Here is a 121,896-nt window from a genome sequence, read left to right on the forward strand (position 1 = left end):
CTATAACCAGTTTCTCCAGAACACCACTCTGTCCAATGGGTTTTCCTCGTAGCATGGACACAGATATCTTCCTTAATTCTCCAAGACACTAAGAAAATAATTTAAAAATTAAAAAGATACACTGAATATTCAAGAATGAAATAATAATAATATAGAGTACTACTGCTAGGAGGAGTTACTATTAGAACACTCAATACAGCAATGGCCAACTCATTCCCACTAAGAGAAAATCTCAGGCATCTCCACGCTCCAGAATACTGGCCCTATGAACCCCTGTGGTGGAAGTATGAATGGGATTGTGAATATGTATGTGTTTGAATATGTGTACATACACATCGCGTGTGTGTGTGTGCACATATAGAAGAAAGAGAGATGGAGACTTTCCTCTTCAAATCCATGTCCTGTCTCATATGGCTGTTATGAAGATTGAGTTAAAACACTGACGGTAGGAACACCCACCCAGAGAGTATAATTTGGCTCCATGGCTCAAACAAGGCTATGTTAAAGGTCAGCAGTGCTTTACTCAGGTCTGAGTTATTTTGTCTTAAATAACACTATGTGAAAGTCAGTAAAAAATGGTCCAATCCTAATATTAGTGTGCCAAGCCCAGTTCTACTGACTTCCCCTTCACACTTTTAATCTCCAGCATAAAGAGATCAGGTCGACATAATCCTCTTGGCACAGTTTAGTGACATTGCATACGCGTGTGCTGTCACTTCAGTCGTGTCCAACTATTTGTGACCCCATGGACTGTAGCCTGCTAGGCTCCTCTGTCCATGGAATTCTCCAGGCAAGAATGCTGGAGTGGGTTGCCATCTCCTTCTGCAGGGGCTCTTCCCCACTCAGGGATCAAACCCACGTCTCCTGAGTCTCCTTCGTTGGCAGGCAGATTCTTTGCCACTGAACCACCTGGGAAGTCCCACTTTGCAAGGACAGTTCAGCCTAAATCCAGATTCCAGGGTGCTATAGTTTGAGTATTTGAATCCCCCCAAAATTTGTGTGTGGAAATCCCAATACCCAATGTGATGATATGAGGAGGTAGGGGGCTTAGGAAAGTGCTTAAATTATGAATGAGGAGCCCTCATGAATGGAATCAGTACCTTATAGACGTTCTGGCAATAGCCTCAGCCCTTTCTACCATATGAAGATACAGTGAAACGTCCGCCACACAGAGGAAGGCCCTCCCTGGATCATGTTGGCCCACAGTCTCAGACTTCCAGCCTCTAGAACTGTGAGAAATAAGTTTCTATTGTTTACAAGCTGCTCCGTCTGGCATTTTGCGACAGCAGCCCAAACAGATGAAGACACAGATACATTTTTCCCCTCTGATTCTGAAAGGACATATGCCCGCCAATAAACCTAAGGTTGTCAGCTTATGGGAGACTTCCATTTCCTCCAAGAGTAACAAGTGAATACTTGTTCTACATTTGTGTAATTAAAAAGAGCCATTCTAGTGACTTTCCCAAAACAAAGAAAGTCTTTTCCAAAGATGAATTGATGACTCCACCCCTATAAGAAGCAAACAGCTGGAAACTTTTAAGTGATTTAATACCAGCTTTCAAAAACAGTAAAGTCATAACGGGCAGCTTTTTTTGCAGAAGGGATAAAAATGTAGTGCGAGGTGGAGGTCCAACTTGACTTCTCTTCATATTAATATGTAGAAATGTTAGCTGCTCAGTCGCATCCAACTCTTTGTAACCCCAAGGACTGTAGCCTGCCAGGCTCCTCTGTCCATGGAATTCTCCAGACAAGAATACTGGAGTGGGTAGTAGTTTTCTTGCTAGTTCTTAAATCATGACTCCTCTCTCCATCATTTGGGTAGACTGAGTTCATATATTAAAATTACATTATGTGCAAATGAGGGCTCCTATTCCTTCCCATTACCCTTTCCTCCATTTTTGAACTAATGCCATGTCATTTCCATTCATTTCCTTAAAAATTCTAGTACCTAGCAAAGATAGTTCCTCTTCATTGTTCTTTTTCCCTCCACAGTGTAATATTTGCTAATTCTGCTGATTTGTTTTTCCAAAACAGTTTTGGAATCACTTTACTGAGTTCTAAAAAGCACACTTTGCTTCCCTGGTGGCTCAGTGATAAACAATTTGCTTGCCAAGCAGGAGACATGAGTTCTATCCCTGGGTCAGGAAGATCCCCTGGAGAATGAAATGGCAACCCACTGCAGTATTCTTGCCTGGGAAATCCCATGGGGTTTTTAGTCCATGGCTACAGTCCATGGGGCCGTGAAAGAGTCAGATAAGACTTAGTGACTAGACAACAACATAAAGTACCCTTTGGTTTTTAATGGCATGTGTTAAATCGGTACATTTATTCAGGAAATATCATTTCTGCTATCCATAATCATGCGTGTGTCTGCCTTCATTTGGTTTTCTGAATTGTTTCATTAAGGTTTTTTCTAGCTTATTTTATGTTCCTTTAACAGTCCACATTAACTTCCACATATTTTATAATTCACTGATATTGTGAATAAGATCTCTTTTTGGTTACCTTTCCTCATTGTTTTTAACAATATTTAGGAAAGATATACATATTTACACATTTATCGTGTGTTTTCCCATTTCACTGAATGCTTTTAAGGTCTTAAATAGTTTTGTGGAGGGTGGAAATGGCTTGATTAGGGTCTTCTATTTCTTGAAATAGCGTTTTTGTTTCCTCCCTCCCCCAATAATTAGTTTTCATTCCTTTTGGAGATGCTACTGTGATAAAAACTGTTTCTAGCATTATATCAGAAAATAATAGTGAAAAAAGCACCTTTGTTTTCTTCATTTTCTTTTTTTAAGGAAAATGTTCCTAGTATTTACTCTACCATTTACAAAATCAACTTTAAATTTTAAGTTCTTAGTCTTCCCTTTTTTTATATCAAGAAAGAGCAACTTTGCTCTCACTTTTAAGACTGGATGTTGAATACAGATGGCCAACAAATACGAATAAAGATGCTCAACACTGCTCATTATTAGAGAAATACACATCAAAATTACGATGAGGTATCATTTCACATCAGTCAGAATGACCATCATCAACAAATCTACAAACAATAAATGCTGGAGAGGTGGAGAGGGTGTGGAGGAAAAGGAACCCTCTTGCATTGTTGGTGGGAATGTAAACTGACACAGTCATTAAAGAGACCAATATGGAGATGCCTTAAAAAACTAGGAAAAACTTAAAACTACCATATGACCCAGCAATCCCACTGCTGGGCATGTTCCCTGAGAAAATCATAATTGAAAAAGACACATGTACCCAAATGTTCATTGCAGCACTATTTACAATAGCTAGGGCATAGAAACAAACTAGATGTCCATCAACAGATGAATAGAGAAAGCAGTTGTGGCACATATGTACAATATGTACAATATGTACAATACAGCCATAAAAAAGAATGCATTTGAGTTAGTTTTAGTGAGGTAGATGAAACTACAGCCTGTTATACAGAGTGAAATAAGTCAGAAAGAGAAAAATATCGTATTTTAATGCATTTATATGGACTCTAGAAAGATGATACTGATAAACCCATTTGCAGGGCAGTAATAGAGGTTCTTCCAGATGTTCAAGCTGGATTTAGAAAAGGCAGAGAAACCAGAGATCAAATTGCCAACATCCATTGGATCATAGAAAAAGCAAGAGAGTTCCAGAAAATATCTACTTCTGCTTTATTGACTACACCAAAGCCTTTGACTGTGTGGGTCACAACAAAATGTGGAAAATTCTTAAAGAGATTGGAATACCAGACCACCTGACCTGCCTCCTAAGAAATCTGCATGCAGGTCAAGAAGCAACAGTTAGAACTGGACATGGAACTACAGACTGGTTCCAAATCGGGAAAGGAGTATGTCAAGACTGTATATTGTCACCCTGCTTATTTAACTAATATGCAGAGTACATCATGAGAAATGCTGGACTGGATGAAGCACAAGCTGGAATCAAGATTGCCGGGAAAAATGTCAATAACCTCAGATATGCAGATGACACCACCCTTATGGCAGAAAGCAAAGAAGAAATAAAGAGCCTCTTGATGAAAGTGAAAGAGGAGAGTGAAAAAGTTGGCTTAAAACTGAACATTCACAAAACTAAGATCATGGTATCTGGTCCCATCACTTCCTGGCAAATAGGTGGGAAACAATGGAAACAGTGAGAGACTAGTTTCTTGGGCCCTAAAATCACTGCAGATGGTGACTGCAGCCATGCAATTAAAAGATGCTTGCTCCTTGGAAGAAAAGTTATGACCAACCTAGACAGCATGTTAAAAAACAGAAACATTACTTTGCCAAGAAAGGTCCGCCTAGTCAAAGCTATGGTTTTTCCAGTGGTCATGTATGGATGTGAGAGTTGGACTATAAAGAAAGCTGAGCACCAAAGAATTGACGCTTTCAAACTGTGATTTGGAAAAGACTCTTGAGAGTCCCTTGGACTGCAAGGAGATCCAACCAGTCCATCCTAAAGGAAATCAGTTCTGAATATTAATTGGAAGGACTGATGCTGAAGCTGAAACTTCAGTACTTGGCCACCTGATTCGAAGAACGGATTCATTTGAAAAGACCCTGATGCTGGGAAAGATTAAAGGCAGGAGGAGAAGGGGACAAAAGAGGATGAGATGTTTGGGTGGCATCACCGACTCAATGGACATGAGTTTGGGTAAACTCCGTGAGTTGGTGATGGACAGGGAGGCCTGGTGTGCTGCAGTCCGTGGGGTCACAAAGAGTTGGACATGACTGAGCGACTGAACTGAACAGAGACTCAGACATAGAGAACAGACTTGTAGACACAGTGAGGGAAGGAGAGAGTGGGACAGACTGAGAGAGTAGCATTGAAACATATACATTACCATATGTAAAACAGCTAATGGGAAACTGTATAATACAAGGAGTTCTGTGACAACATACGGGGGTAGGATGCGGTAGTGGGTGGGAGGGAGGTTCAAGAACTGGGGGACATATGTATACTTATGGCTGATTCATGTTGTTGTATGGCAGAAACCAACACAACATTGTAAAGCAATTATCCTCCAATTAAAAATAAATTTAAAAAAACACTGGATATTGAATTTTATCAAATATCACTTGGAGCTCTTATTGATATGACTATGGTTTTTTTATTTTGTTATTAAAGTTATTGATATATGTTTTTACTTGATAATTTTCCTTTCATTGAATCACTCATTAATTCAGAATTTCCCTGATTCCCTAATCTTCAGTAGTCTCCCATCACTCTTTATCACATGCCCTATTTTATTCTCTTCATGACAGTTATGCTTATCAGGAATTGTCTTGCTTATTCATTTACATGTTTACATCTGTCCTTATGCATGGGACCCTTACTAGTATTTCTGCTTTGAAATCCTTACTGATCAGATCATCATTGCCATATTAAATTGTGTTATACCCTGCATTGGAGAAGGAAATGGCAACCCACTCCAGTATTCTTGCCTAGAGAATCCCAGGGATGGGGGAGCCTGGTGGGCTGCCGTCTAAGGGGTGGCACAGAGTCAGATATGACTGAAGCGACTTAGCAGCAGCAGCAGCATTACAGAACTATCTTAGAGCTGATGGATTCCAAATCTGCTCCCTAAATCCTGGTTTTCCCTGTGGATCTATTTGCAAATCACCTCGGGGTAGAAGTTGTCTTTAGTTCAGGAGAAAGCACTGTGTGGAACTGATGTTTCTCAATTTCCGAGCTAAAGTTCTGAACTACTGTTAAGTCTTGCTGCCACAGAACACAGTGAGACCAGGGACTTATATATACTTTTATTCAGAGATTATTCAAATAAGAACCCATCATCTTTAAAATTTTTTAGCAAACTACAAGCTATTTCTAAGTTGCTGCTGCTGCTGCTACTGCTGCTAAGTCGCTTCAGTCGTATCTGACTCTGTGCGACCCCATAGACAGCAGCCCACCAGGCTCCCCCATCCCTGGGATTCTCCAAGCAAGAACACTGGAGTGGGTTGCCATTTCCTTCTCCAATGCATCAAAGTGAAAAGTGAAAGTGAAGTCACTCAGTCGTGTCTGACTCTTCATGACCCCATGGACTGCAGCCTACCAGGCTCCTCCATTCATGGGATTTTCCAGGCAAGAGTACTGGAGTGGGTTTATTTCTAAGCAAATAAGATCAAAATATCAGCACTAGGTAAGAAGTAACACTTGGATTTCAGCCTAGATGTTTTTACTTATTTACCATGTGACCTTGGTCAAGAAATTTATTTTCCTCTTTATAAAATGAGAGGACTGCATTAGATTTATCAATGCCTTCCAGCTGCAATTCCAAGTGAAAAATTTACTAGAGAAAATTATAAAATCAATATGAATTAACTATTCTTTTTATATCTAAGTAGTTAAAATAAACGTTGGTAAACCTTTAAGTACTGCTATTTTACCAGAATATGTTGGTAACTTGGTGGGATTTTTGTACCTGAGCATCAGATCATCTCTTTGAGTTAAATCTCATGACTCAAATGATTTGGAGATGTACTTTTCCAGTGGAGAACTCAGAAACAGTTTCCTTAGCCTAACTGCTTATCATAGAAACTGCACTTTCTCCTCTCTTTTCCCCTCCTGCTGTTATGCAGCCAGTGCAGGGAAGCCATATTGAAAATGACCCTTCATTCTAGCCACAGTTAATCATTCGTGGTCCAAGTTGGGCTCCTCACTCAGTCAAGCCCAATAAGTCCCATCCCCAGGAATTTAGGTTTTAAACAGCAAAAAAAAAAAAAAAAAAAGATGTAGAGTTGGTCCCAAATGCTTGAAAGAATAAAATGTAAACCTTGGTCATATCAGGCAGTCATGCTCCACACAAAAGAGATGTTCATAAAACAAGAGGCAAGCAGAGTGTCTGACTTTTCTGTTCCATAGACAAGCTGTATTCCAATCACTAGAATGGGTAGTTTAGTTTAGGTTTTTTTTTTGGGGGGGGGGAACTATTCCAGTATACTTTCAATAAGTTCGTTTTGCCAAGCCAATCAAAATCTGGTTTGCTTGCCTTCCTCTCCAACCCCCAGATCTAAAGTGGCACAACTTCTCTACAAATAAATTGAACTCTCTCATCTTCAGCTAATCTCCCTACCAGGAATGATAACTTCTTTCATAGCCCTGTCCATCTCCACGACTTCTGTAATACTTCCTTGAGTCATCTGCTCACAATCCTCCTTTCTTTTAAATTTAAAGATTTCCATTAGCTCAACTACTATAAGAAGTACATTCTCCAGCTAAAATTGACCTGTATGACTTACAGATATTTTCACCTTATTTCTTTAGTCATAGAGCCTTCCTCCTTCTCTGTTACACAGAGTATTAGAGTTTCCTGTAAAAGAAAATTCTATAGACACAATTCAATGATATGTATGTATATAAACAATAGTAATATATATATTACAGTATATAATATATACTGTTGTATTTGTGTATAGGTACTTCTATCTACTCAGATCTTGAGGAGAGTAGATGGGGGAAAAATGTGTGATACTTTATAAGAAATAATCCTTTGAACCTAACAAGATACTAGAATCATGGTAAATTATCAAAACAGCAATGTGATGACATCCTCTTTTCCCAGCAACCCAAATTCCATTTGTAAAAATATAAATATGCCCTTCACATAGTATTGGGAAATCCTTCTGAGGAAGGAACACAAATTATTTGAGTAAAAATATTGCTAACTGGGGTCTTCCCAGGTGATGCTATAAGAACCCGCCTGTCCATGGAGGAAATGTAAGAGATATGGATTTGATTCCTGGGTCGGGAAGATCTCCTAGAGGAGGGCATGGAAACCCACCCCAGTATTCTTGCCTGGAGAATCTCACGGAGAGAGGAGCCTGGCAGGCTACAGCCATGGGGTCACAAAGAGTCAGACATGACTGAAGTGACTTAGCACTCATGCACACACGTTGCTAACTGGCATAGAAAAAAAAAGCATTAATGAGAAAATGGGAAAGGTGGTAAGGGACACAAATTAATAGCATATCCACAGCTATTATTGAAATATTCTTTGTTTTGGTTTTCTAGATGTCTTATCAGTTTATATGTACTTCATGATAAAATTTCCTAATGGTTTTTCTTTCTGATTTATGTGAATACATATCCTCACAGAAAAATCCAATTCCAAGATTAGAAAGCTTTCCTTCTGTTCAGTCCTTGGGGACCATGAGATACGTTTACCCCCATAGGCAATACAAGTCTTGTGAAATGCAGGCAGAGCTTTCATGCCTTACGATTCATTTCTCTGACTGTACAATCATTACCAGCATAAGCAAAGCAAATCCAAATTACCACTTCTACTGCAAGCCAGCTAGAGAAGAGACAGCCCTCATTTTTAGAATTCTTTAACTCTGCCCCAACAAAAGTGCTAGGAAAAGCATAACACACGGAATCACACATTGGTCTTTTGACAAACGGCCAATCTGGTGACTCTTAAAGGAAGAACGACAGGGAACACTAAGGAAGGGACAAAACAAAAGTAATGGCTGAGAGATGAAGTTGAAAACTGAACTAAAAATGCAGAAGGTGGGGGAAAGGAGCCAGTCCAGCATACATGTAATTTCAGAGCCCCAAGAGAAGCCTGCATAAGGATACATTTTATTGCTTTAAAATTTATGAATAACTCTGTAGCAGAAAGTCCCCATGGTTTGGTGGATTCTTTGGATGCCTGGATATTATGACCCCAAAATTTTTGATGCAGAAATTAAAAGTTAGAAAAAGACCTTCCCATTTTCTGTCTCAAGGGATGATTCATTTTCAAAGATATGCATATATATTTAATCTATAAATTTTGCTATAGCAATCTGTGTTTAAAAATATAAATCTTTCTGAACAGAATGTCTGTGTTCTATGAAAGCTGCTGATCCATTTGTAAATTAATCTTATGAAGAATTTTCATGACATACAAAACATGGAAAATTATATGGCAGTTTATTGGCATCAGTCTCATGTACTATCCCATGGTCTATAGCAAAATCATAACACAGACTCCTAAAATGTCACTGGAATTAAACCTACATTTAATTTTTAAAATACTTAATTCCCAGTTGCTAACCTACTGACTCAAAATTACATACATTAAAATAGTCTCTCTCTTACTAAAAATTCAAAATGAAACCATGTCCAGTGTAACATCTAATAGCTACTTTTTAAAAGTAGAATACAAAATTCTAGTTTAACTTTTAGACATATTTTTCTCTTTTCTGAAATCTCCTGAAAATGACAGCAAAGGGAAATTTTTCAAAGATCTAATTCACAAGCACAAGGACAGCTAGAAAGATGCTACAGCAGACAAGAAATGTTAAACTTCGTTAACAAATTTGTGGAGACAGAAAGCAGATGAAGAAGTGGAAACTGGCTTAAAAGAGAAGAGAAATGTGAAACTAAAATGCCTGACCCCAAACTGAAACAAGCTGAGTCTCTCCATGGAGCTCAGGATGGGCTGAGGAATGGAAGGCATTGAAAGAGGGGCAGAGATGCACTGACAGCAGAACTGGCTGAGAAACATCCCTGGAACCCTATCCTACCCCATGAAGCAACACGACAACTCATCCTTGTCTCACGTTGAGCAAATGGCAGGTTTATTCTCTGTGGCAACTGAACCAGACAGGCCCAGACTAGAGGAATCCAGGCACAGGAGAGCACAAGGACGAGGCACCAACATGAAAATAAAGGACGAATCAGATTTAGGCGCAATAAGCAGTGAGACCTCCTACTTCCACCCCTATAGCCTGTTCCAGGTCCTAAAACTCCAGGAGCCATGCTTATCTCTCCCAGTCAAGACACCAGAGAAGTTGTTGTCACAAAAGTTGTCTCAGTGCCTCATCGCTGAGGGGAGGTCCACGCTTAGTTGTTCAGCCGTGTCCGACTCTTTGCGACTCCGTAGACGGTAGCCCGCAAGGCTCCTCTGCCCTAGTATTCCTCTAGGCAAGAATACTAGAGTGGGTTGCCGTTTCCTTCTCCAAGGGATCCGACTCAGGGATCGAACTAGTGTCTCCAGTGTCTCCTGCCTTGCAGGCAGATCCTCTATGCTCTGAGCCATCAAGGAAGGTCCACAAATTCCTCCATCACAGCAGCGCTTACAATCTGCTTTTCAGTGCCTTATTCTTATTAATGAAAATGTCTGAATGAAGAGCCAGTCTCACCAGACCCTTAAGGAAAGCTCCCAAATGACAGGCAAAGACAAAAATGAACAGAAGAAAAAGAACCTGCTGTGGGGCGGGGGTTGGGATGCAGGCAGTAGAATAAAACTTAGTTTTGTTTTGTTTTGTTTTATTTAACTCTGATTAACATCCTCCAAGAGGTGAGAGGAGTAAACTGTCTATTCTATCCATGCCTTCCATAAAAGAGCTGGATATAAGATCACTTTGGGTAGCATTCTAGTTAAGTTTTGACACTATTTGCCATTATTTCTGCCTTGTTGGGGTTAGACAATCTGCCCAACTCCTCTTTAGTAGAGTATAACACAAACACTCAAAACATTTATCAAAAAATAAACATTTTTAAAGGAAAAAGTTCACATTCCTCTATTATACTGTTACTGTTAGTATGTGTGTGTTACTGTGTGTGGTGTCCAACTCTTTGCAACCCCATGGACTGTGGCCCACCAGGCTCCTCTATCCATGGGATTCTCCAGGCAAGAATGCTGGAGTGGGTTGCCATGCCCTTCTCCAGGGGATCTTCCTGATCCAGGGATTGAATCCAGATCTCCCGCATTGCAGGCAGATTCTTTATGGTTTGAGCCACCTGGAAGGCTCAATGCTAGTATAGTTAGAAGTATTTTCAACTCCCCTGGAAAAATTATTCAGTTCAGTTCAGTCGCTAAGTCTCTTTGCAATCCCATGAATCGCAGCACGCCAGGCCTCCCTGTCCATCACCAACTCCCGGAGTCCATTGAGTCAGTGATGCCATCCAGCCATCTCATCCTCTGTCATCCCCTTCTCTTCCTGCCCCCAATCCCTCCCAGCATCAGAGTCTTTTCCAATGAGTCAACTCTTTGCATGAGGTGGCCAAAGTACTGGAGTTTCAGCTTTAGCATCATTCCTTCCAAAGAGCACCCAGGACTGATCTCCTTCAGAATGGACTGGTTGGATCTCCTTGCAGTCCAAGGGACTCTCAAGAGTCTTCTCCAACACCACAGTTCAAAAGCATCAATTCTTTGGCCCTCATCCTTCTTCACAGTCCAACTCTCACATCCATACATGACCACAGGAAAAACCATAGCCTTGACTAGACGGACCTTTGTTGGCAAAGTGATGTCTCTGCTTTTGAATATGCTATCTAGGTTGGACATAACTTTCCTTCCAAGGAGTGTCTTTTAATTCCATGGCTGCAGTCACCATCTGTAGTGATTTTGAGCCCAGAAAAATAAAGTCTGACACTGTTTCCACTGTTTCTCCATCTATTTCCCATGAAGTGATGGGACCAGATGCCATGATCTTCGTTTTCTGAATATTGAGCTTTAAGCCAACTTTTTCACTCTCCTCTTTCACTTTCATCATGAGGCTTTTTAGTTCCTCTTCACTTTCTGCCATAAGGGTGGTGTCATCTGCATATCTGAGGTTATTGATATTTCTCCCGGCAATCTTGATTCCAGCTTGTGCTTCTTCCAGTCCAGCGTTTCTCATGATGTATTCTGCATAGAAGTTAAATAAGCAGGGTGACAATATACAGCCTTGACGTACTCCTTTTCCTATTGGGAACCAGTCTGTTGTTCCATGTCCAGTTCTAACTGTTGCTTCCTGACCTGCATATACGTTTCTCAAGAGGCAGGTCAGGTGGTCTGGTATTCCCATTTCTTTCAGAATTTTCCACAGTTGATTGTGATCCACACAGTCAAAGGCTTTGGCATAGTCAATAAAGCAGAAATAGATGTTTTTCTGGAACTCTTTTGCTTTTTCGATGATCCAGTGGATGTTGGCAATTTGGTCTCTGGTTCCTCTGCCTTTTCTAAAACCAGCTTGCACATCAGGAAGTTCACGGTTCACATATTGCTGAAGCCTGGCTTGGAGAATTTTTTTTTTCTGGCTTGGAGAATTTTGAGCATTACTTTACTAGCATGTGAGATGAGTGCAATTGTGCGGTAGTTTGAGCATTCTTTGGCATTGCCTTTCTTTGGGATTGGAATGAAAACTGACCTTTTCCAGTCCTGTGGCCACTGCTGAGTTTTCCAAATTTGCTGGCATATTGAGTGCAGCACTTTCACAGCATCATCTTTCAGAATTTGAAAGAGCTCAACTGGGATTCCATCACCTCCACTAGCTTTGTTCATAGTGATTCTTTCTAAGGCCCACTTGACTTCACATTCCAGGATGTCTGGCTCTAGGTCAGTGATCACACCATCGTGATTATCTGGGTCATGAAGATCTTTTTTGTACAGTTTTTCTGTGTATTCTTGCCACCTCTTCTTGATATCTTCTGCTTCTGTTAGGTCCATACCATTTCTGTCCTTTATCGAGCCCATCTTTGCATGAAATGTTCCCTTGGTATCTCTAATTTTCTTGAAGAGATCGCTAGTCTTTCCCATTCTGTTCTTTTCCTCTATTTCTTTGCATTAATCGCTGAGGAAGGCTTTCTTATGTCTTCTTGCTATTCTTTGGAACTCTGCATTCAGATGCTTGTATCTTTCCTTTTCTCCTTTGCTTTTCACTTCTCTTCTTTTCACAGCTATTTGTAAGGCCTCCCCACACAGCCATTTTGCTTTTTTGCATTTCTTTTCCATGGGGATGGTCTTGATCCCTGTCTCCTGTACAATGTCACGAACCTCATTCCATAGTTCATCAGGCACTCTATCTATCAGATCTAGGCCCTTAAATCTATTTCTTACTTCCACTGTATAATCATAAGGGATTTGATTTAGGTCATACCTGAATGGTCTAGCAGTTTTCCTTACTTTCTTCAATTTACGTCTGAATTTGGTAATAAGGAGTTCATGATCTGAGCCACAGTCAGCTCCTGGTCTTGTTTTTATTGACTGTATAGAGCTTCTCCATCTTTGGCTGCAAAGAATATAATCAATCTGATTTCAGTGTTGACCATCTGGTGATGTCCATGTGTAGAGTCTTCTCTTGTGTTGTTGGAAGAGGGTGTTTGCTATGACCAGTGCATTTTCTTGGCAAAACTCTATTAGTCTTTGCCCTGCTTCATTCCATATTCCAAGGCCAAATTTGCCTGTTACTCCAGGTGTTTCTTGACTTCCTCATTCCAAATAGCAGGCATTTATTGAGTGCTTACTTTGTAAGTACAGCTTGGTGCTGACAAAATCTTTACAAGCTTAATCCTCTCAACAACCCTAGTCGATGGGCACAACTAATATTTTCATCACACAGAAAAGGAAACCAAGGATCCCAAAGGTCAACCGACATCTCCAAGATGACAAAGCCATCTGAATCTAGATACGCCTGGAACTAAAGTTTCACCTTTAACCTCTGTGATCACTATTCCTCAAAAAAATTTTAAAAGTACATCAAAGTTGTAACGTGAGAGTATGGAGAGGAAGTAAATGGTAAATTGGTAATATGTGTCTCTTGATAGATGGTTCCTCAAAAGTTTTATAAGTTGATAAAAAAAAAAAAAACCCTAGAAATATTACAAAGGGAGCAGAGGTGTCCCTTAACAGGGCCTCACGTAGCACCCTTAACTAGATAGGGTTTTGATAGGGTTACCATGGTCCAAGGGTGGGGTCTTTAGTGCTATTCCAACAGAAGGTGCAAAACAAGATAAAGGGTCACCTGTAAAGACTCCAAACACAGCTGTTCATCTCCATTTTAGGAGCAAACTCTCATTAACAAAAAGTGGGGAGAAACACGCATTAGAACCAGAATATCAGTCAATGTCTAAATATGATTAGAATGTTGTTTCTCCAATAATCAAATTTTTCTGGGAAGTTAAGTTATAATCAGAAGGTTGCTCAGTGAGCATGGAAACAAAGCCAAGGAGTTAGGTTCTCTTAATGTTTCACCAAGTTAGTCATCCATTCATCCATTTATTTATCTACTCTCTACTTACTGAGTACCTACTTTATATCTGGTATTCTTCTTTATACTGAGAATATGATTGCTGTAAGAAAGACAAAGTTCCCACTCTAATGGAGTCCACGTTTTAGTGAAAGAGATCCTCAAATGAACAGAGAATATGATTTTAGATACTGATACATGCAATGAATAAAATTAAGCATGGTAAGAAGATAGAGGTTTAATAAGGTGGTCAAGGAATAGTATCTAGCAGGATCTTTGAGACCTGAAGAAGTAAGAGGGATCATTGTGCTATTTCTGAGGGGGACATCAATCCAGCAGAGGAAACAGCAAGCGTAGGGATTCTAAGGTGGAGATGAGCTCACTATGGTTGAGGAACAGTATAGCTGGAACCCAGTCAACAGGTAGAAAGTGTTAGTCGCTCAGTCGTATCTGACTTTTTGCAACCCCGTGGACTGTAGGCCGCCAGGCTCCTCTGTCCGTGGAATTCTCCAGGCAAGAATACTGGAGTGGGTTGCCATCCCTTCTCCAGGGGATCTTCCTAATTCAGGGATCAAGCCTGGGTCTCCTGCATTGCAGGCAAATTCTTTACCGTCTGAGACTTCAGGGAAACCTAAAGAAGAGGAGGTCAGAAAGAGGAGGTCAGCAAGAGCCAGATCGTGTAGGGCTTTACAGCTATGATAAGGATTTAATTCTAGGAGTTATTGGAAGCCATTGGGGAGGTTTTGAGAATGATAGAGCCCAACTTCTGGGAGTCAGGCTTTGGACTGGAGTGAGAGGAAAACTTAGACTTTTCTTTGGGAATGGAGTTAAGCCCGAATATTAAGCTAGGTATGTGTCATATAACAAGAGACAAAGTTCTAGCTAATGACAAATGAAAGTGATGTGTGAAACTTTTTCAAAGGGAGGTTCTTACATCTCTCCTTTTTTTTTTTTTTTTTTTTCCTCTCTTTCCCAATGACTGGGTTGTGGTTGTAAATGGCTAAGCTGAAATCTGGTATTCCATACTAGACCATGAGAAAGGGGATTCATATAAAGGATGGAAAAGTAGCAAGATGGAGAAGCCTACATCTGATAATTACAAATCTTCCAGACAAGCTGTGAACTGCCTTTGTTGACATGAAAGATAAATTACTATCTTGTTAGAAGTTTTCTGTCACTTGTAGCTGAGTAATCCTAACGTATTTCATTCTTAGCTTGTTTGAGATTGCATAATGACTAGAAATTTCAAGCTGGGACACTGACTTGAGTTGTCTCAGAAACCCTGATGGAACATACTGGTCTCTATTTATAGTTTATAATAGGTTCTTCATAACTTGGCAGAAGGATTGCTCATTGGGCATCCAAACTCCACTTAATAAGCAGCTCTAGTCTATTCACTGAAGAAGGAAATGGCAACCCACTCCAGTGTTCTTGCCTGGAGAATCCCAGGGACGGGGGAGCCTGGTGGGCTGCCATCTATGGGGTCGCACAGAGTCAGACATGACTGAAGCGACTTAGCAGCAGTCTATTCACTGAAGTCTGCAACTTTTATTCTGGTTGATGACTTGATTGGATGGTGTGTTTCTTTGGCCCTTAAGATATACAGATGAATTCTCCCTTCAACCACAAAAAGACTTTCAAACTTGATGGAATCTTGAATTCTTCCTTTACTTAGAATCCCACAACTTTTATAAACATTAAAGTCATATCCAGTTAAATTTTGGAAAGGCTTTTGATCCAATGGAGAGGCAGAGGTTGAAGATACAGGTTAGAGAAGGCAAGAGGAAAATCAAGCAGAGAGAAGGAACTTTGCTAGGAGAAACCATGGATTGGATTTTTTCCACTCATCATCCTCTGGAGCTTCATCCAAGTTTCTGTGTATATCAATAATTTGTTTCTATTTATTGCTGGGCCTTCCCTGGTGGCTCAGATGGTAAAGCGTCTGCCTACAATGTGGGAGACCCAGGTTCGATCCCTGGGTCAGGAAGATCCCCTGGAGAAGGAAATGGAAACCCACTCCAGTACTCTTGCCTAGAAAATCCCATGGACAGAGGAGATTGGTTGGCTACTGTCCATGGGGTCGCAAAGAGTTGGACACGACTGAGCGACTTCACTATGACTATTTATTGCTGAGTAGTATTCCACATATTGAGTGGTATTATGAATATACCACAGTTTCATTAACCATTCATTCATTGAAGAACATCTGAGGTGTTTCCAGTTTGGGGCTATTACAAATAAAGCTGCTATAAATGTACATGGACAGGTTTTGTGTGAAAGTAAGTTTTTATTTCTCTGGGATATATATTCAAGAGTGCTCATACAGACAAATGCTCATACAGTAGTCACGTTTCATTTTTTAAGAAAGTGCCAAACTGTTTTCCACAGGGACCATACCATTTTATATTCCCGATAGCAATGTATGAGTGATTCAGCTTCTCTGAATTCTCATCAGATTTTGGTATTATCACATTTTTTCAGTTTCATCCATTCAGATGAGTATGTAGGGATATCTTATCACCTTGGTTTAATTTGCATGTCTCTTGATGACTAATGTTGATTGGTTTCTGAAAACTGATTTAGCCTTGAGTCCCTGGAATACCCACTTGGTCATGGTATATAATTATTTTTATATTATATTATAATTATTTTTATATTAGTAGAATTTCATTTCTACTATTTTGTTAAGAGTATTTGAGTCTATGTTGAATCTATGTTTGAGTCTATGAGAGATACTGGTTTGTAGTTTTCTTTTTTGTACTATTTTTGTCTGGTTTTGCTATCAGGGTAACAGTGACTATACAACATGAGTAGAGAAGTGTTTTCATCTCTTTTTCTAGGACAGACTGTGTATAATTGGTATTAATTCTTTAAATGTTTGGTAGAACTCTCTAGTGAAACCATCTGGGCCTGGAGATTTCTTTTGGAGGAGTTTTAAAATTATGAATTTCCTCAATAGTTATAAGTTTATTTCAAATAATCTGTTTTATGTCAGTAAGTTATGGTAAATAGACTTTTTCAAGGAATTGATGTATTTAATCTACATTCTCAAATGTATGTGTGCTAAGTTGTTTATAATATTCCTTTCTCATCCTTTTGGTTTCTGCAGTGTCTGTCATGATATCCCCTGTTTCATTCCTGAGTTTTCAGTAATTTGTGTCTTCTTTCTTTCTCAGTCTTACTGCTGCTGCTGCTGCTGCTGCTAAGTCGCTTCAGTCGTGTCCGACTCTGTGTGACCCCATAGACGGCAGCCCACCAGGCTCCCCCGTCCCTGGGACTCTCCAGGCAAGAACACTGGAGTGGGTTGCCATTTCCTTCTCCAATGCATGAAAGTGAAAAGTGAAAGTGAAGTCACTCAGTCATGTCTGACTCTTAGCGACCCCATGGACTGCAGCCCACCAGGCTCCCCTGTCCCTGGGATTTTCCAGGCAAGAGTACTGGAGTGGGGTGCCATTGCCTTCTCCTCTCAGTCTTACTAGAGGTGTGACAACTGTATTGATTTTTTTCCCCCAACATGCATTTTGTTTCATTGACTTTCCTTATTGTTTTTCTATGTTCAGTTTCAGTGATTTCTGCTCTTTATTATTTCTTTTTATTTTAAACCTGCTTATATCATATTTGAAGTTAGTTTCTTGTAAACATACTTGGATCATGATTTTAATCCACTTCTGCCAATCAAAATACATTTATGTTTAATGTAATTGATATGTTAGGGCTGTCATTTTATTCCTTGTTTTCTGTCCTTTATTATTATTATTATTATTATTTACTTTTCCTGCTTTCCTGTGGGTTACTCACACATTTTTTGAATTCCATATAGATTTGCTTGTAATGTTTCTTCATGTGTCTCTTTATATAGCTTATTTACTGGTTGCTTTAGGTATTACATTATATACACATATATTTATTTAAATTACATACATATATGAAAGAAAGTGTATTAGCCACTCAATCCTGTCTGACTCTTTGCAACCCCAGGGACTGCAGCCCACTAGGCTCCTCTGTTCGTTGGATTTCCCAGGCAAGAACACTGAAGTGAGTTGCCATTGCCTTCTCCAGGGGATCTTCCCTATCCAGGAATCAAATACAGCTCTTCTCTACCGCAGGCAGATTCTTTACCATCTGAGCCATCAGGGAAGCCCCATATATGCACATATATATGAGTATAATTAGAAATGTATATATATGTTTCTATTATAAGGTTTCCACACTTCACTTAAACTGGTAAAATGGCAGCACAGTATACTCAGAAACATATGAAGTATAGAAACCGTATTGCCCTTTATGTTTCTCTACCTTTCCATTAATGATACAATTGTCTCAAATATTTCCTCAAACTAAATTCAGAATGACATCAGACAATGTTATAATGTTTGCTTCAGCCACCAAATAAAATTTAGAAAACTCAAGAAGAAAGGAAATCTATTATATTTACCTATATTTTTGTCTAACTTGTTCTTTCTTACCAATGATGCTATATTCCTACTTTTATACTTTCCATTCTGTTTAGAGTCTTCCCTTAACCATTCTTTAGAAAAAAAGTCTATTAGTGACAAGATCTCTTAATTTTCCTTCATCTGATAATATCGTGATTTTTCCTTCAGTCCTTAAAGAGGTATTGTTGCTGAATATAGGATTCTGGGTTGATGGTTCTTTCAACACTTGAAAAACAGTATTATTTCCTTTCAGCCTCCATAGTTTGTGGTGTGCAATTCACTGTCATTCATATTATCTTTTAGGTAAGGTGTCACTTCTTGTTCCCTAAGCTTTCAGTTTTTTCCTTTACATTTTTAGAAGTTGAACTATGTGCCCTGACATGGATTTTTCTTTTTGTTTGATTAATCCTATTTGGATTTCATTTTTATTTTTTTAAATAACAGCTTTACTGAGGCATAATTTATATACCATGAAATTTCGCCTCTTAAAGTTTACCATCAAGTGTTTTATAGTATATTCATGAGGTTGTGTAACCTCTACTATCTAATTTTAGACTGCTTTCATTCTCTCCAAAGAAACCTACCTAGCAGTAGTCACTCTTGATTTCCCCTCCAGTCTTTGGAAGCTCCTAATCTACTTAGTCTCTGTAAATCTGCCTATTCTACATATTTCATATAAATCTGATTATACAATACACAGTCCCCAGTACTGCTTTCTTTCATTTAGCAAAATGTTTTCAAGGTTCACTCAAATTGTAGCATGTATTAATACTTTATTCATTTTTTAATACCAATTAATATTCCATTGTATGGATATACTAATTTTGTTTATTCATCTATCAATTGATGGGCATTTGAATACAAATATTGCTGCTATGAATATTTGTGCACACATTTTGTGGAGATGTTTTCATTTCCATTAGGAATGGAATTTCTGGAAGATATGGTAACTCTGTTTGTTTGAAGAAATGCCAAACTGTTTCCCAAAGCAGTATTAGCATTTTACATACCCCCCTTCCCCACATCCTTGCCAGTACTTATTATTATCTATTCTTCTTACTCTGGCTATCTTAGTACATGTGGAGTGGTATCTCATTGTTTTGATTTGTATTTTCTTAATAGCTAAGACTAGAGATCTCTTCAAGAAAATTGGAAATATAAAGGGAACGTTTCACTCAAAGATGGGCACAATAAATAAAGGACAGAAACGGTAGAGACCTAGTAGACACAGAAGAAATCAAGAAGAGATGGAAAGAATACACAGAAGAACTGTACAAGAAAGATCTTAATGAACTGGATAACTATGATGGTATGGTCAGTTACCCAGAACCAGACATTCTGGACTGTGAAGTCAAGTGGACCCTAGGAAGCACTGCTGTCAATAAAGCTAGTGGGAATGATGGAATTCCAATAGAGCTATTCAAAACCCTAAAGGATAATGCTGTCAAAGTGTTGCACTCAATATGTCAACAAATCTGGAAGACCCAGCAGTGGCCACAGGACTGGAAAAGGTCAATCCTCATCCCAATTCCCAAGAAGTTTGGTACTAAAGAATGTTCTAACCATTGGACAGTTACACACATCTCCCATGCTAGTAAGGTCATGCTTAAAATCTTGCACGCTAGGCTTCAGTATTATGCAAACAAGAACTTTCAGATGTTGAAACTGGTTTTAGAAAAGGCAGAGGAACCAGAGATCAAATTGCCATCATTTGCTGGATCATAGAGAAGGAAAATGGCAACCCACTCCAGTGTTCTTGCCTGGAGAATCCCAGGGACGGGGGAGCCTGGTGGGCTGCTCTCTATGCGGTCGCACAGAGTCGGACATGACTGAAGCGACTTAGCAGCAGGAGCAGAGAAAGCAAGGGAATCCCAGAAAAATATCCACCTATTTCATCGACTATGCTAAAGCCTTTGACCGTGTGTATCATAACAAACTGTGGAAAATTCTTAAAGAGAAAGGAATACCAGACCATCTTACCTGTCTCCTGAGAAACCTGCATGTGGGTCAAGAAGCAACAGTTAGAACCCTGTATGGAACAACTAATTGATTTAGGATTGAGAAAGGATTACAACAAGGCTGTCTGCTGTCACTCTGTTTATTTAATCTATACACTGAGCACATCATGAGAAATGCCAGGTGGATGAATTACAAGGTGGAAATAAGATGGGCGGGAGAAACATCAACAACTTCAGATATGCAGATCAGTTCAGTTCAGTTCAGTCGCTCAGTCGTGTCTGACTCTTTGAGACCCCATGAACTGCAGCATGCCAGGCCTCCCTGTCCATCACCAACTCCTGGAGTTCACCCAAACCCATGCCATTGAGTCAGTGATGCCATCCAACTGTCTCATCCTCTGTCGTCCCCTTCTCCTCCTGCCCTCAATCTTTCCCAGCATCAGGGTCTTTTCCAGTGAGTCAGTTCTTCACATCAGGTGGCCGAAGTATTGGAGTTTCAGCTTCAACATCAGTCCTTCCAATGAATATTCAGGACTGATTTCCTTTAGGATGGACTGGTTGGATCTCCTTGCAGTCCAAGGGACTCTCAAGAGTCTTTTCCAACACCACAGTTCAAAAGCATCAATTCTTTGGTGCTCAGCTTTTTTTAGAGTCCAACTCTCACATCCATACATGACTACTGGAAAAACCATAGCCTTGACTAGACGGACCTTTGTTGACAAAGTAATGTCTCTGCTTTTTAATATTTTATCTAGGTTGGTCATAACTTTCCTTCCAAGGAGTAAGCGTCTTTTAATTTCATGGCTGCAATCACCATCTGCAGTGATTTTGATGCCCCCAAAAATAAAGTCAGCCTCTGTTTCCCCATCTATTTGCCATGAAGTGATGGAACCGGATGCCATGCTCTTAGTTCTCTGAATGTTGAGCTTAAGCCAACTTTTTCACTCTCCTCTTTGACTTTCATCAAGAGGCTCTTTAGTTCTGCTTCACTTTCTGCCATAAGGGATATGCAGATGATACCACTCTAATGGCAGAAAGTGAAAAGGAACTAAAGAGCCTCTTGATGAGGGTGAAGGAGGAGCCAGCTTAAAATTAAATATTAAAAAAAAACTAAGATCATGGCATCTGGCCCCATTACTTCACGGCAAACAGAAGGGGAAAAGGTGGAAGTAGTGTCAGATTTCCTCTTCTTGAGCTGTAAAATCACTGAGGATGGTGAGTGTGGCCATGAAATCAGAAAGCAATTGCTTCTTGGCAGGAAAGTGATAACAAACCTAGACAGTGTGTTGAAAAGCAGAGACATTACTCTGCCAACAAACGTCCATATAGTCAAGGCTATGGTCTTCCCAGTGGTCACATCCGGTTGTGAGAGCTGGACTGTAAAGAAGGCAGAGCACCGAAGAATTGATGCCTTCAAACTGTGGTGCTGGAGAAGACTCCTTAGACGGCAAGGAGATCAAACCAGTCAATCTTAAGGGAAATCAACCCTGAATACTCATTGGAAGGACTGATGCTGAAGCTGGAGCTCCAGCATTTCAGTCATCTGATGCAAACAGATGACTCATTGGCAAAGTCCCGAAGCAGGGAAAAATTGAAGGCAGAAGAGGGCGTCAGAGGCCTCTGTTGTCCTCTTCTCCTTCTGTCTTCAATCTTTCCCAGCATCAGGGTCTTTTCCAATGAGTTGGCTGTCAGAAGATGAGATGGCTGGATGGTATCACCAAAGCAATGGACATGAACTTGGGCAGGCTTTGGCAGATGGTGAGGGACAGGGAGGTCTGGCATGCCATAGTCCATGGGGTCGCAAAGAGTCTAGTTTGCAAAGCAATGGACATGAACTTGGGCAGGCTTTGGGAGATGGTGAGAGACAGGGAGGTCTGGCATGCCATAGTCCATGGGTCGCAAAGAGTCTAGTTTGCCCAGTTGCCCATGACTGAGCAACTGAACAATAACTAATGAGATTGAGCATCTTTTCAAATGCTTACTGGCAATCTATGTGTCTTACTTGGAGAGATGCCTATACAGATCTTTTGCCTATTTTAAACTAGATTATTTGTCTTTATATTATTGAAATATGAGTTCTTTATTCTAAAAAAGTCTATCAGATATGTGACTTGCAAGTATCTTTTTCCCATTCTATGGGTAGCCTTTTCACTTTCTTTATGGTATCCTTTGAAGCACAAAAGTTTTAAATTTATTTAAGTCCAATGTATCTAGTATTTTCTTTTGTTGCTTGCACTTTTGATGTCATATCTAAGAAGTCTTTTCCTAACACAAGGTACAAATATCTACTTCCATGTTTTCTTCCAAGAATTTTATAGTTTTGGCTCTTAAATTTAGTTCTATGATCCATTCTGAGTTAAATTTTGTAAATGGTACAAGGTAGGGGTCCAATTTTACCCTTTTGTGTAAGGATACTCAGTTGTCCCAGGACTATTTGTCGAAAACACTCTTTCCCTCATTTAGCTGTCTGGGGACCTTCATTAAAAATACACTGTAGATGTATGTCTTTTGTCAAATTTCAGAAGTTTCCAGCCATTATTTCTTTGAGTATTTTTAGGCCCACCTTCTTTCTTTTCTCTTTCCAGGACCCTGATGACATGAATGTTAGATCTTTAGTCACTTAACTCCATGAAACTCTGCTCATTTTTTTTTAAATCTATTTTCTTTCTATTGTTAGATTGGATAATTTCTATTTATCTATCTACAGGTTCCCTGATTCTTTCCTTGTACTCCTCCATTGTGTTGTTAAACCCATCCACTTAGTTTTCTGTTGATGTTATTCAGTTGTCAAGTCACATCTGACTCTTTGTGACCCCACAGAATGCAATATGCCAGGCCTCACCATCTCCCAGAGTTTCCCCAAGTTCATGTCCATTAAATTGGTGATGCCATCCAACCATCTCATTCTGATACCCTCTTCTCCTTCTGCCTTCATTCAATCTTTCCCAGCATTGGAGTCTTTTCCAATGAGTTGGCTGTTCATATCAGGTGGTCAAAGTATTGGAGTTTCAGCTTCAGCATCAGTTCTTCCAATGAGTATTCAGGGTTGATTTCCTTTAGCATTGACTGGTTTGATCTCCTTGAAGTACAAGGGACTCTCAACACCACAGTTCAAAAGCATTAATTCTTCATTTTTTTTTAATTTCATAATAAAATGCTAATTTTATTATTTTTTTTTAATTTTTTATTCCTTTATTTCTCCCACTCTGCCTTCTTTATGGTCCAACTCTCACATCCATATATGACCACTGGAAAGACCATAGCCTTGACTATACAGACCTTTGTTGGCAAAGTGATGTCTTTGCTCTTTAATACACTGTCTAGATTTGTCATAGCTTTCCTTCCAAGAAGCAATTATCTTCTAATTTCATGACAGTAGTCACCATCCACAGTGATTTTAGAGCACAAGAAGAAATCTGTCACTGTTTCTACCCTTTCCCCTTCTATTTGCCATGAAATGATGGGACCAGATGCCATGATCTTAGTTAATTATTAAATTTTTAGTCCTAAAGTTTCCATTGGTTCTTTTTAATATCTCCTATTACTTTGCTGAAGATTTTCTTTTTCTGTCTCAAGTGTTTTTGTAGCTGTTCAGAGCAGCATTTCTCAGATTTCTATGTCTGCTTTAAAATCTTTGTCAAATATTCTAAGAACACTCTCATCTTGGTTTTATCATTTATTGTCTTTTTTATATACAGTTTGAAATCTTCCTAGTTCGTTAAATGATCACTGATTTTCAGGTGAAATCTAGATATTGAGGGTATTGTACTATGAGATTTTAGATCTTATTTAAATCTTTTATTTTAGCTGGCTTTTTCTGACACAGCATTCCAAGTGGAAGTGGGGGTGGAGAGCAGGCACCACCTCATTACTGCCAGGTTGGGGAAGAAGTCCAAGTTCCCTATTTGGCCTCCACTGACACCCAAGATAGGAGGCTTCCCATTACTGGTTAGTGGGATGAGTGTCCTAACTCCCTACTTAACTTTCTCTGACACCAGAAGAGGTGAGGGGAAGTTGAGATGAAAGTCTAGGCTCTCCACCAGACCTTTGCTAGCATGAATTAGGGGACAGGAGTCATATTTTTTTCTTAGTTTTTGTCTGGAGTAGAGCATTTATTGTCTAAATGTTTTCTGTCTGCTATACTGCCCCTTTACTGGTCCTTCAGCTAAAGAGAGGAATATTTTCTTGGGTCTTTCTTGGTCTGCACCATAGACACTTCCAAGTAGCCAGCTTCTTCAGTTTCAAGTCTAGGATCTATGAGGCAAAAAGAAAACTCAGGTAACTAATTTTTATATTCCTTGGGTTTCCAGGACCTTAGCTAGTCTGTTTTCTCTCTTTCATGGATGTTTTATGTGTAACATATGTGTAATGCTTTATGTGTAAAATGTATGCTTGTTTTGTGTGTAATGTTCAAGGATTTCAGCTGTACTTTGTGAGAAGAGCAAAAAGTAGGTCTACTCCATCTTCCCAGAAGCAGAAGTCTAAGTCGACATTTTTATAAATAGAATCATATTTTAATCACTAGGAGATATTAATAGTTAAAGGAACTTTGAAGTTCATCTTTTCCCAGTTAATAATAATTCCCTTGTATATCTCTTCTGTACAAACTATAAATTGGGTTTGCTTTAAGTGAGAAATGCTTATAGATTATTTAAAAATATCTGAATATTGAATACAACTGTCCTTTTCCAACATTTGAATTAAATTCCTCTATATAATTACTTTTTAAATGTTTTTACTTATTGCCAATCTGAACATATTGCAATAGGCATTTCCTTAAACTACCTAGTGTTAAAGGATCTAGTGAGAATCCACAACTTTCCAGAAGTGTAAAATGGAAGCATTTCTCAGAAGTTTTCTATTTGAAAAGCTTCCCTGTATCTAATAGTTTCAGTTATCTTACTGAGTTTCTATATACTCACTAATCATTGACTATTAAAAATATTTAACAATTTCTGGATTTCCAGACCTATTATCTTTTCAATAACCATTCCTCCTTCTCAAACCTCTGCTCTTTTATAGGTGTTAATACCTAATAATACTATCTTTTATTGCCCTCCAACTATCTGTCAGGCACTCTGCTAATAAGCTCCTAATATACTTTATCTGATTTAATCCTGTTTAAGACAAAGTGATGCTCAGAAGGACCACACTGAAAGTGTCTGTAAGTGCATACAGAGCCTCTGCTTATGAGATTCATGCTTGATTTGACAGTGCTACAACCTACAGAGTAAGCATCTTTTCTTTCCAAGGTGAAAGCTTATAGGTATGTTTTCTCCCTTAATACTATTTTGTAACTTCTATCATGCCTTTATTTTATCTTGGTTATGTTTTTACCTAAGAAATAAATTTTAATACAGAAATTTAAAATATGATATCTGTAATGGTTCTGAAGTTAAACTCAAAGTTTATTTACTATTTTTAATTTCAGTATATGTCATTAAAAATACCAATAATTCTTAAAAGTTTATCACATGAACACTGTTGTACTGTATTTGGATGTGAAGAGAAAACACTCCTGGATTAGATGCTACTTCATTTGGCTAATTGTGCCAAGAGGAAAAAATAACAGGAAATTTAAAATAAAATAAGCTGTGTTAATAAATCCTTGTTAATGATAAGATTTACTGTTTAAAACACGTATTTTTAATTTAACCTAAAGGACAAATATTAAAAGCCTACATGTCTAAATATTTCTGTATCCAATAGAGAACTATTTTATATTAAAATTTTAATTCATTTTCATTTACATTTTATAAAAGAACATATTTAATTTGCCTAGTCTCAATTTCAAAATATTGATAATCAGTATTTTTTCCTTTCAAAATATCTTGGTCAATAAATCTTCTCACATACATTAAATAATACTTTACTTCTTTCCAATTCAACTATTTCCAAACTATTAGTCAGGCAAATTCCTTAGTAATTGCTTAATCAATATATCTTTACACCTGTCATTATTTGCCAATCCTACACATTTTAAAAGTATTCCTGTTATTTTTCTTTAGTACAGTAGCATACAAATACCACATACACCCTGATTTGTAGAGAACAAGGCTCCCTATTCCATGACAGGACTTCTCAAACGCAGAAATATGATGTTTGTTATTTGGATAAATATACATATTTTGGATAAATATCCCTGCAGATATACTGAACTACCAGTTAGGAAGGTTGACATTAAGATTTTTTTTCTTGATAACCTATTCCTCTCTCAGGGGTCTCTTTTTGCTTCACACTACTGCATGGAACTGCTACTGAATTACCGTTAGAAAATGTTAATCATAATTATAAATATTTTAGTTATTTAAAATATTTTTTCTGCTATGTTCAATTTCCTAATGATAGAAAAGCTCCTTTTATACTCAAAGTCTAAGTTAAATAAACATTTTTTCATAAAATGACTGTTGTTGCAAATGAAAATTAACAAGTTTATTAACAAATAAGATGTCTCAGTATGAAAAACACACTTCTAGTATTGGTACTACAGTTTTATCTAGATATACCTGAAAGGCAACAACCACCACACATTTTCAAAACATAATGTATACAACATTTGCAAGTAGACTAGTCAAAACTGCTGGTATTTTTACACACATTGACCACGTGAGGAAGAATATTATCAGCGGCATCCTCACCTTAGGAAATAATATTTAAAATATTCACATATAGTAAATTTATATGTAACAATAATGTGGAGAAGGGAACTATTTATCTACTCACTACCATTATTATAAATGAGTATATAAAACATCTGCCTTTATATACTCATTTATATAAAGTATAAATATTTTTCTGTTCAGAAAATAGAAGACATTTTAATTTCTCGTGATGGCCTGTTACGGAGAGGAGAACCTGTTACTTCTAACAGCAAGAAACGACACTTTTATATGAATACACGCCTGAAGACGTAAAACCTAATTTTAGAAAGCATTTAATTTCACCTACATAGCAGTCGATGTGTCAGACACAGCATACCTCAAAAGCTATCCTGTAATATTCGCGGACAAGCGTCCACCCTATCTAGCCATTGAAGACATTTCTGCTTTTTACCAGCGGCGATGGAACTGTATTATTGTGGAATATGCGGCACATTCGGTATTAAATAGGCTCCCGGGGCAGGGCTGTCACTTTGGAGTTGGTCCCGGGGAAGGGCCGTCGTGCTCAGAGGCAGCCACACTTGCAGGGCCATTTTGTCCGAGGCCTCACAGGGCAGAGCAGCGTCAGCTGCGGCTCCTCCTTGAGCCACAGGCTCGGGCCCGCGAGCCGGCCACAGGAGGCGCGAGCTGGAGCCCGGCAGCGGGCCGAGGCCCGAGGCCGGAGCCTGCAGCGGGGGCTTAGAAACCGCTGCCACGCGCTGCCGGGCGCAGGTCCTTAGGCCCCGCAGTCCCCCGGCCGCGGTTTTCCCAGCCCCGGCGCCGTTGCCAAGGCGACCGCCGCCGAACGTTCCCGCGGCGGGCCCCGCCCCCCGTCCAATCGGACCGGCGCTCGGCGGAGCCCAGATTCTCTTTGTTCCGCAGCCATTTCAGGCCCCGGACGGGAGGCAGCGCCGCTTCGGCAGAGGGCCCGAGCGCCGGAGGCCTCTGGGATGGTGTGGGACCGGGTAGGTGGCGTGAGGGTGCGCGGCCCCTGACTGGAGGGCGGGAACTGAGGCAAGCTGTTCGCAAGCTGCCTCACGGCCGCGGGGAGAGGCGCCGCCGCCTCGTCGGTGCCAGCCTGGCCGTTTGGAGCCCGGCGGCGGCGGCGGCGCGGTTCTAAGCCCAACAGCTGCTGGCCCGGGCGTCCTTGGGGATCCGGACAGGGGGCGGGCGGCGGCTCTTCAGGTGTCCGAGGGTAGGGCCCGTAGCCCCTGAGGGGTGGCGGGAAGAACGTCTGCGCCTCAGGGCGCTGACTGAACCGCGGCGTTTGAGGACCCCGGGACAGCTGCTCCCCGCGGGTTCTGGGCACCGTCGGGCGCTGCCCCGGATGCCCGCTCTTTGTCCCCGCCCGGCCGCCTCTGCTCGGCTGTCCTGGGCCCGCACCCACCACCGCCTCCACACTCCGACGGCTGATCGCTGTCTCCAGGCGGCTTTTTTCCCCTTGGGGACTCGTGGTTTCACGACATGTTTACATAATTTTAATGTTTGTAACTGTACGGGTTTTGCGTGGGTGTGTGTTTTTTGCACTTCTGCCCTTCTGTACTTCTCCCACGCGAACACGCCCCAGGGAACTGCTGCTGAGAAGCGGACCCACGCCACAAGCAACCTGTTTGGGGAGTGGTTTTCTTCCTATTGAAAGCAATCGCTTGTTAACTTGTTTTCAGATTTTAAGAATCAACTAGATTTTACAAGGATTGCATAGTTTTAAGCGCGTTACCTTAACCATCACTAATCAGTTCCGTTCTTCCACAGATAAAAATATAGAAAATTAAGTTGGAGACTGTCCACAAATTGATTTTGACAGTTGTATTAAGAAGCTCAGTAGCAATCCTGCCTTGAAGCTTGTAGCTTGAATGATGAGTGTATAAATGGTGCTTTTTTTTTTTTTTTTTTTTACCTAAAGGAAAGATTTTTTTAAAAATACAAGTTGTATCGTGTAGTAGGTATTTGAAAACGCAAGACTGTAAAATGGCTGTCCTGACATGCTCGTTTTTAGGATAACAAAAGTTACATTTGGTTTTAAGTTTCTCTATTTTGTCAAAGCTTTCATATTAGAATGGTAAATAAGTTATACTTAATCAGGGGAGGATTCCGTATTTTGAAATCAATTCTGTTTTCCATTTTTACCCTCTCCTGCACCTATTTTTCTTAGAGAATGACTCTGCCAAGTTGAAAACTTGGAACTGCAAAAGAGAAATACTAGCTTGAAGGTGCAGATTTCTTTTTTACTCTGCACTGTATACAACGCATAAATGCGTTAACAGTTTGGCAGTTCACCTAATTTAACGGGAGCCTAATGAACTATTAGTGATCCACTTTCTTTTACCTAAAGCCTTGGTGTTGTTACATTTTCATCCTAGATATTCAGGGAATTACTGAATTCCCCCCCACAGAAGTATCTTAAAATATTTTAAAGTTGTATAGCTTATTATCATTGTATATTGTGATCAGGATAAGATTTTGGTAAAAATATATATGATTCCGGTTGTAAATCTTTCCATTATCAAAACTTTTTGTATCCATTGTTTTTATGACTAGTTTTTTTATATAATGTTAAAGCCATCTCATGAATTCTGTTTTTCTAAATCCTATAAATGAACTGCATTGAAATGTAAATGTATTATGTTTAGAAGAATTGCTTGCAGTTAACCATGTTGGATTACTGCAGACACTGTTTTTAAGAAAAGGAATTTGGTTATAAAGGAAGCCAAACCAAGTGACATATATAATGAAATAAATTTATCAAATATAAACTGCAGAGAAGAACACAGCAATAAGTGGGAGTTATTTGTTTTGCCCAGGATATAAATTATGAATTTTTTCCTAAAACTGATATTTGAATACATATTGGTGTCAAAGATCTTGTTCCTAAAAAACAAAAGGGTGAAAAAGCTGAGAAAATCAAAGTGAGAGTTTTTTAGAAACAGTGTAGAATAATTCCAGCTTCAGAAAGGTAGGATCAGAGACAGCTAAGAGACAGCTAACTAAATTCCCCAGGTGTTGAAAATCTTTCTTAGTTGGTTCCATTCAGCCAGTGCTATGATAGCTCTCTGGTGAGTGCTGGCAGGTAAGAGAGGTCTCCTGGATTGTAGAGGGTGAGGAGTTTACAATGGAGGACAGAGGTCTGCAGAAGTGGTGACTGTAGATTTGTAGTTCTGTAGATGGGTGTTGAGCTTCCTCGGTGGCTTAGTGGTAAAGAATCTGCCTGCAATGCAGGAACCTCAGGAGACTCAGGTTCAGTCCCTGGGTCAGGAAGATCCCCTGGAGGAGGGCATGGCAACCTATTCCACTATTATTGCCTGGAACGTACCATGGAGAGGCTAAATCCATAGCGTCCCAAAGAGTCAGGACATGACTGAAGCGACTTAGCACACAGATGGGACTTAAGGTGGGAAAGAGTTTTCAGAAGCCACGTTTGCTTATTTCAAGACTTCCTTACTAGAATTATTTGACGTACTATGTAATAATGTTAAGAGTTCCAGAATCTTAATGGTTAAATGAGATACTAGAATGGGAAATTAGGGTGCAGATTTGTCTTAGAATTTTTTGCAGTAGATAGAACCAATACAGGAATGGTGGCTACATCTCATTCCAAAATGGCACCTGATAGCTGAGCAAATATTTGAACTCAGAATTGAAGGAAAGCTGAAGGAAATCTGATATCCGAAAGACTACAAGATTTGAATCATCATATGTCTTTTTAATGGTAAAAATTTTAAAACAAAGCAAGTCTTTTCAGTGTAATATAGTAAGTTCTTAGAACTGGGCCTGGCAGGTAGTAAACACTTCATAAATAATAACTGTTATTATCATCATCTTTGACATGGTCATTGGTATTTTAGAAAACTATAGAAAGCAACCATAAAATAATGATCACAAATATCAGGACCATGAGGTAATTAAGCCTTTTGATACATTTCCTTCCAATATTTTTTCTCAGTTTATTTGATTTTTATACAGTTGAGACTTTTATATTAATAATTTTGCTTTTTTCACCTAGCACCATAAGCATTCTGACATGCTGTGAAATTATTTTGTCAGCATCTTTTTAAATGACCACATGATGTTTTTATGAATTTCTCATAAACATTTTGCTGTTGAACAGTTAGCAAGTTTCTTTTTTTATTATATTTTTGCGGTTATAATAAACACTACAATGAACATCCTTATACATAAAACAATTTCTTTGTTTTAGATTATTTCATTAAAATAGATTTCCCAAAGTGAAAATATTGGGTCAGTGTATATGAACATCCAAAAACTCAGTTCATATTGCCAAACTGCTTTTACTTAAGGGAATTTAATAATGGAATTAAATTGAGCACAGCGTTTATTGCCCTTTTGCTTCAATTGAAAGGGAAGAGAGAGTGAATTAACATTTTTTTTCTGTTGTATGATGATGTAATATGATAGTCATCATTTGTAGGCATTTGGCATACATTATTACTTTTACATACAGTATGCTCATTATCCTAGCCCCCTGTTGCTTTGCACATGATAGTTACTTCCATTTTACTTACGGGAGAACTGAAGTATCAGTAGGTAAGTAGTTTGCCCAGAGACTCAAGAGTGTTCTTGGCTGAATCTGAATCTAAATCTGCATGATTATGAAATGCATATTCTTTTATTTGTAAAGTTTTATGTGACACACATATTCAGAATCTTGTAATGAATATATGTATACATTGAATGAATGCAGAATCTTAAAATGTATTTTATAGTTCACTCTAACGGTGAATCTATTAACTATAGATCATAGACCACATTTTTTTAAATTTTATTTATTCATTTATTTTTGGCTGCTCTCAGTCTTCAGTGCTTCTCGGGCTTTTCTCTAGTTGCGGGGAGCAGAGGCTGCTCTGTACTTGGTGGTGTGCGGGCTTCTCATTGCAGTGTCGTCTTTTGTTGCAGAACACGGGCTCTAGGGCATGCAGACTTCAGTGGCTGTGGTTCCAGGGCTCTAGAGCACAGACTCAGTAGTTGCGGAGCTCAGGGCTTAGTTGCTCCGGCATGTGGGATCTTCCTGGATCAGGGATAGAACCCATGTTTCCTGCATTGGCAGGCGGATTCTTTACTGCTGAGCCACCAGGGAAGCCCCATAGACCACATTTTGAAGATAGTAAACTGAGCTGGAAGTAATGAATGAATGACTTGCAAAGTTTTAAAACAGATAAGGTTTAACTATTCAGGTGTATTTTAAAAAAAAAAAAAAAAAAAACTCTTTACCAGGATGAGGTGTAATTGATAAGGAGTATATAAAGCTGGTTTCTAAAATGATTGCAGCAAGCATTTGTGGGTGAAATGCTCTTAGTAAAGACCTCTTAGAGGAGGAGAAAACAAATCCATCAAATATGGAGGTTAAGAGAAATGACAAAGGCCCATTAAATAACTAAATTGAAAAAACATGTTTAGTGAAGTCCCTGGCAAAGTGTCAACTGAAGTCTTAATAGAAAAAAAAAAATATGTTAAGGAGAGTAGAGTTTCAACAAGGTGTGTGAAAATAATTTTATACTGAAAACTAAAGCAAAAAAAATTTTTTAGTTGCATTTTGTAGTTGACTTTGAAGCACTCTGAAGCCATTAGTGAAATAATTATTGGTGAAGTCCCTGAAACCTCAAATACCAAAGTAACCACTACAGTGAAAAGATTGATCCCAGAAAGGTCAAGATTCCATTGCTTTTGTCTTTACTAGGGAAGGAATTAGGGGAGAGAAATACTTCACCAGATTGTAAGTGTACAAAATAGGTGCAAATAAATAATTAGGAATAGGTGGTATCCATCAAAATCGTAAGTAAGTGAATACAAAACATGGATCATTATACTGCCATTAGAAATAATGTTTTTAAAAAATACTTAATGAAGTAAAAATATAGTTTATTTTAACTGGCAATAGGAAAATGATGGAAAGATGCCAAATTATGGAGGACTTCATTGTGCCCTTTATGCATTTAATGAGCATTTTTAGTGCTGAGATTGTTCCTTTTTCTCAAGAGATTTAGATCCTACTGTCGAGAGAGAGATGTAAATCAAAAAAGTGCAATGAAGTATAGGTAAAGCTTTTATGATATAAATCTGATGAGACCCTGTAAATAGTTTCCGCTTTGTAGACAAACCAAACTTAGCCACTGTAGTGCAAAAGCAACCATAGACAATATGGAAACCAAGGGGTGCGACTAGATTTGATTGGTAGGCTTTAAGGAGAAGAAGGGGACAACAGAGGATGAAATGGTTGGATGGCATCACCGACCTGATGGACATGAATTTGAGCAAGCTCCAGGAGTTGGTGATGGACAGGGAAGCCTGGCGTGCTGCAGTCCATGGGGTCACAAAGAGCCAGACACGACTGAGTGACTGAACTGAAGTAGAATTTCTAGTATACAGTAGAGGGATTTCAGGAGGAGATACTTACTGAACCTTGTATTGCCCTAGCATGAGCCATTGAAAGATTTGAAACAAGAAATTTGCAGTGTTGATTTGTGTGATTCATTAAGAATAGAAAAATAGGTTAATTTTAGGTGCTCTAAACTAATAGGAGGATTCATTTTTTAAATGGGCAAATTCGTAGACAAGGAAATACAGCTAGCCAATAATCATGAAATTAATGCTCTACCCCACAAATAGGGAAATGCAAAGTAAAACAGTGAAAAATTTTTTTACCCATCAGATTGGCAAAAGTGATAAGAATGTAGAATGTATTTTGCTAGAATGTATTGATAAGGTTGAAGGGAAATGCAAACATTGAATAAATCAGTACAGCCATTTTAATTTTCAAGTAAAAACTTTTTGGACTTGAGCAGTTTCTATTTCTTAGAGAAACACATGGGTATATCAGGAATCATGTATATTCAAGGAAGTCTTTGTCAGTAGCCACAGAACCTCCAGACTTTCAGGTCACCTTTTATCTCCTCTACACTCAATCATTAAAAGGTCTATATTTGGCTCCTTTTTTTTTTTAACCCCCATCCCAGCTCTTCATATTCTTCTACTGTGCATTCATCTGCAAAATCCAAAGCTTGAAAAAGCTACTGTTCTCTCTCCCTTCTGCCTAAAAATCCTTAGTTTTGGATTATGTCCTCGGATTATGTGACTACTTCCCTTTATGATTGCTATCAACTGCTAACATTAAGGTCATTCTTCCTCATTTCTCTCTTATTTTTGCTCCAGGCTCTTGCCCCTCTCTTCAATACCACTCAGTCTTTATATTGAAATTAGAACAAGCATCCCTGATTTTTCCTCCAGTGTTCCTTTCTCCTCTGTCTTATCTCAGTCACTCATTCCCAAAGTTTTCCCTCTTGCATTGTCAGTAACTGCAGTCCCTCTGTGGTTGCTATTTCACGTTTTCTGCTCTTTGACCACACTTCCTATCTAGTAGTTCACTCCTAGTTAGTATCTCAGAGCCAACTTTCTCTTTACCCCGATGGAATCGCCCGTTTATTGATCCTATTACTGTGTCCCTGCCACTCACCCTCTTGCTGTTTTTACTTCCTTTCTTACTCAGTTTAAATTCCATGGTTAATCACTCCCTTGGATGACTCCCTTGCTCTTCGCTTGTTTAGTAGAACCACACACTGGTTAAAACCAACTCTCTGCTTTCTTTGCACCTGCCCCTAGGTATCTTAGAATGGCTAGAAGAAAATACAGCCACACATGACCACATACCTCGTGTGGATTGTTAGGCTGCCTATTGATTATACTGTATTTTCCTGGTCTGTTCGCTTTCCTACTTTTCTCAATGACTATTTTGTATCTTCTTTTCTTCAAACCTCCAACATGTCTTTTCCCATCCTCATTTTCAGTTCATTACCTTGCTTCCTATTTTGTTAAGAAAACTGAAGCAGTCAGCAAATTTCCACACACTTCCACCGCCCCATGAACTATGGTCATCTGTGTCAGTACATGCTGTCTTCTTGCTTGTTAGATGAGCTGTTCTGTGTCCTTGTGTCTGCTTCTGTGTTAGATCCCATCCTTTCTCCTCTATCATCTGCTCAAGGAATTGCTTCAGCTTCTGTCCTTCCACATTAATTTTTTCCTTTACTGGATTATTTCAATCAGCAAAGAGACAAGCTATTATTTCTACTATGTTAAAAAAAAAGATTGATCCACTCTTTACCACCTGTTTCCCCATATTTTTGGTTTCCTTTTGCAGCATTATTCCCTGAAAGAGTTGTCTATATTTGCTATTGCCCTTTTCTCCTCCCATACTCTGTCAAACCCATTCCAATCAGGCCTTTGCACCATTCTGAGCTGAGACAGTTCCTTAGTTTCTCCAGTAACTTCCTTGTCGCCAGATGCCATATGTTATTGAGTCTGTTCATCTTACTTGACCTGTCAGCAACCTTTGACAGAGCTATTTCTCTTAATCTTGAAACTCTTTCTTCTTTGCTTTGCAGGATAACTCACACCCCTGGTTATCTCCTACGTCAGTGCTGGCTCCTTGTAATTCTCCTTTGCCTTTCTTTACACAGACTTAGTATTGGAGAGCCCCAGAGCTCAGGCCTTGTTTTTTGTGTTTCACACAACTCACTCCATTAGTAATCTCATTCAGTCTCATGGCTTTAAATACTGTCTAAATGCCATATATGCTCAGTCACTCAGTCGTGTCTGGCTCTTTTTAACCCCATGGGCTGTAGCCCACCAGGCTCCTCTGTCCAAGGAATTTTCCAGGCAGGAATACTGGACTGGGTTGCGGTTTGCTTCTCCAGGGGATCTTCTCCACCCAGGGATCGAACCTAGATCTTCTGCATTGTGGGCAGATTCTTTACCAACTGAGCCACCAGGGAAGTTGCCATCTCAATGTTCAGTTCAGTTGCTCAGTTGTGTCTGACTCTTTGCGACCCCATGAATCGCAGCACGCCAGGCCTCCCTGTCCATCACCAACTCCCGGAGTTCACTCAGACTCATGTCCATCGAGTCAGTGATGCCATCCAGCCGTCTCATCCTCTGTCGTCCCCTTCTCCTCCTGCCCCCAAGCCCTCCCAGAATCAGAGTCTTTTCCAATGAGTCAACTCTTCGCATGAGGTGGCCAAAGTACTGGAGTTTCAGCTTCAGCATCATTCCTTCCAAAGAAATCCCAGGGCTGATCTCCTTCAGAATGGACTGGTTGGATCTCCTTGCATTCCAAGGGACTCTCAAGAGTCTCCACCAACACCACAGTTCAAAAGCATCAATTCTTCGGCCCTCATCCTTCTTCACAGTCCAACTCTCACATCCATACATGACCACGGGAAAAACCATAGCCTTGACTAGACGGACCTTTGTTGGCAAAGTAATGTCTCTGCTTTTGAATATGCTATCTAGGTTGGACATAACTTTCCTTCCAAGGAGTAAGCGTCTTTTAATTTCATGGCTGCAGTCACCATCTGCAGTGATTTTGGAGCCCAAAAAAATAAAGTCTGACGCTGTTTCCACTGTTTCCCCATCTATTTCCCATGAAGTGATGGGACCGGATGCCATGATCTTCATTTTCTGAATATTGAGCTTTAAGCCAACTTTTTCACTCTCCTCTTTCACTTTCATCATGAGGCTTTTTAGTTCCTCTTCACTTTCTGCCATAAGGGTGGTGTCATCTGCATATCTGAGGTGATATTTCTCCCAGCAATCTTGATTCCAGCTTGTGCTTCTTCCAGCCCAGTGTTTCTCATGATGTACTCTGCATATAAGTTAAATAAGCAGGGTGACAATATACAGCCTTGACGTACTCCTTTTCCTATTTGGAACCAGTCTGTTGTTCCATGTCCAGTTCTAACTGTTGCTTCCTGACCTGCATATACGTTTCTCAAGAGGCAGGTCAGGTGGTCTGGTATTCTTCAGAATTTTCCACAGTTTATTGTGATCAACACAGTCAAAGGCTTTGGCATAGTCAATAAAGCAGAAATAGATGTTTTTCTGGAACTCTCTTGCTTTTTCGATGATCCAGCAGATGTTGGCAATTTGATCTTTGGTTCCTCTGCCTTTTCTAAAACAGCTTGAACATCAGGAAGTTCATGGTTCACATATTGCTGAAGCCTGGCTTGGAGAATTTTGAGCATTACTTTACTAGCGTGTGAGATGAGTGCAATTGTGCGGTAGTTTGAGCATTCTTTGGCATTGCCTTTCTTTGGGATTGGAATGAAAACTGACCTTTTCTAGTCTTGTGGCCACTGCTGAGTTTTCCAAATTTGCTGGCATATTGAGTGCAGCACTTTCACAGCATCATCTTTCAGAATTTGAAAGAGCTCAACTGGGATTCCATCACCTCCACTAGCTTTGTTCGTAGTGATTCTTTCTAAGGCCCACTTGACTTCACATTCCAGGATGTCTGGCTCTAGGTCAGTGATCACACCATTGTGATTATCTGGGTCGTGAAGATCTTTTTTGTACAGTTCTTCTGTGTATTCTTGCCACCTCTTCTTAATATCTTCTGCTTCTGTTAGGTCCATACCATTTCTGTCCTTTATCGAGCCTATCTTTGCGTGAAATGTTCCCTTGGTATCTCTAATTTTCTTGAAGAGATGTCTAGTCTTTACCATTCTGTTGTTTTCCTCTATTTCTTTGCATTGATCGCTGAAGAAGGCTTTCTTATGTCTTCTTGCTATTCTTTGGAACTCTGCATTCAGATGCTTATATCTTTCCTTTTCTCCTTTGCTTTTCGCTTCTCTTCTTTTCACAGCTATTTGTAAGGCCTCCCCACACAGCCATTTTGCTTTTTTGCATTTCTTTTCCATGGGGATGGTCTTGATCCCTGTCTCCTGTACAATGTCACGAACCTCATTCCATAGTTCATCAGGTACTCTATCAGATCTAGGCCCTTAAATCTATTTCTCACTTCCACTGTATATGTTAGCAGTGCCCAAATTTAGATCTTTATCCTCTCTCTCTCTAATTCCGTACATATTCAACTCCTTTTTGACATTTCTACCTAAATGTCTAATAATAGGCCTCAGGCTCAGCTTGTCTGTAACTTACCTCCTAAACTTCCTCCCAGTACTGGCTCTACCCACAGACTTCACCATTTTTGTTTGCCAATGGCAACTCCATCCTCCTAGTACCTCACACTAAAATACTGGAGTTGTTCTTGACTTTGCTGTTTCTTTGACACATCCATTCCATCAAGACAGCTTTTTTTTTTCCCCTATATCATCAAAATATATCCAGAATTTTACCATGCTTCACCCTCTTCACTACCCTTATCCTGGTCCAAACCACAGCCATCATATCTTTTTGGATTACTTACTAGGATTCTATCTGGTCTCCCTGTTGTATCCTGCCCTCCTGCCTACAGTCTTCCTTCAGTATAGTAGCCAGAGCAAACCTTTTACGATTAATACAGTCTCTGTCACTTCTCCATTCAAAGCCCTGTAGTTCCCCCTTTGACTCAGAAAATCTAGTCCTTACGATCACTTACAAGGCTCTACATAATCTACCCAACCCACTTCCCTTTCTCCTTACCTCCCTGACCTCATTTCCCACTACCACTTTCCCTTTTACCCACTGGCCTTTGCTCGGCTCTCACATTCTCTAAACACTGTTTAATACTGCATCCTATCCCCTTATCCCCCTTATCCTGGATTCTTTTTTACTTTGTGCATACTACATACCACCTTCTAACACACAGTTAGGGGTCAACAGGCTAGATCTCCATTGCCCTGTGGCCTGTTTTTGTACAGCTTATGAGCTAAGAATGGTTTTTACATTTTTTTAAGGATTATAAAATAGAAAGACTATATAACAGACATATTCTTAGTATTTGGCCTGAACATGGTCTGCAAAGTGCAGAAAATTTACTTTCTAGGCCTTTACAGAAAGGTTAGCACTAAATATTCTGTTTATTGTCTTTTCTCTTCTTACATGAATGTAAGCTCCAAGAGGGCAAAGACCTTTGTTTTCTTTATTGCTCTATTTGCAATAAAAAACAGTGCCTAGAATATAGACAGTCAGTAAATATTTGTTAAAAGAATGAATTGCTTGTAATGGTATAAAATTAAAATGAAATGGCAACCCCCTCCAGTATTCTTGCCTGGAAAATTCCCATGGACAGAGGAGCCTGGCAGGCTACAGTCCATGGGGTTGCAAGAGTCGGACATGACTTAGCGATTAAACCATTACCAAACCAGAGCTAAATATAATAAGTAGGAAAGCTAGGGCATATTTTAGATGAGTTTTTATAGAACCAAAGTAAAATTCATTTTATTTTGACGTAAAGATATGTATTTAAATGCCCCCAAAACGGCTCTGTAAGGATACAGCATCAAATGAATATTAGAGTACCTTTGGGGAAGAGACCAGGATTAGGAGAGGTACTTGAAGGGAACTTGAATTTCATCTATATTGTTTACGTTAATACAGTGAGAAGCAGCAGATACTAATTTTTCATTTAAAGATTCTTCTAATGAAGAGAAAGGGGGAAAAATAGGTATTGATTAAAGCAGTGAGAAGAAATAGTAAGCGGGTAGAGAGAGAGGGAAGAAAACATTGCTGGCCAAATATGACATTTAAAAAAGGCAGTCTGAGAAGTGAGCAGTATCAATATTTGAAGATGGAACAAGCAAAAGTAAGACTCTTAAGTAGGGAAAAGCATAACATCAGGGAACTATAAGAAAACTGGTGTGGAGCATAGTTGGAAAAGGGGACAGAGTCTGCTAGGAGATTAGTTCGGAGAGAGACAGAATCCCACATTAGGAACAATTTTGCACGCTATGGTAAGAATAAAGTGAAAGTCGCTCAGTCGTGTACGACTCTTTGCGACCCCATGGACTGTACAGTCCATGGTACTCTCCAGGCCAGAATACTGAAGTGGGTAGCCTTTCCCTTCTCCAGGGGATCTTCCCAACCCAGGGGTCAAACCCAGGTCTCCCACATTGCAGGCGAATTCTTTGCCAGGGAAGCCCATGCTAAGAATATGAGGCTTTATTTTTAATTGTGAAGAGAAACCATTGGACAGTTTTGATGGAGAGAAGATATAATTGCAACTTTAACTTGATCATTTTTGCTGCTTCATCTCAAAAAATGGGACTGGAAGTGAGCAAGAGGGAAGGCCAGGTAACCAATTAGACTAGACTACTTTTGTAGAAAATGGTATCTGGACTGTGGTAGACAATATAGGTGAAAAGTGGTCAGAGTATATTTTAAGCGTATATTTTAAGAGTATATTTCGACAGAACTGACGGATGGTTTAAGTGTAGAATATAAGGGAAATCAAGGATGACACCTTGGTATTTTGGCATGAACAACTGGATGAACACTAGTAACATTTACTAATAATAGGCAACTGGAGGAGGAACAAATTTGAGTGAGATGAAGAAAATCAAGTTCTGTTTTAGCCAGCAAAGTTTGAGATATCCATTTAATAAACAAGTAAATAATCTTACAAGACGTTAGAATCTTGAGTCTGCAATTCAAAGGGCTGTTCATTGGCACAAACTGGATAGATTATGTAGATAGAAGAAAGATGCCAGGGATATTTAGGGGTGGGGGGGTCAGCAAGGTAAAATGAAAACCAAAGGAGATATATTGCCACAGGCTAAGAGGTGAAAGAATTGTTGCCTGTTTTCAGCACTGTGGAGAAATTAAGATGAGGCCAAGAAGAAACCATTTGGTTTGGCAACAAGGAAATCTCAGTCTCATGGAATATAGTGTTGGGGGGGAAGGGGGGGTGGTGGGAACAGGGTGATTATACCCAACTTTCAAGATGTTTCTGTGAATGGAAGGGAATAATCGAGCATTAATTGGAAAGAGTGGGTAAATGGAGTCAAAGCTTGTTTTTAGAGATATTTTTAGATAATTTTAAACTTAGAGAAAAGTTATGAGAGTAATTGGGAGAACTCTCATATACCCACCCTTTACCTGCATTCACCCATTTGTAACATTTTGCCACATTTTTCCAGCCACTGCCACATGAAATTATGTTTTTGAGTAGATTGCATACATCTTGCTCCTCTACCCCTTAATACCTTAATGTGTACTTCTTAAGAGCCACAGGATATTCTCTTCTGAAACCACAGATAGTCATCAACTTGAGGAAATCTAGTGTTTTACAGTCTGTATTACGACTTTGTCACTTGTTTTGGTACCATCCTGTATAACATTTTTTTCCTGCAGTACAGGATCCAGTCTAGGGTTTTATATTACTTTTCGTTGTCATCTTTTTAGACAATGAGTTTTTTTGATGGAACTTAGCCATTTTTCATCATAATAGCCCCATAGGTAGAAGTACTATTAATTATCTCATTTTGTAGATCATAGGTTAATTATTCTTTCCATGACTAATAAGTGGCAGAGCAAGAATGCAAAGTCAATCTAAGGAACAACAGAGTTTGTATTCTTAAGCTATATACAACAGTGCCTCCCGTGTAGTGCATGGAAAAGTCTGAAATTCCTCATTTGACGTGGGCAAATAAGTCAAATAGAGAAATCAGAGACAAAGATTCTTATATCAAAAAAGTCCTTTTAAATTTCTAGATCTAGGTTATAACTCTTGGCAGTGGTGGATCAGAGTGTAATGTCACCTTGATGAGCATCAGGACAGAAGGAAACAAGGAAAGAAAAATGAAGATATTTAAACTTTATATGTAAATTTTACCAGCGTGTGCATGCATGCTCTGTCATGTACAACTTTTTGCAGCCCCGTGGACTGTAGCCGCCAGGCTCCTCTGTTAATGCAATTTTCCAGGCAAGAATACTCGAGCGGGTTGCCATTTCTTCCTCCAGGGGATCTTCCTGACCCAGGGATCAAACCCATGTCTCCTGTGTTGGCAGGCAGATTATCTACCACTGAGTCACCTGGGAAGCCCAAATTTTACCAGACACATTTTTGAGTTACTATTGCTGGTTGTTTAGAAAGGTAAAATAAAGTACTTGAGTTAATTCTTTCGTGGTAAAGTTTTAATTGGCAGTATAAATGGGTATGAACTGGAGAGTCCTGACATAAGTTTTGGCTCATAAAATACTGCTTATCAAACCTTTTTTAGAAAATATTAGGAGAATTAATTTAGGAAAAGAGCTTTAAACCGTGAATCGTTAAAACCACAGGTGATCCAATGAGCAGGAATTAGAACACTACATTGGATTTTTAGCTCAATAATGTTTTATACATTTTTTTGTTACACAGTTTTGAGGATATAATAGGCAAAGACTTCCATTGGGTAGAAATCCAAGTTAAAATGAAAATTTCTGTACATAATGTTTTCAACTAAAGAATGAATTCGATAAGAACTGACCTAAGCCTGGTGCAGACCGTTCACAGGAGCCCAGGTATTTGCTGAAAGAATCACATGACATGAAATTCTTACTCAAGTAATTTAGCAGTCCCAGAACTACAACTGAGTTGAATATAAGTTTCTGTGAAGACTTGGAGGATTTCAGTAGCAAGTCTAAAGTAAGGCTGGCTTTGGTATTAGAATATGACCAGATTCATTATTTACTAAATGTTTTAATTTCTAAAAGCTGAAAAGGAGCATGGTCTTTAATTGCTTTGTAAGTAAGGAAGTGAACCAAACAAGTGTAAATGACCTGTACAGGATTGCCCGGCCAGCTCTTTGTTAGAGAAGAACTGAGACAAAAGCCCCAGATCTGTGACACGCCTTTTTCACTGATGTTATTTTGGCTTGTCATGGCACGGAGGATTTGAAGACCCAAGCAGGTTGTCTTAATGCCTGGTGAAATTACACTGGCTAGGAGCTAAAGGGTCCATTTTGCTTCCCCAAATTTCATCCCTCCCTTGGTCTGACACCACCCCCACCTTACGTCAAGGATGAAACAGTGGAGAAACTGCAGGAGGCTTTTCTGGAGTCTTGTTTTAGCATAGATGGGCTTCCCTGGTGGCTCAGACGGTAAAGCATCTGCCTATAATGCGGGAGGCCCGGGTTCAATCCCTGGGTCAGGAAGGTCCCCTGGAGAAGGAAATGGCAACCCACTCCAGTATCCTTGCCAGGAAAATCCCATGGACAGAGGAGCCTGGCAGGCTACAGTCCATGGGGTCCCAAAGAGTCAGACAAGACTGAGCGACTTCACTTCACTAGTAAGCTCAGAGTCAAGACAGTGATACAATAGTTTCAGATGTAATGTAGGAATTTGTTGGGGAAGCTTAAGAGCCAGTAAAAAAAAATTAAAAATTGAGTCATTAAAAAGGAAAAATCTCTAATAAAAAGCCTAGCTTTGTTTTACCCTTACATTCCAGTGGGCTAGAGGCTTTTGTATTGGTGGTGTTACTTGCCGATCACACGTACACAGCAGGCATTTTTATTTGTTAAACAGAATCTACACCTTCACACTCCAGTGAGATTCTAGTAGAGTTTAAATTGCTCAGCAACTCAGACAAAACTATGATTTCAGATCAAATTATTATTTGGGAATTATTATTTATTTGAGAAATAAAAACTCCTGTCCATATCAAATGCTATGGGATCAACTGTGTAGCCACATACTGAGTTGTTGAATTGAATAACGTAAAGAAATCTTAGGAATTTCCTAGTTCCTCTCTTTTTCCAGGCTTTTATTGTATTTGTAGTTTCCAGATAAAAAATCCAGCATATGTAAGTGCTGAATACATGTTTGCTTATTGATTTGATTTCTGGAGTTTTCTTCTTTCTAGAACATGCATGTTACTCCTGTAAGAATGTATATGAAGAGTTGAATGAAGTCTATTTATTTCATTAACTGTAAATAATATGGATTAGTGACTTATGACAATTTTTTTCTTAAAATTGAAATATGACTTAAGACAAAGATTTTGCTTTCTATGTCCCCAGCCCTACTCCAGGAAAATGATTCAGGAACAATTTGTTTTGTAATAAATGAATTTCTTTTTCTAAGAATCAGTTTAGTGTAATAGAAATAGTGTGTACTCTTAAGGCAGTTCATTAGATTCCTGTGTCTATCAATTTTAAGTGTCTAATCATAGATGTTATCTATCTCATAGACTAGACACAGAACTATACCATTAGTGTCAAGTTATCATTTGTAAGCATTTTTTCCACCCCATCTTACTACATTAGCTTCCTTAAGGAGAAAAATATATTAAGAATCTGTTGATGAGTATAACATAATCTTTTTTATCTTAAGTGAACAATTTTCATTTACTGTTTTTCAAAAGGTCTTAATTTTATTTAAAATACTTTAAATTTTTTTTCTTCTTTTAAACTGGAGTATAATTGATTTACAATGTTGGCTTAGTAATACTTAGAATACTCCAGTATTCATGCCTGGAAAATTCCATGGACATAGAAGCCTGGCAGACTCAGTGAATGGGGTTGCAAAGAGTCGAGCACGACTGAGTACACAGACACTTCCTGTTTGTATTTCTGAGAAATCCGATTGACTTGCTTTATCTTTTTGTGCTGGGATTCATCATATTGACAGCTGAGTGCCCAATCCTGGTTTAATCAGTTACATTTAGGAAATGGAATCACGAAGTGTCAGCCTTGCCATTAAAACCATTGGTTAGACATGGGCTGTAGGCTTCTCTATTTCCTTTAGGAAAGACCTTTGAGTTTACTATAATTATCAGAAAATCAGTGCACTATGCAAAAGCAGAGAGAGAAAAGAGCCTCATAATATATAACCAGATGTTGTTACTATGTTTTTTTAAATTTTTTAATTGAAGAATAATTGCTTCACAGAATTTTGTGGTTTTCTGCCACACATCAATAAGAATCAGCCATAGGTATACCCATGTCCCCTCCCTCCGAAACCTCCCTCCCATCCCACCCTTCAGCCTGTCACAGAGCCCCTGCTCGCATTCCCTGAGTCACACAGCAAATTCCCAATGGCTGTCTATTTTATATATGGTATTGTGAATTTCCATGTTACTCTCTCCATACGTCTCACCTTTACCCTCCTCCCCTCCTCCCATGTCCATAGGTCTGTTCTCTGTGTCTGTTTCTCCATTTCTGCCCTGAATGTTACTGTTTTAAAAAATAGAAATCAAATTATTTTCCTTAATTAATTTGTAATGTTGATTTCTGGGTCTTGATTTCTCCATTAAAAAAAAAAAGTTAGATACTGTTTATTGCTGTTTTCATTTTGATGATAAGATGTTGGAAGATCTATTTTCTAATGACAAAGTTTAAAGTGATAAATTTCAATTTCATGGGATGAGGGGGATGAATGGTGACATGATATTTATTTGGCTGATGTTTATAAGACACTAATAAGCTTTTTAACCCAGGGTTCAGTTTTAAGGGTATATTCTTAAAACTAAACACTTTCTTAGTACGTATAAGAGATGAACGTTATCTTTTACATGTCTAATATAATCTCAGATTTCCTTGCCATCACGTATTTTATTCTAGGTTTTATATTCATTAATTTTTTAATGTCTCAATCTTGATTGAGGCTTGTTGTTTCTTTGTCATGGTAATAAAACAGACAAACACAGAGTATGTGCTGTTGTTTGTCATACTAAACAATTACTTGTACATACCATGGATCATACAGCATTATTGCCTGCTGTTTTTCCATTGTGGATTATCTGTAGAATTTACTTTGTGATACTCTTTTCCTATCTCCTTACATACCATAAAGACTGCCTGTAATCACCTACTTAGTTTTCACTCTTGTGAAATTTTTACAAACTGATTATAATACATTTATATCTGATTTAATACTCACCACTTGATTTCTGGTTCTTTTCTTCGTTCCTCTATTCCTCCAGTATTTTTCTTTTGATTTTTCTATTTCTTTAGAATATCACCTCATTTAAATGATGAGTCAAACAGCCCATTTTCTTATATATTCTTTGCTCATACAAATATAGTTTAAGTAATCTTCATCTTAATTCTACCTGATGATATAAACTATCCTCATTAAATCTGTTTTTTTAAATGATAATTTTAATGGGGAGTGAAGTGTGACGGGAATGAACATTAAGTGCCTACTATTGCATCATTTTACATTCTCAATTAATCTTCTCTTCAACCCCATTTCACAGATGACTAAACTGTGACTCAAAGTTAAGCTACTTTCCTGAAAAAGACAGTTGGTAGGACTGAGATTGTATGTATGATTCTGGATCCCATGCTTCGCCTCTATCCTCTTGCTTAGCAACAAAAATAGTGTAGAACAATATTCAGCTCAGGCACTAAAATTATAAAAATTGATTTCCTTTCATAAGTTTTTTTCTGCTGTGTCTTCCCACAGCTGAAATCTGAATAATGTATGCCCCTATTATGAGTGAGATTTCAATGAACAAGGAAAGGTTAGATTAAAACTGATGATAACCAACCTACAGGCTACTTATCATTTGTTACCTTTCTGTTGTACTGTCTAAACTGCTCTGACCCTTTTACCAGTTCAGCCTTGGCCAGGGAACACTGTGCTATGTTCCTTTTTCTGTTTATGCTTAAAAATGTGAAATACTGAATCAACCTATTACACTTTAACAGTCAAAGATAGTTTGGAGCATGAATGAGAAACTCATAGGGCCCTCTCACTTGAGAACTTTAGGAGAAATCTTAACTGTAACAAAATAATATACCTGTAATCACTGAAATGATCTGTAGTGGATGTCCCGTGTGCTACCTTGTTTTTCAAAGAACTACCAGCTTAGCTCCCAATCAACTATATTGATGTGTCTCCCTTTATAAACTAGATTCTGAAATACTAAATCATATATATTTTTTTACTTTATAATTTCAGATGTGTTATGTAGGAAAATATGTGGTTATTTGCATCATACCCTTTTTTACCATGTTTTTAAATACAGTAAGTATAGCTGTAATCAATAGCTTGCCTGGTACTCATATATTTTAATCATTTAATGCCAGAATTTTACCAAGAGCTACCATAGTCTTGCTAGGGCACGTACAGATTTATCTCCATCTTGCATATATGTCCACACATAAACCATCAAGCAAATAATCTAGCAGTGTAATGTTACTTTAATCCATTTTGAGTTTATTTTTGTGGTCCAGTTTCATTCTTTCACATGTGAATATCCAGTTTTCTCCCTAGGTCTTCCCTGGTGGCTTATATGCAAAGAATCTGCCTGCAATGCAGGAGACCCAGGTTCAATCTCTGGGTCGGGAAGATCCTCTCGAGAAGGGAATGGCTACCTGCTCCAGTATTCTTGCCTGGAGAACTCCATGGATAGAGGAGCCTGGTGGGCTACAGTTCATGGGATCGCAAAGAGTTGGACACAACTGAGAGACTAAGATCTAGTTTTCCCAGCACCATTTATTGAAGAGACTATCTTTTCCCCACTGAGTATTCTTGGCTCCTTTGTCAAGTATTATTGACTGTATATGCATGGGTTTATTTCAAGGCTCTCAGTTCTGTTCCGTTGGTCTATATGTCTGTTTTTATGCCAGTACTGTTTTGATTTCTTTTGCTCTGTAATACAGTTTGAAACCAAGAAGTGTGATGCCTCTAGCTTTATTATTTTTTTGCAGGATTGCCTTGGCTAATTAGGGTCTTCTGTGGTTCCATATGAATTTTAGAATTTTTTTTTTTCTATTTCTGTAAAGAAAAAAGACATTGAAATCTCAAAAGAGATTGCATTATCTCTGGATGGCTTTGGGTATTATGGACACTTTAATAATAATCTTCCAGTCCATGAACATGGTATATCTTTCTGTTTGTTTCTTCTTCATTTTCTATCCTCAGGATGTTATAGTTTTCAGTGTACAGACTTTGGTATCCTTCATTAAATTTATTCCTAAGTATTTTATTATCCTCTTTGATGATATTGTAAATGGAACTGGATTTTTTTTTCAAACAATTTGTTGTTAGTGTATAGAAGTGCATTGGTTTTTGCATGTTGATTTTTTTTTATCCTGTAACTTTACAGAATTCATTTATTACTTTGATAGAATCTTTATAATTCTCTATGTGTAATATCATGTCATCAGCAAACAGAGACAAATTTACTTCTTCTTTTCTAATTTGGATGTCTTTTACTGCTTTTTTTCTTGCATGATTGCTCTAGTATTCCATTGAATTGGAGTTTTGAGAATGGGCACTCTTATCTTATTCCTGATCTTACAGAAAAAGTTTTCAATCTTCATTATTGAGTATAATACTACCTGTGAGTTTGTCATATATGGCCTTTTTTTATGTTGAGATATGTTTCTTCTATATCAAGTTTGTTGAAAGTTTTTATCATTAATAGATACTGGATACTGAATTCTGTATGTTTTTTCTGCCTCCGTTGACATCATTATTCATATCTTTCATTTTGTTAATGTGATATATCAAATCAATTGATTTGTGTGTGTTGAATCAGCCTTTCATCCCAGGGATTAATCTCACTTGATTATGACATATGATCTTTTGAAAGTGCTGTTGAATTTGGTTTGCTAGTAATTTGTTGAAATTTTTTTTCCTGTATCCATCAGAGATGTTGGCTTGTAGTTTTCTTCTAGTGTTCTTATCTGGTTTTCCTATCAAGGAAATGCTGACCTCATAAATTGCATTTGGAAGTATTCTTTCCTCTTCATTTTTGGTAAGAGAGAATTAATATTAATTCTTCATTAAATGTTTGGTAGAATTCCCCAGTGAAACCATCTGATCCTGATCTGGTCTTTGTTAGGATTCTGTCTGATTCAGTCCGCTTACTCATTATTTGTCAGTTCATATTTTCTATTTCTTCATGATTCAGTTTGGTACATCATATATGTTTCTGATAATTTATGTATTTTTCCTAGTTTGTCCAATCTATTTGTGTATAATGGCAGTCTCTGGTCATTGCAAGCACCCTCTTTCAACAACACAAGAGATGACTCTACACATGGACATCACCAGATGGTCAATACTGAAGTCAGCTTGATTATATTCTTTGCAAACAAAGATGGAAATGCTCTATACAGGCAGCAGAAACAAAACTGGGAGCTGACTGTGGCTCAGATCATGAACTCCTTATTGCCAAATTCAGAGTTAAATTGAAGTAAGTAGGCAAACCACTAGCCATTCAGGTATGACCTAAATCAAATCCCTTACGATTATACAGTGGAAGTGACAAATAGATTCAAGGGATTAGATCTCATAGAGTGCCTGAAGAACTATGGATGGAGGTTCGTAACATTGTACAAGAGGCGGTGATCAAAACCATCCTCAAGAAAAATAAATGCAAGAAGGCAAAGTGGTTGTCTGAGGAGGCCTTACAAATGTATAGCTGAGAAAGGAAGAGAAGTGAAAGGAAAAGAAAAGGAAAGATAAACCCATCTGAATGCAGAGTTCCAGAAAATAGCAGAGAGAGATAAGAAGGCCTTCCTAAGTGAGTAATACAAAGAAAGAGGAAAACAATAGAATGGGAAAGATTAGAGATCTCTTCAAGAAAATTAGAGATACCAAGGGAACATTTCATGCAAAGATGGGCTTGATAAAGGACAGAAACATGAACCTAACCGAAGCAGAAGATACTAAGAAGAGGTGACAAGATTACACAGAAGAACTATACAAAAAAGATCTTCATGACCCAGATAACCACGATGGTGTGATCACTCACCTAGAGCCAGACATCCTGGAGTGCAAAGTCAAGTGAGCCTTAGGAAGCATCACTGCAAACAAAGCTAGTGGAAGTGATGGAATTCCAGTTGAGCTATTTCAAATCCTGAAAGATGATGCTATGAAAGTGCTGCACTCAATATGCCAGCAAATTTGGAAAACTCAGCAGTGGCCACAGGACTGGGAAAGGTCAGTTTTCATTCTAATCCCAAAGAAAGGCAATGCCAAAAATGTTCAAACTACTGCACAATTGCACTCATCTCACACTCTAGCCAAGTAATGCTGAAAATTCTCCAAGCTAGGCTTCAACATTATGTGAACCGAGAACTTCCAGATGTTCAAGTTGGAGTTAGAAAAGGCAGGAGAACCAGAGACTACATCATACCCCTTTTACCATCTTTTTAAATACAGGAAACAGAATGCCAACATCTGTTGGATCATAGAAAAAGCAAGAGAATTCCAGAAAAACATCTATTTCTGCTTCATTGACTATGCTAAAGCCTTTGACTATGTGCATCACAACAAACTGGAAAATTCTTAAAGAGATTGGTATACCAGACCACCTTACCTGCCTCCTGTGAAACCTGTATGCAAGTCAAGAAGCAACAGTCAGAAACGGTCATGGAACAACAGACTGGTTCCAGATTGGGAAAGGAGTACATCAAGGCTGTATATTGTCACCCTGCTTATTTAACTTATATGTGGAGTATATGGTGTGAAATGCTGGGCTGGATGAAGCACAAGCTGGAATCAGGATTACCAGGAGAAATAGCAATAACCTCAGATATGCAGATGACACTGAAGCCTTGAAATTAAGACACTTGTTCCTTGGGAAAAAAGCTATGACAAACCTCTGCTTATTAAAAAACAGAGACATTACTTGGCCAACATAGGTCCATCTTGTCAAAGCTATGTTTTTTCGAGTAGTCATGTATGCATGTGAGAGTTGGACAGTAAAGAAGGCTGAGAGCTGAAGAATTGATGCTTTTGAACTGGGATGTTGGAGAAGACTCTTGAGAATCCCTTGGACTGCAAGGAGATCCAACCAGTCCATCCTAAAGAAATCAGTCCTGAATATTCGTTGCAAGGACTGGTGCTGAAGCTGCAGTACTTTGGCTATTGGATGGGAAGAAATGACTCATTGAAAACAACCCTTATGTTGGGAAAGATTGAAGGCAGGAGGAGAAGGGGACAACAGAGGGTGAGATGGTTGGGTGGCGTCACCGACTCAATGAACCTGAGTTTGAGCAAGCTCTGGGAAATGGTGAAAGAAAGGGAGGCCTGGCATGCTGCAGTCCATGGGGTTGCAAAGAGTCTGACACGACTAAGCAACTGAGCAACAGATGATAGTCTCTTGGGACCCTTGTATTTCTGCGGTATCAGTTATAATGTCTCCTCTTTCATTTATAATTTTAAGTTCTCCTTTGTTTAGGCTAAAGTTTTTTGTCAATTTTGTTTATCTTTTCAAAGAACCAACTCTTGATTTTGGTAATTTTTTTTTATTATTTTGTTTTTCACTGCTTCCTTTATTTCTGCTTTAATTTTTTAAATTCCCTTCTGCTAAACTGGGAGTTAGTTTGTTCTTTTTCTTGTATCTTTAGGCATAGGGTAAGGTTTTTTATTTGATATCTTTATTTTTTTCTTGATGTATGTGGTTTTGGCTGTAAACTTACCTCTTAGAGCTGCTTTTGCTGCATCTCATAAGATTTGGTGTGTTGCGTTTTTACTCCATTTTGTCTGAAGATATATTTTTATTCATTTTTAAATTTCTTTTTTGATCCATTAGTTGTTCAGGAATGTGTTCATTTCTATGTATTTATGGATTTTCCAGCTTTCTCCCTATTGTTGATTTGTAGTTTCATACCATTGTTATCAGAAAAGATATTCGATATAACTTCTGTCTTGAATCTGTTGAGACTTGCTTAGTTGCCTGCATATGATCTAACCTGGAAAGTGTTTCATGTGTACTTGAGAAGAATGTGTGTTCCATTCCATTTTGGGTGGAATGTTCTGTATGTGTTTATTATGGCCATTTGGTCCTCTATGGTGGCTCAGATGGTAAAGAATCTGCCTGCAATGCTGGAGACCTGGGTTTGATCCCTGGGTTGGGAAGATCCCCTGGAGGAGGGCTTGGCAACCCACTCCAGTAATCCTGCCTGGGGAAGCCCTGTGGACAAAGGATCCTGGTGAGCCGTAGTCCATGAGGTCTCAAAGAGTCGGACATAACTGAGTGACTAAGCACATGGCCATTTACTCTACAGTGTTTTTCAGTTCCACTGTCTCCTTATTTATCTGTGCGGATGATCTAGCCTTTGTTAAGAGTGGAGTATTAAAGTCTCCAACTATTACTGTATTGCTGTTTATTTGTTCTTTTAGTTTTGTGATTATATGCTTTAATACTTAGGTGCTCTGATGCTAGGTACTATATATTTACAGTTGTTATATCTTTTTGATGGATTGATTCCTTTATGATAATATGAATTTTTTTTGTCTCTTTAGACCATTTTTAATTTCATGTTTTATTTGTCTACTATAAATATAGCTACTTCTACTTTCTTTTGGTTACCATTTGTTTGAGGGATCTTTTTCCATTCCTCATTCTCAATCTACTTGTGTCCTTAAAGATAAACTAAGTCTCTTTTAGACAGCATATTGTGGATCTTGTGTGTTTTAAAATTTTTTTAGAAATTTTTCTCCACCATTTTGTCTTTTGATTGGATAATTAACCTATTTATGTTTAATGTTTAAGATAATTATTGATATGTAAGGACTTACTGTTGCCATTTTGATAATTGTTTTCTAGCTGTTTTGTAAATTGTGCCTTTCTTGCTATCTTTGTGGTTTGATGACTTTTTGTAGTGTTATACTTTGAATCCTTTATCATAATCTTCTGTGTATTACTATAGATTTTTCCTTTGAAGTAACCATGAGGCTCACATAAAAATAACATCCTATTTTAAACTGATAACAACTTCAGAAGCATACAGAAACTTTATACTTCCACATATCTCCCTATCACATTTTAGATTACTGATGTTACAGTTTCCATATTTTTATATTCAGTTCAGTTCAGTCACTCAGTTGTGTCCGACTCTTTGCGACCCCATGAATTGCAGCACGCCAGGCCTCCCTGTCCATCACCAACTCCTGGAGTTTACTCAAACTCATGTCCATCGAGTTGGGGATGCCATCCAGCTATCTCATCCTCTGTCGTCCCCTTCTCCTCCTGCCCCCAATCCCTCCCAGCATCAGGGTCTTTTCCAATGAGTCAACTCTTTGCATGAGGTGGCCAAAGTACTGGAGTTTCAGCTTTAGCATTAGTCCTTCCAATGAACACCCAGGACTAATCTCCTTTAGGATGGACTGGTTGGATCTCCTTGCAGTCCAAGGGACTCACAAGAGTCTTCTCCAGGACCACAGTTCAAAAGCAATTCTTCGGCACTCAGCTTTCTTCACAGTCCAACTCTCACATCTATACATGACCACTGGAAAAACCATAGCCTTGACTAGACAGACCTTTGTTGGCAAAGTAATGTCTCTGCTTTTTAATATGCTATCTAGGTTGGTCATAACTTTCCTTCCCAGGAGTAAGCTTCTTTTAATTTCATGGCTGCAATATCAAAGTATTGTAGCTTTGGTTATTTTTAATACTTTGAAAAAAACTTTTAAACTAGAGTTGTAAATAAATTAAATACCACCTTTAAAATGTCAGTGAATCTGTGTTTCATAATATATTATGAAGCTAGTGGAGGTGATGGAATTCCAGTTGAGCTCTTTCAAATCCTGAAAGATGATGCTGTGAAAGTGCTGCACTCAATATGCCAGCAAATTTGGAAAACTCAGGAGTGGCCACAGGACTGGAAAAGGTCAGTTTTCATTCCAGTCCCAAAGAAAGGCAATGCCGAAGAATGCTCAAACTACCACACTATTGCACTCATCTCACACACTAGTAAAGTAATGCTCAAAATTCTCCAAGCCAGGCTTCAGCAATACGTGAACTATGAACTTCCAGATGTTCAAGCTGGTTTTAGAAAAAGCAGAGGAACCAGAGATCAAATTGCCAATATCCGCTGGATCATCGAAAAAGCAAGAGAGTTCCAAAAAAACATCTATTTCTGCTTTATTGACTATGCCAAAGCCTTTGACTGTGTGGATCACAATAAACTGTGGAAAATTCTGAAAGAGGTGGAAATATCAGACCACCTGACCTGCCTCTTGAGAAACGTATATGCAGGTCAGGAAGCAACTGGACATGGAACAACAGACTGGTTCCAAATAGGAAAAGGAGTACGTCAAGGCTGTATATTGTCACCCTGCTTATTTAACTTCTATGCAGAGTACATCATGAGAAACATTAGTCTGGAAGAAGCACAAACTGGAATCAAGATTGCTGGGAGAAATATCAATAACCTCAGATATGCAGATGACACCACCCTTATGGCAGAAAGTGAAGAGGAACTAAAAAGCCTCTTGATGAAAGTGAAAGAGGAGAGTGAAAAAGTTGGCCTAAAGCTCAACATTCAGAAAACGAAGATCATGGCATCTGGTCCCATCACTTCATGGGAAATAGATGGGGAAACAGTAGAAACAGTGTCAGACTATTTTTTGGGCTCCAGAATCACTGCAGATGGTGATTGCAGCCATGAAATTAAAAGACGCTTATTCTTTGGAAGGAAAGTTATGACCAACCTAGATAGCATGTTCAAAAGCAGAGACATTACTTTGCCAACAAAGGTCCGTCTAGTCAAGGCTATGGTTTTTCCCGTGGTCATGTATGGATGTGAGAGTTGGACTGTGAAGAAAGCTGAGAGCCGAAGAATTGATACTTTTGAACTGTGGTGTTGGAGGAGACTCCTGAGAGTCCCATGGACTGCAAGGAGATCCAACCAGTCAATTCTAAAGGAGATCAGTCCTGGATGTTCTTTGGAAGGAATGATGCTAAAGCTGAAACTCCAATACTTGGGCCACCTCATGCAAAGAGTTGACTCATTGGAAAAGACTCTGATGCTGGTAGGGATTGGGGGCAGGAGGAGAAGGGGACGACAGAGGATGAGATGGCTGGATGGCATCACCGACTCGATGGACATGAGTTTGAGTGAACTCCAGGAGTTGGTGATGGACAGGGAGGCCTGGCATGCTGCAATTCATGGGGTTGCAAAGAGTCGGACACGACTGAACGACTGAACTGAACTGAACTGAATGAGTTTTATACATTTATGTTTTTAGGATATTAATTAATATACTTTTCTTTAATAAGCATTCTTTACAACTTGAAGAATGTTGTTTTATCATTTCTTGTTCTAGTGGCAATAAAATCCCTCAGCTTTTTTGTTTGGGTATGTCTTTATCCTTTGTTTCTGAAGGAGAGCTTTCTGGGTATAATATTCTTGGTTGACAAATGTTTTTCTCCCTCAATATTGGGAATAATGTCATTCCACTCTTTCTGTCCCTGCAAAGTTTCCATTGAGAAATCTGTGTCTTGTGGAGGCTCCCTTATATGTTAAGAGTTGCTTTTCTCTTGCTGCTTTCAAAATTCTCCATTTATTTTTGACTTCTGACAGTTTAATTATAAATTCTTGATGTATCCCTTTTCACATTTAACCTGTATGAGATTTGGATGTTCATTTCTCTCCCCAAGCTTGAGAAGTTTTCAGCCATCTAACCCAAATCTTAGCCTTTAGTAACCAGCTGAATTGTGGCAAGTTGCTTAACATAATTGAAACTGTTTCCTCAACTCACTAAACTCAGTTTAGTTTTGAAAAACAGAGATAAAATATGACAGTACTTTGAAAGTTATTCAGCAGTCTGTTTACCTGAAACCAGTTGGCAATGATCAGTCAGCATTCTGAAGTAGAATTTACAATTATGTTGTTAAAAGAATGTTTTTCTTAAATTGATGTCATGGAAATAAAAACCATGCTGCTGCTGCTGCTAAGTCGCTTTGGTCGTGTCTGACTGTGTGCGACCCCATAGACAGCAGCCCACCAGGCTCCCCCGTCCCTGGGATTCTCCAGGCAAGAGCACTGGAGTGGGTTGCCATTTCCTTCTTCAGTGCCTGAAAGTGAAAAGTGAAGGTGAAGTCGTTCAGTCGGGTCCAACTCGTAGTGACCCCATGGACTGTAGCCCACCAGGCTCCTCCATCCGTGGGATTTTCCAGGCAAGAGTACTGGAGTGGGGTGCCATCGCCTTCTTTGACAAACCATGCCAGAGTACAGTTAACATGTTCATTGAGCATAATCGGTTGAATGTAGCAATGGGAATATCCCTAGTAAAGCTCATTAATGAATATACAATATGAAAAGAATCAGGGACCTAATTTACTTATTTTGTATGTTTGTATTTTAATGTGTGGGCTTATTATTTAGAGAGGTTTTCTTTCACTTTTATAAATGTCTTAATATTGCTATCTGAAGAAAGATGTGATTATTATTTGCCAAATAAGTTGATTTGATATATGAATTTAAATCATATTTGGCCAGTCAAGAACCATGATTGTCTAGTATGTTTTACCTAATAGTTTACTTAATGTATTTAATTTATATAATGACAACTTACTTGTCCCCCTGTATATTGACTGAAAAGTTTCCATTTATAAAAACCTAAATGCAACTCCTTACTAAACTCCTTGAATAAATTATGAAGTAAATGACCATTGTACTTCATAGCTTCCAACACATACAGTCCTTACTAAGTAGTGGAAACTGATGTGACTTTAGACAGTATGTTCTTATGTTTTGGTTTTCATCAAAGACATTTTTCTAGTGGTTGGAATATTTTCATATTAATCAGTACAGTCTGCATGCTTCCTCTTTCTTCTGTTTTCTGTCATTTATGTTACAGCTAGGACACTGCTGCTCATTAGGATAAGAAATTCATAAAAATTGCCAAGAGCAGGCTTATTAAGCTAATATTAATGATTCTCAACTGGCTGTATATTGGAACCACCTGGGAGTTATTTAAACATACCCATGCCTGGGTCTTAGGTCCCACTCCTGTGTAGAATCATAAGGAACAGGCATCATATTTTATTAAGCCCCCAATGAGTATAATGTGCACTTAGGACTGAGAACCACTGGTTTAAATAACATACACGGAGAGTGAGACCAATTGTGATATAGTTTAATCTTGTTTTAAAAGTCAACAGAGAATTGGTGTTTTAATGATGAAAATTATGTAACTGAAAGTTAAATATATGGGAAGTATTACTCCTATCAGCCTTTTATTTTGTTGTATAATAAAAAGTTTGTATTGAAAAGCAAAGTGTAGTTATCATACCTGAACTTAAAGAAAGGAGACCCTTAAGTAACAGAGCTTTTGAGTTCTTGAGAATTCATGAAATAGAAAGAAAAAGATAAACCTACCTATGAACTCTAGACCCAAGAGTTCTGTTAAGGGTTAGTCACATGTTCATGAGGTGGCAGAATTAGAATAATATGGCAGCATGGTTCAGTGCACAGGCTCTGGAGTTCGGTGGATCTGAGCTTGAGTCTTGCCTTTATTATTTACTATCTTTACGACCTTGGACACTTTACTCAACTTGTCTGAAGTCTGTTACTCTTCTACAAAGTGGGGGTAAAATAGTAATCCCTACTCATGGAATTAAAGGAGATCATGCATTTATATCATTTAGTATATTTAGTGGCACATAGAAGTGCTCCATAAATGATAACAGGGTTGCTTATTACTAGACACAGTCCATACTTTGGTTTGCCACATACTGGCTGGGCAAGCTACTTAACCTCTTTGAACCTCAGTTAACATAAAGTGGAGTTAATATCTACCTCATAGTGCTGCTGTGAATATTAAATAAACTGAACTATATATAAGAAGTAACTGATTGTAGATTAGAGTGAGTTTTGAGATCAAGTTTTCCTTCTTGTCACCTGCTCATTTTGATACTAGTCTTAAAATATTTGTTTGTAAACTTTAGTCCTTGAGTTGCATGTCTAGTCATCTTCAGAGGTCTTCCTGAAAGGGCACTCTAAGAATACATTTATTTACATCTTCCATAATACTTATTTTCCATTTCCTTTTTTTTTTCTGTTAGTCTTTCAGCTCTTAGATGACAATAAATTGTGAAGTCAGAGAATTGTAATTTTAACCTCTTAGCATAATTCTTCCAAGTGGTGAACAAGATCCTAGTCAGTAAGTCAAGAACTGTTTAAACCTACTTTGTATCTAGCACCATGTAACATCAGAGGGTCCATATGCTGTGATCCCTGCCCTTTAATCTGGTTGAGCTCATTTTCTCAAGTAGCTTGGCCTCAGTGGTTGCTTTTACTTTTTCCTCTCTTCTTTTTTGATCCTTAATCTCTGATTACTTTATAGAATCTCTTAAAGAACCTTCTAGTTCTACTGATATCTTTTATTTACCAAGCCTGTTGATATTTCCTTCTCTGACATTAAAAAAAAACTCATTTTTAAAAAGTTTTAATAATCAGCTACCTTTAGACTTTTCCTTTGTCCCCTTCATACCTGAAATTTGGTTCAATTTCTTCTAAAAGTTTTATTAAATAACTTCTTAAAAAATAACATGATCTTTTTAGCTCTGTAGGCATCTCTGATTTTTTTTTTCTTCCTTGTTCATCATAGTATTTTTTTTTGTAAAGAACATTTTATTTTGAAAGATCTGATTCACATTCAGCAAATGATTCAGCAAATTACTTAAGCTGTATTTTGATTTATCTGCTTGTCGAATGAAGATAATACTTGCCACCTACTTACAAGAAAGGGATGTTGTGAAGATTAGACTTAGAATGTTATGAATTCATCTACTCAAGTGCTATTAAAATATCTCATTTTTTCCCACACTATATACATATTGCTTTTTTAGATCTATTTTTATAATAGTGAAATATGATTTTTACTTTCTCTTTCACCTCACTACTAAGATATCAAATGGTTCTCTAGTCTCCATGGATTGTAGCCTGCCAGGCTTCTCTGTCCATGGAATTCTCCAAGCCAGAATACTGGAGTGGGTAGCTGTTCCCTTCTCCAGGAGATCTTCCCAACTCGGGGATTGAACCCAGGTCTCCTGCATTGCAGGCGAATTCTTAACCCACTGAGCCACCAGGGAAGCCCAAAGATATCAAATAGTTCTTTAGTATACAAATGGTTTTCTTTATTATTAGCTTCCAGGTTACAGAAATTGATGTTTCTGTTTAAAAGGCAGTCTTATCAGGGGCCTAGAGACTGAACTCTGGAACCAGGTTAGTTGGGTTTGAGTCATGGCTTGTCATTTGCTGAGTAACCTTGGGCAAGTTACTTCTCTGCACCTTAGTTTACTGATCTATAAAATGTAGTTAATATCTTATAGACTTCTGAGGAATAACTAAGTTACGTAGTTCTTAGGGCATTGCCTGGCAGTCAAAGAAAATATTAGCTATTACTGTAATAGACAAAATAATAAGATATTAAATTTTTAATATTTAAATCCTAGAATTTGGGGTAGTATTTTGGCTCCTGAAACATGACAGCCCTTCCTCTAGCAAACAACTCCATTTTAAATGCAAATTGGACAGTTAGGTATTCCTGTGACTCCTCCTGCCCCTTCAAGTGATTTTCCTACACTGCAGCCTGATGGATTTTTTAAAAACTAATTTTTCTTATAAAAATATGCTTATTGTAGAAATTAGCATAATACTGCACAGCAGAAGATGACCCTGTCCTTCCCCATTTCTACTTCCTAGGAGGAGTAGTCCTTTTCCATATTTTTATTTGATCATATCTTTTATAACTTGTGTTATGACTTCATAACCATCTTCACAAGTTTTCTATTAGCCTTAGGATAAAGTCCAAACTTCCTTACATAGTAGTCTGTGAAGTCTTCCTAGCCCTGCTTTCATCTCACTTTCTCACAGTCTTTTGTTAATTCCTATTGCTGCTCCTGCTGCTAAGTCGCTTTAGTCGTGTCCGACTCTGTGCAACCCCATAGACGGCAGCCCACCAGGCTCCCCCTGGGATTCTCCAGGCAGGAACACTGGAGTGGGTTGCCATTCCCTTCTCCAATGCATGAAAGTGAAAAGTGAAAGTGAAGTCACTTCAGTTGTGTCTGACTCTTCATGACCCTATGCACTGCAGTCTACCAGGCTCCTCCATCCATGGGATTTTCCAGGCAAGAGTACTGGAGTGGGTTGCCATTGCCTTAGATCTCAGGTGAAAAGTCACTTCCTCAAGAAGTTCCTTTCCTGACCTCTAACTGACCTCTTGGCATAATGTCCCCACAGCCCTCTGTACTATCCCCTACTGTGTTCATTCTCCACTGAGGCAGTGCTGCTCTCTGAGGGGACGGGCTAGTAACTAAGGGGCTCCATCACTTAGCAGGTGAGGAGTGCTTATGTTCATCTTTAAGAATTGTCTAGAGCCTTGAATGACTTCTGAATGTTCCATTAGGGAATCACATAGCTGAAAAAAAATCTGTTACAGCTGTCAGAGCCTAAAACCTAACTTAGTTTCACATTTGCATATGGAATTTTTTGCAGGATTTTAATTAAATGTTGAGTTTTCCAGGAATAAAACTACTGTATTATTTGAAGGAAGATTACACCAAGAATTGGAACTCTACCAAAGAATTGGTCACCATTTTGGGAAATCATGTCACTGATGGCAACATTTATCACATTCATAGTGATTCTCCATATTAGGTAGAAACATCTGACTGCTCAGTAAATATTTGTTTGAATTTAATTGAAATTAGGAGAGAAAAATATGGGAGAAAAGCACTTATTTCTTCCTAGCAAAATGTATTTTCTTTCCTCTCTTTTCCTGTTGTTCATCATTCATACACTTCATTTGTAGACAGTTTATCTGACTCTGCCACTGAATGAGAACTAAGGGCAAGGACAGTATTTTACTTACTTTGAGTCTCTAATGCTCACTGAGTACATGGTCGTTGCTCAGATTAATTGAATTATTGGACGAGTTGTATTTTAGTAATTAACAGCAAGAGTATTTATTCAGCAAATACTTAATAAATTACTATAGTGATTCAAAAAAGGCAAAAAGATAGTCACTGCTGTCAAGGAACACATGATGGGTTGCTAAGACAGACCTGGAAATAATTATAATATGGCTGTTGGTGAAATGGAAATAGCCACAAACTATAGATCTGTGATGAAAAAAAAAATCAGTACTTAAGTCTTGTGGAGAGGTCCTATAATAATGTTACAGAAAAGAAATAGTATCCAGTATCAATTGTAGTGCCAAGGAAGACACTCAGTAAATACTTGGAAACTGAGTAAATGAGCATATCTCTGATGAGTGAGATGGAGTTTGCCAAATGGTCAGATGTAAAGCAGGCATTCTAGGGCTTCCCTGGTAGCTCAGTGGTAAAAACAAAAATCTGCTGGCCAATACAGGAAACACAGGATTGATCCCTGGTCCGGGAAGATCTCACACGCTGTGGAGCAACAAAGCCCGTGCGCCATGACTCGAGCCTGCACTCTAGAGCCCAGAAACCGCAGCTGCTGAGCCCACACACTGTAGAGCGAGTCCTCCACAGCGAGAGAAGCCACCACAATGAGAAGCCCACCGGCTGCGACTAGACGGTAGCCCCTCTCCCCACAACTAGAGAAAAGCCCATGGAGCCACGAAGACCCAGCATAGCCAAAAAGAAATAAATAAAATGATTATAAATAGGGCGTTCCAGAGAGGCAGTCCCTATGCAGAGACTTAGAGGTATGAGAGGCGCAGTTGGTATTGCTGGAGCATAAAAGTTGGACATTGAATTGTAAGAAATAAAGCTGTCCTTGGAGATGATGGGCCAGATCATGAAGGGCCTCGTCCATGAAAAAGAAGAAGTTAGATTTTATGTTGCAGGCAGCAGAAAATCATTGATGTAACAAACAAAACTACTAAATTTCAAACCATACTGTATGCCAGGCAAGTACCCATAATCCTATTACAGAGTCAGTATATTCTCATTTTATAGTTGGGACACTGAGGCTCAGAGAGATTAATTTATCTTGCCCAGGTTTTCACAGCTACTAAGTGAAAGAACTAGGGCTTAAATTTAGGTTGGTTGAGTCCAGACCTCCTGTCTGCTTTTTAAACTAGATTTTACAACCCCTGTAGCAGGGGGAAAAAAATAGATATTTTTACTTTTTAACTAGTCTGACTTCTTTACCTCCCATCAACTCTAGTAAATTCAAGTTTTTAATGTAAATTCAAGTTCTTAACAGTTTAGGACTCAAGTTTTAGTCTTCTGAAGACTACAGTTATTTTAGTTACCTCTTGCAAACTTTTTATTCTGGTGCCATCTTCTATATAGATAATTCAAATAACTGTCTTGGTTTTTATTGAAATGCCATTTGTGGGGGAGAGGAGACTTACCATTGAATGTCATGGACCAATCAACATGATGGCATCTGGTCCCATCGCTTCATGGGAAATAGATGGGGAAACAGTGGAAACAGTGTCAGACTTTATTTTGGGGGGCTCCAAAATCACTGCAGATGGTGATTGCAGCCATGAAATTAAAAGACGCTTACTCCTTGGAAGGAAAGTTATGACCAACCTAGATAGCATATTCAAAAGCAGAGACATTACTCCTTGGAAGGAAAGTTATGACCAACCTAGATAGCATATTACAAAAGCAGAGCCAACAAAGGTCCGTCTAGTCAAGGCTATGGTTTTTCCAGTAGTCATGTATGGATGTGAGAGTTGGACTGTGAGGAAAGCTGAGCACCGAAGAATTGATGCTTTTGAACTGTGGTGTTGGAGAAGCTTCTTGAAAGTCCCTTGGACTGCAAGGAGATCCAACCAGTCCATCCTAAAGGAGATCAGTCCTGGGTGTTCATTGGAAGGACTGATGCTGAAGCTGAAACTCCAATACTTTGGCCACCTCACGTGAAGAGTTAACTCATTGGAAAAGACCCTGATGCTGGGAGGGATTGGGGGCAGGAGGAGAAGGGGACGATGGAGGGTGAGATGGCTGGATGGCATCACCGACTCGATGGACATGAGTTTGAGTGAACTCCAGGAGTTGGTGATAGACAGGGAGGCCTGGCGTGCTGTGATTCATGGGGTCGCAAAGAGTCGGACACAACTGAGTGACTGAAGTGAAAAGAGAAAAATTTGAAGTACTAAGTCCATTTCTGAAACATTTCTGAATCTTCAATATGTAAAAAGAATGGTAATTATTTTAAGAAAATTTAATATTAATCTTGATATTCTATTTAATTTATATAGATGTAGTTCACTGCTTAAGTAAATGATTTCTACCTCATAATCCTGGTGTGCACATTTAGCTTGAAATACTTCAGATGTTATCCATATAACCCTGAGATATCTCTCGCTACCTTAAGGTAGTATTCTCCTAACTTTAATGACTGTTACTGTAGTAAGTCCTGGAGATAGAGATGGCAGTGGTTGCACAACAGTGAAAATGTACGTAATGCCACTAAATTGTACACTTTAAATGGTTAAAATGCTAAATTTTGTATTATGTGTATTTTGTTATTGTTGCTGTTGAGTCACTCAGTCGTGTCTGACTCTTTGCCACCCAATGGACTGCAACATGCCAAGATTCCCTTTCCTTAACTATCTCCCAGGGTTTGCTCAAACTCATGTCCATTGAGTTGATGATGCCATCCAACCAACTCATTCTGTCTCCTCCTGCCTTCAGTCTTTCCCAGCATCAGGGTCTTCTCCACTGAGTCGGCTCTTAGCATCAGGTGGCCAAAGTATTGGCTTCAGCATCAGTCCTTCCACTGAATATTCAGTGTTGGTTTCCTTTAGGATGGACTGGTTTGATCTCCTTGTAGTCCAAGGGACTCTCAGGAATGTTCTCCAGTACCGCAATTCAAAAGCATCAGTTCTTCAGTGCTCAGCCCTCTTTATGTTTCACCTCTCACATCTGTACATGACTACTGGAAAGAGTTGTGTCTGACTCTTTGCAACCCTGTGGACTGTAGCCAGCCAGGCTCCTCTGTCCTTGGGATTTGCCAGACAGAAATACTGGAATGGGTTGCTATTCCCTTCTCCAGGGGATCTTCCCAACCCAGGGATCAAACTCACATCTCTTAATGTCTCCTGCATTGACAAGTGGATTCTTTACCACTAGCACCACATGGGAAGATAGCATTCTCTCTATGGACCTTTGTCAGCAGAGTGATGTCTGCTTTTTAATATGCTGTCTAGGTTGGTCATAGCTTTTCTTCCAAAGAGCAAGAGTCTTGATTTCATGGCTGCAGTCACCATCTGCAGTGATTTTGGACCCCAAGAAAATAAAGTCTGTCACTGCTTCCATTTTTTTCCCCATCTGTTTGCCATGAGTGATGGGACAGGATGCCATGATCTTTGTTTTTTGAATTTTGAGTTTTAAGCCAGATTTTTCACTTTCCTCTTTCACCTTTTTTAAGAGACTCTTTAGTTTCTCTTCACTTCCTGCCATAATGGTGGTGTTGTCTACATATCTGAGGTTATTGATATTTTTCCCGGCAATCTTGATTCCAGCTTGTGCTTTATCCAGCCAGGCATTTCTCATGATGTACTCTGCATATAAGTTAAATAAGCAGAGTGACAGCATATAGCCTTGACGTACTCCGTTCCCAATTTTGAAGCAGTCCATTGTTCCATGTCCAGTTCTAATTATTGCTTCTTGACTTGCATACAGGTTTCACAGGAGGCAGGTAAGGTGGTCTGGTATTCCTGTCTCTTGAAGAATTTCCCACAGTTTGTTGTGATCCATACAGTCAAAGGCTTTAGTTAATGAAGAAGTCAGTGTTTTTCTGAAATTCCTTTGCTTTTTCCATGATCCAGCGGATGTTGGCAATTTGATCTCTGGTTCCTCTGTCTTTTCTAAATCCAGGTTGTACATCTGGAAGTTTTCAGTTCACATAATGTTGAAACCTAGCTTGAATAATTTTAAACTTTACCTTGTTAGCATCTGACTTGAATGCAATTGTGCAGGAGTTTGGACATTCTTTGGCATGGCCCTTCTTTGAAAACTGACCTTTTCCAGTCCTGTGGCCACTACTGAGTTTTCAAATTTACTGACATATTGAGTGCAGCACTTTAACAGCATCATATTTTAGGATTTGAAATAGCTCAGTAGCTCAGTAGAAATTCTACTACCTCCATTAGCTTTGTTCTTAGTAATGCTTTCTAAGGCACACTTGACTTGAACACTCCAGGATGTCTGGCTCTAGGTGAGTGACTACACCACATGGTTATCAATATAACCATGGATATAGTTCTTTTGTGTATTTTTATATAGTTCTTTTATGTATTCTTGCCCACCTTTTCTTAATCTCTTCTGCTTCTGTTAGGTTCTTCTGTTTCTTTCCTTTATTACGTCCATCTTTGCATGAAATATTCCCTTGGTATCTCCCAAGTTTCTTGAAAAGATCTGTCTTCCCCATTCTGTTGTTTTCCTCTATTTTGCATTGTTTACTTAAGAAGGCTTTCTTATCTCTCCTTGCCATTCTCTGGAACTCTGCATTCAATTGGGTATGCCTTTCCCTTTCTCCTTTGCTTTTCTCTTGTCTTCTTTTTTCAACTATTTGTAAGGCTTCCTCAAACAACCACTTTGTCTTCTTGCATTTCTCTTTCTTTGGGATGGTTTTGACCACCACCTCCTGTACAGTGTTAGGAACCTGCATTCATAGTTCTTCAGACACTCTGTCTACCAGATCTCATCCCTTGAATCTATTCATCACCTCCACTGTATTCTCATAAGGGATATGTTTAGGTCATACCTGAATAGCCTCATGGTTTCCCCTACTTTGTTCAGTTTAAAGCCTGAATTTTGCAATAAGGAGCTCATAATCTGAGCCACAGGCAGCTCCTGGTCTTGTTTTTGCTGAGTGTATGGAGTTTCTCCATCTTCAGCTGCAAAGAATATAATCAGTCTGATTTCAGTATTGACCATCTGGTGATGTCCACGTGTAGTGTTGTCTCATGTTGTTGGAAAAGGGTGTTTACAATGACCAAGTGTGTCCTCTTGGCAAAACTCTGTTAGCCTTTGCCTTGCTTCATATTGTACTCCAAGGCCAAACTTGCCTGTTTCTCCAGGTATCTCTTGACTTCTACTTTTGCACTCCAATCCCCTATAATGAAAAGGACCTCTTTTTTGGTGTTAGTTCTAGGTCTTGTAGATCTTCATGCTGGTGCTGCTGCTGCTGCTAAGTCACTTCAGTCGTGTCCGGCTCTGTGCGACCCCAGAGATGGCAGCCCACCAGGCTTCCCCGTCCCTGGGATTCTCCAGGCAAGAACACTGGAGTGGGCTGCCATTTCCTTCTCCAATGCATGAAAGTGAAAAGTGAAAGTGAAGTCGCTCTGTCATGTCTGACTCCTAGCGACCCCGTGGACTGCACCCTACCAGGCTCCTCCGTCCATGGGATTTTCCAGGCGAGAGTACTGGAGTGGGGTGCCATTGCCTTCTCCAGTAGGTCTTCATAGAACCATTCATCTTCATCTTCTTCAGCATTAGTGGTTGGGACATGGACTTGAATTTCTGTGATATTGAATGGTTTGCCTTGGAAACAAACAGAGATCATTCTGTCATTTTTGAGATTGCACCCAAGTACTGCATTTCAGACTCCTTTGTTGACTATTAGGGCTATACCATTTCTTCTAAGGGATTCTTGCCCACAGTAGTAGATATAATGGTCACCTGAATTAAATTCACCCATTCTGGTCCATTTTAGTTCACTGATTTGTAAAATGTCGATGTTCACTCTTGCCATCTCCTGCTTGACCACATCCAATTTACCTTGATTGATGGACCCAACATTCCAGGTTCCTAAGCAGTATTATTCTTTACAGCGTCAGACTTTCATCAGACTTTACTTTCACCACCAGAAGTGAGTGAAGTGAAGTGAAGTCGCTCAGTACTGTCCAACTCTTTGCGATCCCATAGACTGTAGCCTACCAGGCTCCTCTGTCCATGGAATTCTCCAGGCAAGAATCCTGGAGTGGGTTGCCATTTCCTTCTCCAGGGGATCTTCCTGACCCAGGTATCGAACCCAGGTCTCCTGCATTGCAGGCAGACGCTTTACCGTCTGAGCTACCAGGGAAATCCCTCACCACCAGACACATCTACAACTAAGCATCGTTTCCACTTTGGCCCAGCCTCTTCATTCTTTCTGAAGCTATTTCTTCACTCTTTCCCAGTAGCATATTGGACCACGTACTGGCCTGGGGGGCTTATCTGGTGTCATATCTTTTTTGCCTTTTCATACTGTTCATGGAGTTCTTAAGGCAAGAATACTGGAGTGGTTTGCCATTCCCTTCTCCAGTGGACCATGTTTTGTCAGAACTCTCCCCCAGTGTGCATCTATTAAAAAATGAAAAGTTAAATCTATATGTAGTGGCCTGGAATGATGGCCATTCAATGTTGTGTGTTTAAAAGTTGTAGAGTTATTTAATAATACAGAATGTGGCATGATCCTAAAATACAAACCAGAACTATATATATGTTTGCGAATAGAGAAAGGTGTAGATGGATTCGTTTCAGACTAGTAAAACTGATTCTGTTAGGGCTGTAAGTTTAGTGATGGATTTAAATTAACTTTTTGTACAACCATGTTGTTTAATGTGTTGTAATATTGTTTTTGTAATTGTTTTTGAAATTTCTGAAGTAAAAAAGCCAGGAGGGAAGGGGGAGTTGTTTTTAACGATAGAAATTATAATAGGGATCACAGTGTGAGTTGCTGACCGAGAATGGTACAAGAGAAACCTTGGTACTAGTAGTGATCTTTATCCTGATGCAGATGTTGGTTACACCAGGTATATTCACTTTATAAACATACATAAGTTTGTATGCTTATGATTTGTACAGGTTATTGTACATATCAATTAAACGTTTCTTAAAATTATGGCACAGAAATACAATGGAATACTTTGTTTTTAAAAATACTCTAAATATTTAATGATATATGGAATTGGCCCAGAAACAACAGTCTCATCATTATAAAATATATAAACACACAGAATGAGACTCCAATAAAAACATGACAATATTATTAATAGATATTATGTCCAGATACCATTTTTTTGTTTGGGGATTAGGGGGTTGGGTCATTGAGGAAGTTGGTAGAATTTGGTAAAGAAAACCAGATTACAGGATATTAAGCAGAAAATAAAAGTGAAGGAGAGAGGGAACGTTTTTTTTTTTTTTACAAATATAAGAAAGAAAAACAATACTAACTGTTGTTAGTGTTTTTTTTTAAACGAACTGTAAGGTCAGGTAATTTTTTTTTAACCCCAGCTAGGAAGAGACTCCTACTAGGAAGGGACTAATTTCAGATTTCAAACTATCAAGTATAATAGTAGGTCGTTATGAAAAAGCCCCTCCTTCAGCAAATTCATGCTGAATTACAAATAATTCATGCTGGATACTTAAGTTTTGTTTAAGCATTCAAAGAAACTGTCATTGATAGGATAGTTTCCATTATTATAGTAGATGCAGTTCATAGTAGTTTAAGAAACCTGTACTCCTCCCAGTTTTAACTAATTAACTATTGTCATTTCCTGTGATCTTTTTGCTCTACAGTTACCACTGAGGGGGCAAATAATATCCCCTCCGGCCAGAGTGATAATAAAATAAAATGTATGTGAAAACACATTAATAGAATTAAACACTATCCAGTTGTAAAGTTACATTCTTTTTCTTGTTTTTTTTTCTTCAGCCCTAAGTCATTAGTTGTGAATGTGGTTATTTCAGGTGGAGTTTAACTTAAAGAGTTCAAAAATTGAAGTTTATGAAAGAATGCATTTTTTTCAGTCGTTTTGCAAATGTAAATGCAACATGTAGTGTTTATTCAAGTGTGAGTTGTGATGCAATCCATTTTTAATATTTTAGACTAAATTTTAGTATTTAGTACTTTATATATCAAATTTAAATATAAACATTTGTTATTCTAAGTATTGTTGAGCCGTCAGGGGAATTAGCAGGCTTTTTTCCCTATTAACAGTCATTCTTAATTATTAACCATGTTAATTTAAAATGATTAAAATCCCAAATCAGATCTCCAGGTGTCTCGCAGGGGGTTTGCTTTTTTTAGATTAGCCCTTAAATCAGTAATAATCTGGGTGGAACTAGAGTTGGGTTAGGTTGGAGAAAACTGCGTGGCACTAGGACCCAGGGGGCTCCCGTGAGCGGATCTAGGGGCCAGATTGCAAATTCGCGGTGACTCAGTCTGGTCGGCTCCTTGCGCTCAGCGGCCGCGGCGGCAGCAGCAGACGTTGGCGGCCGAGCTGCTAGGATCAGTTCCCCCGGGTTTCACCGTCCGAGACTTCCTTCGGGGCGCCCCAGGCAGGTCTGAGGCGTCCGGGGAGCGCAAGGGTCGTTGTGGCGGGGAGGAACGGGGGTTGCTCGGCGCGGGAAGCCCTCGGGCCTGTGCACGGGGAGTAACATTTGCTCCGTCTCTTCCTGTGTCTGGCTTTATTTGCAGCAAACCAAGATGGAGTATGAGTGGAAACCTGACGAGCAAGGGCTTCAGCAAATCCTGCAGCTGCTGAAGGAGTCCCAGTCCCCCGACACCACCATCCAGAGAACCGTGCAACAAGTATCCTTTGCGAGGCCTCGCCACCGCCCGCGCCGCTCTGCCGCGCCGGGCCCGCTCTCGCCGGCCGGGAGGCTCCCGCCGCCCCTCCCCCTCCCCGCTCCCGGATCCCTCCGCCCTCCGCGCGCCCGCCCGCGAGCAAGGCCCGCCCGCCGCCGCCGCCCCTGCCCGGCGCCTCGCGCACGCGGCCCTCGTGCCCGGAGCCCGGGCCGCCGCCTGGCCCGGCGGCTTCCGGCCACAAGAGGCCGGGGGCGCCCAGCCGCCGCCCGCGATCGCGACATGTGCACCGGCCGGGCGCCACGTCCTCCCTCGCGGCGGGCCGCTCAGGAAGGCGGAGTGGCTGGGTGCCGGCGCGGACCCCCGGCGAGCCGGCCCACACAATGCGCCGGGCGTGCAGGGGGCGGCGGGCGAAGCGAGGGGCCGGGCGGGCGCGCTGCGTGCGCGGTCGCGCTCGCCGGCCTGAGTAGGGTGGAGCCGGCGCGGGGTTTGAACTCCCTGGGTGTGGGGCCCGGGATTTCTTCCAGGCCCTGATCCTGAAGAGCCGGAGACCTAGGAATGAGGGCTCTCAGGACTCACTTCGGGGCTGCTCAGGCTAACACCTGTTGCGAGCTCCCTGCCTCCCAAGTGAGAAATCTTTGGCTCGAGACGGTCTGCTCAGTTACCCAAGTCTTGACCGAGTTTGCTGGTGTAGCGGTCCTGTTGCTAAGGCTTTACTGGCAGAAAGGCTTAACAGAAGAACCAAAACCTCTGCTGTGTGTGCGCTCTGCAGTGCCCTAAACTGCGGTCAAATGGAGAGCTCTTCCTGCATCTAATAAAGGAAACAAATTCACCCGATCATAAAATAACTTTTATTTTAAGATGAAGTTAATTGTTTAAAAACTTCAGCCTGTGTTCAAAAATGCCTCTTAATTTTTATTGTTAATAAAGAGGGGAAATTGGTTAGTACGGAATTTGGTAAGCTCTTTTGGTGTAGTTTGGACTTAAGTTTAAAATACTATAAACTTGGGGTTAAATCGAATTACTTGAAAAGCTCTGGTAAATAAAGTTTCTCAAAGTACTGCATTGCTGTAATTTAAAACCTCGAATAGGCGAGTATCTAGCCTTTTGATTAATTAATACTGATTATTTTAAAATGGAGGTGTTAATGATTTAGGTCTGCTTGGTTTGGTGTTTGTTTTTCTTAAGCCATTTTGCTACATAGTACTGAGGGAATAGTAGTTGGTTTGGGGTGTATTGGAGCTTGTATTTGAAACATTGCTGTTGCGCAATCTTAATTTGTATTATCATAGCTTTAGAAATGATAGAAGTTGAGTTTTGATGAATTATAGGTGTTAGTATGACAGTTAAGTTAGCCAAGTCACAAACCACATTGTAATTTATTCTGTAGCATTGTATATCATAATTTCTTGTTTTAGTGCGTTATTTATTAAGTACTCTGTATGCTCAGTACTGTGCCTGGGCTAAGAATCAAATTTACAGTTCATTCTGTATGCCTGGAGCATAGTATACTGTCTGCATAAGGAACAATTTAAATTTCAGTAGATAAAGGTTAATAGTATTTTAAAAATACACACTGCTCTATATTTTCAAAGTGCCTAATGATGACCTTGTTCTTTGTTTCCTTAGCAAAGAATGTAATTACTGTTTTTGTATAGACTTGAGCACTTTTAGAAAGACCGTTATAATAATATGGATAGATAGCTTAAGTTCCTAGGAAGTAAACCTTATTAGGAAGTATTTATGAAAAATTATTAGCATATTAGCATACTGTTAATCTTGGCTGTTCACTAAAAAAAGAAATCACTAGGGTTTTTTGGTCAAAGAAAGTACAGCTTCTAGAGAAATGTATGTTGATAGTTAATTTATGTTCTGGCCACTGAACACTGAGAATATTCTAGTGTGTGATAAATAGCTGATATGGTGTGCCTGGAGTTTGTATAGTGGATTTAATTTAAAGATCTAGGTCTACTGAGAAAATTCTAATAAAACCCAATTAGAGGTGTTATTAAAAAGCGTATTAGGGTTTAAAAGGGCATGAAGAAAGACGTAGCAGAGCAGTATGTCATTGTCGCCTGCCACAGGATGGAAACCTGCACGTGTGTGTCACTGGTAATGGCAGATCCTGGTGGGGGAGTAGGGGAGAGGGGATAATTGTAGAACTATTGCAGTGCAGTAATTTCATAACAGTGACTTTATATAATAAGATTTGATATGTGGACTTGTACATAAATAGCATTTTATGTAAATTTCTTGAATTCTGAAGAAAAATTCTAATAGTGTTAAAAGGCGATTTTTATAAGGTTAATTTCTGTAAGTGATCTCTGAAAGACTTGTTTTTGTTCATTTGGAATGCTTTTCCTTTTTGTCATTATTTTATATGTTAATACCTTTCTGATTAAGGTTTGTGTTTTTTTTTTAGTTCAAATAGGTCAAAGAAATTGTTTTGAAAATTTTTTTCATACAATGTGCACCTATACTGAAGGTGGAAGTTGACTTACTTGTATTGAAAATAATTGATGTAAAATAGTTTAATATTTTAACCATAAAGCTCATAAGAGGTTTAACACAGCCATTGGTGTGTTCTTGGAATAGTGTATTGATGGTTTTAATAGGATAACTTTATTCTTACTGAAAAAAAAATGCAGGCCTAAAAATCACAAAAGAGATTATTGATTTTAGATTAAAAATACTGAATTCCTTCCTTATAAGTTTCCTTAACTACTGTTTGTTCTAGAAACTGGAACAACTCAATCAATATCCAGACTTTAACAACTACCTGATTTTTGTTCTTACAAAATTGAAATCTGAAGGTAAGTAGGGTTTGTGTTGAAAGCTACTTAAAAGTTTTTTACATTTTTTTTTAATAAGTCTTTAAGATGTACTAAAATATATGAAGAATTACTCATTTTAAAGGATTTCATTTTGTAGGAATCACTTGCTTTAAAGATATGGAATGAAAGTGTTACTAAAGCATTTGGATGCTTGATGAGCAGTCAGTTGTTAGTTGGGGGTTTTTGTAATAAATTCATTCTTCGCAAATGAGAAAGCATTTTGCTAGAGAGATTGATTTCTTTTATACACAAATCGAATGTAGGATTTACTAAAAACTTACTATATGGGTGATCATATTTGTATGATTGAAAGTTGATTTAACCAAAATGAAGTCATGTATAATACCATCACCAGGTAATTGTTAATGCCTTAATTCTGTACTTCAGTTATATGGCCATGTACTATTTTAATTGTTAACAAAAAGTAGAATCATTCTATTCATAGACTTGTAACTTTTTTAAACCTTCTAACAGTATACATGAAACCTTTTCATTAACTATTCTACAACCATTTTAAATTACTTTTATAACAAAGCTTGAAAACTAACTTGATTTTTAAATGACATAGTCATTTGATTGTTTCCTATACATGTAATGTATCTCTCTTGACTCTGTTTATTACATGAATATTTATGGAGCACCACTCCTTGCCAGGCAGTTTGCTGGCTCAAGAGCAGTGAAAGTGAACAGAATAATAAGGATCTCTGTCCTCATGGAGCTTACACTGTAGTGAGAGGTGTTCTCAGAGTTGAGTATTCCCTTCCTGGGATGTTGTCAGACACTCAGAATGCACTCGGGTAATTTTTGAGAGACTGATTGGCCTCTAAATGAGAAGTTACGGTGTTTCATTAGTGCTTCTGTAGTTAGTAAAAGCACTACACTTGGAGTTAGGAAATAAGTCTTAAACTCTGACACTCATTTCATCTCTCTTTCATCTACAAAATGCCTGTGTTAGACTACCAGACCATATGTAAGGTTTCAACTCTTAAGTGCTAGCAAGCGGGTTAATGACCTTAAAATCTCACTAATCTTGTATTTACTCAGATTTTAATGTTTCATGCCAGTGTATAGTGATTTATTTTGAATTATTTTAAAATTTTCTAGTTAATTTTAGGAATTTTAATTTGTGATTGAAGCATGTAAGAGAAACTTTAGAAAGTTCAAAACTTAAATTGCAAAAAACTAAAGTTTTTTGGCATATCTTTAAATTCAGCAGCTAATATTCCTAGTTTGATAAGTGCATATTAATGTGATGTGTTATTTCTTAATATAGAAATTTTCTTTTTCCCACATAGAAGTTGTAATTAGATAATGCTTTAAGAACTTTATATTTAGTAAATGAATTTTTCTAAACATAAGTGTTTTACTTGAAAATTTTATTTTCACCAAGCCATCTATTCTCTGTCCTGTCCTCATCTTAAATTCCAAATGTTAAGATTTTTATAATGTTATACTCTTTCTTAAAACTTTCTTGGGATATGAGGATACATCAGAAGTATTTTTCAAAGCAGACAAATGACAAACTTAAGTAGCAAGAGAGGTTGGTGTGTAACTGTCTCCCAGAAGACCTATGAATTATAAAACCATGAAATGTTGGAAAAGGTTTTACTAACATTTGCTATTTCTTCCTGTGTTTATTCATTTATTTGGAACACAAGGTTGCTATATCTAGTTTTCTGTTTTAAAAAATTAGCATTGTGACCATCCATATTAGAGGAGGAGCATAAGTAAAGTCTTTAAATCAATATGCTTATTTATTTAGGAACCTTTTTGCCTTTCTTGCAGTAAAATTTTAGATATGGAGAGACCTCAGATCAGCTCATCTACTTCCCTCACTCTGCAGATGAGAATTGAGACCTAGTAAAGGAGTCTTTAAGAAAGAGGACATAGTTAATTTTAACTCCTTTCACCTTGTGATTTTTTTAAAACTCTCCATCTTGTAATCATAGTTGTAAAAATGGTATAGTGTGTTCATTGTAAGTAAATACACATGCCATTTAAAATAAAATTATACAACTGAATTATTGATGGCTAACAAGACAAAAACATGTGTTGCTTGAGGAAGTTAAATATCTGGCTATTCTTTTATTTTATGGAAGTTTTAAACTTTGAAGAGAATTTAGAATTGCTTTTGTTTCTAAGTTACTGATTGAATGGTGGTAATTGAAACCAGGAAGAAATTTTTGGAGGGTGACATAAAAGGGCTCGTAGGCTGTGTTGTGGTGGCTCTAATGGTTCATTTGCAAAGAAACACAGTCTTTTTGTCCCCCCATGCTGTACCCTTGGAGAGTTCAATACCAGTCAGACTTTGGGGACATACTGAACTAACTAGAACAAGTTGGGTTATTTTCTTTTTTAATAAAGTACGTAAAATAACAGTGCCGAAATAGCATTCTGTGTTCCGTAAACCAGTTCCACACGTCTTCCAGCCCTTTAAGGAGGGTGATACTATGCCATCATCAAGTAGAGGCTCTGGAGACAAACTCCTCAGGTTGACACTTTGGCTTCCGCAACTCATGGTCTATTCTGTGTGAGTTAGGCAAAGGCCTCAGTTTCCTTGTTTGTGCAGTGGAGATAAATTAATTCTTGTCTCATGAGGTAGTGAGGATTAAATGCAGACTACTTGGAAAGCACTTAGCAGTGTTTGGTATGTAATGAGCATTGAGAAAATGTTGACTATTGCTAATATTGTTGGTGATAATACAGATTCTTAAAGCATCAGTTATATTCTACTGATATTAAATTGGTTCTTCAGAATTTGTTAAATCATCTACGGATTAAACTTCTTTTACATAGATTCTTTTTTATTTAATCTTCTGGAAATTTAAAAATTGTTTTACCCTCTCCCCCCTTTTCTTTTTAGCTCAGAGGCAAGTGAAAAACATGATATAAATGAACGGCAATTATTTGTATGTGAAGGTGATCCCATATGTTCTTTGTCCACTTAATTTTTAATAGGATATCTTTAGTGACTAATACTTTCATATCTGTAATTTGATGTTTGCATCAGGTTCCAATAAAGCTTGAGTACATTGGCCATATATAAACTTAAATTCAATCAGTGGTTCTCAACCAGGTGCAGTTTTGTTGTGTTTCCCCCGCCCATCCCCTTCTCAGTGCCCAAGGAGACATTTGACATTATCTGGAAACATTTTTGGTTGTCACAATTTGCAGAGGTAATACTGGCACCTGTGGTCAGTGATACTGCTAAACATCTTACAGTGCATAGGACAGCACTCCTAAAGAAAGAATTACCTGGCCCAGAATGTCAACAATGCCAAGGTTGAGAAACCCTGAACTATAAATCATGGAGCTAATCCTTTGTAATCATTTACAGTATTTTCCCCCCTGGTTATAGCAGATTAATGAAATATTACAATCAATTTTTTAATATATTTTAAAAGTTATATTCTTGATATATTTTGAAATGAAAACGACTTTAAAACTCAGTAGTAGTGTTATTTTATTACAGATGAACCCACAAGATCATTGAGTGGTCTCATTTTGAAGAATAATGTGAAAGCACACTTTCAGAACTTCCCAAATGGTGTAACAGACTTTATTAAGAGTGAATGTTTAAACAATATTGGTGACTCCTCTCCTCTGATTAGAGCTACTGTAGGTAAGTAATGTTACAATTTTGTTTATCTTGTTTGTGACTGTGTTGGTTTCTGACATGATTGATGATTTCCATAGGAATTTTGTCATCTGGTTCATGTTGAATTGTGATGGGGAAAATTTTTCATTGCTTCTTTTGACATAATGTTAATGATTACAGGAAAAGTTCTCTGGATCCTTTGAGACCAGATTCACTAGTAGTTGCTTTGTCAAAGTTGGTTAAAATGGGCCGTTAAAAAGTGATGCTAGTGTAGAACTCCTGTTTTTCCTTTGAGTTCTTTAACTGTCTTTCTTGTGTTATACATGGGGTATAATTTCCAGTTTCACTTTCTTTTACATATAAAGAGAAACTTCTTTGTAAGACAATTTATGTGTAGGACTTTAGGTTTTTACTATGTACCCCCTTGTTTTTAATATTTGCCTTGTATATACCTAATTAACATCAATTTTTTAGTCTTTTTAGAGTATTTCAACTTGTTTTCAGTGGAAGAACAAATTTCTATCACTTTATGAAATACTATTAGATGCTTAATTACAGTAACTGAAATAAGTAGTTTTGGGAACCAACACAACTGACTCTTGGTATGCACACACATCCTCTGGTAGAAGCAGAAATAAACATGTACTATGGAACAGCCGACCAGTGGGTAGATTTCATATGCCATGGGGTTTCCGCAGCCATATTTCACAGGGACCTGAAAAGCTTCTGTTAATCAGGTTGGTTAAATGGGATTCAGTTAAGAACTTCCATAATGAATCAGTCATTTTCATTAAAAGTTCTCTGCTTTTATATATTTTGTCTCCTGGTGGGTTTGAAAAGTACCTGGTTTATCTCTTCCTTACAAAACAGAAGCTCTTTGTAACTTCCCTCCAAATACTAAACATTGCCATTATTAACACTCATTTTAAATAGGATATGTAGAGGGCATTTATAATTGAGAAAAGGGTCTCCCTCCATAGGTTATTCTTGTGGACCCTCATGTATGCCTGATTTTCTACCAGACTCTTAACACTGGTTTAAAAAAAAAAAAAAAGATGGTGAGTGTATACCAGTCTTAATTTTTTTTTTTCATCTTAAGAATGCATTTTGGAAATCTTGCCAAGGAAGTGTATTTGGAAGGACCACATTTCAGTGACTGTGTGGTAATCCATTAGATAGACGTAGAATTGTTTCTGTTAAAGAATGTATGGTTGGTTTGTAATGGGTATTGCTGAGTACTCAGTTTTCACGCCCATCTTTGGTAAATCCACTGAAAATTACAGTTTTTCATTTTCTGTAACTATGGTAGCATTAGAATTTTTTTTGTGAGTGGATGCAATTATATGGGGCCAGATTAATTTGAATTTGTCAGTCTACAAACATTCTTTAATACTGTCTTAGAAGTCGTGAGTGTCAGCAGACTGTTAGTACCAAATTTTATCTTGTGTTTAATTTTTATTATTACTTGTTTTAAAACATGGCTTGGTTTCCTTTAGGCAGATCCAGAACTTTCTTGTTCCCCCAACTCTTTATATTTTGACTTTGGGAAAGAATACATGGCAAGAAAGAACAGATTTACTATTAGTCTTGCTGCTTTTTGATCTTACCAGAAAGTAACTTATCTTTAAAATGCTATCAATACAATGATCCTCACCATACAGTTCAATTTTTTCAGTGGGGAGTAAATCCTGGCCAACAACTTTACTCTTTACATTTTTTAGCTCTTTACCATTGGGAGCAACCGCTCAAAACTCACAATGGAAAACTCAAAGAGAATTTATGCACACAAACAGTAAAATTTGTTGTTCAGTAATAATTATTATTATATGCTCTGCATTTTGTGTATACATCACTGAATTCTCAAAATAACTATGAAGAGAACTTTTTCTCTTCTAAAAATTTTCTTTTGCAGATTAATAATTTGAAGTACATATAATTTGCCTACTGTCAGTTTATACTCTTTAATTATGGTGCTGAAAGATCTGTAATCACTAAGCATATTACATTATGTTAACTACTATTAAATTTTCTAAGGCAGAGAAAAACAATGACACAAAAGTTTTTTGTTACATATTTCTGTATTTGCATAATCCTTAACTAAGAGCTAAGTTACACAACACAGTTGAAATAATCCAGTCAAAGTGACATGATCAGTAAGCCTATGTCAGTCAAGCCTCCACAATCCACGATCACCTTGCCAGTGATTCATCCTTGATCCCCATAAGTGGGAACTGTTGTAGGGGTGTATGGCCTGTCTCCAGGAGAGGGATTGTTGCCAAAAGAGTGGGCATGTAGAAATGTTCTTGACCGATGGCTCATCGACTTTCTCTACCATGGGTCACAGCTTTGATACTAGGTTAAGTCGGAGCTGCTGCTGCTGCTAAGTCGCTTCAGTCGTGTCCAACTCTGTGTGGAGAGCTGTTCTTAGTTCTTTGATGTGTTTTTAGTTGAATCTAATAGTCATATTCATCACCCAGTACTAAGTGTTGCTAATAACATTTTGGTGTATTTTCTTTCTGCTCTTCTGTATGTATTTTTTATAAAATAGGAGTAATTTTAATTAGTAAAAGTATTCTTGGCATTATTGGAGAAGAGCAAGTTGTCTTTTGTACAGATACTTGTTAAAAATAAAAAGAGGGTGAATTGTTAGAAAACAAGATGAGAAACGGCTCTGATTTCTACTGGGATTTTCCACAGATACGCTGTGATGTTGCAGGGATCCTTGATAAATATTACGATTGACATGATTTGCAAGTCTTACCATGATTTGGAACATTTAAATGTGTGTGTGTGCGCACGTGAACCCACTTGCAAGAACATGATGTAAGCGCTTGGCATTGGCTTGTGGTTGCCCACAAGGCAATATATAACATAATGCAGTCACATTTCCTAAACAGACATGTTTTCTTTCAAGGTATTTTGATCACAACTATAGCCTCCAAGGGAGAATTGCAGAATTGGCCTGACCTCTTACCAAAACTCTGCAGCCTGTTGGATTCTGAAGATTACAACACTTGTGAGGTAAGGATTTTTGCTTCATACATAATTTGTCTTGTCATGTTGTGTATTAGTAATCTTGAGAAAAAAGAATTCCTCTGAAACAAAAAACATCAAAACTTAGAGACCTAAAGTTACCTTTTGTTTTAAGTCAGTGATCATTTACCTTACTGTTTTCCATAAAGACCGTTAAGTTATGAAACCTCTTTACTATACTTCCTACAGAGAAAAATCTTCTGTTGTTGTATTTTAGAGCTATTCTTGGGTGTGTATATGTATCATCAGCAAAGCTACTGTCAAGCTTAATCGGTTGTAGTATTTTTCAAAGGTGGACTTAATTAAATGTACTGAATTCCCAGACCATGGGTACATTTTCAGTGTCTCTAAGTTGTTTGGTGCCTCTTGTATGATACGTCTGAGGTATATCTAGTATTGTTTTAATTATAAATTATAGTCTCTTGTTGTTTGTCACTAATCAGGTCAGTAGCAATTTGGGGAGAGAAGAGGGAGTCTGTATGGATTTGTTTTCCTGTAATTTCTCACCTAATGAGGATCTTACCCATCTCTTTCATTAGCAGGTGAAAACGATGTCTTAAATGGAAATCATTTTAGATGTTTTGCCTCTTGAGGCAGTGACTTAATCTCCTCAAAAAAGAGCAAGGCTTGGAGGCAGGGCGGATATAAAAATAACCTAATGTAAAGGAATCAAGTGGTCTTTTTAACGTACCATTTATTGCCAGGTTGGCTTGGGGGGGAGAGGACCAGGGAGAGGAGAAGCTAGCAAAAAGGAGTCTTAAAAAGTCACTCTTCTCCCTCCTTAAAAGAGAAGGAAAAAAGCTTGCATTCTCACATACATGTTTTCTAGTAATGCCTTGGGAATACACTAAGATTATAGGAAAATAAAAATAATACTTAGCTGTAGGGTAACAGTTGATGAAAATTTAAATAGTGCTTTGGTATAAAGACAACAACATAAAGACCAAAATCTTAAGCAAGCACTTTGCAAGAATAAAAAGTTTAAACTGATAATCATGAAATCATGGAGCTGCTGTCATACAGTATTGAGTTAACTGTACTGTAGCGAATGAGCACCAAGGTGCTGCTGATAAGATTATAAACAGTAAACGAGGTGGTTGAGGTAACTAACAGGCTAGATGATCCATGCAGGAGCTCTCCAGATAAGCCGCTTGGTTGTAAAATGGTTGTAGGAAAATTGCCAGTTGAATACAATTTTTATCAGTGAATGATTTATATGTAAATAGTTATGATAATTAAGGTTTCTTTTGGTATTTCAAAAAGAAGTGATACAGTGGTTAAATAGACTTATACATAAAAGTAGAGTTTACATTGTTTTAACAAATCAATATTTAATAAGAGAAAAATTAGTGTTGATTTAAAAATTGACAAGAATACTTCAAAAGTTGTTTTTTAATTAGATGACATTACTTACAATCCCTGCCAACCAGAATTCTAATTCTGAGTCATTTAATGCTAAAATTAAAATGTGCCATTATGTTTAAATTATGGTTTTAAATCAGTGGTATAATTTTTCTTAAAATTGATGATTAAATATATGGATTTCATGATGCAGATTTTATGTGGGCTGAGAACATTAATCCATACAAATTAGTTAATATTCCTCAATTTGCTTTTTAAATGGCTTCATTTTTAATTCTAATAATTGAAATGTCTTTTACAGGGAGCATTTGGCGCCCTTCAGAAAATTTGTGAAGATTCTGCTGAGATTTTAGATAGTGATGTTTTAGATCGTCCTCTCAACATCATGATTCCCAAATTTTTACAGTTCTTCAAGCACAGTAGTCCAAAAATAAGGTATCTATATAGCCAGTATTAAATTCACTTATAAATTCTGATACAAACCTGACCACTCCCTTACTTTGCATTACCTAGTACTTCTGTGATTGCATGTGTGCTCAGTCACTAAGTCACGTCCACCTCTTTGCGATCCCAAGGACTGTAGCCCACCAGGCTCCTCTGTCCATGGGATTCTCCAGGCAAGAATACTGGAGTGGGTTGCCATGCCCTCCTCCAGGGGATCTTCCCAACCCAGGGATCGAACCTACGTCTCCTGCATTGCAGGTGGATTCTTTACCACTGAGCCACCTGGGAAGCCCTTTCGAAAGGAATGCATACCCATTGTTTTTTAATCTAAAATAATTCTCATTATGTTCCCATCCAACATCCCACTCTTGAGAGTGAACATGTCCTTTCAGACACTTTTACACTTTCTTAAAATTATTATTCCACAACCTGCGTTTTTCACTTGACACAGAAAGAATGTGAAGGATATGTTAATACATAGAGAATTTTGACTCAGTCTTCTTATTGGTGTGTGTGTACATATGGCTATACATACACCATAATATTTTTATGGAGGAATATTTAATTTCTTGCCAGTCTTCTGTAAATGGAAAAAAAAACTTCAGTGAACATATTTTAAATTTTGTTTCTAGGTCTCATGCTGTTGCATGTGTCAATCAGTTTATCATCAGTAGAACTCAAGCTCTGATGTTGCACATTGATTCCTTTATTGAGGTAAGATTCCCGCCCCCCCCACCCCCCACCCCCCGCCACCTTACTTTTGAGAAGGTTGGAAAATGTTAAATGCATATAGTTTTATTTTATAAATGTAATAAGTTATAATTATGAACTGGCAATATTTAAATTGCTTGTGATAGTATTAAAATTGGATACAGTTAAACTTTATAATTCTCATTAACTGGGAAAAAAAAACTACTTCTCATACTGAGTTTTTTACTTGTATAAACATTGTGATATATGTTTGTTTGATACCTTGATTATAAAAATTTCTGCTTCAATCTACTATTCAAATTGCATATGGAAATTAAGCCTCCAAGCTCATTTGTGATAGGAACATGAAGAGGTTGAATGAACTTACTTTGATAAAGAATCTGAAGTCTGGACTTCAGACTTCAGACTGGAAGGATAGTACTTTATTTTTTCCATTGGTTTTCAGTGTAAAATGAGAGGTTTGGGAGAAAAATTGGCGCATCTTAGTATTTCTGAAGTTACTTTTTTTAATAAAAGCGGAAAGACGACAGATGTAGTTTTTTGGCCATTCAGCTCTAAGCAGTAGAGTTTCTTTTCAGAACTTCTGCTCAGTAACAGCAATTTTGAAAGGGTTATTAAAGCCTTAAGTATTTCACTTTTATTTTCATCATATGAAATTTAATTAAATAGTCTATTCCTTTTTAGCTGTTCTTTAAAAAAAAAAAACAAAAGATCCTCCAGAGACTATACTGCTGGTATTCCTGTTGGGAAATTACCAGAAAGAGCTGAGGAGAAATTGTCTTTTTTTGCTTATCACTTAAATTGACAAACTTCTTTCTTAAACGACTGAGTGACTGAACTGAACTGAACCAATCAAGTGCAAATAGTAGCCATTAGAATCCTCGAGCCATTTGAAAACTGAAACAAAACTAGGCATCTTAAATGCATTTTCCTGAGTACCTACTGTGCTTGTGCTAATACTACATAAAGAAATGTTACGCTTCAAGGTGTTTCAGTCTGTTCAGGGTAGTGGACCACTTGTAGTACAGGCAGTAGTAGAAGTCTGGAGAGTAAGACTGCCTGGGTTCAGATCCCAGCTCCACAGCTTAGTAGCTGTTAACCTTGGGCACCTCATTTAACTGGTATTTTCAGTTTTTAATAAAGCTAATAATAGACCTACTTTGTTGGATTGTTATAAAGGTATTTGCTAAAAATGGAATAGTGCCTGATGGAAAGTAAGCACTCCACATGCTAGCTACTGCTATTATTTTTAGAAGCAGTAGTAGTTTTTGTTGTAATTACAATAGTATTTCCACTCAGTAGTGTTCTTTCATAGCTCATTAAAGAGAACAATGGTGGACACACCAGCATCTTATACAGAGATGTAATTTAGAATAAAATTTTCTGAAAATAAAAACTCCACAGGACCATACTTAGCAAGTGGAACAAAAACATTTCCTGACATTTAAAATTATTTTCCGTTAGTATTAAATACCATATTAACACTTCTTTGCTGCTTGATAATACAGTAAAGCTCACCTGGTTCTTCATCCTTTGCTTCGGTTGCCAGTGTTTTTATCTGGGGCTGAAGCCATGCCTCTGAGTCTGGTGGCACTGATAACGAGTGGTCAGCCGCCAAACTGTCCAGCTCTGTGACTCCATGGACTGTAGCACACCAGGGTTTCTGTCCTTCACTGTCTCCTGAAGTTTGTTCAAACTCATGTTCATTGAGTCAGTGATGCCATCCAACCGTCTCAATTCTCTGTCACCCCTGCTTCTCATGCCCTCAGTCTTTCCCAGCATCAGGGTTTTTCCAGCGAGTTTTTTCACATCAGGTAGCCAAAGTATTGGAGCTTCAGCATTGGTCCTTCCAATGAATACTCAGGGTTGATTGATGAAAAGTGTATTGATCACTAATACATGGCTATAACATACCTTGATAAAGCTGGGTATTCATGTGTAAGACAGCATCAAATTTAATGAACAATTGTATAAAAGCAGCACCTGCTGGAAAAACAGTACTATTTCCGACTATGTAAAATTAAAAGTGCAACTACAGAGTTTTGAAAGCCTCAGAAATAGAGGCAGGATTTGGAGAAATTAAAGTTCTCAAAATGCAACATACTGTCATATTTGATATTTAAATTATTCTGTTGTCTTACCCTTTCTTTGTAATTAGATTTCAGATTCATATGTTTGGAGACGTTTCTGTGGTCCTGGGAAGAGACAGTGGGACACATTGGATTTTACTTATTTTATTTTAGCTCTTTTTTTTGCTGCTTTCAATTTGTGTGTGTGTGTGTTTGTGTGTAAAGTAAAACCTCAGGAGTGAGATAGGGAAGGCTTACTGTTTTCTCTTCTTGAATCTCCACTTGAACCTCTTCAAGAGACAACTTCTAGTGAAGGCTTGTTGGTATAGTTAACTGAGCGTGGACTATAGTTTGACTTAGTGAACAACAGTTGAGGGTTAGGTTGTTAGAAACTCTCAGTATATATGTCCCAATTGTTGATGCTCTCATAGAACATGCGCCTGTTAAGAATCAGTGTTGGTAGGAATACTCTATTGACAGTAATTTTGAAGGATAAATCAGATTGTATTTTAATAATTATCTTTATTTCTGGGTGAGCTGGATGAATGCTCCTCTGTCCTAATGACATGGTTTTATTCTCGCAAACTAAAAATTACTTCAGAACACAGCCGCTCATACTCTTGTTTAAAAGAATGGCTATAGATCATTTACTGAAATCATAATTTTTGGCAGTTAGCTTCCTGTGTTTGTCTTTATAATCTAATACTGTGGGCCAATTAATTCATAAGCCTTTATTTGTGCTATATCTTAGAGTTTCTTTAAATATTACCACCTTGAAGATAATATTATATATAAATCTTTCTAGTATATTGGAATATTTAACTAGAAGAAAATTTTTCTTGTGTGATAGAATCTCTTCGCCTTGGCTGGTGATGAAGAACCAGAGGTACGGAAAAATGTGTGCCGGGCACTTGTGATGTTGCTTGAAGTTCGGATGGATCGCCTGCTTCCTCACATGCATAATATAGTTGAGGTAATACAAGCAATTTAAAAACTTTCTCCTCCTCTTCCCCTCAGGGAAATTCTTGGGCACAAAACATACAGTGTGAAATCACTGTTTTCTTATTTGTCACATTTGGGCTATAAAAATTAATTATGATTGCCTTAAAATTATAAGTTATCATTATGGTGATTTTTCTTTCATGAGATTTAAGATGTTATAGAGAGGAAAGTAATTTACAGGAGTAGACAGCTTTTAACTGTAGTGTAACTAGGAAATATGTAGATGATTTGTATTTACTAGATACGACTTAGGCCGATAAAATTGTAGTAGATAAAAATTTGTTTTCTACACATAACTGCTAAGTTGATCTGATCAACTTTTGATTTATGGTAACAATGAGATTTCTAAGTCGAAAATATATAACCTTTATAGTGAGTTCTAGTAGACCATTTAGATTTTAAGAGATTCTCTTTCAGTTTTTATGTGATGAAAATAATTTTATGTAAGTACATTGATCACTGATCAGATCAGATCAGTCGCTCAGTCATGTCTGACTCTTTGCGACCCCATGAATCGCAGCACTCCAGGCCTCCCTGTCCATCACCAACTCCCGGAGTTCACTCAGACTCATGTCTACCGAGTCAGTGATGCCATCCAGCCATCTCATCCTCTGTCGTCCCCTTCTCCTCTTGCCCCCAATCCCTCCCAGCATCGGAGTCTTTCCCAGTGAGTCAACTCTTCGCATGAGGTGGCCAAAGTACTGGAGTTTCAGCTTTAGCATCATTCCTTCCAAAGAAATCCCAGGGCTGATCTCCTTCAGAATGGACTGGTTGGATCTCCTTGCAGTCCAAGGGACTCTCAAGAGTCTTCTCCAACACCACAGTTCAAAAGCATCAGTTCTTCGGCGCTCAGCCTTCTTCACGGTCCAACTCTCACATCCATACATGACCACAGGAAAAACCGTAGCCTTGACTAGCCAGACCTTTGTTGGCAAAGTAATGTCTCTGCTTTTGAATATTCTATCTAGGTTGGTCATAACTTTCCTTCCAAGGAGTAAGCGTCTTTTAATTTCATGGCTGCAGTCACCATCTGCAGTGATTCTGGAGCCCAGAAAAATAAAGTCTGACACTGTTTCCCCATCTGTTTCCCATGAAGTGATGGGACCGGATGCCATGATCTTCATTTTCTGAATGTTGAGCTTTAAGCCAACTTTTTCACTCTCCACTTTCACCTTCATCAAGAGGCTTTTGAGTTCCTCTTCACTTTTCTGCCATAAGGGTGGTGTCATCTGCATATCTGAGGTTATTGATATTTCTCCCAGCAATCTTGATTCCAGCTTGTGTTTCTTCCAGTCCAGCGTTTCTCATAGTGTACTCTGCATATAAGTTAAATAAACAAGGTGACAATATACAGCCTTGACGTACTCCTTTTCCTATTTGGAACCAGTCTGTTGTTCCATGATCAGCCGTTATTAAAGTAAGGAATATGTAATAGCAACTTATTATTAGGACAGTGTAATTTATTGGGTAATACTCATTATTGCTAAAAGAGTCATGCCTAATTTTCATATTACTGGACATAGTTGTACTTGAAGGATGGCATTTCTAAGACCTGTTAGAGAAAGGATAGCATTCATGCTGTTCAGCAATTCCTTTTCTAAAACATTAGGAAGAATAGATGTACTGATAAGGATATGTAGCAGCAAAATGGGAATAAATGACATTTTTGCTGATAAATCTGTTCTCTCTGAAGTGTTTAGAAGAATCAGGTGGCGTTGGTTGAAAATTTCGTTAGAGTTTGGAGTTAACCAGAAAATCAAGAAAAATGTTTTATCATTTTTCATGTCACACCTGGGGAACCTAATTTGTGCGGCTGCAATTCTTTCTTCAGCAGTGCTCAGCATTGTAGTAGGACATGGGAGGGGGTGACCTATCAGAGTGGTTGTGTGGCTGTATTTTGTAATACGAGATGTTTCATTCAGGAATTCATCACTTGACCCCAGTTTCAGCCCCTGGTACATTGGGAATTCATGCCTTTGATCTTTTGTTTTTACGTATAAGGTTTTTGTGGAGGGGTGGGGTTTGCTGAGCTGCACGGCTTGCAGGATCTTAGTTCAAACCCAAGGCCCCAGCAGAGAGAGCACTGCATCATAGCCACTGGGTCTCCAGGGGATTTCCTGGTTTGGGGATGTTTTTTTAAAGGAGGGTAGGTTTGGATAGATTTGGAGATCAGATAGATGTTCTTTCAACTAAGTGAATTTGGCTTGGTATGTTCAAAGGACATGATAAACCTATTTTGTTGGCAACTGAAAATTGCAGTTGACAAATGTGTCTACTTTCTTCAAAAAAAATCTTGTATAATATGTATATATCTTCTTAAATATTGGAAGTATTAATATATATATAGGTGACCCTTGAACAACACAGGTTTTAACTGCATGGGTCCATTCGTAGACAGATTTTTTTTTTATACTAAATATGTACTACAGTACTACATAACCCAAGATTGGCTGAAACTGCAGATGAGGAACTGTATATGTGGAAGATGGGCTATATATGTGGATTATTTGACTGCTTGAAGGGTTGGCACCCCTACCCTTGGTTGGTTCAAGGTATAGTTGTAATTATAAGAGACAGCTTGGGTCGTTATATTATAAAAAGATTATCCATTTTATGAAAAGTTTAGTGGAGTTTATTTTGAGAAGCAGACAGACATGAATTGGACACTTTATATTAGGCAGCATTCTAAAATAGTAGTTCTTAAGTTTGGCTGCTTTTTAGAATTGATTAGGAGGCTTTTTAAAAAAAAAATCCAAACCCTAAATTGAGAACTACTGTAAAGGGTAAGGCCCATAGCAAAGGACTCTTAACTTGCTGAAATTGGATTAGGTTTAATTGTATGCTTTAAACCTATTAATACTAAGGCTCTTTTGTTTACAGTACATGCTACAGAGGACCCAAGATCAAGATGAAAATGTGGCTTTAGAAGCCTGTGAATTTTGGCTCACTTTGGCTGAGCAGCCAATATGCAAAGATGTACTCATAAGGCATCTTCCCAAGTAAGTATTTCTTAGCAGTGCTGTCTTGTTAACAGTGATGCCTCATTTTCGTATTTTTAGATTGCATACTTATGCCATCAGGTAGTGAAGTTCTGAAGAAGTTGAGCTTAATTTTACTGATGTATAAGTAAAGATGTTTATTTAAGAAGCAATTCCTTTTGTTTTCTAAACTACATGAGGGTGGTTTATGCTGTGAATTATAACTTACTTTGGATAATCCATGGCAGTTTTTTATAATCTTATAATTTTGACTGTGGACTCTTTTCCCCCCTCCACAGATCTTCTTACTAGTTGTGCTAAGAGTTTTTTGTTAACATATTGTTAAGTCTATTTTTAACCCAATGAATGCTGTTAAGTCAGTTTTTTTAATACATTTTTCCAGTATTGAGATAAATTGAATTGATGTAAAACTATTATTTTTAGGTATATAGCAGTGGTTTATGAAATATATATGAAATCAATTAAAGTCAGTTACTTTTAAAAGTAGTGCTCACATTCTTTTGAAATTAAAATACAGGCTCATAAACTTAATTTTCTACATGAAAATTTAAACTCCATTGGATTTCCACCCCCTTAAGTAATCAGTTGTTCTTTTTGGTGTGTTGTCTTTTAATGTGTTTTTCTCTGTGTTAATACTGTATGCATGTGTGCATGTTCAGTCGACTCAGTGGACTGTAGCCAACCAGTCTCCCCTGTCCTTGGGATTTCCCAGGCAAGAATTCTGGAGTGGGTTGCCATTGCCTCCTCCAGGGGGTCTTCCCAACCCAGGGATTGAGTCCACATCTCCTGCATTGGCAGGTGGATCCTTTATCACTGAGCCTGAGCCACCTGAGATGCCCAGTACTGTGTACCAGATGTCATATATCAGTGTTTTGGAAAGAAATAAGTTTGATAGTATGAATAAGGCATCTGTCTATAGTTAGTGCTTAAAATTTTGATTTACTGTTTTGTGGTCGGCTCTTGTCAGTTACTATAAGTTGTGCCCTTTCCTCCATGTCATTAGTCTAAACTTTGAAGTGCTGTCCCGTCACGGTGTTCTCCAGTTTATAATACACTAGCAGTGTCTCATCTTGTCACAACTTTTGCCATCCATTAATTACAGTTTTTCTAATCTTAGCCATCTAATACGCAAAAAAATAACCATTTGTTTTAATATGTTGTATTAGTGGAGTCACATTTTTTTCAGAAGTTCGTATACTCAGATGTTCTCATTTTCATGTAGTCAGTTCTTACCAAGAAAACAATTCCACCTATATTTTATTCTAGTCAATCTAGAATTTATTATCTAGAGTAAAGTATAAGGTGTGCTAAATGGATTGCCTTCACTCACCCCCCACCCCACCAGGAAATTTATTCTTCTTTCTAATTTGTGATGCCACTTTTATGATATGCTTGTTTCTTACTATTGGATCATATAGTTCTACGTCTTATAAAAAACAGACATTAATTCTTATAAAGCTGAAGAGATTTTATTAATTCAAACCTAATCTCTAACATTAGGAGATAAGAGCAGTTATAGATTGGTGGTCTCTTTCATTGCCCTAATAAAATCCAAATTTTTTTAAGCAACCAGTAACTTGGTAGCAGGCTAAAAGATCAGCAATTTTAGCTGATTTTTTGATGAGATGAGATCAAAATGAGATCTCTTATTTCACATAGAAAACATTAATGTAACAAAGAATAGGATTAAATTCTTTTATCTGTTTCTGGGCTATGTTGTGTGGTTTTTGTTGTTGTTTTTAGCCAGTAGTATGTTCTTTTGGTTATTGAGCATTTGTTACCTGGTAGAACAGGTCTTTTTTCCACCAGAATTATTTTGTTTTTTTTCCCCACCTTTATTCTTACACATAATACATTAATATCTCCTGGGGCTTATTGACGGATTGATCCATAGAAAACAATTAACCCAGTGCCTGGTATATACTTAGTGAAGTGAAGTCGCTCAGTCGTGTCCGAATCTTTTCGACCCCATGGACTGTAGCCCACCAGGCTCCTCCATCCATGAGATTCTCCAGGCAAGAGTACTGGAGTGGGTTGCCATTTCCTTCTCCTGGTATATACTTAAGTACTCAGTAAACATTCATTATTGGTATTAACATCATTGCCTTTCCATGATGTTGCACTAAAATTCTCTCTTGTTTTCTAAAACATGAGGCTATAGGAGAAAGCTAAAACAATTCTTTACTCAGTCACTCAGCTGTGTCTAACTCTTTTGCAACTCCGTGGACTGTAGCCCGCCAGGCTCCTCTGTCCATGGGATTCTCCAGGCAAGAATACTGGAGTGGGTTGCCATGCCCTCCTCCAGGGGATCTTCCCATCCCAGGGATCAAACTGCATCTCTTGCATTGGCAGGTGGATTCTTTACCACTGAGCCACCCAGGAAGCCTGAACCTTAGCTTACTCATCTAGGTTATAAAGAAGTTGCTTTATTAATAAGCCCACAGCATATGAGTATGAATTTCTTTTGCCTATTCATTCTTTTCCCATGCCACCCAGAACAATTAAAGATAGAATTTGGGAGCAGCAGGCTGTGGGCATTGTTAGGTGTTTCCAGAGCGTTCCCCTACCTTCTGTCCTCACTAGACTCATCTTAGTGTGCATGGCTGAACAGTGAGAAAACAAAGTGTAAGAAACCTGTCAAAGATGAAAACCATCATAGCTGCAAGCGGAACTAAAGTTAGTATTCTGACCTTTACCTAACATGTTTTGATACATATTTTTTTTAGCTAGTCGTAAATATTTCAGTATATCTGAAATTCCATGTTTATAGACATTGTGATTCTCTTAAGAAATTAAAAATAAAATTTCTAAACTTTTATCAGACTATGATAACCTTGTCCATAGAACTCTTTCTTCCTTCTTGCATTATTTCTTTTGAATAAAATCCTTCAAATTTTCTGTTTTTATATTTTAAACACTATCATCTCTTTTATTAAGGAGAAGGCAATGGCAACCGACTCCAGTACTCTTGCCTGGAGAGTCCCATGGATGGGGGAGCCTGGTGGACTGCAGTCCATGGGGTCGCGAAGAGTCGGACATGACTGAGCTACTTCCCTTTCCCCTTTCCCTTTCTCTTTTATTAAAAAGAATAGAAATACTGAATGTAGGCTCATTGTAAAAATATCAGCCATTTAGAAATAAAGTAGAAGATGGATATTGTCCCTTGTTAGCCTACTCACTCACCTCTGAAGATACCAGTTTATTGTGTAGCTTTCCTAGTTAGTCTGTGTATATAAGTAATTATATAGGTAATCTTGTTTTTTAAATAATTTTTTATTGGAGGTTAGTTGATTTATAATGTTCTATTAGCTTCAGATGTGCAGCAAAGTGAATCGGTTACACATGCACATATATCTACTCATTTTTAGGTTCTTTTCCCATATAGGCCATTACACAATTTTAAGTAGAGTTCGCTGTGCTCTGCTTAGTCACCTGTTTTATAAATTGTTGTCATACTCAGTCATGTTCAACTCTTTTGTGACCCCGTGGACTGTAGCCCACCAGCCTCCTCTGTCCATGGGATTTCCCAGGCAAGAATACTAGAGTAGGTTGCCATTTCCTTCTCCAGGGGATCTTTCTGACCTAGGGATCAAACCTACAAGAGATACATCTCTTGTATCTCCTGAATTAGCAGGTGGATTCTTTACCACTGTGCCACATGGGAAACCCATTTTATATAAACTGTATTTAATCAATCCCAATCTCCCAATTTATCTGCCCAACAGCCCCCACCCCCGCCCCCTGTTGTTGACCATAAGTTTGTTTTCTGCATCAGTGACTTTATTTCTGTTTTGTAAGTTCATTTGTACCTTTTTTTGTTCTTTCCACATATAAGCAATATATTTGTCTTTGTCTCTCTCTGACTTGACTTCACTCAGTATGACAATCTCTAGGACTGTCCATGTTGCTGCAGATGGCATTATTTTTGTTGTTTTTATGGTGAGCTTCTTTTCATGTGCTGCTTTTTGCCATCTATGTGTCTTTGGAGAAATGTCTGTTTGGATCTTCCACTTTTTGATTGGGTTGTGGGGTTCTTTTTTTCCCGAGCTGCATGAGCTATTTGTGTGTTTTAGAGTAAGTCCTTGTTGTGTGCTTTGTTTGCAAATATTTCCTCCCATTCTGAGGGTTGTCTTTTCATTTTATTTATGGTTTCCTTTGCTGTACAGAAGCATTTTAAAGTTTAATTAGGTCCCATTTGTTTGTTTTTGTTATTTTCATTATTCTAAGAGGTAGATCAAAAAAGATCATGCTACAATTTATGTCAGAGTGTTCTACCTATGCTTTCCTCTATGAGTTTTATAGTGTCTGGTCTTAAATTTAGGTCTTTAATCCATTTTAAGTTTATTTTTGTGTATGGTGTTAGGGAGTGTTTAATTTCATTCTTTTACGTGTATAGCTGTCCGCTTTTCCTGGCACCACTTATTGAAGACGCTTTTCTCCATTGTATATTCTTGTCATCTTTGTCATGGATTAGGTGACCATAGGGAGAAGGCAATGTCACCCCACTCTAGTACTCTTGCCTGGAAAATCCCATGGACGGGGGAGCCTGGTGGGCTGCCGTCTATGGAGTCGCACAGAGTCGGACACGACTGAAGCGACTTAGCAGCAGCAGCAGCAGGTGACCATAGATACATTGGTTTATCTCTGGACTTACTGTCCTGTCTGACTGAAATATATTTGTTTATGTGCCAGTACCATACTGTTTTGATTACTGTAGTATAGTCTGAAGTCAGGGAGCCTGATTCCTCCAACTTTGTTTTCTTTCTCAAGATTGCTCTGGCTATTCAGGGTCTTTTGCGTTTTCATACAAATTGTGAGATTATTTGTTCTAGTTCTGTGGAAAATATTATTGGTAATTTGATAGGGATTGCAATGAATCTGTAGATAGCTTTAGGTGGTATAGTCATTTTGACAATAGTGATTCTTCTAATCAAAGAACATGGGATAACTCTCCGTCTGTGTCATTTTTTTCTTTCTTTCATCAGTATCTTATAGTTTTCTGAATACTGGTCTTTTGCATCCTTGAGTAGGTTTATTCTTAGGTATTATTCTTTTTGATGTAATGGTAAATGTGATTATTTCCTTAATTTCTCTTTCTGATCTTTTGTTGTTAGTATATAGGAATGCATCCTTTATTTCTTTTTCTTACCTGATTGCTGTGGGTAGGAATCTCATTGTTTTTAATACAAATGGATATGAGCTTTTTATGTATTTTGCACGGGTGGTTTTTTGTTTTTCCAGTTTCACTGTCATTTGTTTCTTTGTTTATGACTGTGTGCATCCAAAAATAAGATCCTTACAGGATCTTAGTTCCCCAACCAGGGATTAAAACCCAGCCCCTACAGTGAAAATGCAGAGTTCTAACCACTGGACTGCTGGGAAATTCCCAGTTGTAACTTATTTTTAACCAGGCCCTTAGTGATGAACATTTAAATTGTTTCCATTGTTCTTAGTCTTGCATCACGGAACATGAGTCTTTACGAATTGGGAATGTTCCTTCGTGTATTTGGGATAAGTTCTTAGGGGAGAAATTGCAAAAAAAAAAAAAAAGAAATTATTGTTTTTATTTTTAAGCACTCTTGGCAAGCTATCTTGTCCAGTCTAAAATTCCATCCAGTAGATTCTATGCATGAGTATGTAAAAGGCCTAAGATACACATTGGGAGTACTCATCATTGGAGAAAGACAGACATAGAATATGCTATAAGGCAGTATTAACAGTAGTGGTGGTATTATTAGTATTCATGAGATTGTTGAGACCTTGAGATCTTTAGATCTTTGATTCATGAATTTCTGTCTTTATAGGTTGATCCCTGTGTTAGTGAATGGCATGAAGTATTCAGATATAGATATTATCCTACTTAAGGTAAGGAAACTATTCCTTGGTGAATAAGGATGTTTATTTTCACTGACTTACAGATGTTTGAATTTGACTAATAGGACATTTATTTAGAGTAGGCTCTATTTAAATAGGCTTTCTGTTATATAATATGCTATGGAGTTCAAAGATAGAAGCAAACAGTGAATTTGACTGGCAGTAGATTCTAGCTTAATTGAAACTAACTAGATGGTGACACTAGTAGAGTTAGAGTTAGCGTGAATTTCCTGTTAATTCTGACTGTTTGGGGTTCATTTTAAAATAATCTTAAATATGTTCTAAATTCGATTCAGATACTCTAGATTATACCAGATGTTGGGAAACTGTCTTATGTGGTTCAAAATCCCTGATAATCTAACATGGGTTATGTGATAGCCTATTCTCCCCTTCACAAAGAGCTATTTTCAACAGCTGACCCTTAACAATGGGATATTAGGGGCACTGACCTCCAGTGCAATCAAAAATCCCTGATTAACTTCACAGTTGGCCCTTCGTGTCCATGGTTCCATATCTGCAAATGCAACCAACCACAGATTATGTAGTCGTCTAATACTTCATTTAGAGAGAAATCTGCATCCTGTTTGAACTGGACATGCAGTTCACACCCATACTGTTCAAGCATCAGCTGTATTTCAGAATCATGTGTCATGCTATCTGTGAATATTCTCATTCTTTTACCCATATACGTACTATTAGCTTATATGAATATAACCAGAATTTTCCTTTTAAAAAATACACAGGGTGATGTTGAAGAAGATGAAACAATTCCTGATAGTGAGCAAGATATAAGGCCACGGTTTCATCGATCAAGGACAGTGGCTCAGCAGCATGATGAAGATGGAATTGAAGAGGAGGAGGACGACGACGATGAAATTGATGATGATGACACGATTTCTGACTGGAATCTAAGTAAGTCATAGAGAAGCACAGTCGCCTGCTTGGATAACAGTTTAATTGGGAAGTAACACATCCTACAGTGCCCTCATACATAGTTCACTTAACCATACAAAAGAATACAATTTAGTGGTTTTCAGTGTATTCACAGAGTTGTGCAACCATCATCTCAGTAAATTTTGAAACATTTTTGTCACCCTAAGAGAAACTACATACTTAGTAGTCACTCCCATTTTCTGAACTCTAATGGACATTTTCTATAAGTGGAATTGTACAAAAAGTGGTCTTTGTGACTGATTCATCTGTTAATTAGCAGATGGACGTTTTGTTTCCCCTCTTTGGCTACTGTCGGTAGTGATGTTATGACCAGTTACATAAGGTTTAATATGTGGTCCTAAGTTTTCAGCTCTCTTGGGTATATACCCAGGAATAGGATTATTGGATCACATGGAAACTTTTATGTTCAATATTTTGAGGTACTGCCAGACTGTTTTTCACACTTACTTTGCCATTTGCTTTCCCCTAGCAGGGTCTTAGGGCTACAGGTTCTCCACATTTGCCAATACTTTCTGGGTGTCTTCTTCTGGATGTGAAGTAATGATCTTATTGTGGATTTGTTTTGTTTCTTCCCAGTGGGTCTGTTCTTCATTTGCTTGTCATCATATTCCTTAAAAAGACTTTAATCTCACAGTGTCACTTCTCAAAGGGGGTGTATGTTTTGTTGGATACAAAATATATAGGAAATGTGTTTTGTTGGATGCAAAATGTATGTTTGATAACAAAGTATATACGAAATAGGAACACTGGCCGTGGCTTTTCCTGTTTTCCTAACTTATTTTTTTGTATGTCATAATTTGCATGAAGATTGGTTGATTATCATGCATATTTCTAAGATAATGTAAATCCCTTTTTCCTCCAGACTTCAAAATATGCTTTTTAAAACTTCTGTTTTCAATATTAGCGACAAATCCACATCATCTGTTCACCCTGTGTTGTGGGCCACACACTAATTAGATAACTCTGGGGAGAACCTCGACACCTGTGTTTCGGTTTTGCTTGGGTGCTGGTTTTTAAATCTTTACTTCTGTAGTTCACAGCACATTGGATGTTTTGGGCCACTAATTCTTTGTTGTGGGCTTGTCCTGCTCATTACAGGATTTTGAGCAGCATCCCTGATCTCTCACCAGTAGAAGGCAGTAGCGCAGGAGATCAGAGGGAGAACACACCTAAGACTGCGACAAGCAGCAGTGTCCTGAGATACTGCCAGATGGTCCCTGGGACACAAAGTCACCACCAGTTAAGAACCACTCTGTGATTCAGAAGACTGAGATTTCTAATAACTGATGGCACAGTTAAGGACGTGAATGATCATCCTGAACTGTGTCGTTCATTTGGAATAATGCTGATTACTCCCATTTAGTTCCCTATAAGTAACAGTTCCTTACAGTGACCAATGTGCCCAGCCCTAGGCCAAGGGCTTTGTATGCATATCACGTTTAATCTTTTCAACAGCCTTAGGAAGGTAAAGATACTGCAAAAAGAGAAACTTGCCCGAGGTTAGCATAGCTAGTTCTGGTGGCACAAGTAGTTCTGGAACCCATATGTTACAGAACAAGAAAACCCAAGGTCTTCATTACTATCACAAATTACTTCCCGTTGTATACCAACTGTAAGGGGGAGGATGAATTAAGATTTAATGTAGAGAACTGCAAAAGTAACAGTGTATGTTGCATTGGGGAGGGAGAGGGGACACTTCTTTTCACTCATGTGTATGTTTTTCCGTAAACACCTACAGGCTTACCTTAGTCTGTTACACTTTCTTTCTTATACTTCATCAGTTCAGTCGCTCAGTGGTGTCCAACTCTTTGAGACCCCATGGACTGCAGCACGCCAGGCCTCCCTGTCCATCACCAGCTCCTGGAGTTTACTCAGACTCAAGTCCATCGAGTCGGTGATGCCATCCAACCATCTCATCCCCTGTCATCCCCTTCTCCCACCTTCAATCTTTCCCAGCGTCAGGGTCTTTTCAAATGAGTCAGTTCTTGGCATCAGGTGGCCAAAGTATTAGAGTGACAGCTTCAGCATCAGTCCTTCCAATGAATATTCAGGCCTGATCTCCTTTAGGATGGACTGGGTGGATCTCCTTGCAGTCCAAGGGACTCTCAAGAGTCTTCTCCAACACCACAGTTCAAAAGCATCAATTCTTCAGTGCTCAGCTTTCCTTATAGTCCAACTCTCACATCCATACATGACTACTGGAAAAACCATAGCTTTGACTAGATGGACTTTGTTGGCTAAGTAATGTCTTTGCTTTTTAATATGCTATCTTGATTGGTCATAACTTTTCTTCCTATGAGCAAGCATCTTTTAATTTCATGGCTACAGTCACCATCTGCAGTGATTTTGGAGCCCCCAAAAATAAAGTTTGTCACTGTTTCCACTGTTTCCCCAACTATTTGCCATGAATTGATGGAACCAGATACCATGATCTTAGTTTTCTGAATGTTGAGTTTTAAGCCAACTTTTTCACTCTCCTCTTTCACTTTTGTCAAGAGGCTCTTTAGTTCTTCACTTTCTGCCATTAGGGTGGTGTCATCTGCATATCTAAGGTTATTGATACTTCGAACCCAGCAATCTTGATTCCAGCTTGTGCTTTGTCCAGTCCAGCATTTTGCATGATGTGCTCTGCGTATAAGTTAAATAAGCAGGGTGACAATATACAGCCTTCATGTTCTCCTTTACCGATTTGGAACCAGTCTGCTACAGTTTTTCTTATACTTCATAGATAATGCATTTTTTTATAAAGTGAAGTTTGTAGCAACCCTGCATTGATCAAGTCTGTTGGTGCCATTTTTCCAGTAGCGTTTGCTTGCCTTTGTATCTCTGTCACATTTGGGTAATTCTTGGAATAAGAATTCAAACTGTTTTGTTATTATATCTGTTATGACAGTGTGTCATCTGTGATCTTTGATGTTAACTGTTATAATTGTTTTGGGGCTCCATGAACCGTGCTCATAAGACGGAGGTCTGTATGTATGTTGTATGTGTTCAGACTGCTCTATCCATAAGCGATTCCCCATCTCTCCCCTTCTCCTTGGGCCTCCCTGTTCTCTGAGACACAACACTGTTGAAATTAGACCAGTTAATAACCTTTCATGTCCTCTTGAATGTTCAAGTGAAAGGAAGAGTTGCGTATCTCTTACTTTAAATAAAAAGTTAGAAATGATTACACTTAGCAAGGAAGCAATGTTAGAACTGCAGATGATGGGTAGCATTTTTTTAGGTATAAAGTGTGTATCAGTTAAGGTTTTTTCCGACATAAATAACACTATAACTTGAGCATAATTTTATATGTACTTGGAAATGAAAAGTTTGATTTGACTCACTTCATTGCAGTGGTCTAGAATTGAACCTGCAGTATTTGAGGTATGCCTGAATCTTCTTTTTTGGAGGAGAAGCTGATTTTCCAGAAGTGAAATCAGATTGTGTGTACTTTGCTGATTCTTCTCTGCACATCATACAACTCATTCTGTATTAGTACTTAAAGATTTCATTTTGTTTCATGGCAGTGTAATATTTATATGAATGAAACTACCATACAGTTTAACTAAGATCCTTATTGATGAGTAAAGTGTTATTTCTGGCCAGTGTAACAGCTTTATTTAAAAAAAAAAAAATTGGTAGTCATTTGCAAAATAAAATATTTTTATGATTAGTTTACTGATTCTTGGTCATAAAGTGTTTTGGTCAATAGAGTTTTTTTTTTCTTGTGATTACCTCCTATTTAATTGAATTCTTAAAAACTTTGTATAGGTAAAAATGTGTTACTTACAACAAATTTTATCTACGTATAGATAGATTTATAGTTATATAACTGAATGATAGAAGTTAATGTAATGTTTTTGAATTAAATATTTCCTTAGGAAAATGTTCTGCAGCCGCCCTAGATGTTCTTGCTAATGTATATCGTGATGAACTTTTGCCACATATTTTGCCCCTTTTGAAAGAATTACTTTTTCATCATGAATGGGTTGTTAAAGAATCAGGCATCTTGGTTTTAGGAGCAATTGCTGAAGGTAAGTCTGAGTCAAACTGAAACTGTCAAGTCCTCAGTAGGTGCTAATGTGACATGACTACTTTAATTAAGCAGAAACGAGACACATACTTTGTTTACTGACTTGTGTTCCTAGTAAGATAAGACTGTTGAGGTAGATAAGACTGTGATCCATATTAACCTTAAAAAGGATATTTGAGTCTAAGAGCCATCTTAGAATGAGTTTTCACTTTTGAGCTAGTTAATTATTACTAAACAACCATAGAGTGACTTAGAACCCCAGCCAGATATTTTGCAAGTGCTTTTGTTGTAATGAAGAGAACAGAATGAGAGGGTTCTGATCTCGGAAACATCCCTGTTGCTAGAAAAATAACTTCCATATGTAGGTGTAAGGAACGTAAGTCAAGTGTCACTGGCCCTAGAAAGAATTATTATTCTTTTCTAGCTGTAAATATCTATCTATAAGAAATTGATGCATTTTGCATAATTTCTGTAGCAGAAGTAAAATGAGCTTTCTTATCCCTACTGGGAAGATAGGGAAGCCTGGTGTGCTGCAGTCCATGGGGTCACAGAGTCAGACACGAGGGAGTGACTGAACGACAAACCCTACTAGAAGATACTTAAGAGCAGTTAGCTCTCATTTCAGTTATTTAAAAGTTTTGAAACAGATTATTAAATATACTTATTAGAATAGAAATAATTGAATATTTTTCATTGATGCATCTATCAGTTTAATATTCACCTGAAATAATTTTAACCAAATTTGAGCACTTCCTGAAGTATTTGGGGTTTTTTTCCCTAGGTTGCATGCAAGGCATGATTCCATACCTACCTGAGCTCATTCCTCACCTTATTCAGTGCCTCTCTGATAAAAAGGCTCTTGTGCGTTCCATAACGTGCTGGACTCTTAGCCGCTATGCACACTGGGTAGTCAGCCAGCCCCCAGACACGTACCTGAAGCCATTAATGACAGAACTGCTAAAACGTATCCTGGATAGCAACAAGAGAGTACAGGAAGCTGCCTGCAGGTAAGACAAGTTCATAACAAGTTGTTCATGGTGGGAGAAGGGAGTGTGAAGATTTCAGGGCGAAACTTAATTTTCAAGCCTGTGATGACATGTTGATATTAAACTATTAATGGGATTTTTTTTTTGTTATCCATATCTTCCAGCTGATGGTTTTGCAAATCCAAGTGAGACTCTTAACTAGAGATTTGTATTTGCTATTTTTTCTTTTTTTTTTTTTTTCTCACTGGCTATAACATTAGTGTTATCTTTCACCCTCATTCCCACAGATATTTGGAGTGGTTGTGGCAAGAGTCCTATTCTTGGAGAAATACAAAAGTTTGAGCAGGACTGACTTTTTTAGTCTACAGTCAGCTCCATAACTCCTCAGGAAGTCCTGCGGTGACGACCCATCTGCCACAGTGGTTCAACTCCAGTAACCACTCTTGTCAGTTGCATTTGGGGTTGTCTGTTCATCAGATCAGCGGTTTCATTACTATGAATATTTCAGTTTTCTGGAATAAATCTTCATGTTCTAAAAATGCTTGCCATTTATGTTTATAGTTCTTAATTTTTCAAGTAGAATTGCTTCTACTGTTCACTTTGTTAATAAGGAAGAAATAGCTGCTGAAAGAGAGGAAAGTAAGTTTAAGTGTAGTTAGACTCTACCAGATTTGAAAGAGTTCTAATTCATAATGATATGAAAGAAAGTTAAACAAGGGAGCTTTGGTGATTAATAGCACCAAATTTTTTTTCAAGGGAAGGGAGGGTACACATTATATTTGGTTTCTGGTAGATGTTTCATTCAGCAAGGTGTTTTTTTTTTTTTTTTTTTTTTTTACTAATTGTTAGACATATATAAAATGTTGTGCGTACAGTCTCTGCCATCTTAAAATTTATAGGCTAGTAAGGTATATAATTTGTGGAAAGTGCCATGAAAGAAATATAGTTCAGTGTTAATGAACAAGACTTTAATTAACAAATGGCTTAAGCCTGTCATTTTAGGAAATTCCTGCCTGGCTAGGACAGAATACTATAACCTTAATTTCACAAATGAAGGGCCAGATACACCTTAAAGTCAAGAAAAATTTAGGTATAAGGTGAAGTAATTGCCCGAGACCCTAGAGCTTGTTCCTTTCTTGTGTATTTGTCCTAACAGATAAGCTACAAGTAAACAAATTTCTAATAACAAATGCATTGTACATTCTTATGTATAGTGTAGGGCTTAGAGAAAAAATTTTAAACTTTACTGAGGAAAAATTGACAAACATAATTGCAATACTTAAAGTATACAACAATGATGATTTAATACAGATAACCGTGGTAGAACATTTACCAGGATTAACACAGGTAACTCTTTTTTGTGAGAATGCTGAAAATCTACTCAGCAACTTCTAAGGACTCAATACTGTATTAACTGTCATCACCATGCTGTGTATTAGATACTTTGGAATTTGTTCTTATAGTTGAAAATTTGTGGCTGCCAGCACCTCATTCCCTCTCCCTCTAAGAGAAGCATTTGAGAGACCATGATACTGCTGTGTTCCCAGACATCTCAAACACACTGTTAAAGCTGCTTCTATCTTTTTGTGGTGCTTGGTATGCAAGTGAAGGGTGAAGAGTTTTGGGGGTTTTTTTTGTTGTTGTTTTTTATTGAACGATAATTGCTTTACAAAGTTTTGTTTTCTGTCAAACCTCAACATGAATCAGCCATAGGTATACACATCCCCTCGCTTTTGAACCTCCCTCCCATCTCCTGCCCCATCCCACCTGTCTAGGTTGATGCAGAGCCCCTATTTGAATTTCCTGAACCATACAGCAAATTCCCATTGGCTATCTATGTTACATATGGTAATGTAAGTTTTAATAGTTTTAATTCTGGTGTCATTAGTCTGGAACATCAGTAAAATGTAAACTCCCTGAGAAAGGGGACATTGTTTTGTTCGTTGCTATATTCCCAGCCCTCAGACACTAAATAAGTAGTAAACACCAAATAAATTGTTGAATGAACCAGCAGTTTTCGACTTTACCATTGTTTAAGCAGATACCCATAAGTGTCAATCTCTTTGAAATAAGTGGTAAGGAATGGGAAGGAAATGATAAAAATAAGTATCTGGTGTGGTGACGTAGGGAGATGTGCGTGTAAATAAGTATTCTTTAAACTCTATACTTAATTTCTTGTCTCTGTTGTGAACTGTTTCTTTTCTACAACAGTAATCTCTCCCTTTTTAAATTATAGTGCCTTTGCTACCCTTGAAGAGGAGGCTTGTACAGAACTTGTTCCTTACCTTGCTTATATACTTGATACCTTGGTCTTTGCATTTAGTAAATACCAGCATAAGAACTTGCTCATTCTTTATGATGCCATAGGAACTTTAGCAGACTCAGTGGGACATCACTTAAACAAACCTGTAAGTATCTATGATGAACCATTATGAGAAAAATCAAATATAAAGCATAGTTATACTCAATATATATTTGAAAAATGTTTAGGGAGGTGTGAACACTTAGTGTTTTCTTCTTTAAGACTATAGGGCTGAAAAAGATTGCAAGTGTACTTTTAAATAATATTTTAAAAAAAGAAATACGTGCAGGGTGTGAAAATTAGAACAGTTTATCACATGAATATACCAACACCTTTTTGAGTGACAAAAGGAAAGGGGATAAAGGTTTTATACTCTGGATTTCAGAGTTAAGAATAGAAGAGATGAATGAATCTGTTTGTAAATGGGGTTTAATATTTGAATTTTAATATAGCTTGAAATCCCCTGCTGAAGAATAGACTTCATGTTTATGATTACACTGTTAAACATCTTAAGAAATAGTCTGTGTTTATAGGTTATGCTTAACACTTGGTGCAAGACACTTGTTTGTGGGTTTGCTTTGATGGTTGTTTTGATTTTGTTTGGTAGGGGGTTTCTAATGTCTTAGGTTAGACTACTTGTAATGCTCCTGTTTACATGATGACTGTTTATTGATTTGATTGCAGGGATTCTTCTGTCTTAGAACACTTAAATGATTATGAATCTTTTTCTACAAATGTCTTTAATAAATTTATCTTGTCATTTATAACCTGCTGAACAGCAAGTCATATTACATGTCTCAGGTCATGGGACTAAAAAAATTCAAAGAATAAGTCTTAAAATTCTTTCTGTAAAAATTTTATACAATTACTCTAAATGGATTTTAGTTTTCATAGACTCGGTATGGACTTGTTTACATATGATAGTGGAGCTTTCTGTGTTTTTCATCATTGTAATTTAGGAATATATCCAGATGCTAATGCCTCCACTGATCCAGAAATGGAACATGTTAAAGGATGAAGATAAAGATCTCTTCCCTTTACTTGAGGTATGCTACTGACCGTGTGTATGTTTGTTAGTCACGCAGCTGCATCAGACTCTGCAACCTCATGGACTGTAGCCTGGCAGGCTCCTCTGTCCATGAAATTCCTCAGGCAAGGATATTAGAGTGGGTAGCCATTCCCTTCAGAGGTATACGAAGCTGGCAACATTTAATTAACCTGTTTTTCATCAAAAAAACACATGTTCAGACCTATGATGATTATATGTAATAAGTGTTAATTTACATTCTGAACCATTTCTGTTAAAATGCTGAATAAACACGCAACTCCATATAACTTGACCTGTATGCTCAGTCTCTTCCATCGTGTCCAACTCTGCCCCGCATGTAGGGTAGCCCACCAGGCACCTCTTACCTCTGCATGGGATTTTCCTGGCAAGAATGCTGGAGTGGGTTGCCATGTCCTCCTCCAGGGGATCTTCCCGATCCAGCCATTGAACCTTGTCTCTGCATTGCAGGGGGATTCTTCACTGCTGAGCCACCAGGGACAAACTATTGAATTTGTGTTTTCTAACCTGTTGTACTTGATAGTAAATTATCCTTGGAGATCTTTCCATATGAGTGTGTGTGTGTGTGTGTGTGTGTGTGTGTGTATGTCTGTTTCTACTTAACTGTATTTCTTTATGTAGATATACAGCCATGTCATAATTGATATAGCTTAAATTCTTTAGTCTATTGTTTATGCATATATATACTCATATACATGTGAAGTAGCATTGACACCTTTTCTATATAGTTTGAAGTTTTGTTTTTCATGTATTTAAATACTTTTTTTAAACACCTCCCCCTGCCCCACCAAGTTTATATGCTATTCAAATAACTGAACACACACTCAAATGTGCCAACTTAAATCTGGATGAATTGATTTTGATAGAGCCAGATCAGTCATTCTAGTCTCCCCTGTTATTTCAGGGGTCACCACTTCTGCCTTGAATGGTCCCTACCCAACAAAGTAAAAACTTATGTGACAAAGAGCAATGGCTAATTCTGGGCCCAACAGAATAAGAATAATAATTATAGCTAAACATATTTACTTCCAGGCAAGGCTCAGAATGTGCCCACATTCTGAGATCTACCCACATTATTGACCAAGATGGGAAGATAAATAATTCTCATATTTGAGGAGAAGAAATAGGAATACGTAATACTGAAATTTGTTCCTGAAAGATAGTGTTCATTATAGAAACCTTAAGTTTTTTTTCTGAGGAAACCTCCCTTGACCAGCTAGTAAACTTAGCAGCAACAACCGCATCCAAAAGAGAGGTGTGAAAAGATAAACTGCTATACTACAGAAGAGTAGAAATGACCAAGATTTTTATTGAGCACTCTTTCAAGCATTTATCATAATCTTAGTTATACCTGGAGGTGTTACATGCATCTGCTTTATCCTTCTAGTGCCTGTCTTCAGTCGCCACGGCCCTGCAGTCTGGCTTTCTTCCGTACTGTGAACCTGTGTACCAGCGCTGCGTGAACCTAGTGCAGAAGACTCTTGCACAAGCCATGGTATTTAAACAAGTTTTTATATCTCTCCCTTATTGGCATCAGAAACATTTTTCTAAGGATAGGCATAATGCATAAAAACTTTTTCAGTAATTGGTTTAAAGTAAGTTTTCAAAAAATTGTGTGTAATTTCAGCTGAACAATGCTCAACCGGATCAATATGAGGCTCCAGATAAAGATTTTATGATAGTGGCCCTTGATTTACTCAGTGGCCTGGCTGAAGGACTTGGAGGCAACATTGAACAGCTGGTAGCACGAAGTAACATTCTAACACTAATGTATCAGTGCATGCAGGTGAGATTTACTAAATTAAAATGAACAGAAACTTTTTTTTTTTTTAAACTTTACATAATTGCACTAGTTTTGCCAAATATCAAAATGAATCCGCCACAGGCATACATGTGTTCCCCATCCTGAACCCTCCTCCCTCCTCCCTCCCCACACCATCCCTCTGGGTCGTCCCAGTGCACCAGCCCCAAGCATCCAGTATCGCGCATCGAACCTGGACTGGCAACTCGTTTCTTACATGATATTCTACATGTTTCAATGTCACTCTCCCAAATCTTCCCACCCTCTCCTTCTCCCACAGAGTCCATAAGACTGTTCTATACATCAGTGTCTCTTTTGCTATCTCGTACACCAGGTTATTCTCTGTGTCACATTGGGATTAATTTCTGCTTCTTTCTTTCAGGATAAAATGCCAGAGGTTCGACAGAGTTCCTTCGCCCTGCTAGGTGACCTGACAAAAGCTTGCTTTCAGCATGTTAAACCTTGTATAGGTATGAATATTTTCTATTGCTGTGATGTGGTTTTTAACATTATTTTTCATCAGCTGGTGGTTTTTATTATTAAACTGAAGTCATGTACTGGTTAAATCTACTCTGATTGAAGCAGGTGGTTTGGAAACCCCTATTCTCTTGTTTCCTTGAATTCACCATCAGTTCAGCGGCTCGTTAGGTGTTCATGTTGCTGAAGAAAAGTTGGAAAAGTATTGCTTTAGAGTAAGGGACATACCCACCTGTGAACCTTGGTCCTATATGCTAGTTCATAGATACTTCTTAAATGGCCTCTTTCTTTTTGGTAGAGGTACCCAGAAATAATAATATAATCAGGTTTTCTCATGATAAATCAGCATAAACTGTAGGAAATTTCTGTTTTCTTAAAAGTAAATGAATTTTTTTTTTCCTGTTTTAGTGGCGTAGTGTTTGCTTAGCCTTTTGTGAAGATAATAAGCAGTTGCTTGAATAATGTAACCTGAATTGCTGTCAGACCCATAAATTAAATCAAATTTTGGTTAATTTTCTTCATTTGTATACCCCATCATTTAATCTTGTTTAAAATATTCATGTTAAAATTTTTTTTCATTTGATGATATAGTGTGCTTTGGGAGGCCCCCCTCCAGTTGTTGTTTTTTTTTTTTAAGATGTAATTGGCATATATCAAGACTTGTGTGTGGATTGAGAACTTTTAAGATCTACTGTCTTAGCAACTTTCAAATAAACAATACAGTATTGTTAACTGTGAACTTCCCAGGTGGCTCAGTGGTAAAGAATTTACTTGCCAATGCAGAGGATGTAGGTAGGTAACACAGGTTCTATCCCTGGGTTGGGAAGATTCCCTGGAGAAGGAAATGGCAACCCACTCCAGTATTCTTTCCAGGAAAATCTCATAGACAGAAGAGCCTGGTGGCCATACGGTCCATGGGGTCACGAAGAGCTAGACATGACTGAGTGACTGAACACACACACACACACACTAGTAACTGTAGTCATACTATGATATACTACATCCCCCAGAACCGAACTTATTTTAGAACCAAAAGGTTGTATCTTTTGACCTTCACTCAATTGCCAGTTGTATTTTTCAGTAATGTGTTTCTCAACTTGAATAATAACATTAATTATGATGTATTAAAGTAAGGCATCAAGTTTAAGCCTACCTACTCTAAATGAAATTGTGGTGAATTATTGCTTTATGGAAAACCTTGTTCTGCAAATACTTTCCACCTGATTGAAGTTTTTGAGTTTAAATTTGTACGAAAAGATTTCTTTTTTTTTTTTTTTAAAGACTTTATAGGTCAAGTACCTTCTTTAAGAGATACACAGTGTCTGGTTGTTCTCTGTTTTTAATGTTACAAACTGTGGATTATTTTCTAGGTTAGTTTTCTCAAGAGTAATTTGGAAATATCTGGAGACACTGTTACACAGGGAAGGTGTTACTGGTGTCTGGTGGGTGGGGGTGAAGGATGTTTCTAAATATCCTGTAATGTGAGACAGCCCCCTACAATAGAATAATCTGACCCAGATTATCAGTATTGCCGAGACTGAGAAATTGTGAAATCAACTGGTTTATTAGGGATTAAAAAATGATATTCTAATTCTTCATACAGTAGAGAGAATACATATGTAGAGATATTTCCCATATCAATAAATTATTGCCCATAGGTGGCTCAGATGGTAAAGAATCTTCCTGTAATGCAGGAGACCCAGATTCAGTCCTCGTGTGGGGAAGATCCTCTGGAGAAGGGAGTGGCAACCTACTACAGCATTCTTGCCTGAAGAATCCTATGAACAGAGGAGTCTTGCAGGCTATAGTCCATAGGGTCGCAAAGATTTGAACATGACTGAGTGACTGACTTTGACAAATCATATAGAAGAGGCAGGATTATTGCTTGTTTCTTTATCTTTATTTACCAGTTTTGAAAGGAACAAATTGATTTCCAGCATCTTGCACAAGTCCTGTATTATATTTCAAAAGTTTAGTTTTTGTTCATGTTAGTTATTGGAGTGTCAGTATGAACTGACACTCCATTTTTCCTTTTAAATGGAAGATGATATTCAGAGACCACAATCTGACATTAGAGTAAACATTACTATAAAAACCAAAATCATTGATTTAAAAAATTCTTTGTGTGTGAAAAACCAGCTTTGAAGAAGTTCCTATTGTATCATATTTTCACTTTTAAAGTGAGATATTTAAAATAAAATTTTTTGTCTGATGCCAAGAGAAATTACTCTGACCAACTCTTTTTAATGATACTTAAAATGAAACCAAACTGGGGCTGCTGCTGCCAAGTCGCTTCAGTCGTGTCCAACTCTGTGCGACCCCATAGGCCGCTGCCCACCAGGCTCCTCTGTCCCTGGGATTCTCCAGGCAAGAACACTGGAGTGGGTTGCCATTTCCTTCTCCAATGCATGAAAGTGAAAAGTGAAAGTGAAGTCACTCAGTCGTGTCCGACTCCTCGAGACCCCATGGACTACAGCTCACCGGGCCCCTCCATCCATGGGATTTTCCAGGCAAGAGTACTGGAGTGGGTTGCCATTGCCTTCTCCCACAGCCAGACTGCCTGGGGTCAAATCCTAGCTTTGCTGCTTATTATAGGTGGTGCAGTTGGTAAAGAATCTGCCTGTAATGCAAAAAGTACTGGAGTGGGGTGCCATTGCCTTCTCCGAAACTGGGGCTACTTCACATGAAAGTTCAGTGGCCAGATATTTCCTCCTTCGTTTTCTTAAGATAATTATTACCAACACTTTGTTTTTTTAAAGGTTATATTTTGCCTAGGTTTCAGTTTCCATCTGGTAGATGTCCTTTAAAGCACAAAACAAAAGCTTTTTTTTTTTTTCCTAGCTGATTTCATGCCAATACTGGGAACCAACCTCAATCCAGAATTCATTTCAGTCTGCAATAATGCCACATGGGCAATTGGAGAGATCTCCATTCAAATGGGTAAGATTCCCACCCTGCCCACCCCACCCCCGCCTCCCATTTACAAACATAAAAATTTTTAGATAACTTAATATTTTTGTAATTGCCTTTTTCTAATGAGCTTTACCTATGTAAATATATAACATATCACAGTAAAGGGGGCAACTATTTTCCATTGATATTTTAACAATGAAACGTTTCTTTTTTTGTTTTCTCTCTCGGGGATGATCTAGGTATAGAGATGCAGCCTTACATTCCTATGGTGTTGCACCAGCTTGTAGAAATCATTAACAGACCCAACACACCAAAGACGTTGTTAGAGAATACAGGTACCATACGACTGAACTGTTAACGGTGGAGAGAAAACGATCTGCCTTGTCATTTTAAGTTGAGATGCGTAGAGAAACCAAAGCAAAGCTAGCTTTAGAAACCCAGCTTATTAATTAACGGGTGTTTGGGATTCTCAGTCATGAAATGAACTGTTTGAGCTTCATTCCATAGCCAGTTTCCAGAAACTTTCCAAAAAACACTTTTTTCCTCTGCTACAGTGTTTTAATACTCCCTAAAATGGACCCCAGCTCAGATAACTATATGAATTTTTCATTAATTCAGAGTAACTGCTAGCTGGGGAGAATTTTTTTTTAATATGTAAAAATGTAGCCCAAAATAGATTGTATTGTGGTAGTTAGTCTTAATAATGGCATATGTATTTTGTATTTTGTTGTATACTTTTCTTCAAATTGGGAACTTGAGCAGTATCTTGTGGGATTTTTATTCAGAAGGCTTGTTTCTCTTTTGCATTTATAGAGAGCATGTTTATATTAAAGAGTACCTTCCATACTATAGAACACATTGCAGGGTGATTTCTTCTTGCTCTGCCTTTTTGCTAATGATTTTTTAAAGTGTGAATTTTGTTTTCAATCAGGCATGTCTTTTTCTTTATATACTAAGACAGTTCCAGCAGTATAGTCATAGTCAATGAATACCTTACCAAAATACTGGACAAAGATTTAAATAAGTTTTTCTAAATAAATTTATCTTCAAAGGTATTTTAATTTTATGGTTTTTAATTGTAGAAAGTTTATTATATCCTAATGTGATTATTGGTATGGAAGGAAGTCTTTTAATTATGAAACAGTTATATGACTGTTTGGCTGTATGGGTACTGTTTGTATCTTAAAGTGAATTAGATTTTCCTGCTAAAAAGCTCAAAAACTTATGTGTAGGATGGTTATGAAATCTTGTCAGGTGTTTATCTCTTTAGAATGCAGTACCTATACATGACATTCAGATTTGAAACACTTGCCATTATAAAATTACTGTTGAACATTAAAAAACTTATTTATTTTTAAATGTGAATGCATAACTGCAAATAAATGTTGAGTGTAATGTATATTAAAGTTTCTTGTGGGATATCAGCTGGTGAATTTGCTATATAGTTCCTTGAACAAATTGGCTTTATTTATAAGATTATATTCTAAGTATGAATCTACCCTAAGTAAATAAAGAGGTAGTTGATAATGCCTTTCAAGTTGATGGATTGAATTTGTACCATTAAGAAATACACTTGGGATTCACTGGATTATTCGTATCACAAGTGACTGCAGAAAATGTTTCTCTTATTCCTTACCCAAAGGAGGAGAGATTAATTATTAAAATTGTCTGTGGGTAATATCTGTAGATTTTAGCAACTTAATTATTAATACCATTGTCTTAATATTTCATAAAGTCAATTCCTTAGTGTTGCAGTTACTTGCTTTTTTTCTAATTAGTATATCCTACACTGAACTTTCTCAATGGACCATCATCTGCTTTATCGCATGTTTCATTGGATTGTTCATACTTGCCTGTTTAATGAGAATGTTGCATAGTTTGTGTCTTTTGAACATAGGTTTTCTTTCTCTTGCTTCATATGAATCTGCTGGATTTTAGTATTATCTGTGTAGTTTGCTTCAAGTAATCCTTAAACATTTTTCTTTACCCCCCTCCCCACCCTTTTTTTATGAAAGGTTAACCTGTAAGTTTTTGAGAGAACACCATTAAAGCACCTCATGGTTTGTTTTCTGTTTGTATTTTTTTTCCCATTGTGTATAAATGTATTTATATGTATGTACCTTTGAACTGCACAATGCAGTTCTGAGTTGCACTTGTTTTAGCTCTTTGTAAGTTCAAGAACTTAACTGAATTTTGATGGTGAATTTATATTTGATTGAGTCCCACTTCAGATTTTTTAAAATAAAATATTAGCATGTAATCATGTTTTATTATCTATCATTTTGTGCTGTGCATTTCATATCAAGGACAGAATATTTGTTCCTTTGGTCCGCATATCACATGCCATTACAGTGGACTAAATTTTCCTTTTGTCAAATAGGACTTGAAATTAGAATTGTTACCATTAGAATTGTTTTTTTTGGAATGGGATTTTGACATAGCACAGCAATTCTCCAATCCATTTATTCAGTATGTACCATAACACCTAAAATTTGATCATTGATTTTGATGTCAGGCAAGAAATGGTCCACTGGCTTATTTTGGAAATGTTGGCAAACAAACCAAAAATATACCAAAATTTTGATTAAATTCCTAGATAATTGCAAAGAATAAAAATCACTTTTAAAAAGCATTATGAAGAAGTGAGAAAGATTTTAACTTCTGAGAAGTATGTTTGAACAGACATTCAGAAATGTAATCATTTACGTTTATTATTTCTTGGGAGGGGGGCTAGATTTCATTATTAAACTCTGGAATTTTAACTGACTGTGAAGGAAGAATCTATAGCTATTTAATCCGCTCATCGTTTTTATTAACAGAATATCTTTTAACACTTGATTGAGCGAGAAAAGCAGTTCATCCTGGTTTTTGGTGTTCTCTCAATCTTTAAAGTTTTTTTAATTCCTTTTGTTTTTCTTTTTCCAAGAGTATGCCATATATGTTGCTGCCCCTTATTATAGGGGGTGGTAATAAACAGCACTGGTGAAATCTTATGTTTATTATCATACACAAATTCTGTTGGTTTCTGTTTCTGAGTTATTTGTTGTTTTTTCTTTATTTTTTCTCCTTCCCCCTCATTTGCTCATGTCTTGGTTGGCGTTTGGTGGTGTATAACCGTGATTGCGTTACCTTAGCAATAACAATTGGTCGTCTTGGTTACGTTTGTCCTCAAGAGGTGGCCCCCATGCTACAGCAGTTTATAAGACCCTGGTGTGTATTATTCAATCTTTTTTTTTTTAATTCATTTTTCTTCACTCTTTCTTTCTCTTTCTATCTCACTTTTAGATATATTTTCAGTTGGTTACAAAAATCACAATCCTTAATCATTGCCAACCATGTGACTAATCTTGTCCTATCGGGTTTGTGAGGTTTTCAGTAGCATCGTCATGTATATTTATTTTATGTTGTGGCTAACGACTAATTGATGCATGGGATAAGATTGTCACATGCTTGCTGTGTTAAAAAGCTTGATTATACATAAAAAGCATTTAAATATCCACCAGTAAAATAAAGATGCATGCAAATTCTATAAATTTTAGGTTTCTGCATTATGTTTCCTTTTTAGAATTAATTTGAAAATTTGGATTGCATTAAGAAATACATGTTTAAATTTGTTATGTATAAAAATCTTATTTGCTTGTTAATGTAAAAATTAAACATCTACACCATAAGTTGTATAGTAATAGTTTCTATTGTGGCAGTATATCCTATGTTCTGCTTCTTTCAATTGACAGTCTTTCAAGTCATTTTTAGTAGTGTTTAATGGAATACAAGTCATAATACAGTTTTAAAAATTGATAATTTACTCTTGGCTCAAGCTAATTAATAGTGTAAATGGGAGATTAAAATCAGTTGTTATTACTTAGATGCAATCTGTTGGTAAGAATTGTGAATTTGAAGGTTTTCACTGTATTGAGACTAGATGGGCCTAACATAATATAGTATGAGAAGCTTAAGCTTTATGAAAATTCTTTGAATATAAACATTATCTCTACTCTGGTGCTTATTCCATTAAATACTGTCCATTAGAATTGTAGTTGAACTTACTTTTTACTTAAATGCTAAACTCAATTCTATAATTTAATAGGTGCACCTCTCTGAGAAACATAAGGGACAATGAGGAAAAGGATTCAGCATTTCGTGGGATTTGTACCATGATCAGTGTGAATCCCAGTGGAGTAATCCAAGTAAGATGTTCATAAGGTTTTAATTTTTAATGTTCTGAATTATTAAACTTTAAAGGAGGGGAGGTATTTTTAAACTATAATTATGAAAATAATTTTTACCTATTTTATATTTATGAAAATAATTTTATCTAAAAATTATCTATTTTTACTGAAGATACTGAAACGTGTTTTCAATGTATATTTCTTAATACCTTGAAATGATAATATCTATTTTTATTTTTTAAATCTTTTTTTCTGTTGTGGCTTATAATAATAACAGATTGGAAGAATAAAAGTTATATTCTTGACTTGAATTAAGCCAAAGTTTCTTTCATCCTTTGAGATCTCATTTATTTGTAAATGCTTCCTAAAACAGTGAATGTAAATTTCCTGAGTTTGAGGCTCTCTGTACTTAAGAGAATGATTAAATAGGATACTCTTTCTCTTATTTAGTGAATAAAAGAGTACTGAGTCAACCATTATAACTGCTTTAACTTTGATTTATTATCCTTATTTTGTTTCCTATACTAGTTCAGATTGTATTTAGACATCTTTAGCATTTAAAGAATTATTTGGCAAGAGTACCAAACGTGAATCTGATCAAACGTCTGGATCCAACTTACACGTAAAATGTAAAGGAACATGTTGCTTGACACCAGATGTGTGAAATCAACGAAATACAGGCTGAGGGCTTTAGGTTAAATGCCCCACATTCCTCAACAGATAGAAATTGTAAGGAAAAGAAAGTGTATCAAGAAAACCTTTCACTTTTGAGAGATTGGTGCTTTGAACATTTTTTAATTGATGTGTAGAAAATAGGCACTGAACCATGTATACAAAATAGAACTGGAAAATAAAATCTTTCAATTTCACTAGCGGCAAAATAACCTTCTGGCATTGAGTTTCTTGGTTTTTTCCCAAAGCTTAGGAACTTTCTGTCACTTTAAATATGTTTTAGAGGTATCTGATAGGTAGTATATACCATATCAAGAAGGAGCATTTTCCTATAGGGATTTTTTGTTGTTGTTTTGCTTTTTGAATTAATGTTTAAGAACACGAAAGTAACACATGTGTAGTCATGAAATCACTACCAATTACAAATTTTGCATGATTATATAATTTAAATTTTTAACATCAGCTTTCAATATTGGGAAGACATAGGAATCATAATTTGAATAAACCATAGATTTTAGGCACATGCATTTTATTTGCCTAAATATGTGTTTTATGTATATATTTTGATATTAGTGAATTTTGGAGTTAATGAGGTTCTCTGAATTTAATAGTAAAATTTAAAGTAGTCTATATCTCACACCATCAGCAATATTTTGTATGTTGAACTGTTTCAGTAAGATAGTTGAAAATGGAAAATACTTAAGTGAAGTATTTCAAGTATATACCTATTATCTTGTTCTTTTAGTCAGAATAACCTGATTGTCTTTTAAATAACAGTCTAAGCATTGGGAGTTTTTTTGTTTGTCTGAGTTGAGTTGGATTAGTTGCTATTGGTAACTGCATAATTTTTGTTCTAACTTAATGGTCATTTCATTTACATTTCTGTCTGAAGATGGATCTTGAAACTTAGGCCTATTAATTTTCATATACTTTAAATAAAATTTATTTGATGTATATTTAACTAGCTTAAAATTCTCAGTGATTCAGAACTGTAAAATTACTGAATTTATAGAATTCTTTAATTCTATAAATGAAGGTTTTTTTGAACTGGTGCTTATTTGATGCTTTCAGTCTTTGCTGATGCTATACATTTACTAGACTGGGGTTTTGTTCTGTAATGTAAAATGAAATACAAGAAGGCACTAAATTCTAATATAAACTGTATGAGTTAGATATTCCTTGATAAGGTGGAGTCTTAAGGACAACCATTAAGAAATCACTTACAATTCCTTATCATAGTTGTTAATTTTTTTTTTTACCTAGGATTCTCTTGGTATATATTCTGAGGTTTACATATGTCTTTTGTAGTGCTTGACAAATATAGTATCAATATAAGATGTATTTCTTGCTTATTACAGGATTTTATATTTTTTTGTGATGCTGTTGCATCATGGATTAATCCAAAAGATGATCTGAGAGACATGTTCTGTAAGGTAACTAAAAAGTCTTTATGATGAATATCTTGTAACTCTTGCAGTCCTAGTTGGGAAATAAATTATGTTTTTATTTCATATGAGACTTAGACTCTTTGAGTCAGTTTTGGTAGACTATGTAAACTTTGTTTTGGTAAAGAAGTTGACTTTCTTTTCTTGATATACAGTCGTGACTTTGTTTCAATAGAGTACATACTTTTAAAATGTTTTCTCAAGCAGTACCACTGATTTGTGTAGACCCATTATCCCAGCTATACTAAATAAGTAGTTTGTTAGTTGCCCAGTTGTGTCCGACCCTTTGCAACCTGTCCCCTTGCCAGGCTCCTCTGTCCATGGAATTCTTCAGGAATACTGGAGTGGGTTGCCATTCTCTTCTCCAGGGGATCTTCCCGACCCAGGGATCAAACCTCGGTCTCTTGCATTGCAGGCGCATTCTTTAGCATCTGAGCCACCAGGGAGGCCCATGCAAAATAGGATGTATTTTCAAAAATGACTGACTAAGACTGGAGTATAATATGATCTGCTGAACAAAGTCAGTCTTAGTAGTCAAAGCAAGGATTAAACCTGTCTGTTTCAGTAATGCCCCCTTGGATTAATTCTAGTCACCCCTCAATAGTGAACTATATAGTTGCAACAATGAACCCAAAGCTTTGTATATTTTCAATTTGAAAATATGGCATAAAAATTTTAATTTCCCTTGGGTGGATTCTATACCTTTATGCTTGCTTTTCATTACTATTTTGGCAGAGTTGCTTAGAGTACTTCTTTTACTAGGACTCTTAACTGAATTCTAACCTCAAAGCAAAGTGTGCAGTATATCTATCCTATGAGGTGCTTTTGGGCAAGACATGGAATGATACAGATTTCAACAAAGTTTGAGAATACTTTAAAATGAGTAAAATTTTAGAATAATCAATAGTGTTTGATTTCAGAAGCTATGCAGATACGAGTTCCTCTTTTGTTACTGATTATTTAATGATTATTTACTTTTTGCAGATCCTTCATGGATTTAAAAATCAAGTTGGAGATGAAAATTGGAGGCGTTTCTCTGACCAGTTTCCGCTTCCCTTAAAAGAGCGTCTTGCAGCTTTTTATGGTGTTTAATCTCATATACTTAAGCTGCAGTCCCAAAATTAGGGGTAAGTTGTAAGAAATTTGGAATTTTTCAGGATGGAAAAACTTAAGTTAGGACTTCAATCTAGAACTACTGTGAATAGAATAAAAGCTGTTTGTTTTCCACAGAGGTTGAGTAGAAGAGTCTTACATTTGACTTAAAATTGACTTATGTGAAGTCTACAGATTTATTTATTTATGAACCAGCAAAGCAAGATAAAATGCATGGTTCCACTTTGAATCCTCTTGGAAGGAAATCCAAGTTGGTACGCTAGTTAAATTTCAACCTGTTCTTTTCTTAATTTTTTAAAATATAGTCTTTTATATATTAAGAGCTTTCTGTGTTGTGAACTTTAGGGAAAACCCAAGTAGAACTAGAACTCAATGTAGTCTCAGTAAAAATAATTATTCAATATTTATTCTTAATATTTTATTGAGTCCCTACCTTGTGCCCAGCACTGTTGTTTTTTGTTTGTTTGTTTGTTTGTTTGTTGAAAGATTAGTTTTTGATTTAGGGTGGTAAAGAGGTAAGTCTACCTGGACTCTTGTTCTTTCAGTTTTTCTGACATAAGTCAAACTAACAATTTTAATTTTAAATACCAGAATTTTAAATTTTAAATTTAAAATACCAGAATTTTAAAATTCTGGTATTTTAGCCTTTGTTCCCTCATTAAGTTATTTTAAGGATTAAATACTGTGCTATATGTGGTGCCAGGAGTTAGTATATTGCCTGACACACTAAGTTGGCTCTTTTATAAATATTAGAAATATGGGTGATAATGTTTTAATTCAAGAAAAAACAGCTGCCATTGAGATCCATTGTACAAATAGGGATAAAGAATTAGACTCATGTCATCCTACAAGCCATATTTCATCTGTTTAAAGTGCTGCACACGTCTCTTTGCCTGACATCACTTTCTGTATCTGATGCAAGAGACAGCTGAGAGCCGTAGGAGAAGGAGGCAACATGGCTTCACTGACCAGCGTGATCTTGGGCAGTTGTCCAGTTTTTCATGTGATTGTATTGTTACTTGATTAATTTTATGTTCCACTGGGCTTACAAAAGAAACAATTTTGTTGAAGTATAAAATTGTTTTGTTTTCTTACAGGTCCTTCAGTCTTGGAGACTATGAGGGAGCCTCTGCACCCAGGGAAAATGTTACCCTTTACAGGGGGGAAGGGTAAACCAGTAGGGAATACAGTACAATCCCAACCCTACTGGGAGGGGCGGGAGGGAGGTGTTGCCGTCACTGTATTAAGTCGATGTTGGGAAACGTTTTAACATCTGGAGCCTTTGTGGGTGGAAATCTATCTCCAATTACAACTCTGCACTGGATGTGAAGAAGCAAAAAAAAAAAAAAAAACCTATCTACTCACAAAACAGTACATTCTGGAATATTATGGGGAATTGTACCAAAACAAGAACCATATAAATGATGCATAGGGATAAGAAAGAAGAAAAATTCTATAGCGCACAATAAAGGAAACCTAAGAATGGGGATTAGAAACAGTAAAGGGTTTTGGTTTTGGTTTTGTTTTTTTAATTTAAAAGGTTTTATAAAATTTCCCACATGATGGGGCCTTGTTTTTTGCATGCTGATAAAGAACTACACAAATGAAAGCTAATAGAGTTAAAATCAGCTTGCCTACCCATAGTAGAAGCAGGTTCTTGGAAGTTACAGTTTAAGGTACCCCAAAAAGTTGGAAATAAAACAAAACAAATTTAAACAATGAAGCACCCTGTGAAATGCCAAATGAGTCACTCCTTTTACCTTTGTGGGGTGGGCAGGGAGGGAGGAATAAATGGGGCTGGACATATCGAACTAAAGATTGACATCTTGATTTTTCATTAAGACATTAACGTAGTGGATATAATTTGATGGTTGTACATCATTAGATTTAATTTCTAGGCCAAGATATTGTTCTTTTTAAAGTGCAGTTTAAGGTTCAGGCATGCGTTCTGGCTCATAGTGATTGAAAGTACTTTAAATTAGTGGGAAAGTAGCATGCTTGCATCACATAGAGTGAGATTGGTATTCAGTTACCTCTGTTGCGCCAGTTTGTGTTGCAGTTTACCGATTCAATATAGCCCTGCATTTAAAATTCCTTTTTAAGATTTGTGAATTTTATTTTTATTAAGAATATAGATATAAAGTACTGTAGTTTACAGCTAGGCCTTGAAATAATCTTCTTAGGATCTGTTAGGAATAAGATTGGTATTGTATCGCGTGTAACCTGCACAATGTGGAAAGCTGATATACCTGTGCAAAATCTTTGCCTCTGTGCTGTCAGTGTGGTGTGCTTTCTGCATGGTTATATACTACTAGTGATTTTATCAAAACTTCTCTAAAACTTAAATTACATGGTAAAAGATCTGTAAGAGGCTGCATAAATGTTAGTTGGCACATAAAGACAATTGTAGAAGTTGAAGACATGATTGCTATATTTCAATGTTTATTCCCACTCAACATATTGCCTTCTAAGCTTTCTTTTTTTGTTCAAAGCATGATCTTAAAGATATGTTTAAGTTAATGGGTGTAATGCAGGGTTCCTACACTGTATTGGCGCATGTTGGTGGCCCTCAGTGCCCTAGACACATGCACACGGGGTGCAAGTAAAAAGCTACAGAGTGAAAGTGGGTTTGGATCCTCTTCATTTCATTTGTTTAGCTTTTCTGTTGTTTTTCTCTACTTACATGTATTCCTGTGAATAAATCCTTGTTAAGTTAACCCTTTACTTTTCCTTCCATGTGTATTTTCTTATATACTGTGAATGTGAAAACCTAACTGGTACACTTGATCTTGTGTCCATATGGAAGTGCAAGTCTTTATTAATTTGGATTGCCTGAACAGTGTATCCCATGATGATGAAGGAAAATGGAGAGATTTTTCTTTTTAACTCTGCTGGTCAGAGATGAAGCCACACCTTTCCATTTTTCAATGCTGCATATTTAATCTGCAACAGAAATGTTAAGCCATAACAGCCTTTTTATATTTTAGTTTGTCACCTTTGCATTGCAGAATAAATACTGAATAACCATTTTTGTAAGCAGTTGCTCCTCTTTGCATGGTTCTATTCCTCTAGAGGTGTTGAATGATACAGCCATTGCACTGAAGTTTGAGCTGTATGCGTGTGAATTTATAAATACTGTTTCAAAAAAATTCAAATGCATGGTAGCATGCAGAAAGGGTTTTGTTGTGTGTGTGTATGTATGTATTTTTTTTAACATGTTCTTTCACCTTCCTTTCTCTACTTTGGCTTTGCAAATTTCAGTCTGTAGAGCCTGAAATTAAATCATATTTTTAGTGTCCAGTTGTTTTTAATCGTAAGTTGGATCCAAAGGGTATGTAGCATTTTGCTTTCTAGTACCATTGCCTCATTGGGAGCTCAAAATGTGCTTCCTAGTTAGTGTTTAAAAAGCTGATTAGGGTAGCTGTTTTATCCTCAACTTCTAGTGATCTGTAGTTCTCCAAAACTTTTTAATATGGGAGATATTTTAATATTCTGGAATAAATAGTAAAGATTTTAAATTGAGAGAAAAGACAAAATTCTCAAGAACTCTTTTAAAACATACAGTCTTCAATAAAGTTATCTGGATCTGTGATAATTCTGTATTGACTGAAAAGCATTACTGTTAACCTAATTGAGTAGAAAAATTAATTTCTAATTATATATGTAACAAGTCGTGCCCCTTTTTTGTAGTCTGTGTGTTTTTAAATTAAAAGGAAATTTAATTTAAAAATACAACATATAAATAAATAGACTGCAACCTGAGATGGGGTTGGGTTTTGGGGTTTTCCCCCCCCCTTGAGGTTATAGTTTCTTCCTAATTGTATTTCACATACATAGTATAACATAGGAATTTGCAGAAGCCATTTAAGTTTAAGTTATCTTTTGAGGTAAGCTCTGATTTAGCATTTATTCTGATAAAACTTAATACATCATGGGATATATATATATATATATAAAGCAACTTAATTCTTGTGGTGTAGTCTTAATAGTTTTGAATGTTGACTGAATGTCTATGAAATTGTGAGTTTGTCTTTGTTACATTCCAGTGTTTCTGCCTCTTGGCATGCTTAAAGCACGGCTTACTTCATCTGCTCCTTACACACTAAAGTGCTGTTAGTGTGCTCAACTACAGAAATAGCCGCTGCTAAGTGATGTAGATTTTCTACTTGAATATTTTTATGTTGTAGGAACCTCAGGAGGTCAGTGTTTACTGTTTTATATGCCTTCTTTTTCCTGTTTGAGCTTCTCTCTTTGAAGGATTCTAACAGAACAAAAGCTGCTGATCAACCTAAGTTGGAAACAGAAAGTGTATTTAATATAGTTTAAATGCATGTTTGCCAGTTCCATGTTACAGTCCATTAGTAAGTGAACTTAGTGCCACAGATATTCATTTATTCAGGAAAGAACTTTGCTTTTTGTATTGTCTAATCTCTTTAATAACTTCATACTGTGTAAAAAAAAAAATCACACTTTTTTATATTTTTTGGTTGGTTATTTTCCAAATAATCAACATGTAAATAATCTTAAAGAGCCAGTTCTGATGCTTTACATTATTGCTACTTGATTTTGTGACGCAAGTTAGATTTCAGAAGAATAGATTTTAAAACACTTAACCAAGCCATTACATCTTAAAAACAAAATAAGTAGCATACATTTTGTAATTAACATATTGATAAACACTGTGATTTTTTTTGTTAAGACTTTTTCATTGATCTGAATTGCTTAAATTGCATATATTGTAAAATAGGATCAGATGTATATTTTAAAATAATCTCAACTGACTTTCCTCTATTGAAATGCTTTGTCTACTCAGTTATAAAATATTCAGATACAAGTTTTATCTCAGGTGAATACTCTTGTATCCTTCTTTCTTTGGTGACATATGCTTATAAAGGGTCATCATACTTAACATTCTTTGGTTTTGTTTTTTTAGTGTATTTCATGAAGAATCTTTCCATTTAGTCTGATTTTGTAATTCTTAGTCTAGCAGACCATGGCGGTATAAGTCCTTACTGGCTAGCCCTTTGGCATGCAGGCTTATCTTGAAAGGGAATTCAGTCTGGTTCTCCTTTTCTCCAAACTCTTTTTAAGATAGTAGAGTGGAAAATTTTCTGTCGTGTATTAAATTACCCTGCATATAGCTGAAATGCCAGAACTAAACTAATTATGTCTTAAATCTTTTAGTCTAAATTTAACTTAAATCCTTTGCCATAAAGAAAAAAGTAGGTTTGTTTGCTCCATATAGTTCATCTATATTATTCATATTGAATGTATTAACAGATAACGGTGCAAAAACATTCTTCCCAAGAGAAGAGTGTATCATGCATAACTGCAATTTAAATCCTTTCTTTAGTAGCCCTTTAAACTACACACAGCTTCGCTTATTGAATTATTTTTGCAGATAATACAAGGGGGAAAACACTTAACTGTCACTACTAGTACTGTTACTGCAATGTAGGCATTGAAATCTTGATGCAAACTATGGTCTTCAGGTTAAGGGCCTAAAATAATCTAGAATAAAAGTCAGATCAATAAAGAACTGTTTAACAATATTATCTAGTAATACCATGCAAATGCATTATATTAGTACTTAGTCATACTGTATTAGAGATGTTTCTAATGTCTCTTAAAAATTGTTTTATTTAAAATTTTCTCACTTGTACACTTTGCAGGTGACTTGTGACTAATTTTTTCAGTCTTACATAGATCTTCCCCCATTAGTATTATATATGAGGGATTCTTTATCTTTATGCCTAATTATTATGCTTATCAATTTTAAGATACACATGTTTATTGTGATTTGTATCCCAGAATGTATTGTTTTTATTTTTTTTAATGTGTGCATGATTTTGAGGGAAGTTAAAGTGGTGATTGTTTTTTTCACCTCTTGTACATTTTAAAATCAAACCAAATCTATTTGCCAAGCATTATATCACTAACTAAGAAGATAGGATTTTTCCCTTTTATTACTATTTTTGTTCATCTACCATAGAATCCCCTTAAAGATGGCTTGGTATTTTTCACAATTAGCTATTTTGCAAGTCCAGTTATCTTCTAAAAGCTTACTATAATATGGTTAGCCTATAAGGCAGTGTTGATTTCCTTCCCAATACCAGCCTCATAAAGGGGTCCTGCTGTTCTTTCCCCATATTGCCTCATTGTTCCTCTGTGGATATATAACCAAATTAAGATTGGATGAGTTTTATGGAGATAATAATAAGACAATACGGTATAAGTAATTTTGCTTAATAGATTATCATCTGTGAGAAGATGTTTAAACGTGGTTAATGACTTCATATTATAAAAGTTTTACACTTAATATTCATGTTAATATTGGGTGCAATAATTTAGTAGTTATAGCTTTAGTTATAAATAACTGGATCTTTCTGCTGACAACTTAGGTTGTATGAGTTACGCTTAAAAGCTTTAAATCTGATGTTTCTTGTACCTGCCACACTATGTTAGAATGTGTCCTTCAAACATATCCTCCTGCAACTTCTCAAACTGTACTAAATTGATATTTCTTGAAGTCAAACTCTGTGCTAACAGATCTTCATTTTAAATAGAATACGGTTTTAATTTTTGATAAGCTGCTGAATTTTAAAGAGAGTTTTTTGGGGCCACCAAATATTTTGGATCATGCAGAGAATATATATTGTACTGTAGTAATTTTGTATTTACATTTGTATGATGTGACATAATAGATGTGAATGTTAATCACTGCTTGACTATGTTAATAAAGTTGTTTAACTATAGATGTTTCACTCTGATTTTTAATGACAGGAAACAAGCTTTCTTCCCCCACTCCTCCCCCCATTTTGGGTCCAGATAGGTCTTGTGTTCCTTGTTTTTTGTTTTGAGGGGCCTGTTTTTTAGCTTACACTTCAGTACACTCTTGTTTGACACCATGTATTTTTTAAAATTGAGTATTAGTTGTATAGTGTAGTTAAAAAAAAAAAACCTATTTTCCCTACATTTAACTTCTGTTATTGATGTATTTCTACAGAGTTGATTCTAGGTTCAGCTTCCAGTGGGGGAGGAAGAAAAGATGATGCTCTGCAAAAAAAAGAAATTAAACTAAGTGAAGTCGTGAATAAAACATTGAAAAGGATAGATTGCATGAATGTGTGTGAATGTGTGGCCTATTTAGGCTTTCTGGTCATC

At 37.5% G+C, this 121,896-nt stretch overlaps 1 protein-coding gene across 3 annotated transcripts; it reads left to right on the plus strand.

Annotated features, from left to right (window-relative positions):
* The first annotated feature begins 27,779 nt into the window (after nucleotides 1-27,779).
* TNPO1 (transportin 1) lies at nucleotides 27,780-121,487 on the plus strand. 3 transcript variants are annotated; one of them, XM_005889331.3, is made up of 25 exons: nucleotides 27,780-27,934; nucleotides 68,783-68,896; nucleotides 71,628-71,703; nucleotides 75,197-75,346; nucleotides 78,237-78,343; nucleotides 80,019-80,152; nucleotides 80,794-80,875; nucleotides 83,792-83,914; nucleotides 86,824-86,942; nucleotides 92,747-92,807; nucleotides 93,560-93,728; nucleotides 97,637-97,789; nucleotides 98,570-98,795; nucleotides 101,011-101,182; nucleotides 102,036-102,122; nucleotides 103,530-103,637; nucleotides 103,770-103,928; nucleotides 104,326-104,413; nucleotides 107,262-107,360; nucleotides 107,573-107,668; nucleotides 110,468-110,543; nucleotides 111,421-111,520; nucleotides 113,533-113,607; nucleotides 114,604-114,746; nucleotides 115,830-121,487. In XM_005889331.3, the coding sequence occupies exons 1-24, from the start codon at nucleotides 27,920-27,922 to the stop codon at nucleotides 114,709-114,711; spliced, it is 2,697 nt and encodes an 898-aa protein (XP_005889393.1). In that variant the 5' UTR covers nucleotides 27,780-27,919; the 3' UTR covers nucleotides 114,712-114,746; nucleotides 115,830-121,487. The 3 variants fall into 3 exon arrangements, with proteins under 3 accessions (XP_005889393.1, XP_005889394.1, XP_005889395.1); XM_005889332.3 differs by lacking the exon at nucleotides 27,780-27,934 and adding an exon at nucleotides 68,528-68,647; XM_005889333.3 differs by lacking the exon at nucleotides 27,780-27,934 and adding an exon at nucleotides 68,531-68,643.
* The last annotated feature ends 409 nt before the right edge of the window (nucleotides 121,488-121,896 follow it).

Source organism: Bos mutus, chromosome 20 (genome assembly GCF_027580195.1).
Source record: "Bos mutus isolate GX-2022 chromosome 20, NWIPB_WYAK_1.1, whole genome shotgun sequence".
NCBI classification, from domain to species: Eukaryota; Metazoa; Chordata; class Mammalia; order Artiodactyla; family Bovidae; genus Bos; species Bos mutus.

Coding starts and splice junctions, on each gene's coding strand:
- TNPO1 (XM_005889331.3), top strand. Junction 78,344..80,018: donor AAGATTACAACACTTGTGAG/GTAAGGATTTTT, acceptor TGTCTTTTACAG/GGAGCATTTGGCGCCCTTCA. Junction 113,608..114,603: donor TGAGAGACATGTTCTGTAAG/GTAACTAAAAAG, acceptor TACTTTTTGCAG/ATCCTTCATGGATTTAAAAA.